The sequence below is a fragment of the Crotalus tigris genome, unplaced genomic scaffold, assembly GCF_016545835.1.
Source record: "Crotalus tigris isolate CLP2741 ecotype Arizona unplaced genomic scaffold, ASM1654583v1 scf7180000017632.1879674, whole genome shotgun sequence".
NCBI lineage: Eukaryota > Metazoa > Chordata > Lepidosauria > Squamata > Viperidae > Crotalus > Crotalus tigris.
Window position 1 is genome coordinate 1 of NW_024096526.1, and position 118,243 is coordinate 118,243.

Sequence of the window (118,243 nt, forward strand, 5' to 3'; positions counted from 1 at the left end):
CCGTTGATCCCTCTGCTCGAAGGTGTTGCGCCATGCGATGACGGACATCTTGGGGTGGAAGTGCTCCTTCAGTAGCTTCTTCAGATCTGCGTAGCTGACAGACTCTACTGGAACAGGTGCTGCAAGGTTTTCTGCGATGTCGAAGGCGTCTTGGCCGCAAGCGCAAAGCAGGGTGGCAGCCTTCAAGCTATCTTCCCTCACTTGGTTTGCCTTGAAGTAGTTCTCCATTCTGGATACGTAGGACTCCCACCGCTCTGGATGTGAGACGTCGAATTCCGAAAGCCTTCCGCTTTTCGCCATCTTCGGATCTTCAGGAGACGGGTCTATCAGCCAGCCTACCCCCGAATGCGCACCGGATTGGCGGGCAGCTGCCGAGTCGACGCCGTTCCTCTTCCGCCGCTCAGGACTCCTTGGGTAAGCTTACACTTTTTCCTTTCCAGGTAGTGCAAGGCATCCCACCTTCGTCGCCCGTGTTGCGTCCTTGGCGGGAAAACAGACACGAGAAGCAGCTGGAGTTCTCAGTTTCTTTTATTCAGCGTTCAGCTTACAGGAAGATGGCTTCAGCCTCGCCCAAACGCCTCGCAGCCTCTTATATAGGCAACTCCCGTGTAAATGGGTTACTTTTCCCGCGCCAGCACCCGCGCATGCGCACGGCGCTGGCGACAGCCTGTCTGGTCCCGGGCAGCTTTGCACCTGCCCGGGACTGCCTGCAAACGCCCGAGCCGTTTGCAAGGCTCGGGACATAACAGTTATAACATGTTCTTTGTCCTTAAGATGAAATAATCATTTATATAAGTATAAATATAAATGTACGAATGTATATTGCATATTTGCGCGGCACGGTGACTCAGTGGTTAAGACAGTGGGTTTGTTGGCTGGAAAGCCGGCAGCCTATGTCCAAGACCCGATGGGACAAGCTCCTGTCATGCTCTGTCGGAGCCTGAATCTGCAGAGGAAAATGAGCTGGAACGGGACACTATGGAGGTTGAGGGAGAAGTGTCTGTGGCTTCAGAGGAATGTGGAGAAGAGCAGGCCGAGGCAGGCTGAGGCCCTTCAGGAGTGGGACAGGAGGAACAGGAGAGATAGAGTTCAGGCGATGATCCTAGAGCAGTGTTTCTCAACCTTGACAATTTTAAGGCATGTGGACTTCAACTCCCAGAATTCCACAGCCAGCATTGCTGGCTGTGGAATTCTGGGAGTTGAAGTCCACATGCCTTAATATTGTCAAGGTTGAGAAACACTGTCCTAGAGCATGGAGAGTGGAGAGAAGGAGGGAACAACACAGGCAGGCTCAACTACTCGGGAGGAGAGCGTCGCGCCCCTGTCCAGAAGGCATACCTGGAGACTGAGATTTAAGAAGACGTTGTGGGGAGAGGCATTTGTCGAGAACAAATGCTGATTCCTTGGAGTTTTGTGTGTGTTGTTGCTGATCTCTTGTTCTGTGACTTCTGCTTGGAAACCTGGAAACTCTGACCATTGGACTGGCTGACAACGTAGCTTGGATGTTTAAAGAACTCGGACTGTATTTTGGCTTCCCTTCTGAAACTGCTCAGGCAAGCCTGTATTCACACAGACTCCTTAGGTTTTATGATGCATGTGTCTTTCTTTCTTATCTCCGTGGCCTTGAGTAACATCCTCTCCTAATCAGACTGTATGTGAAACTACTTGCAGCCAGAGATGTGTGTGTATTCTTTTGTTTGGAGGCTTATCAGAAACGTGGGAGCATTTGGGGAAAATTTGGAGCAATTAAAGGGCGGTTTGAATTGCCAGCTGACTGCATTGCCTCTGTGCTGTGCCCTGGGTCATCACAGCTCCTGTCCTTGCCCTAGCTCCTGCCAACCTAGCAATTTGAAAGCATGGAAATGTGAGTAGATAAATAGGTACCACTTCGGAAGTGGGAAGGTAACAGCGCTCTGAGGCGGGATGCTGACCACATGACTGTGGAAATTATCAGCAGTGATCTGTGTAAACTACAGTACAGATCTCCTGAATATCTGTATTTATGGTCAAGACCCACAGTCCTTTTATTTTAAAAAAGTGAATGCCCTTCAGAACAGACATCCTAGAGCGGCTTGCTTTATGTCTGCACTCCACACACTCAACTTTGAACTGAGCTTTTTTTTTTTTTTTGGAAGGGGTGTTGTTCACAGGTTCTGCTGAATCAAAAATAAACCCCAGAGGCTATGCCCACATGATAGAGTAAGCTAGGATGTGGCTGGCTGGTTTCTGAGTTCATGTGTTATGCCAACACCAATTATGTGGTCCATGGTCTGTCGCTACACAACAGCTTTTTTGAGCGTTACACAGAAGGTTCTTATGGGCTCCTGCAGCTTTGCAGGCAACCTGCTTGTTACAGAAACAAGCATGCTGTGTCACTATCTTAATGAGAAAACTGTCGGCAGGGCACCTCAGGATTAGTCTGCAATAAGCAAACAGTTTAAATGTTAAATGCCCACCCAGCACACATCAATGTATATAATAAACCTGTCAAGCTATCCATATATTAAATGGTTAGATATACATCTAAGAGGATTATGGTAAACATCCCAAAATCTGGGAGCTTGGATTGATAATTAATTGGGTTTGGTCTGGGAACTGCATTGGGGTGCATTTTCTATTTGAGTATATATTTCACAATACAAGTAGTCCTCAACTTACAGCCACAATCGTGCCCCAAAATTCTGTTGCTAAGCGAAAGATTTGTTAAGTGAGTTTGGTCTCATTTTATAACCTTTCTTGCCACAATTGTTAAGCCAATCACTGCAGTTGTTAAGTTAGTGACACGATCTGTTAAGCAAGTCTGGCTTTCCCCTTGAATTTGTTTGTCAGGAGATTGCAAAAGGGACACTGGGACACTGCAACGGTCATAAATACGAGTCAACTGTCAAGCGTCTGAATTCTGATCACGTGACCATGGGGATGCTGCAACACTCTGAGTGAAAAACAGTCCAGAGTCACTTTTTTCAGTGCTGTTGTAACTTTGAGCGGTCACTAAATGAACTGTTGTAAGTCAAGGATTACCTGTATAAAGAGTAACATATTACAAAATATTTGTATGTTGTTGTAGAAGAATTTGTGTGTAGATTAGTTAATATGAACTGCTAGCTAGAATTTTTTTTAAAGTACTTTTCTTGGGTATTTTGATGACTGGGAGGGTATTTTTTAATCTTCCTTATATATTATACAGCAGTGATGGCGAACCTTTTAGAGACTGAGTGCCCAAACTGCAACCCAAAACCCACTTATGCATTGTTGGGTGCTGGGTGGGTGTGGCCCATTGGGTTGGTGTGGCCCATTGGGTGGGCGTGGCTGTGGTGGTAACACAGCAGACTGGGTGGGACTAAAAAGTTCAATCAATCAATTCCAACTTTGCAAGATCTTTTTTTTCCCGCGAGAAGTTGAAATTGACTGATTGATTGAACATTTTTTTTTGCACATGGCGGTCACGGCCTAAAGTGAAAAGGTTTTATAAAACCCAGCTGAAGGCCTAGGACTGGGGCAACGGCGCGCGTGCCCACAGAGAGGGCTCTGAGTGCCGCCTCTGGCACCTGTGCCATAGGTTCGCCGCCACTGTTATACAGTGATCAGACTTATAGACATACTCACTCTAGATTTAAAGGAGATAAGATCAGCAAGCCCCGTGATGCATCCTTTACTCAATTGGTAAGTGGCACACCAGATAACACAATTAGAACTGCCTCTATTTTACCTTTCCAATGTAGTACCACTGGAGAAGGGCCTAATGCTGGGAAAGATTGAGGGCAATAGAATAAAGGGACGACAGAGAATGAGGTCTGGATGGAGTCACTGAAGCAGTAGGTGTGAACTTAAATGGACTCCAGAAGATGATAGAAGACAGGAAGACCTGGAGGAACATTGTCCATGGGGTCGCAATGGGTCGGACACGACTTCGCAATGAACAACAACAACAACCACTTTAGGCATTGAGTAAATCAAAAGGGGCAGATATATTCAGCTGTCTCCTAGTTCCTGGAACAATGAGATAGCTCTGGTTGAATTTGGAGGTAAGAGGAAAGTCTGTTTCTAAAACAAGCTGCATTTTGGGCCAAACTTAGACAAGTGATTTTGGCATATTATAATTGTCAGAAAATCTCAGCAGGGTAATAAAAATAAAATATTAATTCTTATTTTTTTATGCCATTTCAAAAGAGCTTTTCCATTCCAATGAGTTAATCCTTTAAGTATTATTGTGCACGTGCACACACACACGCACACACACATAGACTCATTATTAATATTAATCTAGAGAGGCAGACTGTTTCAAAATGCACAGAAAGGATATTTATTTTTTTTTTCCATTGAAGGAACAAAATTGAAATCTCACTATGCATGGAAAACTGCTGCAGTTTCAAATATGACAGTTTTTTTTTTAAAAAAATGTTGGATTTTTTTTGTTTTTTCTTTACAAGAGGGAACATTTAATTTTGAGTTTAAAGTGTTTCAAGGTATTATTCCTTCGTGTTAAGTTTCTACTCAGGAATGGCTGCAAAGATCATTGGCAGTTCCCTCCCATCCATCCAGGACATAGCACATAGCGTTGCCTGAGCAGGGTCCACAAGATTGTCTGGGACACTACACATTCTCTTCACAACCTGTTTTTTCCTTGTTACCTTCTGGAAGGAGGCTCCAAGGTATCTGAAGCAGAATATCCGGGTTCAGTCACAGCTTTTTTCCATACAGTGTTAACCTTATGAACTCTAAAACTTCCTCCTTCCATTATGTATTCAAGATGGACTGTGATTAATATTTATATGTTACTTATATGTAAGGGTGTAGGTCTATACATATGTTGTATATAGTATGTTTTTAAATGTGTGTTATGTATGTGTACCCTTGAGAGCAAGCAACTAAATTTCATATTTAATGTGTGCCATTGTCCCCACAGGAAAAAAATGACAATAAAGGTTATTATCATGTTGCTGAATTATAATTTTCAAAAGGAGCTGCCAACATCCTTCACTATGTACAGTAGTTCAACAATATTTCAAGAAGGACACCTCCAGGATTTATAATGAATATTTCATGTCTAAATCAAGACTTATGTTAAACCAGATAAATGCAGAAAAATATAATTATTATTCAGGCAACTCTTTAAAGTCTACAAAAGATGCTGTCCATGCTGGATGAAGACTTTACTGCCATCTGAAGGGCTAAACTAGATTTACACACAGATCTACATAACACAATGTTTAAAATAATGTACAAAAGTTTCTGAAGAAGCAATTTACACTGAAGAAATGGCACCGGATTTCACAGCTGACATATGTACTGCTTTCCTACAATAAATACTTTTTTATAGTTCCTCCTGTTGCTGAGTTGAACTACCACACCCGATGGGCTCACATGATATACTGACCTACTAACTAGCCAACACAGCCATATTATTACTATGTTCTATGAATTCAGACTTTATTAGCTGGTGATTCTGTATGTCATATGGACACATTAAATTAAGAGAGTAGTTCAAGGATAAATTAACCACTGAGTAAATGTGTTGTGAGAACAGGTGCAAAGAAATAGGAAGTCACCAGTTTCTCTGAAAGTCCCTTTGTCAGAGAAAAAAATGATGTACGCACACAGAGGAGGAACATAGCCTAAAAATGAGGGAGAATTGGTGAAACATTTTGGTAGGCATCTTATTAAGACTGGACAATAAACATGTGTTGATTCTGTAGAAACCTATATTGGTACTTATACAGATATATATAAATTCTGGCAAAGAAAAACACATCCTGCTTAAGATGCTCAAACTGCCTTAAACAACTGGCACATTTTATAATCCCCCCTACCATCTTAAAAATATTCCTTTGTTCACCTACCCTTTATTCTATCAATGTGACTGCAGAAAACTATTAGGGATTGTATAGAGCACGGCTGTCAAACTCGCACGTCACGTGACGTGTCGCGACGTATCACAACTCTTTTTGCATTGCTGGCAATGGGGTGGGCGCTGCTTTGGTATGATGTAACCGGCCCGTGGACTGGCAGTTTGACACCCCTGGTATATAGGTTACTAAAATAGAGTCTTTAGTTTTTCATTATGTAAACTTTCTACTCATTAAGGACAGATCTGTAGTTTATTAGTCATCCCATCAACAGAACTAGAAACCAACAATTTCTAGAAAGAAGCATCTGATATCATTTTCTAGTCGTTTTCCACTTACCTTCAAAGCAACTTCCGTGCATATTTTTCTGCACCCTTTCCAAAGCATATATTCTTCCCAATGTTGCTTTGGCTGCTCTCATCTATTTGCAATACCTTCTAAATCGATGGTAAGCTAAATGCAGCAGATAATTGGCTGCCACTCCATTGTCAAAAACTGCCAGTCTCCTTTCACTAAGCTGAAGCACCATTTTTCTTGACAATCAATGCACAATCTTGAACTCTTTGACATGACTTTTCACCACTTCTGGAGGAATTCAGCAGAATGCAAAGGCAATTTTAGCCATTCTTTCAAAAAGTTATTGAAAATATAGACTGGAATCCGCTCGTATGAAATGCAAAACTGAGCAGCCCATTTAAGCACTTTTTCAGAGGGCTGTAATAAGGAAAGTAAAGGCGAAGCAAAACACAAAATCAGACCCGGATATTCACAGAGAGGGAAAGAAGCTTAATTGATATAGGTGAGTGGGAACTGGAGTGGAGAATTTATCCAATCGGCTTCTAGAATAGTTTATAATCCAGCAACTGCATGTTTAACAAATTGTCTATTTTAGTATGGACCAGTTTTGCTTAAACTGCTTTAAACTGTCACCTGGCCACAGTATAGAAACAATTTAAATGGTAAGTATGGCTATCCTTTTGATCATGTTACCAAAAGATCCAGTTTGGAGTAGTTAGAAACCAAGAGGCCCCAAGTTCTAGTTCCTTCTTGGGAACAAAGCTAGTTGTATGAACTTGGGCCAGTCATATCCTCTCAGCTCTTGAAGCAAGCAAAGGCAAATCACTTCTGGAAAAATCTTTCCAAGAAAACTACAGGAATTTGTCCAGGCAGTTGCCAGGAGTCAAAATTTGACTTGATCACACTGGAGAAGGAATGGAAGACATAAAAAGGCCTTTCCTGCTGAAAAATAGCAGATGAAGAGCCAAGCCCCACCTCTAGTGCAGTTTCAAATTTCCCAACTCTTTTAAAGGCACGGTTGTGTAATAGCAATCACACCTGTACTCTTAACCCTCTGAAGCAAGCAATAGTTTTTAGGAGAAGTCAGAGGAAACAAGACTATCTGTTATGTCTGGTCAGAACGTATCTTTCCCATACTTCCAAAATTCTTTTAAATGAAGTAGAAAGCTAACTGCAGCCTTATGCAAGGTTTTGAATCAGTGTTATTCACCTGTGGTGCCAAGGGGAAAATGAGATTGTGTGGGGATTGCCTCAGGCAGGGTTTTTCAACAGGATATGTGAATTTAGGAGTTCCATGAGGAGGGGAGGGATGGGGGGGGAAGGGAAGAGTTCATTTAAATCAGGAGTCTTCAAGCGGGCCCTTTTATGACTTGTGAACTTCAACTCCTAGAATTCCTCAGTCAGTGCCTGGCTGAGGAATTCTGGGAGTTGAAGCCCACAAGTCATAAAAGGGCCAAGTTTGAAGACCCCTGATTTAAATGCAGCCAATTTTCTGTCTCCAGAGCTGTGTCTATCAACTTTGGAAACTTTTAAGATGTCTGGGCCCTGGTTGAGAAATTCTGGGAATCGAAGTTCAGGCAGTTGTCAAGGTTATGAAACACAGCTCTACAGCAAGACTGCTTTTTGATCAGACATTTTGGGATATTTTTAACAGGTTTTGCAGCTTGAAAAAAATTGAACTTGATGACTGCCAGTGCAGTCTTCTTTATGTGTTGACTGTAGATAACCAGAAGCCACCGAGGAGAAATGTCATTACAGAATAAAGAAGTAAAAACAAACAAAAAAAGCATTTAAAGAAATAGATTACTAAGATCTAGGTATTATTAATGATTCAGAATGAATGTGACAAACTGAAGAAGCAAGATGAATAATCTCAGTGAATATTTAATAATCCAAAATTACTGACTTGGTTCACCTAGAAGGCTAAAATATCTAACTGCTGTCAATGGGCTATTTCAGTCTCTATTTATCCCAAATAGTTTAGTGACTAATCTGTGCATTAGTTCCAGTAAGTTCTGGATTTGAGGTAACCAATCATTTTCCTCCATGCTAAATGTATAGGTAGTCCTCAACTTACAACAGTTCATTTAATGACCAAAGTCACAACTGTACTAAAAAAAGGGACTTATGACCATTTTTCACATTTACAATCATTGCAGCATCTTCATGGTCACGTGATCACCTTCTGACAAGCAAAGTCAATGGGGAAGGCAGATTCACTTAACAACCGTGTTACTAACAACTGAAGTAATTCCCTTAACAACTGTGAAAAGAAAGGTTGTAAAATGAGGCAAAATTCACTTAACAAATGCCTTGCTTAGCAACAGAAATTTGGGGCTCAGTTGTGATCATTGAGGACTACCTGTGTATAGTTGTTCTATAGTTTAGTGATGCAGTGTAAAATATTTAACCTTTTAGCATTCTAGAGTTCTATTTTACTGCTACATTTATTTATTCCTAATTTAATTGTGCTCCTATTTGAAGTCTGTAAACCCTAGTCTAAAATTACATACTATTCTGGTCAGCAACCAAAATTTATTTGTCATTTTATTAATGCCGTTTATCTACCTCTTCAAGAAACTGTTCCGTATGCAATTATTTTACCTTTACAAAAGCAAACTAACAAAGTGCTTTATGCCAGTTACATGTTTATATAATAAAATCCAAGTAAAAGGATTAAAACACTCTACTAAACAGAACAGCAAGAAGAGATTAATTCATTAAGTAGCAGTAAATGCAGCAATTCTTCCATGGCATGGAGGTTGCTTTCCCAAGAAGGGCTCACAACAATGAATACAACTCTGGGGGGGGGGGGAGTTGCTGGGGAACTGCTTGTTTAACTTCAAGAGGCTCAAAGCAGTTTCTTTGCCAATTGTAATAAAGGACCTGCGAGAGAAAGTATCTTTTGATCTGTTTTGATCCAAGGCAATTTGAAAAATGTAACTGCTTCTCTGGGAGAAAATATTTTTTAAAGGAGAAGCTGTATATCATCCTTTTTAATCCAAGGGTGTTGATCGCAATGAATTCTTGATCTGCGGAAAAGAATAAGCTCATATAGATTGTTATAGCATTCTGTGAAAGAGTAAAATACCTTTTTGTTGATACTGTTATTGCTCCCCATCCACCAATAGTGGCTCAATGCTGGTCACATTTATTGCAAACAATATGAAAGCTACAGATCAGATGCTATAGTGATACAGGATACTGTGATGCATGGCGAACTGTTGTTTGTAAACTTGTGTTTCTAAGATACCTTTTCCACAATCTAAAACCAATGTTTTTAACATTAGATTTGTATGACCTGCTCATTATAACAAATCATGTGGTACACTTTCTTGTAATATAGCAAAATTGAAAGAGTGGTGTAAGAACATTGATGGGATGACAACTATTGCACAACATGTAACCTATACATGTGAATATGAAACCCAGTAAGTTATCCAACATTATTTGTTTTCCTTGTCCATTCAGAGCCAAACCGTCTTTTTGGAAATAATTTGAGGCAATGGAAAATATGTTATATCTTCCTGCATACCCCTAAAACACTCAAACGTCTATCCAAGTTAAGAGATGTTTGAAGCAAGCTAAATGAACTTGTCTGACTTGAAATCACGAAATGGGTAAACCAGCACAACTTCTCACTGTCATAAATAATACATTATTTTCAAAATACGATTTTTTTTGTTTTTATTGCTGTTAATTCAAGGAAAAATGCTGCATAAAATCCATCTGTTCTAAAAATATAAGTGACCTTTCCAGTACATAACATTTCAAATATCAAAGTATATGGTAAACATACAAATAAAGAGGAAGGCAACATACTTCCTATTTACAGTACAGTATCTTAAATCACAAAATAAGTTCCATAAAGTAAACTGGAAGATAATTGAGAATGCAAGTTCACTGGTGCTTTACACCTTTATTGATCTCAGAAGCAGTCATTTTACTTAAATATGGTCCAACATACCCAGCGCAAATAATTTTTAACCAAAATAATTTCCTATACTAATTTCTTTTAAATTAAAGCTCTCTTCTACTCCTTTATTCTTTACTTTCAAAATATACTGGTGCTATAAATATAAATGCTATCTATGAATAAACGCAATAAATCAAGTTTCTTCAAGTTTAGCAATTAGAATGAATCAAAATACTCTGCTGCATATCTAATTTTTTAAAAAAGTAAAATCTACATTTTAATGAACTGTGGTATATGGAGATACACATATATGGTGGTAGTTCAGTGTTGATTTAAACGGTCAAAATTTTTCTTCCAGATAAACTCAGTGCAATTTAGTACAGGTTGGCTTTGAGAAATCAAATACAGCAGCAATAAAGTTAGCAATATGACACTAACATGATCAATTTTCACACTCATTGGATTTTTTCACATTATAGTGTGATCACATAGTGGTAAATTGTCATAAGAAAGTGACATTGCTATTTGGTAGACTTTTCCTAGCATACAAATATTAAACAGATTTTTAGAATACACACATGTTTTTGTCTAAAATGCTATACCATTTACATTCTAAACACAACACTGTAGTAACTTCAGGAGAGTAATGTTAAAAACATTAAACATCCCATTTGTGTGTCTTTTATACTGACAAGGTTGAAAGGTTAGTAAAGATACTTGCTGCCAATATCCATTAGAAATGCAGACATAAGCTAAGGCATTCGTTTTAATTTTTTTACTCTGAATCTGACAAGTTTTAAAAACTGCAAACCGAAGTGAAAATTGTTTAATATCTATGTCAGAAATTTTGTATCATTTGAAATGCTCCCCATCCAATTTTAGCATTCAGGCACATTAAGAACTGTATATATATTGTGAATGGTCATCTCTCAAGGAGAACAAGCAGTACCCCCATCAATTCACAAATGTAGGATTTACTAGAATTAATGAGCTGATTATCTACCCAGTCCCATGGAGACAGGTACACTCAGCAAGATAGGAAAGACGTTTAGCAGCATTAAGAAAAGAGAAGGGAAGGGAAACATGGGAACATAACCCAGTTTCTCCTTTTAACCATATGGCTGTTCACCAGTGTAGTTGGAGATTAAATGACCTTTTAAAAAAATATTCAGTAAACATTGCATCTGTCAAGTCTTCAGTGCAAAAGTCAATTAATTCAAATGAATGATTGGCTGAGATAGCAACATGCTTTATGCAAGTCAGACCAGGAGTAAAATTGCTTTCTTCTTTTCTATTAGAACAGATGTTCACAAGCAATGAAAAAAAAATGCAGCAAAACATAAACACACACAAATAATCTCTCAAATCCAAAGAATTTCCCAGATTTCTCAAACTTCATTTTGGTATGTAGGCAATGTTTACTTGGTTTCAGTCAGCAGAATCCAACGTATCATTAGAAGGGGGTGGGGGAGGTGCATATCTCAATCTGTAAGTGCCTAGAATAGGAAAAAGAACTTAACTAAGTCACTGCTTACACTTCATAAGGTTATAAGAAAAAACTACAAAAACCCAAGGTGAATACTGTCTTCCAAAAATGCTATACTATTATCCCAAAGAAGTTCCACATGTATATAATCTTATGTAGGAATCAGTTTATTTATAAAGGAAAATCTTTAAAAGTTTCTCCTAAACAAATAAACACACAATGGCTACAATCGGACATAATACCAAAATCATGGTTTAGCTTTGAGAATAAATTTAGCCTATAGTGTTCTCTGGCTCCCATGCTTCTCTTCCCCATCCTCCCATGTAGCTTTAGAGAGGGCTGAAACTTCCTGTTCTGTTTTAGATGGGTCAATTTAACATGCTACCGAGCATCTGGGTTATGGTTCAGATTAATTATGTATCATGAAAGTCAGACAGTTTCATTAGCTATTATTTGAAAGCTATGCATTCCCACAACTAAACGTGAAAATTCTATCTGTGCATCTGCATCTACGTTCAGGTGATTCACCAAACAAAACTCCTGAACTACTTGCAGCAAAGATTATGGTGGACATAACGTGGTCAGAGAGGAAAAACTATCTTGACTCAGCATTACATCCAAACGAACCTATAATAACTTCAAAATCCTTGGATGGACTTAACTGTGCAATGGGGACTATTGTAGCAAATATATCTTCCAAATATCAGCTTACAAAATTGGTCTTTAGTAGTCAAGTATCAACAGAAACAAAATAATAATAATAAATATGAAAATGGCTATACTTTACAATTACAAATATAAAGAATTAAGGTATAAAATTAATAACATCCCTTGCTTTTAATGGTTTAATTCACCCTCTGCATTTAAGGTAATTTTTTTTTTCTGAAAATATCTCTGGTCAGTCACATTTGCAGGGAAAACAAAATCTACCTATGCGTTAATATAAAAATATGCTCTTTTTAAAAAATAAGCTTACAACGTATAACAAATGTGACTTACTTTTAAAAGCTAGGACATTTTTGCCTGACTGCTCTGGATGTACCTATGAAATTTTGGCATCATAATTGTTAGCAATTAGACAAATACATTTAGGTTTTAGTCTGCTTTCCATTGTGGTTATCAGTGAATAGCTTAACTCAAATGGTGCTTAGCTATCCATGAATTCCAATACGTTATTGTTGAAGCAATGTAACTCTGAACCAATTTCAAATAGTTTCTTGGACCAAAAACATAAAAGTACGTAGTGATTTTATATTCCTCCCATCAGACTTTCTGTGCCTAGGGATTACACTGCTTATTTTCAGTGCTAAGGGACATGTGGCAGAGAAACAATTTGCCCTCCCTGACAAATCTTCACTTTTTTCAGGGATACAGTTATCTTAATGTCTTATGCCTATTCTAAGGCTTAAAACATCAAAACAACCCATAAAACAGCCGAAAGTGATCCTCAGCTGTCAAGTCTTTTCTGCTGAAATTTCAGCAATGTGGTTGGAGGCTGCGGGCTGCCTACCTCTGTAACAGTCAATCGTTCATGCATACACAGACATACAAACCATAGATAGCAGAATGAAAATGGCATGGTCAATAACCAAAACTATGTAGACTCAGAAGCAACTGTGTTGGGTGTTATGATTACCTTGTTGACTGGCCTCCATAGATGACTGCTTACAATCCTGTGCATAGTGCCCAGTAACACCACAATTATAACAGGACACATTCCCATTCTTCTTGGGACCTGATCCATTAGAATTGGCAACTACATTTGAAGCTTGATACACAGGATAATATCCCCGATATCCTGCCATTTGCTGCATGCCATAGTTGATTTGGCTCCCCATTACTGGATCATGCATTGAATATGGGCCCCGAGAGAAAAAATAAGGAATTTGTGTTCCATTGGTCTGATGTCCTTGGTTGAGGTAGCTCCCATTGCAAAATGGCAGATGGAAGAAAGGTGAAACTCTGTAGACTTGTCCTTGAAGTGGATTAGGATAAAAATAACTGTTAATCTGAAGATTTCCATTGGAGCCACAGCTACACCTACGACCACAAGAGCCACAAGGCCCAGACCCCAACTGCTGTGGGGACAACAGTGTTCCATTTGCATTAGTATTCCCAACAGCATTAATATAGGATGTACTGTCGCTCTGTGCAGTGCTGTGTGTTAAAGCCGGGCTTGGACTAGGTGCAGGACCTGGAGTGTGGGTCGGTATTGCAGGAGGAATAGTGGGCTGCACTTGACTAACACAAAGACCTGTTGTTGGAGATGGTGGTGTTGATGCCACAGTGTTCAGCACTGTTGTACTTTGATTAGGCAAAACGTTGGTAGCATGAAGAGTTACCGGTACAGTAAAAGGAGCTGGTGGAAGTGCTGTGGAGAGCCCAGTTGCAGGAACCACTACTTTTAGATTTGGAGGTTGAGGGATCACTCCTGTGCTTCCATCAACATGAGGCACCATTTGATTTAAGCCCATCACATGCGACACGGATTTTGAGACTGGATCTGCTGTCAGAACGGGAGATCCTGTAAAATTACTTGGGGCGTGGACTGGAATAAAGGCAGTGTTTGGTGATCCAATATTTAAGCTTCCAGTTTGTTGCTGGGCTCCATTAACTGCACAATTTTCAGAAGATGCCTGTGGTGAAGATATTTTCATTCTGTGTATCGCTAACTGCAACGCAGGGCTACCAGACTGGACTGTAGATGGGAAAAATGTGGCTGGCAAAGGGGAAGACAGAAGTTCAATGTGTTTCTCAGATTCAACAGAAGATCCCATTCCAACAGGAGCGGAATTAGCAACTACCATTCCCAAAGTTTTCCCATCAGCAGATATAGGTGGTGGCACTACTGTTTCAGGCTTCTGTGCACTATTGAGCACAACACAGTGCAGGGCAGGCATAAATGAAATGTGTTGAAACTGTGAACTCAAAGGCTCCTCCACAGTATTTTTATTGTTTGATGTCACTGAAATTTGTGTCGGTGCCTTATTGAGATCCGTAGCACCATATTCAGTAAACCTCAGCACATTTTGGTTCCCAGAATCTTCAGAATTGCTGTCCGTGTCTGTGAAAAGGGCATCAAACAGGATATTCAGATTTCTAGAAAAACAATGTTCCCTAGGCAAAAACATTACTTTTACAATTACTTTTAAAATTACAAAAAAAAATATAGTAATTAAAACAAAAACATTAGAAGTCAATTATAATAATAGAAAATACAGAGTTGCAAAAACCTGCATCAATATAATAGAACAGGGGTCTTCAAACTTGGCCCTTTTATGACTTGTGGATTTCAACACCCAGAATTCTTCAGCCAGCATTGATGGCTGTGGAATTCTGGGAGCTGAAGTCCACAAGTCATAAAAGGGCCAAGTTTGAAGACCCCTGTAATAGAAGGTGTCATTTACAACTGACCAATAAACCTGGTATTTCAAATCACTATTACTTTCTAAAGGAAAACAGTATGTTATAGAAAGCAATTGTATGAGAACAACTATATGAAAATTTGTACTTGAAATAACACCTTTAACAGATACATGGAAAAGATACATTTTCAATGCTAAGAAAAGTTTACTAACTGCATTTTAAATAGGCTATTTTATTTGATTTTGCTTTGGGGAATGAGAATAGTTTAACATTAGGTAGTTTATAACAATCAGGTGCAAAATGTTCAGGTTTAGATACTTTTGAATTCAAAATGCTCGCATTCTGAGTTCAAATTAATTCTCTGAATCAACAGGTTTGAGTTATAATGGGCTGTTTCAATTTGCTTAAAAACACTTCAAGCTTGGAACTGCTTTATCAGATTTGTCTTTAAATTTAAAATGGAGCACTTCAATTCTGAAACATTTTCGATATCCCTAGCTTTTAGCTTAATATGATGTAGAATCCCACCAATTTAGTTGCTAAAACAATTAATTACAAAAATATGGCTTAATTCATGCACAAATCCAGCTTTTGTGTAATAAGCATGGCTTTGCAAATTTGAAAATCACGAATAGACATATTTCATCTGTAACAACTGTTAAAAATAATTAGGCTGTATCACACCAAAAGCTTGTCTATTCTCATTATAGCAAAGCTCATGCTTCTCTGTAGACTATTAGCAGGATTTGATTACATCATCCTCATTTCCACTCACATCCCCATAGCTGGTGCTGAAAGCCATTCTGATGCTGTTACTGTAAGGAACAGTTATCTTGATTAATAGCTTTATCCACCTTTAATTTATTAACTTCCCAATAGGAAAGCTGCAAATTAGTTATGTATGGTTTTAAAAAAAGCATATTTTGGAATAGTCATTTAAAAATAATTACATATTTTTGGAAAAATAAAGCAGATCTTTTACTAAGCTAAAAGCCCACTTTTCACAAAGACTATAATTATATCATAAATTTACGTTTACCTTCCCCCCCCCTTTTCTTTTTTCAAAACATTAAGGGAAGAAATAGATTGATTTAAGAAGCAGATGTAAATAATGCAGCTATACAGAACAGCAACTGCATGCTCTGTAAACAAAAAGTTTTGAAGACACCCGGAACATGGTTCCACAGATAAAAGTCAAAATTAAATTTGGGCATTTTATAAGATGTTACAATGTATAGGAACTTCTCTAAATATGTCTTGTTGTTTTATCAAAACTATTATTACTTCTACAGTGACAAGGGAGAAGGAAGGATGATTCATGTGTAATTGTCAACCTATGTATAGAATACCGTTTCTTGCATTCTCGTCTATAACTTACTGTATATAACAGTATGCTGTAAACTTCCATCAATGAAATTATGATGACTGTTACTTGGGGACACAAAACCAAATTAAAGAAGCAGCATACTAAAGTGATTTTATATGTTCTTATTTTAAATACAAAAATACAACCTCTGTCTTTTTCTTCTTCACTTTCAAAACTTTCCCTTCCATCATGCCGTGGACTAGAAGGAGAACTGTAACTCTCTGAAGAGGTTTCTCCACATGTGTCATTTCCAATTGTAATGTCTAAATTTGAATCTAGAAAAGATGTCATAACAGCAAGATTACTGCTAAACACCACTAAGTAGTATGCAAATTAACTTGGGGTTTTCTGCATTTTTACTTGCTACCCAAGCACCAACTCTCTGTATATTGCAGCCAATAAACAAAAAGTATAATCTAATATCAAAGGGTAAAAACCACGGGACTGCACAAAATTATTGTCACAATATATATAATACATGGGCAAGATTCTAAAACCTACTTTTTACTAAAGAAACCTAGATGTGCCGAATAGATTTTTTTTAGCTTTCTCACTCCAGACAACCAAAATTCAACATACAAAAATGCTTTTGCAATTCCCATAATTGAAAAGCAGTCTTAAGTAACGTAGATGCCTTTTATTCGGAGGAAAAAAAAATCAAGGCTGATATTATGCAATCTTAATGCAGGTCTTGAAAATAAATTCTGAACTCCACAATATATTCTGTTCCTGCTAAGAGTTCAGATTCCTGCTTTTTAACTTATGATTTGTATGTTTCCATGGAGATCGCACATTCTAAACTCCAGTCCAGGAGTAGACACTTTTTGCTCCCACTTAAAAGGAATGTCTGCACGTGACTTTTTTTAAAAAAAGGATAACAACTTCATATACAATTCCTTTCCAATTATGATGCAAAGCTTTTGTTCAAGCACATAAAATAGTTACAGCAGGGAAGAATGACAAGTTGCATGACTGTGCAAATGACTGTGAGAAAAGCATATACTACAGGTAAGCAAACTGTTTCATGGACTATATGCAATCTTACCTCTATTGGCTAGTCAAAATATTTCAAAAGACAATTCTGCAAAATGCTACATTACTTCTTGAAAATCCATCAAATGTATACTGTGGGAAGCATGGTCTGATAGTTTTTTTCCCCCCAGATGCATTTCTGTTCTAACAGACAAGGAAACAACCATTCCTCAATCATAGGCAGACCTATGGCGGCCATATTTAAGATATTTTGGTTCAAAGAAAGCATATGAGAATAAATCTTTCTTTAAGTTTTGAGATTAATGAGCAAGAAAGAAATCCTGTAGTAAAAAAAAACCCAGTCAACTTTCTTTTTTCACAAGAAGAGAAACAGTCTGAGAGAATTATATTACCGAGAACCAAAAATAAGTATATTTTTGGTTCTCGGTATTCCTGTAAAAGCTTGATACAGTTTACTATTTCAGATGCTTATCTTTATAAAGTTAGAATAATAATTTGAATCGCTATTTATTCTTTTGAAAACAGGTGTTTGGACTAAAAACTGGAGGATAAGCTGAATAGTAAATTCAGCTTCTTGATGGTAATGATAATGTTAGATGTTATCAAAGCCCTATTCCAGAACAAAGGCTCAGCACAGAGCAATAGATATCTCAGTTTGTTTACTTTTTCTTAATCATATTCACTAAAGTACAGGTTACGACCATACAAAATTAGCACTTTAGTTACCACCATCTTGATACTGATGGCATTTGTTGAGCAACCTCTGTTCCTATTGTGGCATGGGTACACAACCAATTGAAATCACTGATAAAAAAAACCCCAAGGTTGCTGTCTTAGCTAAAATAGAAGAAAAGGAACAGTCCTCCAATGAAAAAGCTAGAGTTCAAGAATTCAATACAAAAATGTCCTCCTCCAACTTCTCCAAGTCACCGCTCTCATAGCAATCAGAAAGAAAATGGGCATTTGGCTTTCTTTTCGAAGCAAGCCCATCCACAGAGATACGATGGGTGACTTTGGCTAGTCATACTCTCTAGCCCAGCCCTCTTCATAAGATTATTGTTGTGGGGGAAATAAGAGGAGGAAGAAGCATTATAGTAGGTATGTTTTCCGCCTTGAATTATTTATAAAATTAATACAGGCAGGATAGAAATAAACAAAAAATAAAAAAATAATAAAAGAAATAACATTCCTGCTGGAATAAAGGATTGTGGGCAGCAGTTCCCTGATATGCCAAGTAGACTGCAGGGACATGCAGAATCCACATGGGGAACTGCACAAAGGTGACTCATACTATAAGAGTATCCACATGAACTGAACTAAACTGTGACTTTATGTCTTGCTATCTCCCCTTACTATTCCACAAGCAATAGTATAATGCTACATATTTGCTAAGTCTATTGCCCACTGTATAAATCAAAGAAGAACATTAAAATACTCTCTAATGTATTTGAAGAATGTTTTGTACCTTTTGCTGTTCCCGGATGCAGGTGATGAGTATCTGCAACTCTTACATAGTTAGCTCTCATGGTTAATCTGGAATCAGTCCTCTTTAGTTTATCTCTGTGCAGGGATAAAAACATTAATCAAAAGAATAAGTATAAAATTCTCTTCACAGAACCATGAATTCTAAACATCTACTGTCATCAACTTGTGAACATCTAAAATGGCATGATATCCAGGTTGTGGTTAGAACATGTCTCCCATACTGTTTTAACAATGGCAAATCTGCCCAGAAGCTTCAAAAATCATAAATATGTACCCCATCCATCCTAGCCCTATCTCTTCCTGTTGATGCTAGACAGTTGGAACTATGAAGAACTAAGGAAGTTTTAAGATATCGCAGATCCCCAAAATCAGTCGACCGAGTTTCCAAATATGTGAAGAGAAAAGAGAAGACTAAGCACTACGTTCTAAATTTAACTTTCCTCCAACTTGGCTATTTCCATTCTAGTGATAATTAACCATGTCTCTTATAGCTATAAGACAATGCAGTTTCCAGCCACAGAAAAGCTCCTTATGCAAGCCCAGAATAATACATAAATGCAGCTACTTGGCAATAACAGTTTGCTTTGTAAGTTGCTGCTAAATCAAACTTAATAGCTCTGCTAATCTTTTCTGTGCTGCCAAAGCGAGCATGTAAATCAAATTTAATGACTTAGTATGTTATGTAAACCTGCTTGTCATGCATCAGTGGTAATAATAAGTATCTGAAAAGAGTTCAGTGATGGTTAATTCTACAATAACCAATCTTTTAAAGCCCCAAACAAACTCAATGAAATTCTTCAGGAAATCCTCATCAAACTGCAAAACCATCACATCCAAGTTGTCCATAATTATGAAAAATAATTTAAGATCATTTAATTATTTCTGTAATAGGACAATTTGTCCACAAGCAATATTAAAAATTAAAAAAAATATTAACTCCTCAAACTTCTATTAACCAATTAACATGTAGCAAACTCCCCCTTGTGTTTATTCAGAAATGTACTATATCCTATTACTTATAATTTTAATTTTAAGTGACATTTGTCAATTTTGTACATGCTATTCTTAATATTATATATGCATTCTCCTAATATTGCTAGCAATCAAGATTATCAACCACACTTATCTGAATTATAAACATTCATTTTTTTTTATAACAGATAACAATATAATTGATTCCAGGGAGAATAGGCATATTTGGGGAAAATGTTTAAATAATACTCAATTTCTTTTAAAAATCAAATTAACACCTACTTTTCTGGTTGTTGTTTTCCTTTCTTTTTGCTTAATACAGGCAAATTCCTTTTCTCTCCCGCCTGTTAGATGATATAAAAAACAGATCAGAAGTTTTCCATCTGGGTACAATCTCACTTAAAAATGTAATATTGGTTGCATTTCTTGCCTTAATGTGTAATAGTTGCCAATTGGCAATTACTTTAGATGCAGCTATAAGTCTTCAAAGAACTTAATGCTGTCATTTTGGTATACATGCACAGCAAACCTCTCTCTTTTGTATTATATAAATGAAAAAAGATTTCATCCTCTCGTACCAATACTAGAGCATTTAGATACAACCTGAAACAACAAACTCTTTTAAGGCACATAATATCATCTCGCCTTTGTGCACAATCTTTGAACGTCACACTTCTATTTTTGAGTAACAAAAGTTGGATGTTATTTTTCAGGTTGAGTCTGTAACATGTCAGTATGTGTCAGTATGTATGAGATAAGAAGTTCATCCATAGAGGGTTATGTGTGTAAGAAGAACGGAAGAGTGATTTTGTTCTATTTGTTTGATAAGTTTAGTCTGCTTGCAATTTTGAAATTGTCAATTCAATCATACCATCAGAAAGATAAGCCCATCTGAGAGTAAATAGTTATAAAAACTTCAACAGTAATCAATACTTTCATGAAAACAACAATTCCCATTATATGCTTCTAGGTGAATTATCATCAGGCCATATGCTTAATACTGCCCAAGTGTACTAAGACATTTATTTATATTAATTGGACATATATGTTCAGAGCAAGATGATAGTTTACAATTCAACCTCTTTGTATATTCATGAATTTTATATATAGTAAACCTGTTGGTTAAATTGCAGATCTATGCAAGACAAAGCTACAAAAAGGTTTTATTCATTTTTTATTTTTATTTATTCATTATTTATTCAAATAATTATTAATGAAATGGCCCTATTCCAGGGGTATCAAACTGCCAGTCCATGGGCCAGACGCATCATCCGGAAGCCGCACCCACCATTGCCGGCAATGGCAAAACCGTCCCGATACATTGCACGACACCACGAGTTTGACATGTCTGCCCTATTCTAACTAGCCTACTTCCCTTGCAAACATCTCCTACTCAACTTACATATAAAAAAATTAGTGTGGGAAATTATCTGCATTATTTTCCCATCTTAAAGAGATGACAAATTTCTACTGCAAAAAGCTAATATTTAAAATGAAACCAATCAATTCAATAAGTTTCAGAAACCATTACACCACTTTTTATGCAGTTTTGCTGTCATTTTCTTGCATAGCTTTTCTAGGATGAAAAAAAAAAAAATACCTGATCAAGTATTGTGCAATGCTCTGGATGCTGCTGTAGAGCCCAGCCTTTTCTTCTCCAGTCGGCTACACCATTATATTCAGAATGTGTCATGTCAAAACCATCCAATGAAGAACATCTGGAATTAATAGTGCTGTTATAAAATAAATAAGAAACTATAATTAAACACATTGCTAACTTTTCAACCATCCACACCAGCGGTTCCTTACTGGGGATAAATTGGGCAGATCCTGGGCTAAAGCAGCAGACTACTGCTGCCAAGACATTTGCGTTTTGTTCTGTTTTTCAAATTTTTTATGGGGTATTATTTGAAACTAAGGGGTAATTGGGTCAAACAGTTTAAGAATTGCTGATCTAAAGTATTTTTTCCTCTAGAAAAGTGATTGTTGTTTACCTTTAACTATAGAGCTTTGGGTGATTAACTGTATATACACAAATTTGGACTTGTGCATATTATTATTTCAGAATGATCCTGTACTGAGCTTTATTATAGTAGGCATACCCTTATCTCACTTTCGTGAATAGTTGCTTCACTAACTAATACAGATGCCCTGAAATATCAGACAGGAAATACTTGTAGGACAGGAAAGAGAAATATGTTATGTATGCAGATACCCATTTGAAGAAACACAACTATAGCCATTGTCCTGTCTAATCGTGATGCAGTCTATAAAGAGTTCAATTTTTTTTTGTAAAAGTGAGGTTTCAAAACTACTTTCAAGAGACAAATTAGGCCTCAATGTACTCTGTCTTGATTCTAATGTATCTTTTTAACTTTACATCCTTTGAAATTTTATTAGCTGACTTGATTATCAGAGTAGAATGGTACAGTATAAATTATACAATTCATATAAAGTCACCAGGAGTTTTGCTTACAACATGAGAAGTTCGGTTTCTTATGCACTAGGTATTATAGTGCATGTGTTGGGTGATAAAAAGGTCCTATGCCTCCTTTGGTTGAGGTCACATATGGCTGTCATAGCCAGTTGTCTGATCTGTTGGCTTTATTGCCTCACATAGTTCCAGAGCATTATTATTTTATTTATCAGAATAACATAGTACTTATGTAGCGGAGCTGGCTGAAAGGCTTGGCAGGAACCTGCTCGGGGAGAGGGAAGCTCGGACAGCTGCTGACAGTTTTGGGCGCGGCGGATGTGGATCAAGTGGAAGGACAGAAAAAGGAGGAAAGAAAGAGGGTGGAGGTGGTTGCTGTTGCTGTTGTCGGGGAGAGATCAGGTGAAGCCGAAGAGGGTTTTGAGGTTTTAGTGGATCCCTTTCTTTGAAGGAGAGGGAAGGAGAGAGTGAGAAAGTGGAATTTTATTGCTTTATTGCTGAGGAGAGAGAAAGCTGCTGGGGTTGCTAAATTCAGATTTTAACAATAAAGGAAAGGGGGGAGGGGTTTTGACACCAACAAGACCTGAGATTGCGAGTGACAACTGAAGAGAAGGAGAGGCTGGTCGCTACTGCTTTGCAGACTAGCAGCCATCCGAACTTTGATCACTGTTATAGACATAGTGGGGAGTTGCCCTCGCGGGACGAGCTGTTACTGCAGAACGCTGACTACCTTTGTTCGCGTTTTCCATTGCTGCCTGGAGCCGGGGGTCTTCCCACCCCCGTTTCCAAAAAAGTCGCTGTAAAATCACTGACTATTGCTGCTACGACTGCCTGGGGCTGTTAAACACTGCCATGCATTAACTATTGGGGCCAGAGGCTGGTCACCTTTGTTCCTGAAAGCCCTCCCTTGACGACGAAAATCTGCCATCTCTTCACTTTGCGTGAGCTCCCGCTAGAAGAGACACTTTATTAACATCTTGAGAGCGCAGCTGCAGAGCGCGATGGAGGGGAGTGGGGTTGGGAGGGCCTGGGTTTTGGCAGCCTCTGAGGGGGTAACGCTACACTTACAATAAAAGATTCCCTGAGTACAATTCATGACAATTACAACAAAATTTATTCTCAGTCTAAATTTATGTTCTGCAATTACAGAATACTCGGTACTTGGGAGTTCTCAGTTGACATCTCAGCTGAGAATATATATATATATATATTTAAATAGAATAAAACTTTCAAAAATACAAATGTCCATTCAAAAAAAAAATTAGCTGTATCTGTAACATTCCAGGCAATTTTTGAGTTTAATCATGAAAGCCAAAAAGGTTCCTGGAATAGAGCATAAGCATAGAGTCGTATAAGCATGTACATTTCTACAGAACAAAATTAATCTTTGATATGAAATGATGGATTTGATTTAATTTCCTCAGTTTTAAAGAGTACTACTAGAATATTTCTTAGCTTGAATATTACATTGAAATAAGCTAAGTACAGGTAGTCCTCAACTGACAACAGCTCATTTAGTGATCATTCAAAGTTACAATGACCCTGAAAAAAGTGATTTGATCATTTTTTATATTTACGACCATTGCAGCATCCCCATGGTCACATGATCAAAATTCAGACACTTGGCAACTGACTCAGATTTATGACAGTTGCAGCATTCCGGGGTCATGGGATCCCCCTTTGCAAACTTCTGATAAGCAAAGTCAGTGGGGAAGCCAGATTCACTTAACAACTGTTTTGTTAACTTAACACCTGCAGTGATTTACTTAACAACGGTGGCAAGAAAGATTGTTAGATGGGGCAAAACTCACTAAACAAATGTCTCACTTAGCAACATAAATTTTGGACTCAATTGGGATTGTAAGTCAAGGACTACTTATATGTTCTAGTCTGGGCTCAACTGGGTAGCCATTATTTGGCAACTCTCAAGTCTGAGATGGTATAGACTCTCCTGCTTGAGTAGGGGGCTAGACTGGAAGACCTCCAATATCCCTTCCAGCTGTATTCTATTCTATTCTATTCTGTTCTGTTCTGCTCTGCTCTGCTCTATATTACGAATTAAATTTCAAAACAAGATTCTCCAATTATGCCTAATTGTTTCATTTCAGGACTTGCAAGAAAATGTCAATATATTTATTTATATTCCCACCTCTATTTTTATAAATAATTCAAGGTGGCAAACATACATGATAGCTTATTATTTTCCCCACAACAACAAACCTGTAAGGTGGGTTGGACTGAGGGAGAATGACTAGCCTAAAGTCACTCTGCATCAGATCATTTATATAATAATGGCTCCTATTTTAAGAACTCTCAAACTTATTCAGGTTTAGCAAGTTATGAAAATAATTTTAAATTCCTTTTATGAATCAAATACCAAACACTAGTTTAAATGAAAAGAAAACATTGAATACCTACTTAGCAATAGGACATTTCCCATTATGTTTCTTATGAATCACTGGGTGCTGTATCATATCTAGATAGAAAATAAAGTATTATGCTATTAGTTAAATATTACATTATACTGGCTTTATTATACAATATGATACAAATTTCTTCATACAAAATATTTCAGAATTATGTTTTTAGTATCTTATCATGACTATAATACCGAAAAGAAGTACTATAAAGTAATGGATTTAGTAACTTAGTAATCAACCCAATTGCTAACTAATATCTTTTACAATTACCTATATTTATTCTGGTAAATGTAACTTTCTTGTTCATAACATTGCAATATGGTTAAAAGTCTAGACCTATTCAAGTCAGATAGTACAATATAACCAACATTCTGTTCAAAAACTGAACTATGTAATAATGTTTTAGTTTTTACTTTCTAAACATTTTTAGACTTGAGTGCCTTCTACTTAAAGCATACATACATACATATTTATCACATTATTCCCCTTTGGTGTAAGCAACTCTATGAAAAGAACAGAAAAAAAGTTGTAGCGAGTAATAGAAATTGGAAGCAGGTAATAAAAGGTGTGGGGGGGAAAGAAAATATGAAACTATCTTATACTACTATTATTTATTACACCTCTCCAAAGCAAAGATACATTACTGAGAAATCTCAAACTACAACTCAGAAAGAAATTTTCATTTATTTAATCTTGGAACAAATGCTTACCTTCTTCCTGGCTTGAGGCTTCTGAGCTATCCTCCTTGAAATGTTCTGGCATCTTAGTTGTCTTCAGGGAAGACTGGTAGTTATCTGAAGAGTAACAGTCATTAAACAATAAAATATAATTATTTTAAAAGCTTAAATAGAACAATAAACTGGACTTGCAAAAGAACTGCTGAACATCTGAAGCTAGAGCAAGAGCAAGTGAATTCTAAAAGCTGCCATTAGCAGAAATCAGTGCTTTCTATAAGCAATATTCAATGCAATGCTCACAGGAAGACAGCATTTACAATACTTCTAAACAGCATCTATAGGCAGGCCAAATGAAATATACGTACTAGAAGGTTACAATGAAAATATTGTATATTTTAATGTATTTATAATTTATAAGCAATTGTGAAATTTTTCCTAAATAAAATAAAAATCTTTGTCAAACATCTGTCAACGTCACAGGCAGGTCCATCTAGTTTTCTTGTCTACAGAAGTGGTTTGGCATTACCTTCTTCTGAATCTTTTTCAACTTTCTGGTCAAGCTTACAGAACTGCTATTTCTTCCTGGTATTCCACTCAAGTAGGTATAGGGCTGATCCTGCTTATCATTTTGAAATTAGATACCAGTTACATGCTACCACAGAATGTAGCTTTCTTAATAAATTAGAATCTATTAAGGAGCTGAGGTAATTTTAGATATAGGTAATCCTTGACTTATGACCACAATTGGGACTGGAAAGTTTGGCATTAACAGGTCATTAAGTGAGGCATTGCACAACTGCACCTTCTATGATTATTTTTTTTTTTGCTGCTGTCGTTAAAACAAATCATCACATTCCCTATTCAGTTTGCTTGTTGAAGGTCAGCTGTAAAGGTCACAAATAGTGATCACATGACTGCAGGACACTGCAATGGTTGTAAGTGTAAGCTGATTGCTAAGTGCCTGGATTGCAACCATGTTACCATAGGGACACTGCAATGATCATAAGTGCAAGGACGAATCATATGTCACTTTCCTTTTGTTTGAAGTGCTATTGTAACTTCAAATAGTCACTAAATGAATAGTCATAAGTCAAAGACTATCTGTAAGCATTATGTTGGTGTTCATTTCATATATTCTCATTTATTAATTCACTTGGTTTTCATTCAAGCTGATATACGCCACAGTTCGGATACCTCCATATTTTGGAGCTTGTCAACAGTGCATCCAATTTAGAAAAAATAATTCACATGGTCAGAAAATTACCTAAGCTATATCCGCATTTTATCTATATGCATTTTTCTTCGATTATAATACAAAATAAAAGTTAAGGTTTCAGTTCAACTTTTTATCTCCACTCATGGTGATCCAAGTGATGCTGTCACTGCCCTCTTGGGGTGGGAAAGGCTTTTAATGTTGTAAGCCAACCAGAATCTCCTCGAGGTAAGAAGGACGGTAAATGAATGAATGAATATAAATAAATAAGATTGTATCTTATGGCTGTGCAAAAGGGAGATAGTTTGTTCAATCATTCTCTTTCACTCCTCTTTACTGCAGATCTCTGTATCATTTCAGGTAACACAATCTTCTCTGCTATAACCCAACATTTGTCTTTGTTTCCTTTGCATATATACCGTAAATGCCGGCGTATAAGGCGACTTCCGCGAGCGCTGAAATCGGCGCCAAAGACGGGGGTCGTCTTATACGCCGAGTCGTCTTATACGCCGGAAATACTGGTAGTTTCCAGCGTATAAGACGATGTTCTAGGAATGCGGCCTGGCTATAAAGACGGGGGTCGTCTTATACGCCGGGTCGCCTTGTACGCCGGCATTTACGGTATGTATAATCTAAATGCTGCACTCAACAGAAATGTGAAGTTTGTAGGATGCTCTGAGGTACAGAGGATTGCTGAAGGTGAAAAAGATTGGTTGCATGAGCTAAGTTACAATAACAACTATCCCGAAAGTAATATACCAAGAACACCTAATAAAAACTATCTGATCAACAACTTGAGATAACATTCAAATCCTATAATTTTAACTGACATAAGGATTAAATATGCTTCAAAATAGGATGCTTGTATACAAATTCATACCAGAATAAAAATAAATCAGAGTGTCTTACTATGAGAATGTACATCTTCCGAAGACAGAGTTTGAAAGAAGTTGTTTACTCTCTGATTCTGGAGGAAAGCTGGAGAAGTATTTGCAAAAAGTTGCCTAAAACATATTAGAAAAATCAAATATACCAAGGAATACATTTAAGACTAAAATTTAACATAGAAAAATGCCACTGTGCCTCAAACCTAAACAGATACATAGAAATACTGGAAGGAAATAAAGGAAAGGAGATTTTATTCTGGGCAACGTCAGGGATGTTTAAAAGTTTGTGAATCTTTTTGAATTTTTAATATGACCTAAAACATTATCTGTTCTCCACATAGGTCCTAGAACTCAAAAAAAAATTCAATAAACAAATCATTTATTTATTGTTCATTTATTTATTGAGAAAAATGATCCAAAGCTACATATTTGTGTATGGTAAAAGTATGTGAACCTTTACTTTCAGTAAATGGTATCCCCCCTTTTCCCTTGGTCACAACATCTCCATAAGATTAATGTCTGGACTTAACTTTGGTATTCCAAAACATTAACTTTCTTCTGCTTTAACCATTCTTTGGTTGTACAAATTGTGCGTTTTGGGCTACATTCTTGCTGCATGATCAACTTTTTCTTGAGCTTCAATTCACAGGCAAATACTCCGACATCATCCCATAAAATTTGCTGGTATAATCAGAATTCATGGTTCCATCAATGATGGCAAGCCGTCCTGATCCAGCAAAGCTGGATTTAAATTTAGGATACTACTACCGCGTTTCATAGATGGGCTAAGGTTCTTGTGCCGGTATGCAGTGTTTGTCGTTTATCAAACATTGCACTTTTCATGCAAGCCAACAGGTGTCATTCTCCACAGAACACTCTTTTCTGCATGGTTTTTCATCCACCGTGAATGGGCAGCAATGTTCTTTTTAGAGAATACTGGCTTTATTCTTGTAACCCTGTCATGCAAACCATTGTTGTCCAGTGTTCTCCTGATGGTATTCTCATAAATACCGACATTTGTCAGTGCAAGAGAGGTCCTTAGTTCCTTAAACCCTGTCCTGGGGTTTTCTGAAACTTCCAGAGGATTGCAACCCTTACTCTTGGTTTGAACTTGGTTACTCCTGGAGAGAGTAACAATGTTGTTTTGCCTCCATTTAGACACAATCTGCATGGCAGTAAATAACTGGAATCCAAATCCTTTGGAAAAAATTCTGTAGTCTTTTCCAGTCTAATAAGCATTAACTGTTTCTCAAAGGTCCTCACAGATCTGTTTTGTTGAAGCCATGACAAACTAATAGGCCTGTATCATGAAGATCAATCTTTGATAATGAATACCCAGAATTCTGTTCGTAAATAAGGCAGGACTTTCTAGTCACCCCTGATTAACATTCCATTGATTGAAACTCCTGGCTCTAATTTTCCATTCAAATGAACTGATAGTCCCAGAGGTTCACATTCTTTTGCCACCAACAAATATGTCCTTTGGATCATTTTCATCAATAAACAAATGTACAAGTATAATGCTTTTGACTCATGTGTTTAACTGGTTCTCTTTAGTGTGGAAAACCTATCATGCTTTAGATCATATTTTTGCAGAAATACTGAAAATCAAAAGTGTTCACAAACTTTTAAGTACATCTGTATAAGAAAATGTCACAGAAACCATGTGAACAAAATCTAATATAGTATGATCCAAAACACATTGCAGCTATCTAGTTTTTAAATGATGAGCCATTTAAATCTATACCTTTTTCCTAATACCATGCCTACGTATGTTTAATCCAAATGTTGCAACTGCCTCACACAACTGGGAATTTTGTAGATTTTGTGTAGACACTTTTATGCTTAGGGCCTATACCGGTAAGTTACAGAGTAGGGAGGAGGATTATAGCTTAACGGTACAAAATATGGTCAACATTAAACATTTGTATGTTCAACACACTTAGCAATATTCAGCTAGATCAGGAGTAGATACCTTGATACCCACTGAATGTTATAGTTACAACAACCCCTGGTTATTAAACACATTGGTTGGACCTGACAGAATAGAGAAAAATGTTGTTTGCTTTACCCTGAGGTAACTAAATCTGATTCTATATAAAACGCTGATTTCTCAGATCTCTAACTGAATGACATAATAATAAAGGAAGTGATACATTCAAGATAAATTGTGTCTTCCAATAAAAATAACTATATTCATTGCTCCAAAGTTTTACCTTATCATAGGCTCAAAGTCTGAATGCCTCCTTTCTTCTTGTTTCTGTAACCCCTGATTTAATGCCGCTAAAATAGTCTTGTCAAATGATTCAGAAGAAAGATCCTTTGGAAGCTAATGAAAGGCACAGTATTAATTATTGTAGAAAAAGTAACATTTATCATAGGTAAATGGATAAATGATTATAACATTTAACTGACCCTATTAGAACTCCCTTCTTCATTCCAGAAATGCACAGATCAACAATGATTTGAATGATTTTTATTTATTTAGTAGACCTAGTAACACCGCATGACAAAAGTGAAAAGGCCATCACAACATGCATAGTATCCAGTAGAGTAGTCAACTGAACTTTATTCTCTACAATAGGTATGGAATTTTTATTTAGTGAAAGATGAAACCCACCCAGGCAGCAATCTTTAGAAACAGGAGATGCAAGTATAAGTTATGATGAGAGTAAGAACAGAAGGGCAAAGATGGAGTTTTGCAAGACAAAGCATATTGACATTTGATCTCCAGATATCCAAATATCAAGGTGAATTATGTTAAGAAGTCAGCATCCAAACTCTTTAAAATACGTTATAAAGTAGAATATGTGCGTGTATGTATGTGTGTAGATGTCTGTTTGTGTGTGTGTGGAGAAAGAGACCATGTGCTAGGGCATACGTCAAATTTATGATTATGTGCCTTTGGGGCAAAAGCATTGCTTTATCCATCATTCAATGCACTCTTGACTCTCATAAAACAAGCCCATTCCTGTTCACAACTTTCCTTACTGGAAATGTTTACAAGTGCCACAGAGCCTGTAAACAACACCTGCAAGGTACCTTTGACTCACTTTCAAAATGACATCTTCCTTTCTACTAAGAAGGACAAGAGTCTTGGGGAGAAGGATGTCATTGTGAGGATAAGAGAGATACTTTTATAGGAGGAATCCAATTTTTGGATGATAAACCTGCATCTTGTACCAGGGAAACTTCTTTAGAAAGACAGAGAGCTTTGCTGATAGGTAATTCAGTCATTAGAAAAATAGATAAATGAATTTGTGACCAGTATATAAATCACTTGATAACTTACTAGACTGATGCAAATATAAGTGAATGTCATGACTGTCTAGATAAGTTGCTAGGCCGTAAATAGAAGACTTACTCCATTTTGGTACTACTGCCATTAAAAAAATATAATCTGTCACTTCTGGAAGCCAAATCTAGGTTGCTAGGTAGCAGACTGAATTCCAAGACTGCCAAACAGCATTCTCAAAAATGCTATTTATTTCACATGCAGGGCCAGCTAGACAGGCAAAGTTTGTGAACCTGTGTGGGTGAATTGCTCGAGCCAGCTATAGGAATGTAGTTTTGTTAAGCATGGAGGAACATTCTAGGACAAGCTAAACCAAATGCCAAAAGCATTTGAACATTATATAGATGTTTCTATGCCAGTGCTGTAAGTCTCTGAGCCAAGATGAAGAAATTATCATATATGATTGTAAACAAAAACATAGATATAATGGGTAAACAGAAACTAGGTGGAACAGAGTAGAATCCAGTCATTCCTGAATCCAACCTAAGAGAAAATACAAGGAAAGACACAAATAGCGGTATTTCTCTTTATATTATGAATCTATAAAATATTGGAAAGCTGAATACTTTTACAGAATCACCATAGTGGCAACATCTAGTCTAATTAATATGAAGAAATCAAAAAGCCTGTCCCAATGAAAAACCAAAAAGGAGCAAAACATACATTCTGTTTTGTCAGAAGATATGTTAAGATGACAAGAGGGTATACACACAGAGAGAGAATCTGAGCAACATGCAAGAAATATCAAGGGAATCACTTTGAAAAATATATTTGATGTGGAGTCCTTGATGCCTTCTGAGCTTGATTGTTCACTTGCAAACATTTCACTATCCAATTATGTAACATCATCAGTGCTCGTGAATGTGGTGCTTGTTCATTTTTATATAGAAGCTTGTCCTGATGGTATCAGAAGAGGTGTGATTTACTTCTTAGTAGATGCTTGATTACAGTATATATAGCAGTGGTGGCAAACCTATGGCACATGTGCCAGAAGCGGCACTCAGAGCCCTCTCTATGAGCACGTGCGCCATGCCCTGGAGATGGCAACCGTCCCTCTTCAACCAGCCGCCCGCTAACTTGCCAAGGTCCCACGTGGCCAGATGCATCCCACCCCCTGGATCTCGCCCAACCCTGCCCGGCCCCCACAGGCGTCCCTCCCCACAAGCAACACTGAGGTGACCACGCCCACCTTGGCCACACCCACCCAGTCTGCCATGACCAACACAACCATGCCCACCTGGGACCCGGCAATAAATAAGTGGGTTTTGGGTTGCAGTTTGGGCACTTGGGCTCTAAAAGGTTCGCCATCACTGATATATAGGGTATTCAAAATATATAAACAGAAAACCAATAAAAGAAGTGACTGTGCCATTAGAAGACAGAATAAAAGGAATGCTCAAAGACAGTATGGAACCTGCAGGAAAATTGAATTAATTATTTCTATCCATCTTTACTACAGAAAATATTGGATAGATACCTAAGCTTATATTGACTTTTAGGAGCGAGAAGACTGGAAAAACAAAAGTAAACTAAGGTAACATAATTACCTGAATTCTAAGTCATCTTGAGAAAATACAAATAGCAAACTCTCAGATCCTGATAGATTCCATCCAATTCTTAAATAACTCCAAAGTGCTAACTACTAGTAAAAATAAATTATTTGGCCTGCAAACTGGGCTCGAGCAACAAAAGGACTGGAATGTAGCCATTGTGATACCAATTTTTCAAAGGAACTCAAAGAAGATCTGGGAAAATTATAGGGCCAGTAATCTTAATATCTGTTCCAGAGAGATTAATACATATGGTACCCTAATTAAAACACACACAAATACAAACATATAGAACAAGAATTAAGGTAAATCAACATGAATTCTGATCAAGTAAATCCTGTCTCACTAGTTTTATACTGCAGATTTCAGAGCGCTAAGAGGCATGTGGATAGAACTGTTAATAAGATATACCTCATTTAAAAAAACATCTTGGCCAAAGTTGTTCTTCAGAGATGCACAGTTAAATTAGCAGTCATGGAACAAGAGAACTCAAATATATTGTAGATTGCTAACTTTTTTTTTTTTTTTAAAAAAAAAAAGAAAAGTAAAGAGAAGTTAAATGGTAATTTTTCTTAATGGAGGGAAGTAAGAAATAGATATATTTAGGAATCTGTGCTGGGCCAGTGCTTTTTAACTTGTTCGTAACTCATCTTGACGTATAGATAAACAATGAGCTGGCAAGCATGGATGACAGTAAACAAATTAGGATGTTAAAAACTGAACGGAAGATTAAGCCCTTAATTAATCCATGGAGTTAATTCCCACAGTACATGTGGATGACCTCTAAGTTGAATGAGTGATCAATAAAATCATGGAACACAGGTTTATCAGAGGCTGTTAATTTTGAAAACTTAGTTAGGGTAGATGTCTTCAATCACCAATTGCAAGAGAATAATGGCAGGAAATGGGCATTTTTGGTCCAGAATAATATGGTCAGCATTGTGAGTAACAAAATGCTGAACTACAATGGTACTTGGCTCTATTTATGTTCTCATATTCATCAAAAGTAAATTGAATGAGCAGAAATGTACCCTCTCCTTTGTGTTTTCAATTGGTCTCAATAGTGCAATTTGACTCATAACTTTTTGCCAACTACCCCACCATTCTCTGATGGGTTATTTAAAAAAAAATCAGCAAATTCAGCACAAGCAGGAAACCTCACAAAATTATAGAGTGATATTCATAACTTGTGAAAAGTGGAATAAAATATTTGATTTGACCCTTGCACAAGTTGAAGAAGGTATTTTCTGAAACTAGAACAATATTTGTATCACTAGAAACAATTTATTGCTTCCTAAGCAGTTATAACGTGGTTAACATTTCATAAGAAATAATATCTGTATATATTCATCTAGAAATTGAATATATGAGTATTTTTGACAGATTAGCAGATCAACTCTGCATATCAAAATCAATCTACCACTGTAATTTGAAGTAGAACATCATGCCATCTAGCTTTATTGCACAAGCCTTTGAATATTTACCTTTAAGAGAAATTCTTGTAGTTCCTGATGTGTTTTTGTTACAGAGGATACAGAATGATCAGACCAGATTACCTGAATGAAAAATAAAAAAAATCCTTAAAAGTTCTGTTTCTATAAAATTAAGCTACAGGTAGTTCTCAATTTATCACCACAATTGAGCCCAAAATTTCCACTTCAAAATAAGACAGTGATTAAGTGAGTTTGCCATTTTATTATATTTTCTGCCACAGTTGTTAAGTGAATCACTGTAGTTGTTGTTAGTAACACTGTTAAGTAAATCTGGCTTCCCCATTGACTTTTGCTTGTCAAAAGGTCACAAAAGGTGATCACATAGCCTCAGATACTGCAACAGTCATAAATACAAGCCAGTTGCCAAGCTGCCAAATTTTGATCATGTGATCATGAGGATGAGGCAACAGTCGTAAATATGAAAAACGGTCATAAATCACATTTTTCAGTGCAGTTGTAATTTCAAAAGGTCATTAAACAAATGGTTGTAAGTTGAGGACCACCTGTATTTCATGCTCAAAACACTAAGTAACTAAGACAGACTTTAGAAACAAAAAAACTAGAAAAATTAAGAAACCGGTTCCTACTGGTTCCAATCAATAGCCTGTTTAGTCCAGCAGTCTTAACACAAAGTGACCATTCTGGTGTATTCAGGAAGTTCACAACCATGGATAGCCTTTCTCTGCTGTTGATCTCAAGTAGCTATGCTAATTTCAGAGGTTACTGTTAATCTTGGACCAGACTTCCGGGGGTAGTTAGCAACATTTAAGACTCCCATGAGTTTATTTAATTTCTCTTTGGGATTATCTAAACCAGGGGTAGGCAACCTTGGCTCTTTTATGACTTGTGGACTTCAACTCTCAGAATTCTGGGAGTTGAAGTCCACGAGTCATAAAAGAGCCAAGGTTGCCTACCCCTGATCTAAACTAGTGATCATCACTACATGTAATGACAAAAAAATTCCACAGCTTATCCATTCAATCATGTCCTATTCTTGAACACTGCCTGAACAAGTCCAAGCAGGTTTTTTGGCAAGGTTTTTCAGAAGTGGTTTTGCCATTGTTGCCCTCTTAGGGCTCAGAGAAAGTGACTAGATCACCCATCTGGCTTTGAGCATCAGGTGGGAACTCATGGTTTCCTGATTTTTAGCTTGATGCTTGAATCATTACAACAAAATGACCTTCCATTCATTATTTACTGGTCCTAAATCTCTCCATGTTTAATCTTAATTGTTAAACTTAATTTTTAATATTACGAGAACAAACCAACTTTTGGACCCTTATGAATCTAAAACACAGATAAATGTCTTTGTTTCACTCACAAATTTTATCTATTATTCATATTTAATGTCTTTATTCTGGGACAGATAAATTTGTTTTATTTCTCTTCCCAGCTATGTGGAAAGAAAAGTGAGGAGCATGCAAGTCGAGCATTTTAACAGGCTCCTTTTTAATCATGGCACTAAACTATGATTTACCATTATGACTAATGCATGCATTGGTCAATTTATTTAGATCTCATTTTGTAATTTTTAATTACAGAGATGTGACCATCAGATACCATAGATAACTTACTTTGAAAGTATACTCCAAATGTTTATCAGATCTTTTCCTAGGTACTCCTTTAAGTATTATTTTCTGAATGTGTACAGCTGAAAATAAAGAAAACAAGACACAATTCAGTAATTCACAGTGCTGTATAAGATTTAATATATCTTTGACACTTATTACTATTACTATTGTGTAACTATTACTAGAAATTTAGATTTTTAATAGAATTTCGAGAGATCAATGGAATGTCAATTTGCTTCTACACTTTCAGTTTTATAATGCCTTAATTATAATTATAATCCATAATTATCCTTAATTATGGATTATAAGCAAGAGGGTCACTGCACTGAGGGTCTTCCCCACAGTATTATCCATTCCGTGACTACTTTGAACAGTCTAAGAGTCTGAAACAAATCTAAGTATGTAGAATGAAAGTCTTCTCATGTAAGACTGGATATAACATAGGACTCAGTTACTAAATATATGCTGTCCCTGAAATAGTTAACATAGATTCAACAATGCAAACAAATACAAAATACATAAACTATACATTTGCTTCTGGCGTCCAAAAGAGTTAATGGAATGCTTTAATAAACAATAATTATTATTAAACGTTCTCACTCATTTCACCAGGTACAAAGATTGGAAGAAACTAAAAGTTTACCAGATATTAGTTGTATACTTATCACAGCTAGTTTGTAATATGATAAACAATTTTCCTAGAAGTCAAGCTTTTCAAATAAATATATCGAAATACCTTCTTGCTGTGATCTGTGAGTAGCTACCATAAGTTTATCATGAACTGCTGCCCTTTGTTCAAGTGAACTGCTTTCGCTTGTTGGCATGCAGTTATGGGAAAAGTTCTAAATTGAAGGAAAGAAAAATCATAGTGTTACCTATAAATGTCATCACTTTTAACAATACAAAAATCAAAATGCATCAACTCAAAAGTATACTGTAATCTTAAAGTTCCAGGTATTTTTCACTCCCTACTTGCATTCCACAAAATTAAGATGAAATACTGTAAGTTGAAATGTTGTCAAAACATCTTCACCCAGAAACTTTAAACACAGTTTACCATGTACATCATTTGTGTAGCAAATTCAATACTTATTCTTTTCCATTATACTGGCAGTGTATTAAAAAGCATTTACAGAAAAAATGAAAGCTGTCCTATGCTAATCTTCAGTACTATATAAAATATACAGACAGCACAGCTCATATCTTTTAGGCATCCTGTACAATTGCTTCTCATGAAGAAACTGTAAGCCACAGTTTCTGGCAGGTTTACAGCTCTGGGAGAAGAGAGAATAATTGGCTTGCTGAAACCATGATTGGTGCCTTCAAAAAATACACTGGATTTGTATTTCTTTTTCTAATCACTTATCGACTGCTTTTCAGCTATTAGGCATCTTTGGATCAACAGGTTTAACAGCGCTGGGTGAGATTCCTTCAATTCTTAGTAAAAGAAGTTGTAAACACAAGTTTAAGGACCTAAAAAATCTTTTGGAATAAACAGCAAGAATGATTAGAATTTTGATTATGGAAAGTTATAGATCAAGGATACAGATGGATTTGAGATAAGAATTTTGAATTAATCAAAAGATTAATCTCAATTCCTCTGGGAAAATGATATTGTTTTAAATTCTCTTGGGAAAGAAAACATGATAGGGTGATCTTGAAGGTTGGACTCTAGAGGGATCCAGAAGAAACTGAAGATTATAAGTAAAGGATAAAACCTCTGTAATTTTATTACTATAGAACAAAGCAGAATATTTAACACTGGACATATTGAAGGATGTTTTTGAACAATGAACTTAGAAATTAATTTTAAGGGCATATGCCTCTGTAGATACTGTTTAAAAGATATTATAAAACAGGAGCAAGTTATATCTGACCAGACTGAGACTCTCTTTAAGTGGATTTAAAAATAAGTCTACAAAAATGATATGGAAAAAAGATGGTAGACTGCACATACAAAAGAAGCTGGCCAATGTCTTAATAATTAAAAACAATATACAAATAACAAACCAATAGAGTAACCTAGGCAATTTTCCTATGTTGATTTACAAAGAGTTTTGTTAAAGCTTTTAAAAAGTTTGTGAGAAGGGTCAAAGAAAAAAATGATGAAGCTTTAAGGATTTATTTTTAGATAAAATAATCTCTTCTTTCCATATCTTAAAAGAAAGTCATAAGTTATTAAAAGTGTTTAAACTTGTGATGAAGAGGGAAGTCATTTCTTCATATATTTTCCTTACATTTTTTTCTTTTCTGCACTTTTTCTTTTATGGGTTGTATTAGTTTTTATTTTTTTAATTATTTTTAATAAAATTACTATATAAAAAACACAGAAGAATCAACAAATTACATCCCCTCCCCCATTTATGTTTTCATAACTACCATCTTTGGCAGCCCAGAGATCTGTTATCAGGTCTGGCAGGATTTGTAAAAGATTACTGTTCGATCCATTGGGATAGATCAGTGGTGGCGAACCTATGGCACACGTGCCAGAGGCTGCACTCAGAGCCCTCTCTGTGGGCATGCATGCCATACTCCGGAGATGGCAACCGTCCCTCTTCAACCAACTGCCCGCTAACTCGCTGAGGTCCCATCTCGCTGGTTTCCCTCTTCCCCGTCCCATCCCTCCTGGCCTCGCATGCTCTCCTTTTCCTGGGCATCGCCCACTGCATCGCCTCCTCAGCTGTCGGCCATCCGTCCAGCTCAAAAGCGGCTTCTCTGAACTGCTGGTGGCGGGCTGCGGAGCCCCAGAGTGTGCCGGTCGAGTGTGGCTGCTGATGGACAGTCAGCCACCATGCGCTCGCTGGACTGTGTGTGCAGGGGCCGATGGTGTCAGGCAGCAGCCGCCCTGGCCCGTCTCGCCTTGCCCTGCGACAATGGCACCCCCGCCCTGCCTCGCCTCACCCTGCAGGACGAGCCTCCTGCCCACCGCCCCACCTGCCAGAGACCCCCTGGATCTCCCAACCCTGTCCGGCCCCCACAGGCATCCCTCCCCATGAGCAACATCAAGGTGACCATGCCCACCTTGCCACACCCACCCAGTCTGCCATGACCACCACAGCCACGCCCACCCAGTGGACTATGCCCACCTGGCACCCGGTCATAAATAAGTGGGTTTTGGGTTGCAGTTTGGGCACTCAGTCTCTAAAAGGTTCGCCATCACTGGGATAGATAGACCATCCAAAAGGAAAATGGCACTGAAAATTAGCAGCCAGCAACCCGAAGGTGAATGGGCATGCTCACAACAACTCCAAATGACCAAGTGAAATTGGCCCCATATCTAAGTTTACTGTGATATGAAGTGCTGAAGGTGACATTATTAACTTTATGTCCCCTAAATACAGGTGGTGAGAGATCTCAGGTTTAAGTTAGTAGGTCATGAGGAAAGAGCTCACCAAACCAGCTTCTTCCCACCAATGGATTATGTTATTAAATACTCTAATCCTGTTTGTGCATTACCTTACAAACAGATAAAATCAAAACCACAGGAGTCCTAAAAAGGATAAGAAACAGCCTTTAGTTGATGATACTACTCAACTGGCTTCCCAAAACAAGTTTCCTCTGGATATGAGGCATCACAATTCTTTAGAGAGTGCTGCTATTAACCCATTCTAGATATAGAAGATAGAAGCTGTGTTATCAGAGTAAAAGTGTGTGTGTGTGTGTGTGTGTGTGTGTGTGTGTGTGTGTCTATTTATTATAGCAGGCAGAAGCAGCAACAAAGATACTTTCTGAAAGAGCTCATACGACCACCAATTAAACAAGAGAAGGGCTGCAGTGTGGGGTGTGAATGTGGAAGGGATGCCCTTACCCGTGACCCCCGGCAAGTGCACCCCTCCACGTCGTCTTCATCCCGGCAGAGGGCTCTCCGCAGCCGTTCCAAGTGCTCTCTGAATGTGACTCTCTGATGGAAAGAGAAGGCAGGGTGCAAAGAAGCCATGGTGAAAAGGAGCAAGAGCTCCTCTTGAGCCACCAGCCCCAGGCCCGCCGCCTCCGGTCCAGCTAAGGCGGCCTCCTCCTCCTCCTCCTCCTCCCCTCCTTTTCTTCCCGGGCGCAGGGGCCCAAGCGACCGGCAGCTCTGCAAAATGGCATCCACATGGGGCAGCAGGCGATGCAAGCGGCTGGCAGCCTCGCGGTTCTCGGATCCCAGGAGCGCCAAATAGACGATGAGCTTGGACCGCACCGCGGGGTCGCGGAAGTCGCTGCCGCCCAACGCGAGCAGAGGTGTCGAAGGAGGGGGGGAACCAGCGGCCGCAGCCCCGGGAGGAGAAGACGGGGGCGGCGGCGGTGCCGTGAGCAGCTGCGGTGGCTCCCGGCTGCCCCCGGCTGCAGCAGAATTGCTTCCCGCCGGGACAGCGTCGGCGGCGGTTCCAGAAGCGGTGCCCCCGCCGTTAGCTTTGGCCTCCGAATCCCGCAGGCAATGGTAGTCCTTTCGGGCCAGCTCCTCCAGGCAGGAGCCCAGGAAGCGCAACTCCAGCGGGTTGAGCAAGTCGAGCAGTCCGACGGCGAATTCCAGACGCTGAGCCGAGCCCAGGGCCAGGCCGAACCACTCGTAGACAGCTTCGCGGGCCCCTCCGGCCGAGCAGCCGCAAAGGTAGCGGAGACCCGCCGAGGATCCTGCGGCGCCCGGGACCACCATCGCCCCGGATCCAGCTTCGCTGCGAGGCGGGTGATTGGTTAGGCCTCCGCCCCCGCAGCTGCCGTGGGGCCTCAGTGGGATTCCGGCGGTCGCTCCTGCGTCGTCTCCCTCCGCCCTTTTACGGCTCATCGTTTGCCGTTGCTGTGGCTGCTTCACCGGCAGTTTCATCTTCAGCATCCTCGAGACGGAGGAGGACGGGAAAGGGCGTGAATTGGGCGGGCTCAGTGCCGCCACCGTGGTGGTCAAGAGCCGCCGCCGTTCATCTCCTTCCCCTCCCACCGCCCTTTAGAGAGGAAGCCCCGATTCCAGCTGAGGAAGGGCGGCGAGAGGGGAGAACTTTGCAACGGCGCTGGCTGGAAAGGAGGCAATGGCGACAATGGCGGCCGCCGTTCTTCTGTCAGCTGCTGAAGCAGCGCGTGAAGACCTCGCGGGCGGGGTTAGTGAAGCGAAAGGGAGAATGGCCGGATTGCGCAAGTCACCCTCGTCGCTTTATAATAATTCTCCCTTTGACCCCCAGCGAAGAAAAGAGTGAAAGGAGGGGGGGCGGGAAAGTTCAACGGAGGAGGGGAGGGGGGAATCGGTGAAATAGGCAAGAGAGGAAGAAATCGAAGTGGAACATTCCGCGACAGCCAATCGGGGGCAAGTTCGCCAATTGCGTCACTACGTGTAGTTCTGAGGGCCTTCGGGCGGTCTCATGGCCTTGGCGGTGGAGCGTCCCGCTGGGGTCCAGCAAAGTGCTGGACTGTCTAGTCATCTCCTTTTCGTAATCGGCTGTGGGTAATGTGTGCAGCCTATATTTGTATCCATCATATGATTAGGGGTTTAAACTGAAATAGGTTTCACATTTCATCGGTGTATTGATGGAGGCTACGATGCTATTCCTATTTACTGGGAGGTTAACCCAGTTAATCAGAGATTTATTAAATTTATATCATATTTTTACTCCAAAGCCTCAAGATAATTGTGTAAAGCCATCACTTCTCCCATTTTTCCCCACAACAATGTCCCTAGGAAGTTAGTCTGAGAACACTCCTGAATATGGATCCTATGCTTTTATGAATACATTAGTATCGGTAATTTTAACCTATGGATGGGTAAGCTTAATACTACAATATAACAAAGTTTCATTTCCCATCATCTTAAAAATGATTTATACAATTGTGGATTTACAAGAAATATACATGTCATAAATTATTCTTCATTGCTAATGCATATTTTTATTTCTATGTCACCCATCTCACTGATATAGCGACACTAGGCAAATCTTTAAAGCAGTTAGCACATGCTCTATAATGCAGCGATAGCAAAATATGGCTGGATTTACAGCCCATTTACCAAAATGTGGTTTATTTGTACCGCAGCATGTTGTGTAAATTTTCTCAGTGTACAGTTGTGGCTTAATATCTTTTTTTAATCTGAGAAGTTGGATTAATTCAGTCAGTCATGTTTCAATTAATCATGGGTTAGTTGATTATACAAACCACTAGTCAGTTTAAGCATGTAATAGCCATGTTTACATGGAATAGCTAGGATTCTGCAGTTATTCCCCAAAACACTAGGATATCACAAAAACAGGACCCAAATTTAGTAAGCATCCACCATGCCACAATACCTAATTTAGACAATATACTAAAATCATTTCTAATTTGAGTATTTAGGTTAGAGAAGCATTTTCCTACCTGCTGTCATACAGATCAAAGGGATAACAATTCCCTAAATTGTTTAGCCAGTATTATTCCTAGAAAGTTACTTCATCAGAGAACAAGAAGGTTGTTCCTTTTTATTTGTTAATTGTGCTTCCCACATGTAAAATCTCTTCAGCAAGTCTTGCTGTGGTTTCATAATGTCTAAACTAATAACAGTTAAATTCAGAATATGCTAAACATAAGCAAATAATATGGCCCAATTATTGCCTAAAACTAGTCATTAATGGCATGTGCACACATGTTTATAGTTAAATTAACCATGATTTAATTATGCAGGCCAGGTTCACCATCACACTGAATTACAAATTAGTCAAACAGGTGCTGTATGCATCCAGCTGAAATGCTTTGCCCATTACCCATCCCACCCTATAGAAAATCATTGATGAGAGGGATGGAATAATTACAAAATACCTTTTTGTTCTTAGCTCAAGAAATTATATTCGTTTAAAACAGTATTTGTCAAATTTATCAACTTTTAACTACTGTAGACTTCCAATCCGTAATTCCCCAGCCAGCATGATGGCTAGGGAATTCTGGGAGTATACATTTTAAAGTTGCTGAAGTTAAGCATTGATCTAAAGGACTCAAAATACTGTGATATTAGCTTTCCTGGGCATCATCCTATTTTCATCCAATCTGTGATATGTATTTAGCCAAGAACTCACTGGCTGCTACATCACTGCTGTGTAGCCCTTAGACCAGACATGTCAAACACAAGCCCTTAGACCAGACATGTCAAACACAAGGCCCGGGGGCCGGATGCAGCCCACGAAGTGGTTTCATGTGGCCCACGAAGCCATCCCAGGCAAGCCGGGAGCCAATGTACAATTTTGTGGTGACCATCTATGCTGAAACGTATTCAGTCTTAGCTCCCCAAGGCCATCTGGAAACAACGAGGAACCAGCCCCTGCCGCATCGCCCTCGCCCTCTGGGTGCATGCTGGGGAGGTGCAACCCTTTGTGAGGAATGAAGAAATGTACCATCGCTTGGAAGTAGCCAGCAAATGGCCCTCACCTACTTCACATATCTGGCTTGATGGGCTCTGGGGCTCTCCTCAGCGCCGAGAGGCTGAGCGGAGTGGCGCAAATCCAAAAACAAGTGTAACGCCACCCAGCCCCCAGCCTGCCTAGTTTCAGCAGGCAGCGGGGCGCTCAACTCATAGTGCTAAGAGCTGAGCTGGGTGGTGCGAATCTGATGAGAAGTGCAATGCTGCCCAGCCCCCAGCCTGCCCAGTTTCAGCAGGGAGCAAGATGCAAAGTTGGCGAGCTTTGCACCTCCCGACTCAGCCTCTTGGTGCTGTGAGGAAAGCGCCCTGCTGCCTGCTGAGACCAGGTAGGCTGAGGGCTGGGCGGCCTCACACTTGTTTTCGGATTTGCGCCACCCGGCTCAGCCTCTCGGCACTGTGAGGGGTGCGTCCCACTGCCTGCCAAGACCAGGCAAGCTGGGGGCTGGGCGGCATCGTGCTTCTTTTCAGATTCATGCCGCTTGGCTCAGCCTCTCGGCGCTGTGAGAGCACCTCACTGCCTGCCGAAACCGGGCAGGCTGGGGGCTGGGCGGCATTGCACAGGTGATATTGACTCTCATGCTGCTTATGGCATCCCCTCTCTCAGAGCCCACCAAGCCAGATATGTGAAGTAGGTGAGGGCCATGTGCTGGCCACTTCCAGGTGATGGTTCATTTCTTCATTCCTCACGAAGAGTGACAACTCCCCAGCTGCGTTTCTTGCCTGTTTTTCTCCCTCCCTCATCTCAAATATTTTCCCACCACTCTGTACTTAGGAAGGAAGGAAAGAAGAAAAGAAGGAGGGGGGGGGTCTGAGGGAAGTCCTGCCTTAGTCCTGCCCTGCTGCCCTTTCACCATCCCCTTGCCCCCTCCTCCTGGCCTATCTTGGGGTCTCCCATCCTTTTGCTAAGGAAGCTTTGGATACAAAGCTGGATCTCCTCCCATGGAGAGGGAATGGGCCTCCCTCTGACTTTGCCCTCGTACCCATCATGAGCAACCTGGCTAAGGAGAGCAAACACAGCAGCAGCAGCCTTGAGGAGGAGCTAAGTGCAGCTGTGCGCCCCCTTGGGGAAGTGGGGCTGGGCTTGGTGCTGCAGGTGCTCGAGGGCCAGGTTGGGCATTTGACCTCTGCTGCCCAGGGCTCCGGGCAGCCTGCACCACCATCCAGTCCCCCCACATGGCCTGAGAGAAACAGTGAGGCTCCTCCAGTGGACCATGCCTTGGCATTTGCCCTGGTCCCACCCTCTTCTGCCAGAGACTCTCATATCTGTCCCACTCCTGCCCAGGCCCCCACAGGCACCCTTGACGCGAACAATGTAGAGCTGGCCACGCCCACCCAGTAGGCCACACCCACTCCATCCACACCTATCCGGTAGGCCACACTCACCTGCCCCCCCCCGAGGGCAACTGCAATGCTGATGCAGCCCTCAATGAAATTGAGCTTGACACCCTTGCCTTAGACTGTACTGTTATCATTTAGTATAGATCAGAAAATCAAATTGTTACAGAAGGCCTAGAGTGAAAAATGTGATCTAGCCCTAAATCTCCCCAAGAATCAACTAATTAAAGCAGAAATGGCAGCAACAGCCTCAGGGGCATGTGTCTCCAAGCCCCTTTTCTGAAACTTCCAAAATTTTTTTGATTAGGAATGTTGAAAATTGGCAGCTTTTTGTTTGAAGAGAAACATACAAAAATGTCACATAAGCCCCAGACAGACAATACTGCATACTGTCTATTAATTCTTCCTGTAAAGAAGAAACAAAAATGAAAATCCTGGCCACATCCATTGGCTTGATACTGATCTACCTATTTTGCATTATTATCTAATGCCCTCTGGTCCACAGAAAAATGTCTTTCAGTGCTTTGTCAAAAAATAAAAAATACAAAATCATAACAGACAGAAGCAGCAATAAAATATATGCAGACATCAATGAGAAACAAATCAAGTTGTGAATTAAAATTCACCTACACAATGCTGCTTGACTTTCATTTTGGAAAAAAAAATGTGAGTAAACCAATTGGAAGAACATTCCAGAATTAGACGTCAAAAAAATTAGGCTGCAGAACTGCAAATGAATGGATTCAGTAAAACTGCAGTAAATCTGCAGGGATATTAGATTTTAACCAGCAGAAGTCTGGGAATAGTTAAATGTGACATAAAGAAACCAAACTTTTCAATGGGAAAGGTCATTAGGAAATGGGAGGAGAACTTAACAGAGAAGGAGAAATGAAAGTTAACTTGCTCTATTGCCTATGAAATGAAAGTAAACCCTAGAGCTATTTCTAAAGCTGTGAGTGCTTGCTCTGCAGCTTGGCTTTCTACTACAAAAGAAAGAGGTGAAAAAGTATTTCAATCCGCTTGAGTATATTCATTTGGAAATCAATTCTGACTGTGCAGATTGCTAAGACTTAGATCATGGTTGCCCTTTTTATAGTATAACTCAGAAATAAGCTTTACTTGTGCTTATAGACTATGGAGTAAAATAAGTTATTGTTGTGATTACACCAAGCAGTTGTAAACAGAAATGTTGTAAGCTAATAGCTAAGTACCCTGTTTCCCAAAAAATAAGACACAGCTGGAAAATAAGCCCTAGCATGATTTTTCAGGATGCTCGTAAAATAAGCCCCATCCCAAAAATAAGCCCCAGTTAAGTTTGTCAGCCAGGCAGATACATTTAGTACCGCATTTCCCTGAATATAAGCCCTAAGCAGAAAATAAGCCCTAATGCATGTTTTGGAGCAAAAATTAATATAAAACCAAGTCTTATTTTGGGAGAAACATGATAGTTAAAAATATAAAAAGACGAAAGAATTTAAATATTCATTCTGCTCAGCTAAGTCATTTATGACAGGATGGTTGGAAAGCTGAAATTGGTCTGTGGTTTTGGAGGGATGCTGGCATATATTGATAGCCAAAAGTGGAAGTCTGATCAGACTTACAAACTAATTATACTTTCAAAATACCTGTATGCTCTCTCGCTCTCTCTCTCTCTGTGTGTATGTGCGTGTCTTTGAGTCATTGTTGATTCCTGGCTACTGCTTGGGCAAGTCCCTGCAATTTTCTTGTCAAGAATTGAGAAATGGTTTGCCATTGCATGCTCCTAATGATGAAATAGCCTTCTTAGCTTAAGGCATGATGTTTTCCCAGATTCAATTCAACTAGTTTAGCTAAACTGAGTGAAAAGAGGGCAGTGAGAAGCCTTTATAGCAGTGTCCCTGGGATACTAGGTCTGAGAGTAAATGACTATCCCGGTCACCCAGGTGGCTTCATGTCTAAGGTGGGACTAGAATTAATAACATTTGCTTGAAAGCAAGTCTCAACCTTCTGGAACTGATATCTGCATTTTTGTTTTGCTCTTGTAGGACTCAGGAAGATGCAGGATGAGTTCACGTGTGAATAAGCCATATGAGGCAGTTTGCTTGTCATTGGTCTAGTGCAGTGTTTCCCAAACTTGACAATTTTAAGGCATGAGGACTTCAACTCCCAGAATTCCACAGCCAGCAACGCTGGCTGTGGAATTCTGGGAGTTGAAGTCCACATGCCTTAAAATTGTCAAGTTTGGGAAACACTGGTCTAGTGCCTAGTCTATTATGTGAAAGAGACTGAAATTGGTGAAGTAGGTCAAGTTGAAGAAGAAACCTTAAGTTCTAATTCTGCTTTAGGCACAAAGTCAGCCAGCTGACCTTGGGCCAGTCTCTCTCTGTCACCCTAGGAAGCTGGCAGTGGCAAACCATTTCTCAAGTCTTGCCAAGAAAAGTGCAGGGATTAGTCCAGGCAATAGCCAGGAATCAACACTTTTATCAAAAAACTATGTTCTGGATGTTTTGCCCTGTTTTATAAATAAGGGTTTACAGTTTTAACTACCTGTTGCTCTGATCTGAGTGGTTTGTAAATTCAGCATTAGGTTATTTCATGTCTGGCTTTAAAGTATATAGTGAAATCTGTTCTGTTGTCTACCCAAAAACACAGCAAGGCCCTTAGTTATATTGGCTACCAGGAAGCTTCCCATGACTGGCTTTGTTGATCTTAGAATTCCTTAGATATGGTAACCAGATGTTATTCTATTGGGTTCAAATTGTTTAGAGAGAATTGAAACCACAGTACTTTCTTTCAATAAGGACAAAACCAGTCATATGCGCCTCCTTCTGGTCAATGTGGCTGAAAATATCACGTATTACACACACACACACACACACACACACACACACACATTCCCCCCCCCAAGAGTGCAGTGGATATAATCTAGAAGCTGTACATGGGTGGATGACATAATGCAACATCTGTGTTTCTCTACTCTTGAGACTTTAACCGTAGGGGCACTGTATATAGCATTCATAGAACAAATTCCTTATGTAGACCATTAGGGGATGCTCCATACTGCAGTCAGACTGGTCTATGACTTGGCTTTTACTGATTCTTTCTAAGTGCAGAAGAGGGAGGAAATTGTTTAAATTTAGGAGATAATTCAATCAGCTTGTATTTATATAACCAGAACAGACAATACATGGGTTTTTTTCACCAGAAAAAAAACCCAGGAAGAAACAAATCTGTTATTATGAGCAGTAGAATAACGTACTGTCTCTTATTGGGGATGGAAATACAATCCATTGTTTAGTTATTCTAAATTAGAAAAAGTGTATGTTTTGCTCACTTGCCTAGTCTATTCCTCCTTTCTTATATTCTGCTTTGCCATTAACTTCATCAGAAATTGCTGGTGAAATAACATTATTTCAGAACTGTCATTACAAATTATAAAACTTGAAAGGTGGAATGAACTTTGTTACTAGGTTTATGTTGCCTTTCATCCCAGTTTCTGATATAAAACTCCTTTTTTAAAGAACAAGTTATTAAAAATGAAAACTTAAGTTCGCTTATTTGTGTTAGTTGTGCAAGTACATAACATTGGGTGTTTATGTATTTTAGGAATCACTACCATTTTTACAACTCAAAGTTGAGCCGTTCCCCATGATGTTATAGGTAGATTATAAACAATGTGTAGATATTGTTAAAAATATTCATTTAAGCCATTTTAAATGTAGGAAAAGCATGCAGAATCACAGCTTCTGAAAGTTTTTCCAAACTTTTTCACAGCAGCTGCTGGTAATTAGTATTTATATTTTCCTCTGGGTAATGAAGCAACATGTTGAATTTGTATTTCTATCTTCTGTTACCTCTCATGTTATCTCTGTGTGCATGTGTGCATGCATGCATTGGGTGAATACAAAGGATCAACTTTGTGGTTCTGAGGACTGTTCCTGGAAATTGCCTATGTGCACACACCATACATCCTTGCACTCACATGGTGCAAAGGTGGGCAAGGTGACTGGATGGCCTGATCTCTCCTTCCAGTGATCCTACTATAATTGTTGCTTTCATAGCTGGAAACACCCATCTTGAGTAGGACAGAAACAAATCAGAACATAGCAACGTATTGATAATTTATTTACATTTACTTATTATAGATGCCTGAAATAAACATGACCATTCCTTTAGGGCGTACGTACTCCCCTTTATTAGTCTAGAGTGATATTTTTGTTTCAGTGTGGTGTAATAGGTTAATGGTGACTTGGTTAATGACCATGATGGAAATGAGGTAAGTCTGTTCTGGACACATGTCTTGTTTAATGACTGCATCACTTAGCAATGGGTTTTCCAGTCCTAATTGTGGTTGGTAAGTGAGGACTCTTTGTAATCTTCTTACTCATTCTGTACATCCTATACATGTACGATGCCAGTTGAAGAAGGTGAGAGAAAAGCATTCTCTTGTTTAGGAGCTCCTAGTTCTTCTCAGCGTTTTGGCATCCATGGGAGGGAAACAGAGGTTTGAAGTGGATAGTACTCCATTAATATGAGAATGCTTAGATCTTCTGTCACCCCAGACTTTAAAAGATAATTACAACACTCCTACCTGCTAATTCTTGTCGTCTTAATTTAGTTGATTAAATCTCCTTTCAGCTACATTGCTCTGATTGTACAACTAGTGAAGTGAGCTCTAGGTGGAGCTGAGTTACATTAAGGGTTTTTGTCAGGCATGTTTCAGTATTTGACACAGATGTGTGGCTCATCTGTATGTTCCCTAAAATATTTTAACAATCTTTTTTCCCACTCGTTATGGTTCATATGCTCTCCTGAGTCATGAATGGGTGTTAGGATACATCTTTGCTTTCATTTAGCTGTGGAAACAGTTGGCCCGCAATAGCTTATTAGGAATTTGATTGTCAATGTACTGCAGTAAATAACCATAGAACTTTATTTTGCAGCCTACTCTCCATTTAACAATAACAAAAATGGAGTATGACATTTAACTTCTGCCACAAAAGCAATACTATAGCTGGCCCATAACACATTCTTGCATTATAAAGATGAGAAATAAAGTCCAAGTGGCCTTTCAAAGACCTACTTCTTTAGTAGTTATTGCACTAGGCATTTGTGTCTGGCACACAATAGAGATATAACAGATACTGCTGTGGAATAAACCAGCCTGGAAATTTAAGGTACTCCAATGTAGCTTCCCTAATGTGAGCTCAGGTCTATATAAATTTTCAAAAGTTAAGTGTGCAATGGGAGAGGCGGGGTGAGGAGAAAGGTGTGAGGTCTGGTGGGGTGGGAAGAGGCCTAACTTCTGTGCAGACATGGGGGAGGAAGCAGATCCAAGGTTTGCAGAGTCCCTGAGGAGTGGGAAGCGGAGCATGGGGTGCCTTGAGGATGGATGGGAAGGCTATAGGAAGTATGGGCCAGGTGGCTCTGACCCTGCATTAGGCCTACCATGGTCTCTCCCACCCGAGGCACCCTGTGCTTCGCTTAATGACCGCATTGAGGAGAGCAGAGGTGGGTGTTATTAAGCAAGGTGATCATGTGGTCACCTCACTTAACATAAGCCATCACTTTGTCATAGGTTTCATTCGGTTTACCCTTGTCAGTGGGCTCCAAAACACAAGAGAACCAACACTACAACACAGGTCCCTAGGCAACACACACACAAGCATCCACAGGCTAGTACTCACTGTTCACCACTACTCAACTTTTACCCACTACCATACTTCCTACTACTGCTCTTCCAACTTCTTGGGAGTCCTATTATGGGAGAAGTTTTAGTTGCTTCAGGCTGCTTTATTTCTACACAAGCATACACACACCTCCTTCTCTGCCAAGAACCCCTCCCCCCCCAAGCACTGTCAGTTGTTTATCAGCACTGCTTTTTATAGCCAAGGTTTCTGGGTTGCTTGGGAGAGGGCTTAAAGAGGCAGGACAACAGCTGCCCAGGTGTTTAGCCATTTTCTAGGCAGCTTGGCCTCTCACAATCATAATGGTCGGGCTCCATTATAGTCATGAGCCAAGGACAACCTGTATTTCTCAGGTCTTTTTCCCTAGGACTGCTTTACTGTCAAATCAACATTTACACAAATGCGCTCAAAATGTTTTAAGAACTCAGAAAGAAATGCAAGGAACCAATGCAAAAGATATAGCTAGAAATAATTGAAATACTTATCTATTTAAATTTTAATATTTATTTAGTGCATCAAAATGCACTTCATCTTTGTACCATTCATAACGAATCTGATCTCCTATTTAGTGCAACATTCTGTAATATCTTTTTCTTTCTGAGTGCCACTGAACAGCTTTATCCTGACTTTTAATACTCAAGTTCAAATGAATGTTTTAGGTCAAGTTATAAAGCTAATTTCTTCTAGGATACATGTCTTGAAAATTACATATTCCTAATTTTCCACATAATCACTTCAATATTATAATGCCAGTATGATCTCAAGTCTTCCTACTGTTTATCTTGTGAATGTGATTCATAAAAAGCTCCCTTGGCAACAATAAATAGATTTTGCCACTGTCCATTATTCTCCATTGAACAGTCTGCACAATACATCTGTTTGTAAAAGATGAGTCCACAAAAGTGTGTATGTTTGACAAAGGTGTGAATAAAGCACACATTGTATCAGGGGAGACTCTTGAGAGTTCTTTGGACTGCAAAATCAAATCAGTCCATCTTAAAGGAAATCAACTCCAACTGGTTTTTGGAAGAACAGATACTGAAGTTGGAATCCAAAAACTTTGGCCACCAAATTAGAAGAGGACGTATTGGAAAAGACCCTGATGTCGAGAAAGAGGGAAAGCAAAAGGAGCAGGAGACGGCAGAGGATGAGATAGATAGTGTCATTGACACAATGAACATGAATTTGGGCAAACTCTAGGAGACAGTGGAGATTAGGGGGGCTGGTGTGCTATAGTCCATGGATCACGAAGAGTCGGACACGACATAGCAACTGAACAACATCAGGGAAATAGGAAATTTTCTTTTAAAATTGCATTGAGGAAATTAACTAAACATTCCCTAGAGATTTCACTAAAAATAGACATTGGAAAAACATATGTTAAAACCCACATATGTAACTAATACCGGATACAAAAATTGCATTATGTTACAGAAAATAGCAGACAACAAATGGAAAGAGATTAAGACTGAAAAGAAAATCCACTTAAAAAAACCACTCTGATGGATCAGAATAGTGTCTCAAAGATTAACATAGAACACACACAGATCCCAAAAGCAAGTAATGGGAAGACACTGAAGAACAGCTGATTTTTTTGGAATAGTTATTTCTAAGCTAGGTAGCCCATCTGACCTAATATAACAGCACATTCCAATTTTTCCATTACTATAAAGATGATTTACAGGTAGACCTTGACTTACAATCATTTGTTTACTGACTGTTTAAAGTTACAATGGCAGTGAAAAAAGTGACTTAATGACCATTTTTCATACAACCATTGAAGCATCCCATGGTCACATGGTCAAAATTTAGATGCTTGGCAAGTGACATGTATTTATGACAGTTGCGGTGTCCTGGGGGTCATGTGATCACCTTTTGCAACCTTATGACAAACAAAGTCAGTGGGGAAGCCAGATTCATTTAACAACTGTTACTAATAATCACTGTGTTCACTGTGTTAACAGCCAGGCCAAGGAAGATTGCAAAATGATGCAAAACTCACTTAACTGTTTTGCTTAGCAAAGGAAATTTTGGGCTCAATTGTCATAAAGTCAAGAACTACCTGTAAACATTTCGCTTATGTATTACAAAAACACTAACACTGTTTATATGTGTTCACTTATATGTGTTCAATTTCAGCGCTTCAGGACAGAATCCATACTAGATGTCAACGCTGCTCATATCGGATGTTTTTGCATTGACAACAGATGGAAATGTAGCCATCTTTTACCTTTTGCTTTTAGAGTTAGATGATGCTAGGAGGGGGGATGTGAACAAGAGTCCAGCTAGACATAACAACACTAAACATAGTATGAGAAACAAGGTTACTGTAACCAGAGCTGATAAGAAATTGGTGGACAGGAGAACTGGAGAGGAAGCCTGCACTTCAAGCTAATTGGGGAATGTGATTTATGACTGTTAATTGGAGGAGGGAATTGTGCTTTGATACTATGTGTCAGGGAAGGAGAATTCAGTTTTTGGCTTCAATTATGCAGTGCCGATATTATGCTACTCAAAATAAAGATTCTTTAAGGTGAACAATGCCTCGAAGTTCTTTTGAAGAGTTTCATCTGTCGGAACCATGATATTAAGCCAAAAACCATGACACTAGATTCCAATGGGACAGTGTATGCATCTTGGGGGATATATATATATATATATATATATATATATATATATATATATATATATATATATATATATATATATATATAAAAACATTAGAACAATTTATCATTTTATTCTGTATCGTGGAATAGATTCTTTGATCTGTCCTCAAATCAACACACGTGCTTGTAGTACACAGTAAATGATAGCATCCTCAAATCCTTTTTCTTTCTTCTAGGATCAAAAAGAAATTATGTACAAAACACATGCATCACTGTGTGTGAATTTGTACCCTTTATTCAAGACTTCTTTTCATTCCATATTCCTGATAAAAGAAGTCTTAATTTCCACTCAAAATGAGAGAAGTAGCAGGATGACCTTGTGCCACATGTGTGTTAAGTCTATTGTTACTCTTACATCCCTTCTGTAAGTGTTAATGCAGTCAAAGTGGTCCTTGACCTACAGCTATTTGTATAATGACCATTCAAAGTTACGCTAGTGTTGAAAAAAAGTGATTTACAACTGGTCCTCACACAACTGTCGTAGAGTCCCAGTGGTCGCTCAAAATTTGAGTGCTTGGCCACCAGCATGTATTTATAACAGTTGCATCATCCCAGGGTCACATGATCACCATCGCATGACCTCCCAGCCAGCTTCTGACGAGCAAAATCAACAGAGGAAGTCAGATTCGCTTAACGGCCATGGTGATTCCCATAACAACTGCAGCAAAAGGTTCATAAAGTTGAGCATGGCTCACTTAACAACCATCCCACGTAGCAACAGGCATTCTGGTCCCAACTGTGGTAGTACGTCAAGGACTACTTGTAGATGAGAAAACTGAAAAGTTGCAAATAAAGCCGGGGGATCGGGGAGAATGGCAAAGTGGAACTTTTGACTCTTTGGTACTCCATCCATCAAACTTGCTGGAATAATTATTAGCCATAAACAAGTTTTGGAAATATTGAGATAATAGGGAATATTAAAGGGGCAGCTGGCAAACTATTAGTGGATTGGTTGTTTTTTTTTTACAAAATTAGAATTTTAGCAAATAAAACTATTATAAACGTTCCCTAAAAAATTTACTGTCTCATTTCATAAAGTTATTACTGCAGTTTTACACATTTTAAAATATATACTGCATACAGCATGTCATTAATGTCAAGAAGTGCCCCACGAGGCTTTGGAGCCTTAGTATCAATGCAGAACAATATAATTTTGGTGTCAATACAATCCAAAGGACTGTATTCCATGCCTCGGATATGGATTAAGGTCATTTGATGATATTAAATGAACTAGTCACCTTTTTTTTCCTGTGTATACTGTACTGGAAGTTGCTCTGCCAGTCCATGGCTGGAAACAATGTTAATGCTGGATTGTTGTAAGTTACTTATCTGCCTGTCTTGAGAAAAAGTGCTCATTAGCAGTCAGTCTTCTTTCACACCATTAATGAGAATATGGGGGGAAGGAGTTGTGAGTACACACAAAGTGTTAAGTTTCATTGTTTTAATTTGGAATCATGGGCTTCATAGCAATTAAAACAGTGATGGGGCTCACCATCTCACCATTTACTACTCATTCAGTGGCAAACTTTTGAAAAAATGGGACACAACCCACAGGAGTGTACGGTGACATGAAGCTCTAGCTCTTACTGAGGCCAAGAGCAATTGCAATTTCCTTTTAAAAAAATGTAAGTTCATGGACAAACCTTTAAGGGATGAATATGAAACATTTTAAATGAAAAAAGAGGGGTAGAAAACTTATCTGAAACATGAGGACAAGCAAAACTAACTTATGTTTTACTGAACATTCGTCTGTTTTTTTCTACAGTAAAGGTAAGGCAACTGTGTTAATGTTACCACTGTATATAAACACGAGCTACCATTCTAGAAATACAAATCCTCTGGATGAGTCTTAAGTAGCATGTGTCAATTCCACAGGAACATAATCCTTGGCAACTGGAAGAACAGCAGTGACACAACACATCTCATCCCTGAATCTCCAAACATTACCCTTTTCTTGGCAAACCAAAATATTCCACATAGCATTAATAGTATCCAACAGTCTCCTCTACCATTTTTATAGTGGAGCAAAACAAAAAACACCCTTGTAAACCAACAGTCACAGCAGTCTGAAATCTCAGCAACCAACAGAAGGCTTCTTTTGCTTAATTAGTGCTATCTGCATCTGTTTTTCAGATCATGTTCAGTGGATGGTAGTGTTCTTTTGACTGGATACCGATAACCAACATTAGTCTTGTGTCGATGCACCATCTCCTTTAAGAATATCCTGGCTTCCCTTCCTCTTGTACAGGCTGTGAGGCCTCACGAGGAAAGTTCTTCTTCTGGTTTTCACAATTCTCTTCTTGACCAATAGGCCCAAAAGTCCTCTTATACCCTTCTACAATGCTTTGAGGTTCTCCGGATTCCATGCCGTGAGATGTACTGATTTCAGCACATTTTTCTTTATACTGGTGAGCATTGCCTGCAAATGTCTCACAGCGGTTTAGGTTTTCCTCTTGCACTGGGTTCCCCAGGCTGTCATCACTTGATCCAGGAGACATTGATCCTTCCTGGGAGTTCTGACTAACGTAGACAAAAATAATTTCCCCCTTAAAATTCATGACTTGTCCACTTGAAATGAACGTAGAGTTCCCATTTCCCGTCACATTTCCTAAAAGAGGTCAAAGCAGAGGGAAATACATACACACACAATTAATATGACAGTAAGAGAAGTGCAGCCAGTCAATATCCCAAGGAAGGATCTGGTTTGTGCAAAAAAAAAAAAAAAATGGTATCTGAAGGAAACATCGACTGGAGGTAAAATATTGTCTTTATAAGCCTTGTTTGCATTTCTGAAAAATTTCTCATTCAAATTACCCTAGCACAGTGGTTCTCAACCTTTTTAATGCCATGATCCCCAACCAGTCGTAGGTCGAGGACTATTCAACCGGTCGTAAGTCGAGGACTACTTAACTGGTGCAGCACCATTTGCAGAATGGGACTTTTGGCGGGCTCAGCAGGGCAGAGACAGCCTGGACAATTCCTATTGGCTTTTGAAAGCCAATAGAATTAGACTCTATTCAAGAGAGTCTATTCTATTGGCTTTCAAAAGCCAATAGAATAAAAAGGAAGTAGCACAGCTAAGGGAAAGGGGGAAAAAATGGCGGACTGCGTTGTTTGGCGACCCCCGTGAAATGATCGTTCGACCCCAAATGGGGTCCCAACCCACAGGTTGAGAACCACTGCCCTAGCAAATTAATGGGGATACCCTTTGAAAGTAGCCAAAATGAGACATTTTAAACATATACCCCAGTGGTGGCGAACTTATGGCACGGGTGCCAGAGGCAGCACTCAGAGCCCTCTCTGGGGGTATGTGCACCATTGCCCCAGTCCTAGGCCTTCAACTCGGTTTTATAAAACCTTTTCGCTTTAGGCCTCCGCCGCCGTATGCAAAAAAAAAAAGAAGTTCAATCAGTCAATTTCAACTTCTTGCAGGGAAAAAAAAAGATCTTGCAAAGTTGGAATTGATTGATTGAACTTTTTAGTCCCACCTAGTCTTCTGTTACCATTGCAGTCATGCCCACCCAATGGGCCATGCCCACCCAATGGGCCACACTCACCCGGCACTCGACAATGCATAAGTGGGTTTTGGGTTGCAGTTTGGGCACTCAGTCTCTAAAAGGTTCGCCATCACTGATATACCCAGACAGCAAGTACTACAAATAAATACAGCACTACCTCTGCTTAACACTACCAGAATACCATATCAGAATTAAGATATTGGCAGCATATTGCATGTTTGCACATTCTTCCAATTAGCATTATTTTGGCATCAAGTGTGCATAAATTAATAATAATATGCTTAATTTAATTTTAGTTTAACCTGTGGTGTGAACCCCGCAAGTAAATTATAGTTTATGGTTTGGTTTGTTGTATAAATTTAGGTGATTGTGATTTAGCTAATTATCCATGGCTTAATATAATGCCCTGATCATCTAACCACTATTAAGACAATTAGTTTTACATTTCTGCATCAGACACTAATGATCCTATGTCAGAAAAAAAACTATTATGAAGAATTCATTCCCTGCTTCTTAAAGTGTACATTTCCATTGGCGTAGAAAAAAGAAGGTGACGCCCATATTTAAAAAATACAGAAAATATTTCACAACATTTTCTGAGGCAATGTGATAAACAGGACCACTCCTGTGATTTTTCTCACCAAAGTTTTGATTAATTAGAGTGGTGCAAAAAAGATAAATTATGGACTCCTGATCCAAAATAACCAAGATCTGAAGTAGAGGAGCAAGGATGAGAAGAGTTATATTGCTAAGGAATTAATTACCAGAAGAGGAAAACTCTGAAAATGCAACATCATTTCCAGGCTTTATCCAATATTACGTGAATGTCTTGTTCACTGCATGAGAGTCTTGCCCATTTGCTCCTGAGAGTCCTCCAAATATTTGAATTAAATCTGGGGAGTATGCAGAGGTCAAAGAGGGAAGAATATTCTGTTCTACTGATGGATGCCACAATGCAATGCTTGGAAACCGCTGGGATTTACTCTACAAGTGGCCCTTGTTTAATAAGCACTTGTTCAGTGACTGTTTAAACTTAACGTTGGTGCTGAACAATGCTACTTATGACTAGTCTTTGTATTTACATCAGTTGCAGTTTCCCCACGGTCACATAGTTGTGATCCAGGTGCTTGGTGCCTGGCTTGCAATTACAGGAAAAGTTAATGGGGAAGCCATCAGAAAGTCACAAATGGCAACCATGTAATTCTTTACTTAACAACCCCCGTGATTTCACTTAACAACAGCAAGTGGAAGGGCCAGAATTTCCATTGCTAAAATGTAAAGTCATGTGGCATCCTGCTTTATCACTGCATCACTTCGCAATGGAAATTACCCTCATACTGGTCAAAGACCTGGAAGTATATATCTTTACAATTAGCACTTGTTTAGTCTCATCCTTTGTTTCTGGGTGTAATTTCAAGATGTTGGTTATCCCCTACATGACATACAGACTGGTATGAGCAACCCGCTTTCTTTTAACATCTGCCTGCCAATCTGATCCTACAGGGACAACACTCTCCAGGTTCCTTCAATTAAACACCATCATCTATCAAGATCCTGGAAGTGTGCCTTTCTCTGCAGCACCACCTGCTGTCCGGAATGAATTCTTCCCAAGTTTAATGAATTTGTGGTTATTATTGTGAATATTCCATATTTTGTTTAACAGGATAGCTGTCAAGGTGCAAAAAATAATTATTCATCAAATTATCCTGAAAATATTTTTCAAGTGCTTACATACAACAAGCTTCTCTACATTCACATTAAACTACAGTGTCTACTATTAAAGCTAATTGCTTGTTAACTGTAAATGATGAGGACTATAGCCAAACATATTTGGAAAGTTTACAATATAGTATAAAGGGTGCCATAAAAACATATGACTAATATTTTCATCTCCTTTAGTTGTACCTCTCTATTTGGAATTGGAGGTTCACTGTGAATGTTTTTTTTTCCTTTTAAACCATCACCACAACATTGGCTAGCCAACTAGCTTGACCAAGGTAAAGAGTGCCAAAAAGTATACTTTGTTTGCTGGGTGGAGAAAAACCACTGGCACCAGAATATAATCACATTGGGTCTAACTCATTTCCAAAATCCCAGAGAAAAATAAATGTTCCTGCCTTGTTTAAATGATCTTTAAAATTAACTGCAAGATTAACATGCAGAGCCAACCTTACTATGAAAAAAATACGAAGTAATTGCTTTAAACATGGTTTTCCACTTTTCTGCCTCTAGCTTACATTTTTATACTGTATTCTCAAACATGAGTAAAGAACAAATACTGTTTCTATGTTCAGATTTGTATAGATCACGGGTGTCAAACTCGGCGCGTCACGTGACATGTCGTGACATAGTGTGACTTTTTCACATTGGTGGAGCTGAGGTGGGCATGGCCTCTGCATGATGCAACTGGCCCACGGACCAGCAGTTTGACACCCCTCGTATAGATCTACTGTAAGGTCTACAATGCCTTCATTTGACTTGCCTTTCTTTCTCATCTTCCGCACTGTGGACAATCACCTAAATATGAGCCAGCAGTGTGCTGCAGCTGCCAAAAAAGCCAACACAGTGCTAGGCTGCATTAACAGAGGGATAGAATCAAGATCACATGAAGTATTAATACCACTTTACAATGCCTTGGTAAGGCCACACTTGGAATACTGCATCCAGTTTTGGTCACCACGATGTAAAAAAGATGTTGAGACTCTAGAAAGAGTACAGAGAAGAGCAACAAAGATGATTAGGGGACTGGAGGCTAAAACATATAAGGAACGGTTGCTGGAATTGGGTATGTCTAGTTTAACAAAGAGAAGGACGAGGGGGGACATGATAGCAGTGTTTCAATATCTCAGGGGTTGCCACAATGAAGAGGGAGTCAAGCTATTCTCCAAGGGGCCTGAAGGCAGGAAAAGAACCAACGGATGGAAACTGATCAAGGAGAGAAGCAACTTAGAACTAATGAGAAACTTCCTGACAGTTAGAACAATTAACCAATGGAACAACCTGCCTCCAGAAGCGGTGAATGCTCCAACACTGGAAGTTTTTAAGAAGAGACTGGACAGCCATTTGTCTGAAATGGTATAGGGTTTCCTGCCTGAGCAGAGGGTTGGACTCAGTGATCTCCAAGGTCCCTTCCAAGTTTATTATTATTATTAATTATATATACTGCTACATCTATCCATGTAGTCTTGACATTGTTTGCTATTGATTTAATTTCCCAACATAATCTACAGAGCTGTGATCTCCTAGTCTCCCATCCAAGTACCAACAAAATCTGTCTTTACTTAGCTCAGTGGTTCTCAACCTGTGGGTCGGAACCCCATTTGGGGTCGAATGACCATTTTGTGGGGGTCGCCAAACAAGGCAGTCCGCCATTTTTTTCCCCTTTTCCTTAGCTGTGCTACTCCCTTTTATTCTATTGGCTTTTGAAAGCCAATAGAATAGACTCTCTTGAATAGAGTCTAATTCTATTGGCTTTCAAAAGCCAATAGGAATTGTCCAGGCTGTCTCTGCCCTGCTGAGCCCGCCAAAAGTCCCATTCTGCAAACGGTGCTGCACCAGTTGAGTAGTCCTCGACTTACGACCGGTTGAGTAGTCCTCGACTTATGACCGGTTAGGGGTCGCGGCATTAAAAAGGTTGAGAATTACTGACTTAGCTTTTGAAAGACAAGGTGAGTGCTGCAATCTGCTCTGTAGATGTTTAATAATATCTACCCCTCACTACCAGTACGTATGTTCCATATGGAGGGCTTACCAGATGCTGCTGGGGGATCTGAAACATTGTAGCTTGACTCAGATGTTCTTTTCGCATTCTGGTCCTTTGTGTCCTTTCCATCAGATGATTCACTTTTGTCTCCAATATTGTTTGCTGACCCATTTTGGTCTACAGAAGAAGATTCCAAGCCACAGGTGCCTAGCAGAGAAGATCCATTTTCTTTTAAGGAATCTGTGGCATTGTCCCGTTTGTCAGGAGGTTGTCTGCAAGATGACCTGGCAAAGCTATGCTTTTCTTCAGAGACTAGTAGGGAAGTACTTGTATCGTTATTATCAACACCTCCCATCTTGGCACCAGTGAAATGATTACAAGGACTCTGCAGGCTTTTGGGTGAGGAAGCATGAATAGGGTCCATTGCACCCGAAGGATCCAAGCAACAGCAGTTTACTAATTCCTCCAGATTTTCTGTTCCTGTGAAGAAGTAATTCAGGCTCTCATTCTCTCCCACCTCTAGCGGTTCAGAGAAGGGTGATTCAGCTTTGCTATCAGATTGGCTCACCAAAGGTAAGTAACATTGCCCAAGGGATACTTTGTCCGTGTATTCATCCTCCGCAGGAGTCTGTCTAAAATGGCCGTCTTTAGAAATGGTAGTTAGAAACAATGTGGGGAAATTTTCTCTTAATCCGTAAAGTATTTTATTAGGACCATCTTTTTCACTCAGCAGGTGCTCACAAGGGGAATGTATCTCATCTGGAAAGCAATATTTGTCAAGATCCAGCAAATACGTCTCTCCCAAAAGCTGAAGGCCAGCAGGATGTGCTACATTTGTGTTTACAAATGTATCACAAGAAGAATCCTGCAAGAAAAGAAAACACTTCAGGAAAAAAAAAATGTCTCTTTCTGGTCAGGCAATCGCATTCCAAAGCAAAGCAAATACTTTTTCAAAAAGTCCTAGTATTTCAGTAGGTTTTTGGGGATGCAGAAGCAGTTTTAAATTGAAACGGTGCTGGGGTCTGCGACATACCATTTTCACTTGGTTTTTTAATTGATTATTAAAGAATTAAAATAAAGTTAGAAGGTAGGAAACGTGAAAATCCCAAAGGACCCCTTTATGGCCAGAAACCAGATAACGCTCCTATCTCGTCTGCTTCAAAACTCGTTGAATTTGGTAATCAATGTGTTTTGAAGCAGAAATCTTGTTCTGGCACTCTTCTTCTGCCAGCAGTCAACACGCAAGGAAGAACTTGCTGGTGTTGGCTGCCTATGACTCACTATTTCTTCCAGCTGAAATAGTGGGTTACTTGGTAAGTCACATGGTTTTCTCGGTACCCATCAGTTTTAGTATTTGTTGCATCTTCTGGAACAAATTACTGACGAACCTCGAGGTACCACTGTACTTCATCCAAAACTAAATTAACTCCTTATTTTTAATTGTTCTGAATTTGTTGCCCAGTTAATTGTGCTTGATAATTCTGTGTCCCAGTATTTTGAAATTGATGAGGTAGGACTTATTTTTAGAAATCTCCTTAACCATCCTTCTCTAGATTTAAAAATCTGAATGACTAATTTTCAGTGATACGCATTTACCTTACAAAATTATTACAGCACAGTTGCAGAGCACGTGAAGAGTTGATGAGCTGTCGTGATGTACAGAGATTCAGAGATTATCAATGTTAGCTAGATACTGAATTATTAAATTTTTCAGTAATTCTTAGGATTTTTAAGAGTTAAGGCATTCTGCCATCTATTATCTGTTTTCTATAGCTACAGGGGTCTACTTAAGTGCTCTGCAAATGTATACAAACCAGTATATTAACACTAAATAAAGCAATAACTAGAATCAAAAATACTATGTCGTTAATGAAAAGGAAAATAATTGTTATGCAGCTTGGATGGTATAGAGCTTTAAAAATGCCCAACTTTCTGCACAGGAAAAGTCCTGAGAAATGCTAAGTAAAAATACTGCTTCTGATAGTAATAGTGATAATCTGTTAAGTAAACCCTGCAAATTGCAGACAAATTGCAACATTTAAAAAAAAATTCCTATGATTTAAAGCCAAGGGAGTCTTTGTGGTTCTTTGTTTGTTATACTTTCATCTTTTCCTTTTGACCTTATGTCCACCAAGCAGTTTTACAAATTACAACTTTATTTCACCACTTAAAGAGTTCTCCAACGAAGAAGGATATCAGAAGAGAGCAACCAGGAAAAAAACATGAAACAGTATGAAAATCCATAAAGCCTTAGAATTCACCTTTTTCCTTTTTATTTGGTGGCATATTTCCTGAGCCCAGTATTGTAAATCTGCTGGAAGGAAACATAGAAACAGTATTCAGTTAGATTCTGGCATTTTAGCAGAATATTAGTGAATCACAAATGCAATCATACATATTATGGCTAGCTGTAGAAAAAAATCTTTACAAAAACACTTACAAACATTCAATACTTAAAATAGGATTGAACTATTTATTCATAGTATCAGATTGAGAAATGTTATAATACACATAACATTAAATTTCATCAAGTGAAGCACACTTAAAGCATTCATTTCAATAGACTTGTATACTTGCTGTAATTGTGTTCACTGACTTAAGAGTAAGTGAAAAAGATGGCACGCATATGCACCAAATAACAAAGCTTGCATAATATTTCATTCTTAAATATCGCGGTGTCAATTTGTTTTTAAATCTACTTTACTTAAAAAAAGTTTGTTTTTTTTTAAAGGGTTTGTGGTGAAATGTGAGTTGCAAAATGATTCCCAGTGCCCCCCCCCCTTTACGCTAGAAATGGAAGATGTGTCTATCCCGACAATCTGTCCATGACTAAAACAGAACATTCCATATCACTTGGATTTTTGTTCCATGTCATGTGCCATCAATTTATGACTGACTTGCTAATGACCTAGCTGTATGTGAGTGATTGGTTGGCTAGTCTGTTGCAAGGAATATCACATGAATTACCAAAAGAACAATTGTATATATATATAGTACTAGGAAGAGTTGAAAAAAAAAACTCCAATAGAAATGCTGTCATCAGCTCAGCTGAGGAAATGGGTTTCATGAGTTTACTGGGAAACATATTCTACGGATTTAGTAAAAAAAAAAATTAAAATACATTACTGGATCAACAAACTGCTTGATATTTATGTGGAAGAATGCATTTGTTTATGCAGGTTGCTGAAGGAATGTCATATGTAGATTTAATTATTAAACTAAAAAAGTTAATATGTTCACTGTCTAAAAAAAATTATCTTTTTCTTGACCTAAAATTCTAGATGATACATACAAAGTTATCAAATCCAGAAACTACTATGCCTTGATTTGCTCTAGGAAATTTGCTACTAGTGTCCTCCCATTCATTTAGAGCAGTGTTTCCCAAACTTGACAATTTTAAGGCATGAGGACTTCAACTCCCAGAATTCCACAGCCAGCAATGCTGGCTGTGGAATTCTGGGAGTTGAAGTCCACATGCCTTAAAATTGTCAAGTTTGGGAAACACTGATTTTTAGAGGATTCTTCCCAGAGAGCAGAAGTCACTTAACCTTGACTGACATTCAATTTTGAAGTTGAATTATTTGAGCTTGACCCATAGCCTTAAGTCAGTACCCAGTTCAGATATAAAGTCATTTTGTCCAACTATACTTAGGTGCATCAAACCAGCCTCAAAATCTTATTTTCAGCTTCAGAAAAATCTATTGATCGTGAGACAAATAGCCCTGTTTCAGCAATTTCTTATAAGGACTCCTATTATTTCAGTGGAAGGAGCAAATTGCAATGACTTGCAATTAAATCTTCCTTTGAAACAGATGTGCATGTTCGTCTGTCAGCTACCCTTCTAGAGTCTGACACACAAGATGATATAAATGTGAAGGTCAAAGAACTGAGCAATACTTTCATAATTGTACACTTCCATTAACTCCATTAGTTCTATGGAACATAGAACTAGAACAACACCTATGTGGGGTATAACACTTTTCATTTAATTTTGGCTCAGGAAATAGCTTGAGAGAGTTACTTCTCAAGTTGTAAGAGGGACAGAGTCCTTAGCTGTAGATCAGGGTGACACAATTGGCAGCCTTATGTGTCCTCCCTCCAATTTTTCATGCAACACAGAAATTATTAAACACATAGGTGGTAATCATAATCAAGCTCTATTTACTTTAAATTCTAACTTAAATATGTCAAACTTGGATTTTGTCCTGGCTGCAGCAACGTCTTTGCTCTGGCCTCACTTTTCCAGTTGCAGCTGCCAAGAATCCACCCAAAAGCCAAGTGTGACCTTCAGCCCAGAAAACGTTGCAAGCTCCCGCATACCCTTAGATCACATGGGGACATTTGTGAAAACTGCAACAGGCTTCTGAAAGTTAGAACTTAAACAATATATAAAAAGAGAAATGTAAAAAAATAATCTGGCTTTTATAATATCCGAATTAAGAGATTTAAATAAAAATATCAGATAAATATAGATTTATAATAATATAAGAAGTCGTTAGGTATTACGTACCTGTCAATAGTTTTCCCTTACTTCGATAATATACAGTAAAGATAATTATACCAGCCAAGGCGATGAGGAGGAATGGAACAATCAACACATAAAATAATTTCTTGTTTTCTGGAAAATGAAAAACTGACAATGAATTATAAAAGCTTAGACTCAGGAAATACCATTTTGGATCTGCTTTTTTGTAAAAAAAATGCTTTTTAATCAAATAGTACAGGGAAACATTGTAGTAGTGGACTGTTAAATTTCACTTGTCTTTCATTACTGAAAATAGAAACATCATAGGACAAACTAGGAGTTAGTTATGGTTTATAGAACGTGCAATTTTCAATCTATGCTTGCACTATTTGTGTCCTGCAAGATAACACATGCACCCTACCCACATCTAAGATTAATTTTTAGCCCTGAATTTTCATGCTGGGAAAAACAGACACAACATTAAGATATTTTGAAGGTATTGTGCATGGCCCATCTCATTTTGGAGTAAGTCAATGCTATGATCTTGTCCCAAACAGCTGAGCTATTGTCACTGAAATAGTTCAAGTTGTTGATGATTATTTGTCAAGAATCCAACATATCTTAGAGCATGAGGGGCAGCAAGACAAGGATAGCCTCTACCCATTTGCACATATAGTATAATGGTTTTCAACCTCCTAGTGGGTTCTGTGAAGTAGTGTAGAAGATACTGAGCCTTTCCTGGTAGTCCGTGTTTAATGATGGCAGTTAGGACTAGAATTTCCATCGCTAAGCAACACAGCCAGAAAGCACAACGTTATGTGACCGCACCGCTTAGTGGCAACAATTCCAGCACTTCCTACTGTTGTTGTTAACCGAATTCCATACCTTCGTCATCTTTTATAATCTGCCAGCTTTCTCTTTGATTATAGCTTGGTGGAAGCTAGGAGTTGTGAGCCAGTCACCAAGAGCCTGGATCTCAATCATGTGACTGCAGGTAGCGGTAACAGCCCCAATTATGAGGACTGGTTGTAAATACCACTCATTTAGCATGTTGTAAACTTTAAACAGTCACCAAACAAGTAATTGTTAAATGAAGACTACCTGTAACTGGATCTTTAAAACTTACAAATGGTAAACACAAGAACAGAATGCCTAGTAACATACAAATGTATTTTTTTTTTAAAAAAAAGTTTTCTTTATATCACGGCAGGACACAGATTTTCTGAATACTGCTAAATGGCATTTAAGATATGAATTCGGAGAACCAGTGTGTTAGCTAATAAAGATGTGGCTTATGTCTGTCCAATTTAACTTGGTTAGGTTTTTCCCTTTTTAGCCTCTTGTATTCTGGTTAAACTAGAACTGGGCAACCCATAAACCCAGCCCCATTTTATTAACTCAGAGAGCACCCTTCGATTATGTTGCCAAAAACTGACAGAAAAAAAAAATCCATTTCTGATAACAGGATTTTTTTAGTTTGCATCTTTAAATCTTTACAAACAAATATCTATGGACAAATATCCACTATCTTACAACAATAATCTGTGGTGGTTCCAATTACCTTCCTGTGATCAGCCTTTGTCAAGCATGAAAGATCAGGTCCACACATGAAAGTCCAATTAAACAGATTTAAAGCTAAACAGCCTACACATAGGAATCTTCTCAAGTAATGGTTAACACTTGCTTGGAGTTAGATAAGAGACCACAGAATTCAAAGGGGGGTGGACTTAGTCTGCTTGTGTCTATGTAGAGATTCTAGGCTTTTAACCCCACACCCAGGATCTGCCACTCCTTTTTCTACATCTTTATCCGTTCCTCTCCATCTAGTTTATCCATTTTATTCCTCTACTTCAACTTCTCTCAACTTTGCCAAATGAAGTCATTATTTTTCTATATAGTTTGTGGACATCCCATACTCAGGCTATCTGAGTTACGTTTGCTTACTTTTCCAAGCTGGGTATTTCCAGCATGTGTGCAGGTAATCCTGTAGCTACCAAAGATTGCTGGTCAACTCTGAAGCGCACTATAGGCAATCCTATATACTCAGAAAGTCTTCCTGGCTGGAAAATTCTATCATGCTTGTTATGTCCCGAGCCTTGCAAACGGCTCGGGCGTTTGCAGGCAGTCCCGGGCAGGTGCAAAGCTGCCCGGGACCAGACAGGCTGTCGCCAGCGCCGTGCGCATGCGCGGGTGCTGGCGCGGGAAAAGTAACCCATTTACCCGGGAGTTGCCTATATAAGAGGCTGTGAGGCGTTTGGGCTGAGCTGAAGCCATCTTCCTGTAAGCTGAACGCTGAATAAAAGAACCTGAGAACTCCAGCTGCTTCTCGTGTCTGTTTTCCCGCCAAGGACGCAACACTGGCGACGAGGATGGGATGCCTTGCACTACCTGGAAAGGAAAAAGTGTAAGCTTACCCAAGGAGTCCTGAGCGGCGGAAGAGGAACGGTGTTGACTCAGCAGCTGCCCGCCAATCCAGTGCGCATTCGGGGGTAGGCTGGCTGATAGACCCGTCTCCTGAAGATCCGAAGATGGCGAAAATCGGAAGGCTTTCGGAATTCGACGTCTCACATCCAGAGCGGTGGGAGTCCTACGTATCCAGAATGGAGAACTACTTCAAGGCAAACCAAGTGAGGGAAGATAGCTTGAAGGCTGCCACCCTGCTTTGCGTTTGCGGCCAAGACGCCTTCGAAATCGCAGAAAACCTTGCAGCACCTGTCCCAGTAGAGTCTGTAAGCTACGCAGACCTGAAGAAGCTGCTGAAGGAGCATTTCCATCCCAAGGTGTCCGTTATCTCATGGCGCCACACCTTCGAACAAAGGGATCAACGGTCCGGTGAGTCAGCCAAGGAATACATCGCCGCGTTACGGAAGGCCGCCAAGCCCTGCGAGTTCAAGGACCTCGAGGAACGACTGAGGGACCGATTCGTGTGCGGGTTGAGGCATCGAGAGCTACAACAGAGACTTTTCGCTAAGGAAGAATTATCCTTCCAAGACGCTTTAAGGGAAGCCACCGCGGAAGAAGCAGCAGGCGGCGCCGTCAAGAACATGCGGCCGATCAGAAGCAGTGCAGAGGGTGCGTCCGTGCACCAAGAAGACGTCCGACGAAACTCCGAGGAGGATCCGGACGAAGAAGTCGACCGTCTACACCCCGCGAAGGGAGAAAATCAGAAGGAAAGCTCTTCAGCTCCGCTCAAGTGCATCGGCTGTGGAGGTCGCCACAGGAGAACCGACTGCAAGTTCCGCTCCGCTACCTGCCGGGCATGCGGCAAACTAGGGCACATTGCAGCTGTGTGTCTGGGCCGACGAAAGGCACAACCTCAAGAAGAACGCCTGAAGGGTACCAGAGTCCCCAGCCAGAATAGGGTAGGTTTTTGCGCTTCGCGTAGAAACATTTGTAGGACAGGCACACACAAGCCCATGAAGAAAAAGCTGTCACTCAACGTGAAGCTACAAGGGGTTCCATTATCTATGGAACTAGACACAGGGTCCGCCCTTTCCATCATTTCATTGCATACATTTAGGAAGATTTGTTCCAGTAGTGGGACTAAGGCCAAGTTAAGGCCTTCTGATATTGTATTAACTGATTTTCAGAACTCAAGAGTGTGTGTTAAGGGGGAGGCCACCCTTAACGTGCAATACAAGAGTTTTGAAGGTCCACTAGACTTGTTAGTAGTAGGGGGTGAAAGAACGAGTCTCATAGGACTCGATTGGTTTGAGGCCCTGGGGATACACGTCACAGGACTCAACAGCTTACAAACACTCGACCTACAGGAAGTCTGCAAGGAATTTTCAGATGTTTTCAGCCCCCAGCTGGGCACATTCAAAGGACCACCTGTGTCCTTAAAGCTAGACCCCACTGTCACTCCCATTAGGATTAAAGCAAGAAGGGTCCCTTTTGCTTTAAAAAGTAAGATTGACACTGAATTAGACAAACTAATCCAACAAGGAATCCTAGAACCTGTTGATTCCAGCCCATGGGAGACCCCCATTGTCACGCCTCTAAAGGCAAATGGGGACATTCGCATTTGTGCTGATTACAAATGCACACTCAATAAGGCATTGCAGCAACATGCCTATCCTGTTCCTGTGGTCAGTCACATCCTGGCCTCTCTCAAGGGGGGGGCGTGTTTTTGCAAAGCTTGACCTAGCTCAAGCATATCAACAGCTGCCTGTTGATGATGATGCTGCCATAGCTCAGACTATTGTGACCCACAGGGGAGCCTTAAGGTAAAAAGGCTGCAGTTTGGAGTGAATGTCGCTCCTGGGATTTTCCAAAGCGTAATGGAAAACACACTACGAGGTATACCAGGGGTCTGCCCCTACTTTGACGATGTCTTGATTGCAGGAGACTCCACACACATTCTAGCTGAAAGGCTTAGGGCTGTCCTGTTAAGATTCAGGAAATCAGGCCTTAAGCTCAGAAAAGACAAATGCAAGATTGGGGTGCCTTCTACTGAATTTCTGGGATTCAAAATTGATGCTGCTGGGATTCATCCTGCTGAATCCAAACTAACTGCTATTTTAGAAGCACCCAGGCCAAAGTCTAAGGCCGAACTTCAGGCCTTCTTAGGCCTCCTGAATTTCTACAATTCTTTTCTTCCACATAAAGCTAGTGTAGCTGAGCCTCTTCACAGGCTACTAGACAAACAAGCTGTGTGGCTGTGGTCACAAGCACATGAGGCTTGCTTTAAAGAAGTCAAGGCCTTGCTCACTTCTAACAGTGTTCTTGCACATTTCAACGAGTCTCTCCCTGTGTGCATCGCTTGTGATGCATCCCCTACGGGGTTGGAGCTGTCCTGAGTCACCTCAGGTCTGATGGAACTCAGGTTCCTATTGCATACTACTCCAGAACATTGTCTTCTGCCGAGCGCAACTACGCTCAGATAGACAGGGAGGCTCTGGCTGTTGTTGCTGGAATTAAAAAATTCCACGATTTTCTATATGGCAGGCATTTCACGGTCTTCACTGACCATAAGCCTCTGCTGGGACTGTTTACCACACGTAAGCAGACTCCCCACATCATTTCCCCTAGAATGCTTAGGTGGTCTATTTTCTTGTCTGCATATGATTTTTCATTACTCCACAAGCCTGGGAAAGAAATGGGCCATGCTGATGGCCTCAGTAGGTTGCCTCTGCCAGTAGTAGAAGCTGACCCCGCGCCAGCTGTCAACATTTCTATCAATCCAAGCCTTGCCCGAGCTTCCTCTTAGTGCCAGGGATGTTACCGCTGAAACAGGTACAGATCACACACTTTCACGTGTCCGCTCCTGGGTCCTGTCCGGGTGGCCTGAGCACTGCCCTAGTCCTGAGTTTCAGAGTTTCTGGTCCAAAAGGAACGAATTGTCCCTTTCTCAGGGTTGTTTGCTTTGGGGAAACAGAGTTGTCATTCCCACCTCAATGAGGACTAGGGTCTTAGAATCCCTCCACGAGGGTCATCCTGGCATTGTTCGTATGAAGGCTCTTGCACGCAGCCACTTGTGGTGGCCTGCTTTAGATAAAGATATGAGGCTAAGGTACACGCATGCCACATGTGCCAACGATCTCGCCCAGAGATGCCCCAAGCTCCTGTGCATAAATGGGAGGAAACACAGTCCCCATGGTCTAGGGTGCACATTGACTACGCTGGGCCCTTTCAGGGCCAGTTCTTCTTGGTCCTTGTTGACAGCCATTCAAAATGGCTTGAGGTTGTGCCTGTCTCGTCCACCACCACTGCAAAGACTATTCAGGTACTGAGGGGGATTTTTGCTGCACACGGGCTGCCAGATGTCATTGTGTCTGACAACGGCCCTCAATTCACCTCCTCCGAATTCCAAGCTTTCTTACAGGCAAACCTGATTCGTCATGCCCCATCTGCGCCTTTTCACCCATCCACCAACGGTATGGCTGAACGCATGGTGCGCATCGCAAAGGACGCCTTGAAGAGACTCACCTACGGGGACTGGCATCACAGGTTGGCTGACTTTCTCCTTTCTTATCGCACCACACCGTCCACTTCTACAGGGAGAAGTCCAGCTGAACTTCGTTGGGGGCGCCAACTTACTACGAGACTTGACCGGTTGCATCCGGACAGACTGCCTTCATCTACCTCACATCCTAGGGCACCTAGACAACTACTTGTGGGTGCCCCGGTTTGGGCTCGCAATTACGGGCCTGGTCATACATGGGTCCCCGCTTCTGTGTCCAGGATCACAGGTCCTCTCTCCTACGAGGTTGCCCTGGACAACGGTCGTGTCCTGCGTCGGCACATCGACCAACTCCGCTCTAGGCGGGACTTTTCTGCTGAAACTCCTGGGTCTTTTCCAGGGGGGGAGGGGGACCCTTTGGAGCAAAGGGAAGGGCAAGAGCTACTGCCCATCGCCACTGAGGGAGCCACAAACGGCTCGTCCCAAGATTCTGCAATTGCTCCGAAAAGGAAGTCTTGGAGCTTACCCACACAACAGGCACTCACGCCTACTCCAGCCAGGGAGTTACCCCGGGGGCATACTCACTTTCCACACACAGCACACAGCACTCCAGCAACGGAGGATACCCGGGGGCATCCCAACAAATCATTCCCCGCAAGAGAGCTGGCACACAATGCCCAAGGTTGGCCTGACCTTACCCCAAATCCTACAGGGGGTCAAACATACACAGAGCTAGTCGAGGAACCAAGTCCCGACTACAACACCCCTAGCACAAATCAGGGGACACCTGAGTTTTGGGAGAGTACAGAAACCCACACGAGCCCAAACACAGAATGGGGTTCAGGGAATAGACAGCCTCCTGACAGGTCTTGGACTGACCTAGGGGGTTCTACAGAGACGCCCAGCAGTGGCTATCACTTCAAGGGGCCTGAGGGTCTACAGCTAGGTAGGACAACCAGGTCACAAAGCAACAGAAGCCCTGGCCTGACGAGCCCGGTGGGCAAGCAAGCAGGCCAGGCATCGGGGCACAGTCCTTGGAAGACACCAGGGCACAGTAGAGAGAACAGGCTCACGCCTCCCTCCAGTCAGGGAACTTATGCCAGTAACCCAGAGCTAAGAAGGTCACAGAGAGCAAAGAAATCTCCTAAGTACCTAGAAGATTACATAACATTGTTGGCAAGACAAAAGCCAGTAAACAGTGGGAACACTGGGGAGCAAATTGTCGTGTAAAATAAATGTTGTATGTTGATAGTAGTTTTAGCCCGGGGGAAAGGGGTGTTATGTCCCGAGCCTTGCAAACGGCTCGGGCGTTTGCAGGCAGTCCCGGGCAGGTGCAAAGCTGCCCGGGACCAGACAGGCTGTCGCCAGCGCCGTGCGCATGCGCGGGTGCTGGCGCGGGAAAAGTAACCCATTTACCCGGGAGTTGCCTATATAAGAGGCTGTGAGGCGTTTGGGCTGAGCTGAAGCCATCTTCCTGTAAGCTGAACGCTGAATAAAAGAACCTGAGAACTCCAGCTGCTTCTCGTGTCTGTTTTCCCGCCAAGGACGCAACAGTACCAATTTACAAAAAGGGGGGAAATGGATTCAGGAAATCAGCTTGGCATCAATCAGCTTGGAGAACTCGTGACAGACAAACCTTATATCCTTCTTTGATAAAGTGACTAAACTAGTGGATCAAGGAAATGCTGTAGTTATAGTATAGTTGGATTTCATTAAGGCATTTGACAAAGTAGGCTACAGCCTACTTCCTGATAAGATAGAAAAAATTGGAATAGAGAATATCACCACCAGATGGATTTGCGATAGGCTGACTAGCTTCATACAGTGTCTTAATGGAACTACATCTATATGGAGGAAAGCATGCAATGGGCTACTTAAAAGTTCTGTCTTGAGCCCAGTACTCTTCAACATCTCCATAAATGATCTACTGGTGCATGGCTCAATAGTAATAACTATGAGAGACATCTTGGTGTCTTAGTCACTACCACTTAAGTATTATATGAGCCAGCAATATACTGCAGCTACCAAAAAGGCCAATGCAATTCTGGATTGCATCAACAGAGAGAATAACATCAAGATCACAAGAATTTATACTACTTGGAATATTGTATATAATTTTGACATATACTGTATATAAAAAAGACCGTGAATGTCATGGCTGCCATTCTGGTAAGCTATGCCTTGCATGCTGACAGCCTGACGTTAATAGGGGGAGAGAGTTCCAAGGTCGTGCCAAAGGAATGCGGAATCAGCAAGCCCACGAAATGAGGGACTGTTACCCAAACAATTTGTTAATACCTAATTGGACTATCAGTGATAATCAGGAGATGGCCAGGGAAAAGTTAACTGTAACTTTTGCGTGCGAAAATATCAGATCCAGCTTTGAATCTGCTGTAATCACTTAGGCTCTCGTAAAGTATAGTCTTGGCTAAACATGGGCAGGAGTCTTTCTTTTCTTACTGACCAAGTTGGGATGGCTGATATTGAAACCCTAGAAGGTGTGCAGAGAAGAGCAACAAATATGATAAAGGATCTGGAAGCTAAATCGTATGGTGAACAATTGAGAGAGCTAGGTATGTCTAGCCTATCAAAGAGAAGGATTAAGGGAGACATGATAACTGTGTTCTAGTACTTGAGGGGCTGTCACAGAGAAGAGGGGATTGACTTATTCGCCAAAGCATAAGAAGGCATGACAAGAAGTAATGGGTGGAAGCTTGTTAAAGAGGGATCCAACCAGGAAGTAAGAAGAAATTTTCTTCCAGTGAAAACAATTAATCAATGGAATAATTTGTCTCCTGGAGTTGTCAGTCCTCCATCACTGGAGGGTTTCAAAAACAGACTGAGCAACCATTTGACCAGGATGATATAAGGTCTCCTGCCTTAAGCAAATTGAACTAGAAGACCTCTGAAGTTCTTACCAGCCCTATGATTCAATGCTCTATGACAGAGTTTAATGTAATCTACAAAATCACAGAGAGTTCTACCTCCAAATGCCAATCTATCTTCTGTCACCACTGAAAATAGCGTTTTGTAATTTAAATGATAGGAAAAGAGATTGCAAGAGGAGTTTGCATTCACTTCTGGGCTTAGTGGAGACATCTGGCTACCCTTTGTTGAAAACAAGATGCTGAACTAACTAGGGATTTGGATCTAGTCCAGAAGGATTTTCTTAGATCTACCAACCATGCCAGTAATATAAGAGATGCAAATATAAGTGTGTTGTAAGCCAGGTAACAGAAGGGAAACAAAATGTGCCTCAAAATGACAGAGAAGCAGCTGCAATTAATATCAGACAATTGGTTTAGCCCAACTGCTGCCCTATTGCTCTTTTCCAGGAAATTCCATCACGCTCCCCAAGGAAGAGAGTTGATATCTCTCCTTGTAAAGCCTTCACACTGAATCTACTGCAGGAGATAAATAGGAAAAGCATCTCCATCCCTCAAGAGCCTCCTTTTGACAGCAACATTAATAATCATTGACAGGCAACAGCCAATTTGCTTTTCAGCAGCCAAATCTCCAATCTGGGCTGTAGTCCTGCTTCAACCTTCAGCCAAACCAATCACAGTCACAGTTTTGTCCAATAAACCGAAAAATGAGATTGTGGAAGAGTCAGGCAACTGATCATGCAGGCTGAGGATTCTGGAAATGATAAGGAGGACTCAAGCTCAGATAGGTTGTTTCAAATATTTGCATTCTGGGGTGATAAAATTACAATAGAACCCTGATTTTTTTTTAATGTGGAATCTGCAGGATTAACTCACTAGTGATTAAAATGAAGTATTTGCATATAGAACCCTGCAATCCCATCATATTAACCTAAGGCCAAAAACCAAAGTAAAAATCAGTATTTCTGAATCAGCACTGGACAGGGAATTCTGGGAGTTGAAGTCCAAACATCTTAAAGTTGCCAAGGTTGAGAAACATTGGTCTAGATCAGTGGTTCTCAACTTTTTATACAGCGACCCTGGTCATAAGCAGGCGGCGCGCATGTGCAGCAGCGCCCCCTGCGTGGCATGCATGCGTGGTGGCACCCGTGCAACACGCATGCGCGGCAGCGCCCCCATGTGCGGCACACATGCGCAGCGCCGCCCCCATGTGCCACCCCTGCACGGCGCACATGCGCAGGGCCACCCCCTCCACCGCCCCCTGTGCGGCACGCATGCGCGGCAGCGGCCCCTGTGCCGGCTGGCAAAAAAAATGGCGGATCGCGTTGTTTGGCGACCCCCGTGAAATGGTCGTTCGACCCCAAACGGGGTCGCAACCCACAGGTTGAGAACCGCTGGTCTAGATCAGTGGTTCTTAACCTGGGCAATATTGCCCCCCAGGGGGTGATTTCATTTTTCAGGGGGGTGATGGAACGAAAAGGGGCGATGTGGGGGCGAAGGAACAAAAAGGGGGCGATATGGGGGTGATGGAGCAAGAAGTTTTGGGGACACTTTTGAGACTTTTTCGTACAGTGAGTTGCTGCATATCTGTCGTACAAAAACATCAGATCACTCGCTATTAGTGGATTGAATTGTGTTTCCAAATGTTCCTCCAGCTATCTTCAGTACAGAACGCCATACATATGTGAATATGCATCGCTTATCTTCATGCGCATTGCGCAGCAGCCTCTACCCATACAGTGGCGCGCCATTGGCCAGAATATGGGAGATATGGGAAAAAGACTGGAAATAAATTATTTGCATCGATATGTCCTGATGACAATTTTAAAGAAAACAAAAAAAGTGTTTGCATAAATTGAAGAATTATTTCCTATGTTGTGATTGAGAGGTTATGCTGGGGGAGGGGAGCAATGACAACTTCCTCATTGGCTCAAGGGGGCGATTTGTTCAAAAAGGTTAAGAACCACTGGTCTAGATTATACACATGTTGCAAGGAGCATCCAAGTTAAAACTGGAACTGTTAAGAAAAAATAGAAAGTGTATTGTAAAATTTTAGAAGTAAGCCAAAAAAATTAATTGCCAGTTCCAGGTTTAGTAGGTTTAGTAGGATATTCTTGGCTTCTTTATCCTTCTAGTAACACAATGCTTCTCTTGCCTGGTCAGGTTTGCACAAAAGGGAGAGCTGCTACCTTTTTCTGCCCTCCCAGAAATGCCCCTGGGGCCTCAACCAATTATTCAATAACCTTTGTCCTGTATTCTCTCCCAAGAATTCATATAATGATGTGCCTTGACTCTCCAAAACAGTAAAGTGAACTCGGTATTTTCAGCAACTGGAATTCCCCAAAAGCCAAAATGAATCTTGAAAAGACACCAATCCTGATTTTAAGAAAACCTTTCACTCACTCTAAAAATCAATATTAGGCCAAAAACACCTGTCTGCATTCTCTACTGAATTCTGAAGTTGGAACTGCCTACTTAGGCCAATGAGCCCAACTTCCTGCTCAAGGCAAGAATCCAGGTTAACACCTCCCCAAGAGATAATTGTGTAGTCTCTGTTTGAACACATCCTCTGAAGGAGACTCTGAGTAATTGGTTTCACTGTCAAACTATTCTCACAGTGGGGAAGGTTTTTTCCAACATTCAGTGACTCTAAGACAACCCTACAATTTTAGAGGTAAATTAGTTGGGGGAAAGCCAATCCTCTTCGGTATAAATATAGTAATTTTAAAAGGCAGCCACTGGCTCTCAATTTCAACTGCCCAACCCAACTGTTGTTACTTGTTTCTAACATGTACAGTAGCTTAATCCTAAATTATGGTATTATGTGAAAGGAAGAAATATTTATCTCTTTCTGTAGTTTTATAATACTCTGTCTTAAGCTATATTGTCTTTCTGTTCTAAACAAATCTCCCCTTCAAATGCTTTGATCTTTTCAAAGGTTCTTGAAGGAATGAATTGGTTTGTAATTTGAGGGGTGGGGATGGGAAAAGAGGGGAGGATCTATTAAAATTTTGGAATGTTCTGCAGCTGTAGTTAATTTGGAGCATTCTGCATCTATTATTAATAACTACCCTGATAGATCAGTTGGGATTCTTTGCTGTCTGGTGACAGTCTACCACTTGAATTACATGATCTGGTCCAGATGAATAATTATTTCATTCTTAATTGCTATGGATGTTTTGATTATCTTCTGCAATGCATATTTCATGATTTTTTTGAAACCCAAGCAAAACTATGTATCTTGCAATCTGGAAAGGCATTCCAAGTTAATTGGTTTCTAATCAGTGAGCAATAATAACGAGCAACTGTGCTTTCACTTCTTAGTAATTGTTGGTAATAAATACAGTGCCATTCCCAAAGGCAAGTACACCTGTTTGCTGCATCTTCAAAGATGAGTTGCTGGCAGAAAGGGAACAGGGGATTGTTCCCAAATGTTCATGGCGGAAACTGTCCCCTGCAAAGTTTCTGGAGAAATATTTTTCCTTGTTCTAAAATTTTATAAAAAGTTCTAAAAAGTTTGGGTAACTTTTTTTATTGTTTTGCCTGAGGAGAAATTCACAGACTGAATGTAAGGACCCACCCCACTTTGCATCTTAAGAAGACAGAACTCTTGGAATAATTCTTCCAACAGGAATCCTTTATTAAGAAGAAGTGGTTGCAGGCATGCTAGACAGGACTTGGGGTCCAAGCTCTCCCATTCAAGGTTTTAAGGGGTTCCCCAGCAGTCCCACCCAATCACCCCCCCTTCCAGTGATAGTTTCAGACATCACAATTCCACCCCCTTGCTCCTTTCTTTCGTCTGTATGGAGACTTCAGATAACTACATGAAAGGTAAATAGCTCTCTTTGTTATGGTAAGGTTCTTTGATGCTATTTACATTCAAAGTCTCTCTTGAGGTTGCAATAAACACATTCAGCTTCTTAGAAGTCTACTGAAGGAAGTGAGGGCCATAAAGCCCCTTTGTTCTCCCCCTTCTCTCCCTCTTATGGCAGAATCCAGAGAAGGCAGAATTGGGAGTTTCTATATTTGATAATTAAAGATGAAATATAATTGGATTCTGACACTGAACTCAAGATTTGTTCCAAGGCAAAACTGGGATGGAATCTGGAGTGAAAATAATATCAAAGGGGTATAAATGTTACCCTGTAAATGACTATGCATGGCCCAGTTTCACACAGCCAATTTAATCCTTATCTTTCAAAACCCTTGGGCATCATGGATTCATGCACTACAATATGAGGAACTTTTTATCTGTTAAGAAGCATCCCATTTTTAACATTATTTTCCAGAGCTAATACCTATGGAGAAGGGGCATCCCACAAGTGACTGAAGTTAATTTGGAAGCAAAGTTCCAAATTTTCAGGAATTCTTGGGTGGGCAATTATTTTTGATGTGCTAGGCATATCTAAAGATTTAGTGTACCCATGAGTGGGAAAAATGGGGACAGTTTCCTATTAACTGCACATATGGCCAACCCATTTCATAAGCAGGCCACCAGTGGCAGCTATTTTGAAGGCAACCAGAAATCATTAAAAAAAAAGTGTCACTAATTTCCCCTTTTCTGTTCCCGTATAGACCTAAAATTCATTTAATCGATTGGTTTTAAATAGCTTATTAACAGTCCTAAAGTCAACAACATCAGCAAAAAGCAATACACTTTAAGAAAATAATTGCAAATAACAGGAGCAGCTTCTAAATTTAAGCAAGAACATTTCCAGGGAACTAGCAGGCCTGATGTGACACAATCATCCAGCAACAGTGTGATGAAAATTATAGCATAAAATATCATGGATCATAGACTATAATGTGCTCACCAACACATTCCTGGGCACTCATCAAGTTCCCAGCCCGCTGGTTGCAACCATTCTCAGAACCCCCCTCTTCCTACAGTCCCAACCCTCATTTTAGGGAGAAACCACCAATCACTGAATCTTAACTTGCTCTGCAATGAACTGCTAGGGCAGCAGCATTTTCCAGCTTCATTAATGAAGCAGAATTGAGATCACAAAACAAATGTACTATGACATACTTTGTGTTGCCTAATGGGATTGGAGGACAATGTGCTAAGCTGGCTGACTGGATGTCCTCTTAGTTAAAATGGGATTGGGTAGTCTGTGATTTAGCCCTTGCCTTGGCTCTCATATTAAGCCATTACATTGTTGATTTGCTTGGGAACAGCAGATTTGGTGAACACAGGAATTATGTTATCTTAAAGCAGATTTAGGATGTAGCTGTTATATGACCTCAGCCTTAGAAGTGTATGCAGAGTGAAAATGACAGAGACAAAGAGACAGACACTGAGTTTGCATAGAACTTTGTCCTCTTGTTTAGCTATTTTTGCTTTTGTTTGTTCTGTGAGCTCACACAATTCAGATATACTTTAAAAAGATAATTAAAGCAATCATAGTTTAGCATATTGTATGCATCCAGCCAGAAAGAAGCATTTTAAGATAGAATAGGATAGGTAGGATAGGATGGGGAGGAGTATTCTTTATTGGCCAAATGTGATTGGACACACAAGGAATTTGTCTCCAGTGCATAAGCTCTCAGTGTACACATAAACAATAAACTGATACCAATAGAAGAAGGTAATAGGAAAGATGAGAAGGATAATAATAGTACAGTCAGTAATACAGTATTATAGTATATAGTAATACATTATCATGGGTAATAGTAATGCAGTAAAACAGGGGAGTAAAATAATTTCACATCACATTTGGTAGTTTCTTTTCAAATGGCCATATAGTCATTACATATAAGTTTATAAACATAACTACCTGTATTCTGGTTAGGCAGATTATACAATCTTCATATGTAGCTTCTTAGGACATACATAATTCTCATAGGTTTTTCTTGTAAAGCATTCTGATCGCTTCCCCCTTTAAGATTCTCCAGGCCCTCACAGAGACTCAAGATTTATCCAAATGCCACCAAGTTTGTTTCCCATTTCTCTACTTTCAGAAACCACAACTCCTGGCTGCCTAGCTTTACAAATTTCTGGACAGCTGATTCTCAGCAATTGCTTAATATCTCCACTGCTGCTGCTTCTTTTTATCTTGGAATGCCTGCTGCAATTCATTGGAGGAGCCCATTTTTTCTCTCCCTTCATTTCCGTGTGTGTACTTGAGAATGCTTTCATTGTCAGCTGAGATTCTTGCTGCTAATTGATGCTTATTATTCCTTTTGAGCCTATAATTGCTTTTCCTTTCTGAAATTTAAATGGCTTTGGTTTTCTCCCTTCATCAGTCTAACTCAGTGGTTCTCAACCTGTGGGTTGCGACCCTTTTGGAGGTCGCACGAGCCTTTCACAGGGGTCGCCTAAGACCATCGGAAAAGACATATTTCCGATGGTCTTAGGCAGGGCTTGTCAACCGCCTTCTCTCCCTCCCCCACTCCACTCCACCTCACTTGCTTGTGGAAAATATGTTGCTTGATGGCAGTCTGCACAAACTCTATCAAATGTGCCCTGCAGGTGGCACATGAAGAGCGCAGGCACAGAGCAAGGCCCAGCCCTCCCCAGAGACTCATTGTGCAGCAACCGGATTGACTTCTTCTCGTGCACGCAGGTCAGCGAAGGGGAGGCCGCTGCAGCACCCAACTCCTGCAGCCGTCAGCTGGTGACCCCCAACTTGCCAGCTGGGAGGTCTGGTGATGGCCACCGATCTTAGCCACCCCACCCGTCCTCGACTCCTCTGCCCGTTCATGTCGAGCCCGCCGGAGCTTGACAGGGAGAGAGGGAGGGAAGGAGGAAGGGACTCCTCCTCCTCTCCTAAGCTTCAAAGCATGATTGGCTTCCCAAGGGTGCCACAATCCTCACGAAAGCGGGGGAGGGGGGAGAAGCAAAAGGGGCCAGAAAGCTCGCAGCTGTCTTGAAGGAGCACCTGTCAGCATTGGTGACGAGAAAATCCCCACAAACCCAGGGAAGGGAGGGAGAAAAGGAGCCCCCTTTGGGAGGAAACCGCCACCTTCTTCTCCTTGGCTTTGCGCTCTTCTGTTCCTCGGCAGCCAGGCTGCCAACCCTCTGCTGGCTGGAACTTCCTTTCCTTCCCTCCCTCTTGGTCTCTTCCTCCTTCCTGCCCTCTCCCATTGTCCCTTCCTTCTTTCCTTTCCTTCGCCTCCCTCTTTGTCCCTCCTTCCCTCCCTTTCTCCCCTTGTCCCTTCTATGCTTCCTTCCTTCCCTCTTGTCCAGGATTGGGGCGAACCTCTACAGCTGATCCACGCTTTTGCAGAGCAGCCAAGAAGCAGGTCAGCTGTAGCAGGTCTCCTTGGCTCCTGCCCAGCAAACTTGCTCAAGCTTTGCTAGAAAACATGCCGCTTGCTAATTTAGCAGAAGCAGAAATCAGCTGTAGCCCAGCGCTGATCCTGGGGCTTCTGCTAACTTAGCAAGCGGCATGTTTTCTGGCAAAGCTGAGCAAATGAGCTGGATGGAGCTCTCCTCTGCCTCTGGCAGCCTGTCCCCTTCCCCTTATCCCTTCCTGGGCATGGAGGGGGGGAGGAAGGAAAGGACAAAGAGGGAGGGAAATAAGGGACAATGAGAGAGGGAAGGAAGGAAGGGACAATGGAAGAGAGGGAAGGCAGGAAGGGACAAAGAAGGAAGGAAGGAAGGAAGGAAGGAAGGAAGGAAGGAAGGAAGGAAGGAAGGAAGGAAGGGAAGGACGGAGGGAGGGACTAAGAGGGAGGGGAAGGAAAGGAAGGAAAGAAGGAAGGGACAATGGGAAAGAGGAAGGGAAGGAGGAAGAGACTAAGGGAGGTGAAGGAAAGGAAGGAAAGAAGGAAGGAAGCTACAATGGGAGAGAGGGAGGGAAGGAGGAAGAGACTAAGAAGGAGGTGAAGGAAAGGAAGGAAAGAAGGAAGGGACAATGGGAAAGAGGGAGGGAAGGAGGGAGAGACTAAGGGAGGTGAAGGAAAGGAAAGAAGGAAGGGACAATGGGAGAGAGGGAGGGAAGGAGGAAGAGACTAAGAAGGAGGTGAAGAAAGGAAGGAAAGAAGGAAGGGACAATGGGAAAGAGGGAGGGAAGGTGGAAGAGACTAAGGGAGGTGAAGGAAAGGAAGAAAAGAAGGAAGGAAGGGACAATGGAAGAGGGAGGGAAGGAGGAAGAGACTAAGGGAGGTGAAGGAAAGGAAGGAAGGAAGGAAGGAAGGGACAATGGGAAAGAGGGAGGGAAGGAGGAAGAGACTAAGAAGGAGGTGAAGGAAAGGAAGGAAAGAAGGAAGGGACAATGGGAAAGAAGTAGGGAAGGTGGAAGAGACTAAGGGAGGTGAAGGAAAGGAAGAAAAGAAGGAAGGGACAGTGGGAGAGGGAGGGAAGGAGGAAGAGACTAAGAGGGAGGTGAAGGAAAGGAAGAAAAGAAGGAAGGAAGGGACAAGGGGAGAGAAGGGAGGGAAGGAAGGTGGGCACCCACCCCAGTCCCATCCCAGAGACCCACAGATTCCCCCCCACAGGCACTCTGCAACCTGAGTGATCAGCTGGCCACACCCCCTGGCCATTGATCACGTGACCCTGGGACACTGTGAAAGTCATAAGTATGAATCAGTTGTCAAGCATCCGAATGTAAATCACATGACTCTGGGGATGCTGCAACAATCATAAGTGTGAAAAGTTATCATAATTCGCTTTTTCAGTGCTGTTGTAACTTCAAACAGTCACTAAGTGAATTGTTGTAAGTCAAGGACTACCTATACTTTCCCATTTTTTCCTCTTTTTTTTGGTCAAGTTTTTGATACCCCCTGGCCAGCTGGATGGGGGGTTGGGTGTCACCACAACATGAGGAACTGTATTAAAGGGTCATGGCATTAGGAAGGTTGAGAACCACTGGTCTAGCTCCATTCCTAATCTTGCAGGGACATTCTGAATTTTAAAACACAAAATTTTCACTACATCCTATGTGGTTGCCATAAGGGTCTGCCCAGTTAAATCAGTGAAAGGGATTGAGATTTGAACCAAAGACCTGTGTTTGGAGCAAGCTTTGGGAGCTTCCAACAAGCCATGGGGGTATCAAAAAATCCAAAGTCATAGACATGCCCAAGGAATGACGTGTTACCCCTTTCTTTATATGCAACAGGTATAAAAAAGGGGGGGTAGGACTTCACATGGTCATACCTGCCTTCTTCATTTTTTTTTTTTTTTACATCCCTGGATGCCTTTTCCATCAGGTGCATACATGTGGAGCTACAGTAGGTCCTTTCCAGACCCAGACCAGGAGCATGCAATAAATGTGTTGGAGGTTATAGTATTCTGTGTACGCCTTTCTGAGTGGAAATATGACTTAAACAATAATTAGTAGAGGAGGGAGATGTACAGGAAATACATTATAAGGAGGAAGAGACAATCATCCTTCTTACTAGTTACAACATAGAAGGAGGACAGTGGTGGGATTCAGCCGGTTCACATTGGTTCAGCAGAACCAGTAGCTAAATTTTGTTGATTATGGAGAACCGGCTTAATGCACACTGCTTCCAGAAGTCTATTCTAGGCCTAGGAGGCCTGGAGGAGGCCTCCCAGGCTTAGAACAGCCAGCCAGAAGTGTGTGGATGCCACTTCCAGAAGTCCATTCTAGGCCTTGACACCTGGGCCTGCATCTACACAGATAACCAGTTGTTCACGTATTTGAATCCCACCACCACTGAAGGAGGACAATCAAGGTGGAAAAGAGTCTCATTGGATTTGCATCTCCAACAATAAGCCATATGGTTGACAGGCTAATTCCAGATTGGGCAGTATCCTGTATAAATATTTTGAACCTGTCTTTCATTTGATCTATTAGGAGTATATTAAAGTAGTGAGTGTGGCCAAAGAGAGATCTGGTCTTCATATCTTCCTTATGCAAGTGCAAGATCTTGATGCCTCCTTATGATCTCATAGGATGAATTACAGAATAACTAAGGTGACCAACCGTCCTCCTTTAGGGAGGACAGTCCTCCTTTTGTAAGTTCTGTCCTCTCTCGAAAAGTGTTCTCCTACATGTCCTCCTTTTCAATATTTGAAGATTAAAATCTGTAAATCTCCATATTCGATCGATGCCGATCCGATCCGTTGCGTGTGTGATGTATTTGTATTTGACATGACAATTCGTCAAGGCTCGGTACAGTGCAGCGAGAAGCGATTATGAGACGCATGTGCTCCGCACAGAATTGTTTTGAGTGCACCGCACGCAAGTGGCTTTGCTTACTTCTTACCGAAACACGACACACGCATGCATTAGACTCACTTTTTTTTCTTCAATTTATTTGTGTCCTCCTTCTCATTGTAAAAAAGTTGGTATAACAGAGTTGGAAGGGACCTTGGAGGTCCAACCTCCTACTCAAGCAGGAATCCCTACACAATTTTTGACAAATGGTTGTCCAATCTCTTCTTAAAAACCTCCAGTGTTGGAGCACCCACAACTACTGCAGATACCTTCTAGGGCTCTGCAGCACTTTGGATTCAAAGGCAAAAAGAGATTATTTTGGGCTCTATGAAAATTGAATATAGCATTTCTTTAAGATAACTGCAATCTTTTCCCAATTCTGTGGCTGCCACACAATGTTGAGGAAAGATGCTGCTGCTTTAAGAAGTTGCAGATAACTATTATGTTCCTATTTCCACATATTCCAAACATTTCTTCCTTTAAAACTGAAGTATTTCACAGACCTAATATACAGTCCCACATCTTCTCTCCCTATCTTTTAAACTCTTTAGATGCTGAATGACATCTTCGCTTGCAGTTATTCAGATTGTGGGAAATTGGCCTCTTTTAATGGTGGCACCCATTTTCTTTAGGAGGTTTTTAAACCACTTTTCAAAACACAATATTTTCTCAGAGTGAAAGATAGTTGTCAGACCACTTTGACAAAGAATAGCTTGAAGATCTTTTCCCCCAATTTTTCTACATCTTTTATTTGTAGCAATCTCTATTTATCTGTACGATGGATCTGTAATGTATAACCCCAACCTTCCTGGAGCTACCATGCCTTCATACATGATTTAATAATATTATATGATACAATACTATTTAATATAATAATTGAAAAGGCATTATATTTATTTATAACAAACAATTTACCTAAATCTGTCTATCAGAATGTTATTAACTTGGATTTTGCCTATCATTTTAGCCCAGCTGGAAAGGTTTTCAATTAGAAAAAGAATATTGAAATTTAATCTAATACGAGCCTTTTTTTAAAAAAAAAAAAAAAGGATAAACATATTATGAGAAAGAAAGTCAACTTTTTTTGGAACAGAGCAACAAAAACTTTAGGCTGAGGAGCATGTGAGCTATCCTGGTCTGTTGCCAGCTTCATAAGGATTCAACAGATGTTTGGGGGGGGATGTAAATTCCTCACGTCTGAGAAATTTCTGAGAAATTGCTAAGCAGCCTGCTAATTCAAGCAAGGGGCAGTAAAAGGACAACGTCTTCAGTCAATTTTGGTTTGTTGCACAGTCAGCCATATGTTTAGCTTGGAACTGGCATTTTTATTCACCTATCAAATCCTTCCCAAAGACCTGGAATACAGAGATGTTGTTGTTTGATAGTGTTAAAGATAACATTGCAGGTGGTCAATTTTTGTACATTTGCAACACCTTCCAGTAGCCCTATAGCTGTTGGTCCTGGTTGCTCAGCTACCAGAGCACACAAGCCCCACAGGCACATCAAGATAGTATCACACTGAGGGCTTATTATTATTAATCTATTTATTTATTTAAATTTACAGGTAGTTTTGACTTACAACCGTTCATTTAATGACTGTTCAAAGTTACAATATTGAAAAAAATGTGACTTATGGTCATTTTTCATACTTACAACTGTTGCAGCATCTCCATGGTTACATGACCGAAATTTAGACATTTGGCTTGTATTTATGGTGGTTGCAGGGTTAAGTGATCACCTTTTGTGACCGTCTGACAAGCAAAGTTAATGGGGAAGCCAGATTCACTTAACAACCATGTTACTAACTTAAGAACTGCAGTAATCTACTTAACAAATATGGCAAGAAAGTCATAAAATGGGCCAAAACTCACTTAACAACTGTCTTGCTTAGCAACTGAAATTTTAGGTTCAATTATGATTATAAGTCAAGAAGTATTTGTATTCATCACCCAATTCCAGGAGATTCTAACAAGTTAAAATATAAATTGATCTAAATACACATCCCAAAGGATAGGATTTCAATTACAAAGTTGCACCCATCATTCTGGCTTCCCTCTCACTCACATGAACACTTCTGGACTTGTTTTTAGATATCAAGAACCTGAGACACACAGACCTCTCCTTTTATAAAGCCAAGAGGAATCTTATTGGCCCTTTTAGAATAGAATAGAGCTGGAAGGGACCTTGGAGGTCTTCTAGTCCAGCCCCCTGTTCAAGCAGGAGACCTTATACCATTTCAGACAAGTGACTGTCTAGTCCAGGGGTAGGCAACCTCGGCTCTTTTATGACTCGTAGACTTCAACTCCCAGAATTCCTGAGTCAGCATAGTCCACGAGTCATAAAAGAGCCAAGGTTGTCCACCCCTGGTCTAGTCTGTTCTTAAAAACCTCCAGTGATGGAGCGCCCATGACTTCTGGAGGCAAGCTGTTCCACTGGTTAATTGTCCTCACTGTTAGGAAGTTTCTCCTTAATTCCAGGTTGCTTATCTCTTTCGTAGGTTTCCAACCATTGTTACTTGTCCTGCCCTCTGGTGCTTTGGAGAATAATTTGACGCCCTCTTCTTTGTGTACCACCTGACTTCTGCAGAGTTGTTTGCTGTGGTAGCACCCTCTATATTCTGTATGTAAAGATACAGTAGTATAATTCTGTGATAGTGATTTTTCTGTTTCTAGGAGATTTCTAAGAGAATGAAGTCAGTGCTAATTTTCTGCCAATGCATTCTTCTGCTTCCATGACAATTACCTTTCCCCCCCCCCATGGTGTTGCATGGTTTCTCCACTATTACCATCACCCCAGGTATCTTTTTCAGTTTTAATGACCTTACATGAATTTTATCTAAATATCAGGCAGGGGAACATCTCCAACAACAGCACTTTCTAATTAACCTAATTATTAACATGGCAAACCCATACTGAAGAAGATCAGCTGTGTTTGCTTAATTAAAAAAGAAGAAAGAAAAAAACATATTAAATAATTAAGGTTGTTTATACTATTCCATACAGGCCACTCTGCCACTCAGATTAAAACTCAGTTGACTTGAAAGCATGAATTGTTCTTTCAAAATAAACAGAGGATGACACTCCTGCCATGTTTGTAAGGTCCACAGAAACTATTTTCCTCATCAGCCTTGCCAATTTTCTCTCTTTGAACAGGAAGAAATACTCCAAAGCTGATCTATTGAACCTTCTTTCTCTAGCCCACCAGCTAAAATTAGTTTATGCCCCATTTATTCCTGACTTGTCTGCTGCACCTTTTTCTACTTTGATCTGCTTTCATTATATCTCAACCCTCTTGCTTATGTCACAGCATTGTGCAAAAAAAAAAAAAATTAAACGTCTTTGGGCCATGCAGTGTCTCTCTTCACAAGCTTCTCAGCCATTCCTGAATCAAGACCATGAACTTGTCTGGCACTCCTCTGGGTTACTGACCTTTGATCTTCCGAATATACCTCCTTAAAGACCCCCAAATCGCCTTGTCACAGCTTACACTTGGCCACACTGGGAAATGAATGCTAGATGAGATTGCTGTTTTGTCTGTTCCAGCACTGCTGTTCTTCTTATCGACATTAGTGAAATTGACTAATTCATTTTTATTTAAAAAAAAAACAAAACAAGAGATTCACAATATTTGCTTGCTCCCAAGAACATTTTGTGAACAAATTTCCTTATTCAAGTGTAGAACTATGCATTTATCCTTGTTGAAATCTATACTCCTGGATTTTGCCCAATAGTCCAGCTTGTCAAGATTCCCATGGATTTTGGTACTACCCTAAGGTTATTTGTGTCATCTGCAAAACTGCAAATTGGGTAAGCATATGTTTCTATATCATGAAGACATTTATAAATATGTTAACTTAATAAAGGCGTTAGAATGGAGCCCAAAGTATACTGCTGAACATTTCAATACAGCTTGATGCAAAGGGACTGATGTATATTTGTTGAATATGATTGTTTAACCAGTTGTCTATTAATTTAATGGTGCCATAACACCATGCATAATTTGTTCTTCTGTCATCTTCACTACCATATTCAATAGCTGGGTTTGCAGAAGATGCTAACCTCTAAATTCCTAGCCAACTGAGTTTAATTCATTTAAGGTAAATTTAGGTGGGGAAAACAAGAGCTAGGTTTGATTTAATTTAAAACATGGTCATAAGAGCTACTTTATCTAGCAATGGAATGACTGTGTTAAAGATGTATGTTGTTACATTATTCATTTAACTCATGTGCAGGATGTATCATGAAAAATGCTACACTCAAAGAAACAGAAAACATAATTAAAATTGCTAGAAGAAACATCAGCAACATTCCAATGCTAGAAGGGAGGAGGTCCTAAGGAAACTCTTGCTGAAGGTGAAAAAATAGAAGATAAAAGCTGGACTACTGCTCAGTCATTACAAAAGAAATAACAGCAATCATGTCAATGGACAACACTAGACCCATATAAATAGGTGAAGAAGTTGGACTAGGAACAAACTATGGTCAAACTTCCTATGGTCAAAATTCGCAAGGTTTAGCCATGAGAGAAAGAGACAACTGCTATTTGGGAGAAAGATTGTGAGAGATCTAGACAAACTATTAAAGGTCAGAACCACACACTTTAACAAATTATAGTTTTTTCAGTTGTACCAAATAGTTGTAAAAGCCAGATCATCAGAAAAATAGATGCTTTGGAATGGTGGTACCGGTGAAAATTGTTGCTGGTTTGCATGGCTGCCTTTAAGGATTTTAAAAGGGGGATCAACAAACTGATTCAGCCTTTTCTGCTTTAAAACCACTGTGTGGATGTTTAACTGACTCAGAAAGAGCAGCAGAGGATTTGGGAATTGCAGGGAAGGCTTCAGGATCTTCCAGAAAAAAAGTTTGTCTGGGGATGTAATAACGTCTTCTGTCTTGGCAGGGGGTTGGAGTAGAACAGGGGTCCCCAACCCCCAGGCTGCGGCCTACTACTGGGCTGTGGCCCATTCAGAACCGGGACCCGCAAGCGGCAGGCGAGAGTGCATGCGCTGGCAGACCCACTTATGTGAGTGGCGAGTGTTCGCATTCGCAGCCCTATCATGTGAGTGGCAGGCGCACTCATACAAATGAAGCTGTGCGCCGGCATGCAGGCCTGCAAAACACAAACCATCCTCTCTTCCCCCTCCCACCTCCGTGCTGGGGCACCAACCCAGAAAGGTTGGGGACCGCTAGAGTAGAACACTTCCAAGGTCCCTTCCAGTCCTATGTTTCTATGATCCTATCTTGGAGTACAAGAAAATCATTCAATACTAAGAAAAATAAACACAAGCTCTTCATCTGAAGTACTAAATAATGATCCTAAAGTTTACAAAATTTGGGCACAGGATAAGAAAGGAGAGTAATTGGATAAGACCCCCATGCCTGGGGAAACTGAAGAAAAGTGGGGAGAAAGGCTGAGAGAAGACCCAGTGGTTAGATATTATTACAGATGACACTAGCATAGAGTTACTGACAGATAATTGCCACCAAGTATGTCCATCTGGTCATGAAGAGCCAGAAGGGACTAAATGACTAAACAATAATAAAAATAAAATACAGTTAATGATTTTCCCCTTCTGCCACATTAAAATTTGAAATGATGGTTTGGTATAAAGGTGCTAATCTAGAAACTCAAAAACTATAAATCCTCATTCTATTAGGGGATGGCACTGTCATTAGAATGCAGTACAGGTAGTCTTTGATTTACGACCGTAATTGAGCCCAAAATTGATGTTGCTAAGTGAGATGTTTGTTAAGTGAATTTTGCCCCATTTTACGACCTTTCTTGCCACAGTTGTTAAGTGAATCACTGCAGTTGTTAAGTTAGGAACACGTTGTTAAGTGAATCTGGCTTCCCCATTGATTTTGCTTGTCAGAAGATCGCAAAAGTTGATCACACGACTCTGGGCCACAACAACCGTCATAAATATAAACTAGTTGCCAAGCATCCAAAGTTTGAACACATGACCAGGGGGATGCTGCAATGGTTGTAAGTGTGAAAAATGGTCATAAGTCACTTTTTTCAGTGCTTTTGTAACTTCAAACAGTCATTAAATGTACTGTTATAAGTTGAAGACTACCTGTATTGCAGGCTAACTCTGCCCACAGCCAGGAATTTGATCCTAACCAGTTCAAGGTTGATTGAGCCTTCTATAGAATCATAAAATGACAGAGTTGGAAGGGACCTTGGAGGTCTTCTAGTCCAACCACCTACTCAGGCAGGAGACGCTTACAGAATCATAGAACAACAGAGTTGGAAGGGACCTTAGAGGTCTTCTAGTCCAACCCCCTGCTCAAGCAGGAGACTCTTACAAAATCAGTAACAGGAGGAGCCAGATCGTTGGGGGCAATATGCTGACTCTATAACCGCCCAAAGAGTACACTATGGAATGGTATATGGAGTGAAAACAGGCAACAGAATTTCATTTTTAATGTGTGCCAGTTGCCCACAGTAAAAAAAATGATAATAAAGATTATCTATCTATCATACGTTTAAGTGCTAATGCTAAGTGCTATTTTAGGCCTGAAAGTCATCTGGATGACTTTGGCCAGTCACTCTCTCAGTCGAACCCACCTCATAGGACTGTTGTGGGGAAAGGAGGAAGAGTATTATTTGCCACTTTTGAATTATTTATGAGAAATAATAAAAGGGAGATTCAAAAAATCTTTAAAAATTACAATGATGGCAAGTCAGAATCAGTGTTGGCATAGGCATGATCTATGTTTGTGCGGGTGTCTACGTACTGTACCTAGGCTGGCTGAATGAAGGAGAGAAAAGAAACAACCTATTTCCTAAAGAGAAGGCAGAGGAAAGTGGAAATTGGAGATCCACCCTCACTCTGAGGCGAAGAGAGGGATATCCACAGAGTATGATAAAAAAGAATTCAAGATGTTGGCCACAACAATGTGATCAAAGCTCTATCTATGTTTCACATGCATCACATATTTTTTAAAAAATGGACAGAATCACACTCTTGGGGCCTTGACTTTTTTTTAACCATGCCTTGTGGACAGCTCTGGGGGAAGAATAAGGGAAAGAAAAAGATCGTGTTTCAAATGCTTTTCAGGGGAGTGAAAAAGGGGGAGTCACTGCCAATGGTGAAGGCACCAAACTCCCATTGGGCAAAAACACTCTTGATTCATCCACAGCTTTGAAGAAATGTAGTTTTGTTCTCAGTCTTCCCAGCTCAAGGGCTTATCCCTGCAAAAAGGGGCAAATGCTGATTAAAGACTACTAAAACAGGATAGGAAAAATTCATAGTGAACAGTTGATGCATATCGTAAGATTCATCTAGAAACAGCCAGTTCATCCAATTTTTATTTATTTATTTATTGGAAGCTCCTGGAGGCACAGATGGGGAACTTTTGGTTTCTTTCAGAATCCAAAGCTTGAAGGAAGTATGAAGTAATTGAAATGAAGAAAATAAACCTAAAAGACAAAAGTGGAAATTTACCTTCTTCTTCCCCATCTTTTGGGCATGACCAGGGTCAGACGCAATTCATCTCTTTGCCTAGTCTTCATCTCTTTATCTAATCCTATCAGACCTAAATTAACCCTCCCTAATTCCAAACAAAGCCTCCTGCAATCCCAACTAAAGTAAAAAATAGAACTCTCCTCACCAGCTCTTGGTAAAGGATAATCCTTACAAAGAAATTGCAACTTAGAGAACCCCAACTTCCCATCCTCAATCCACCCCCAATTATATTAACATTCCATCTCCTTAACAATGGATTCCCCAGTCCTGCTGCATCTCAGCAAAATCCCATTTTGCCTAGCAATAGATTGAGATCCCGTTAGACAATGACAAGGACCTGCCTAACCTCCCAAAATGATCAGCCAAGCAGATCCCTATGATTTCCTGCCTTTAGCCTTCAATTTCTATAAAAATCTTTGCTTTTCCAAGGAAATAATCATTGTCCTTCACTTCAGTTTTGTGCTTCAAACTGAAACCATGACACAAGATTGAATATTTAGTTTTGCCATACAGATACCCCTTATTTAGTGAATTCCTCATATAGCAACCATTTACAGATACGTGATGAAAAAGTAATTTTACAACCAGTTAGTCCCCACATGTACAACCTTTGCAGGTCTGTAAAGCAAAGGAAAACTGAAGTAAGATCATAGGAACAGTTGTGCTTTGCTTAACAACCAGTTCAAATTGTGGTCACTAAACAAGGACTGCCTGTAGTTTCAACCCTACTGTAAGAGAACTGAAAATAAAGCACCGTCATTACTGACAGTGGGAATTATGAGGACCAGAGCTGCTTTTTAATGAGGCAGAATCCTCTCACAAGAAAGTGCCTTCAGATGAGTCAACACCAATGAGGAATTAGCAATCAAAGAGTGAATGAGCTAAGATCAAAATCCAAATTTGAAATAAGGCCTAACCAAAAGTGGAAATAATGTCAGACCAAAGGTGGAAGAAGGTAGAAAAGTTCGAAACCAAGCCAAACATCAGGCCCAAAGGACAAAAGACAAAGGAATATGCCAGAGAAACCCAGAGAGCACCAAGGACCCCTCATTCCAACCCTGAGCTACAAATATTCTCCTTTATTAGAAACCCATCTGCAAGTCTTCATTTTCAGAAGATTCGCTGACTAATCTGAATAGGAAGGGTCAGTCCAGAATCTGAGGGATTGCTAGCAGATATTGCAGTGTGTAATTTTAAAATATTTCTAGTTCATATTTCAGCAGCCTTTGACACTGCTATTACATATGACCAACATTCAGCAAGGAACAGGTACTACAGTGAATGTCAGGCACAAGAAATCAGGAAGCAAGTTGGTTCAAATGAATACGGGTTTATTGCATACTAACACTCTCTACAAGAATCTGAACTACTAACAGTCAAAGCAAATTGGCAGTAGATAAGAGTCAATGGAATTCAAGGTAGGCTGGACTTAGATCTCTTGTGAGCATGAGAGGATTCAAGACTGATGATATACTTGATCCCTCCCCTGGGTTCAGCTTGGCCATCTTCTACAATGAAGTGAAATAAGCTAGCTCTATAAGGTTTTTTGCTCTGAATCTTGGACTGGTGACCTGTGGTTGCCAATACATCGTTATAATTCAATTATTGTATGTTTGCTTCTTGATAGCTATTGCCTCACTCATTCTGCTGGTTGACAAATATCATGGAATAATACTTAACATATGATAACAGTTGGGTTATCCCACTTCACCTACAAAGAATTGGGTTCATAGAGCACACCTAACCAAGTCAGTTAAAGACTTAAGATTGAGTTGGTACAACATGCAAACTTTGGTCATTTTTCTTTGCATAGTTGTGAGTGATATTCAACATGTTCTATGGAAGCAGAGTCTATATATTATCAGGTGAACATGGGTTGATAGGTTAAACATGTTTCATGCACCAAACTGTCATGTAACAGTGTACAGCAGGGATATTTTTAACAGCATGTTATTGGCACTGTCACAAATGGCCGACATAGTGGTTGTAACTAATCATAAAATAATCATTTACAGTAAGACTGATCCACCATCTCTTCTTGCTTGTTTCTCCAAATTCTCCCTATAGGTTCTGTTTATTTTTCTCTGTTGTTCTTTCTGGGCAGGCGGTATGTTTTCCAAACTGAGCTTGGGAGAGTGGCTATTACCTTATTATTTTCTCAGAATTTATTTTTATTTACTTATTCAATTTCTATAGCTGCCTCTTTCAATCAATGACTTGAGCAGTTTACATTTCCAAAACCATAACAACAATTTAAAACATTTAAAACAAGAATGCTAGAGCTTTTACTGGATGCAGAGGCATTGCTGAAAATGCACATTATGTTATATTCGAGTGCTTTGCTTTCCAGCATACCAGTTACCCATTTATTTCTTAAAAAATTTAGAAATTATATAAAACCTAAAAGGCATGAAATCAAATGGAACCAGGAGGTGGATTTGGGGTTGAGTACCACACTGGTGACCCAAGATAGATAAATCTTTATATTTCCATATATCAGATGATAAGTACCAATGTCTGCTAACTATCGATTATCAAATAAAATCTACATTTCACACTAGTAAGAATAATCCCTATATATTGATAAAATTTAGAAATATATTTTATAGCTATACAAAAGTAATTTGGGGGACAATAATAAACATTTGGAAAGATTTGCCTGTTATCAATTTATAAAAAATATCATAGATACTAAATGTCAGGCACCTTAGCTAAGCTCACATTTGGCTAAAGCCTCCAAGAAGCACAATAGAGAGCAACTTGGATTTTAAAGTTATAACTTCTGAATTGAAGCCCTTGATAGCCTCTTCAAGTTTAGGTTAATCCTTTTGGATTCATACTCAGTGCTTTCACTTCTTATCTTTTCCATAGAGTAATGGTAAACTCATTTTACATTGCCCTCAGTCAGTTCTAACTGACAGCTGCCTGTTTACATGTGGTGTATTTCTGTCCTACAAAAGTCTAGTTTCTAGAGTTCTTAACATAACTGTTATTAAAAACAAAACTGACAGGTATACTTCAGATGTTTTAGACTACATTCCCTATCATTCCAGCCATCATGGATGATGGAACGTAGTTCAACAACTGGTATATATCAAGGTTTGGAAACTTTCAATAAACATACAGACAGACTTCTCTAAATGTTTAAATTTGATTAAATGATCAGCCAAGTAACAAATGCAAACCAGGTTAAATAAATGTTAAGTATTGTTTTTTTCTAATGTTATTACTTTTTTTAACCAAATTTAACCAAAAACCATTCAGGTTTTGACCAAATTTAACCCAGCAAAATTAAAAACATCAGGTATTTTTCAAATTTTTCAGGGATGGGAAGATGTAGGCACTGGACTCTAAACATGTGGAAAGTTCCTTCCTCTCCTTATTGCAGTGGTTCCCAACCTTTTCTATACCCCGCGCCCCTAGAACGCTTTTGATATATTCTCGTACCCCTTACAAAAGTTCGAAATAATGGCAACGAATTATACATGTATACTATAATTTTGAAAACCCAAGTTTTCGCACCCCCTGGAATATTGTCTTGCATCCCCAGGGGCTACGAGCACCCCTTGTTGGGAACCCCTGCCTTATTGTATATCTATAATCAAGTCCCTCTTAACATCTGGGATATTGGACAAAGATTTTAGATCAGTGAACTTAAATTTCTAAGCAAGCTTCAACCCCCTAGTATTTCTCCCACAGCAGTGAACCACCAATTTTTGTAATATCCATTTCAAGAGCCAGATATTTGCACCATTACAGGTAATCCTAAACTTATGAAAGTAATTGAGCCTGGCAATTATGGTCATAAGGCATGAAAGTAGTAAAGTGGGTGGGTCATCATGTATTGACCTGTTTTGTTTGTTTTTGTGGTGGTCATTAAATGAACACGGTAGTCAGTAAGCAAATCTATTATGGCTGGAAATTGTTAAGTAACTGCTAGTTTTCGGCAAAAACATCGTAAATCACAGTCATGTGGTGCAAACAGTTGTGAATGTGGGCCAAAATGCAGTCACATAACCATGGAAGGTGGCCATTGGAACTTCAGAACCAGGTTGTAAGTAACTTTTGCGGCAGCTGTCATAACTTCCATCAGTTGCTAAGCAACCGGTCATAAGTCAAAGACTACCTGTACTCTGATTTGCTGAACACTGCCTTAAAAATCTTTCTAGAACTGGTGGTCTTCCACAACATATGAGAATTGGCTATTCGGTGCCAGTAATCAAATAGCATTTGTTAGAACAATGACATAAAGCTCACTCTAGAAACATAAGCTGTGGTGGTGCAGTGGTTAGAATGCAGTACTGCAAGCTAACTGCAGAGCCAGGAGTTCGATCCTAACTTGTTCAAGATTGCTTCAGCCTTCCATCCTTCTGAGATTGGTAAAATGAAGACCCAGATTGTGGGGGCAATATGCTGGCTTTGTAAGCCACTTAGAGAGGGCTGTGAAACACTGTGAAGCAATATATAAATCTAAATGCTATTGCTATTGCTCTAATGAAAACTAAAACCATATGGATCTTCCTAAAAGGAAAGCAACTTTAGTTTCATCATACAGCAAGTCTGACTGAAAGCCATTTTGGGGGGAATAAGATGAACTTTATATGTAAATGTATAAGGGTTTAAGAGGATTTTTTTCTTCAGAAAAAAAACCCTAGCTTACAAGCAGAAAAGGTCTCCCTTTTTTATTAAAACAGATTATTCTTAGACAAGACTCAAAGCTTGTTTGTGTGCCCTCTCTTTCCAATTTCAAACCCGGTTGCTTTTCAAACGCATAACATGCATCAGAGAACATGGGCAGAGGAAGCACACAAAAGCATTTTTGTATAAAATGAACAAGGAGAAAAGTGTTTACAGCCTCTGGATCCTTTGTACTGGCAGCTGCCATTCTTGAAGATTTGGGACTAGAGAAAAGAAATGGAACCCAGTTGCCCACAGATCAGTGTAATTGTTGAAAATCGCCTTTTTTCCTCTGCTCACATTGTAATCAGATTTCCCAAATGACAGGGGCATTTTGCTAGAGACAGAAGACAAATTTGCTTCAAATATCACCAAAACGCCTCTCTTTGATGGGACTGTGGCTTAAGGAAGCTGTTCTTCCAGGTGCTATAAACTCATAAATCAATTTATCTCTCACATTTCAAGATGTCAAGAGAGACCCCCTTCCACTAACCTCACAAACAGAATGGTTTGCAAAACCAAATTACTAAGGGTGAACATATGAAAATGACAATTAAAATTACAGAAAACCAAGATGGCATTTAAACATGAAAATAACCATTACAATTACAGAAAACCAAGGCACCAATTCTCTGCAAATGGCAGAATTTTGGCACTACAAATAGAGGAGACTCAGGGGGTTTCAAAAGACAAAAAAAGGTTCAGGAGCCATTTGCAGCTGGAAAGCCAAAGATTCCACACTTTACTCCCTTTAAATACTTTCTTTGACTATGCACAAAACATGCTTAACCAAGTCAAATATAGAGCTAGTGGCTGAATTTGCACAAAATAAAAAGCTTGGTTAGTATTCATCATTGTTACATTTTTGTAGCCTTAGCATGTTTCAGTACCCAGCAGGGAACAGCACTGAATGCAGGGAACAGTATGTTGATTTTAATGGCAGTCACTGAATTAGACACCCTTACTTGCAGAGAAATAACATGAAACATTTAAAGTAAAATTGAACTCCTTGCAAACTGGCCTAAATGTGCTAAGACTGACTGCTAACATTTTTATGTTAACAAGGGATGCTGTCTCTGAGCATGATTAAGCCAGGTAAAATTGCTTATAATTTATCACTAAAAAGTGTTTTGTGAAACCCTCAATAATCCAAAGCCATGGTAGTCATTGAAAGTCACTATATGTTGTGCACCACTTAGAGTCAATATCTGTTGTGCATCACCTAGAGATGGGCGACTATATAAATTGACACCACTTAGAGAGTGCTTGCACTTAAAGCGGTATATAAGTCTCATAAATAAATAAATAAATAAATAAATAAAATATCTATGAACCCATCTGATGTTGATTATGTTGCATATAGAAGATTGTGGAATGTAAGAGTAAATAATGAAATTCTCGATGCTTTCTGAGCTTGGCTATTTGCCTGCAGATGTTTCATTATCCAAGTAGGTAACATCATCAGTGTGAGAGAGGATAGGATTTGCTGCCAGTTTATATATAGTAGCAGGGCATGGGTAGGGCAGCCAACTCTACCCTCCCTCACAATGATGATGTTAGCTGGTTGGGTAATGAAGTGTCTGCAAGCAAACAACCAAGCTCAGAAAGCACCAAGAATGCTACAGTTCAACCATGAACTACAAATATTTTCTTCTATTGCAATAAATAGATAAAGTGTGGGAATTGATGAATGACATAAAAGAAGGAAAAATGGGTATGTTGCCTAGGAAACAAGAAAAAGAGGGAAAATATAATAAATCTGAATGAAGATGGTTTGATTATGTGAAGTCAAGTTGATGAATACATGCAGAGAAATGAATGGGTAGGTTTCCTTATGAATGAAAGGGCTAAAATATATGGCAGAAAGCATGAATTAGTGTTATTTATGTTGTAGTGAGTGTATGAATCCATTTATTGATGAAAGTTGTATGTTGTACACCAGTGAATGCTGTAATGGAAATACTACAGAATAGTTTTGGAGAAATTATATAGTATAACTTCCTTAATTAATGTAATCCAATGGGAAAAATTATTCAGTCAGGTGACACGAATGGATGGAGTTGGATCTAGATGAAAGAGTACTGAAAAAAGGGATTGGGCCATTTGGAGACCCAACTATGTGTTTGAAAAATATATCTTTGTGGTTTAAACATGAGTCTATTCATACACATACACTTGGCAGGAAATGAATATAAATCTAAAACCATGATTGATTTCATTGTTAATGATGAAAGATTCAGAGACTGAAGCTTGAGCTTCATAGGTTACTGTGACATAAAAACACAATTAGAAATATGTAATCATTATCAATGCAAGATGACCCTTGCTTCAAATAATGGAAACACAACTGAAAAACTAATAGAAACATTACATTATCCACCTACATAACTGAACATCATTATATTATCCACTTACATTAGTAGAACATCATTAATAAGACAAGAGTTTTCTTCAAGTCAGATGAATTTCCCTAGGGAGGAATTTCAATAGAAAACAGATCTTGTCCTGTATTACCACCCACGACATTGGTAAAAGAAAGAGTCCCCATGAAGCTGGGTCTATAAAAAGAACTTAGCATTGCAGTAAGATTTTAAAAGAAGAAATCGTCCTAAGGTTAAGCTGGGTTCGGGCGCCTGAAGATTTTTAAATGTCACTAGACCAGGGGTCCCCAACCCCTGGTCCATGGACCAGTACCAGGCCATGGCATGCCAGCAACCAGTCTGCACAAACAATCAAAGCCCCATCCACGGGATGCAGGCAGCACATAAAACCACTCACCTTCCAATCCATGGAAAAACCTCTCTCCATAGAACCGGTCCCTGGTGCCTAAAAGGTTGGGGAGCCCTGTACTAGACAACCATGACCTCTTGGATCATTGTTTCAGAGATATTTCCTTACTAGATTCCTCAGTGTTTCAACAATGGTAGAGATTCTAATGTGTGCAAAAGTTCTTAAAAATTTAGGGATACATTCATATTGAACTGTACAGCACAATCAAACATCGCCACAGGAAAACTTTCATGATATTTTGTACTGTGTTATAAAATGTTTTATGATAATGTTTATGCCCTAAAAGGTTTTACAAAATTTGACAAATTTCAATTCCACAAGAGACATGGGTCCTGGATTTCGGATACTATCTGTAATTTAGCCCAGGGCTTTTCAACCAGCGGTATGGGTACCACCTGTGGTACATTGGCACCTGACAGATGGTACACGACCATCCTAGAAAAGTGGTAGCAGGGGAGGGGAATGAGTTGAACCGGTGGCAACACTGCACAAGCCTGAGCGAGAGATGGCTGGAGCTGCAGGGCTGTCAGGGCTCAGCGGAAGCGCCAGGATCAGTGCTTCTTCAGGGCTGTCAGGGCTCAGTGGAAGTGCCAGGATCAGCGCCAGGCTCCAGGTGGAGCTTGGCGCTGATCCTGGTGCTTCTGCTGAGCCCAGAAGAAGCACCAATCAGCTGGAATGTTGCAGCATCTCCAGGGTCTTGTGATTTACATTCAGATGCTTGGCAACTGATTCATATTTATGATGGTCACAGTATCCTAGGGTCATGTGAAGTGACCAAAACCTGCTACAACCACCCAGCAGATGGGGGGAATAAAAACCAAACACCCCCCCCCACCCTACCCCGCTGCCAATCCTCAACAGAAATGCTCACAACAATGAAAACCTCGGACAGGAGGAAGAGCACCGCCAGGTGGGCAAGCAGGTGTCTTGCTTGGCTGTGGCTTGCGGGGCACTTTTTTCAGTGCCATTGTAACTTCAAACAGTCACTAAGCGAACTGTTGTAAGTCGAGAACTAGCTGTACTTCATCACTTTTTTCCTTTTGGGGGGGGGGTCATCAAGTTTTTGACACCTTGCTAGGTGACTGGTGGTACTTGGATATTGCCATATCCTAAAAATGGTACAATGGGTAAAAAGGTTTAAAAGCCCTGATTTAGCCCATTTGAGGTATCTTGGTTCAAAATGTTTTGCCCTATAATGCACCATTTCGCCCAGCTAAAAATAAAGAGGGTTTTAGTAGCATAGAGCTACCAGCAGTTAAAACTATATGCAAGCATATAGGCATGCCATAATTTGAATCCTTGTTATGATTATATGTGTCTGTTGAAACGGCTATGAAGGTGCAGTTTCTTTTTATTTCGACATTAGTCGAAAATCAATTGAGAGCCAATGAAATTGATGTGTATTTGACACTCTATCCCTTGACCCTCCTCTTCAGTTGATACCTTTGCTAGCCAAATTTTAAATATATCTTAGCTACTTGTAATTTTCAATGCATTTTTCAAAAGTGGCAGGGTAGCAAGCACATTACAATTATCTGACTGCAAAAATAAGAAAACAAATGTAAAATAAGGAGGGAGGGATTGCAGAATTCCTCAAAACAAGATGAATAGTGTGTAATTTCCCTCTTGTATACAGTTATGCAGCTGTGTGTCAGAATGTGTGTTTTGCCCATGCAACAATTTTCAATTTGCCTTAACAAGGTGCAGCGAATCTATCTCGGGAAATCACAAAGACCAGCACAAGAGTTTGCTCCCCTGAGGTAAAAATAAGCAAGAAAAGTCCTTTGTGATCCATTCATAATTATCATTAACCTTTGTCTAACAGAGATGAAAGCAATAGTCAAAGGAGTTGTAGATTATTTCTCATTATCTCATCTTTATTATGTGAATAGGCTTGACTTCAAAATCTCACATTCATCCAGATTTCATTTATTTTTATGATTGCATATTTATAACAGTTGAGACAGCTTCTGGCTTTCCTTCTCCTTCAGCAAAAAAAAAAGGTGGAGGTGAGGAGAGGAAAATCAATTGATGTTTGGGAAATTAGCTGATTCTCCAGCAGAAACTAGAGGTAGGGGGGAGATAGAAAGGGGGGGAAAGCCCATCAAACAGAATCATGTACCAGAAGAAAGACAATTTGAGCTGCTGTTTCAACCTTCCTTGTCCCCCACCTGAACCTAAAATCATTCTCCAGTTGGAGAGTTCCATATCAAAACCAAGTCACCAGCAGGGAGCTGTGACAGTCTGTAATATTTTCTTCATTATATCACATTTCATTGAACCCCACGTGAGACAAGGGGATGGTGCCACATTTAATTGAGCTCTGAAACTATTCTACAGCCAACCTGTCAGAAAAAAGAGATTCGTAACATTTGCCAAGGTAACCCTGAGGTTGTTTCCCATAACGCTTGTTTAGTAGAGCTTACAGAGAGCATGACCTTACTCTGCCCTTTCTTTTTCAACTAAACTCTGGATGCACATAAACACCCTCTTGTGAGCACACTCCTGGGAATGCAATCCTCAAGTTATTTCTTCTGAGCACTATCCTATGCATCTTCGTTCAAAATAAGCTCCTCTAAGCGGAAGGTAGCTGACTCTCAGATAAATTTATGTACAATTACAGCCTTATATATAACTTCCACTGATATCAATACAAGTAGTCCTCAACTTACTACTGCTATGGAGCCAGGAATTTTCACTGTAAATCATGATGGTCGTAAATCAAGTCACCCAGATGACCCGACCTATTTTGATGACATTTTTTCACTAGTCATTAAGCAAGTGCTGCCGCTCTTAAGCCAATCTATGTAATCCAAAGGATGTTTTTCCCAGAAATTGGTCAAAACAGCCAGAAACAAAATTATGGTCACCTGACTGCAGAACACACAACCAGCCATAAAGGTGAGTTGTTGCCAAGTGCCTGAAATTCAGTCATATGACCATTCAGGGATGTGCAGCCATTGGAACACAGGAACCGGGTAATAAATAGCTGGGGGGGGGATCTTTCATAACTTTGAAAAGTCGCTCATTGATGTGTCATTAAGTGAGGACAACCTGTGGAGCATTATGAGAGGTAGACCCTCAGTGAACTTGGCTGGTGTCAAAAGCTCTGGCATGATTAGAACTTGAATGGAAGATCACTGGCAAATTTCAGGGCTGTAGACTATAGCAGAAAGTCTAGAAAATAGTTCAGAAAAATTTCTATCCATTTTCCATCTCAAAATAGCAAAGGACTGAGCTAGACATGGCAGTTGTTTGGAAGAGGTTTCAGGGACTGTATCTGGGGGATTTCAACAAAACTAAGGCTCTGCTTGCCAGGCCTGAGGTAATAGTTTCATATCAAGTAAAAAGAGAACCTGAGGTAGAGTCTCTCTCTCTCTCTCTCTCTCTCTCTCTCTCTCTCTCTCTCTCTCTCTCTCTCTCTCTCTCTATCTATCTATCTATCTCTCTTTCTCTCTCTCTCTCTCTCTCTGTGTGTGTGTGTGTGTGTGTTTGTTTGTGTGTGTGTGTGTTATAATGAACTTTCTCTCCAGCACCTCAATAGGCTTGATCAATGGGCCTTTACAGCAGCTTAGAGGAAAGAGAAAGAAGAGGAGGAGGAGGAGGAAGAGAAAGAAAACCCACTCTTATGTCATGGTCCCTGAGTTTCCAAGTTTATGGAAATCATCTATCATTTTTCTGCTAGTTGGGGCCAATCTGCATAAAAAACTCCACATCACCCAAGGCGCCAGCGATATTTTACAAACTCCAAGCACTGCATTTTTTAATAGAAAACATCAATCCCCGAGAGATAGCCTCTCTAGGAAGAATCTTCATTTAATCATCTGCTGTAAGAGAAAAGGGGCTAATCTCAGGCACAAATGGGAGCCTTGTGGACAACCACCTACATTTTAAAATATGTGAAAGTCTCACTGTGGGCAACAGGAGATGAGGGAATAAAAGACTAATCTCCCTCAGAACATCTGATTTGGCACCCTGCCTTAATCACTAGAGAATTATCATCCATCTCCAAAGAGAAACTATGTGCTGTCAGACCTATTAATGAGGCCCCAAACACTATATAAAAATATTTGTAAAACTAATGAAGAATTTACTTTCTTTTACCAGTCTGGTAGATCTTAATATTATAAAGTAAAATATTTCATTGGTGAATAAATGATCCCTGGTATAAATTTTTCACAGGTTGTGCCTTTACAGTAAATGGGTGAGATATTTAACCACTCAGTGAATTGTCTCAACTAGGAAAGGGTAAAATTAAGATGGGAATGATGTAACTATCCAGAAGGAAAATTGCCTGTCCTTTTAGGGCAGGATTAGTTAATTGTACAGTTAGGAGCCAGTTAGCATGTCTAACAATAAATTCTTACCCAAAATTTATAGCTCCTTTTACCTCATTTCCCTAGAAGATCCTGCAGTCTGGCTCCTTCACTTATAACTTTGCAACTGGGCAACCAACATGTAGTTAAAATCCAATTCTTTTGATTATTTTAGTTCAATGTATAATGCAAGCTCAAAAATGGGGTAATTCTGTGATTGGTCTTTGTGTAGAACAAGAAATTCATGGTTTGCCTCTCTGCTCTACAAATTTGGAGTGTCTGCAGTTTTGTTCTTTTCTTTTTTTAAAAAAAAATTCTTTTAATCATTTGTTTCTAATGTTTTCCTACCCACACAGTTGACAAAGATCAGATCCAGCCCAACAGCACCCACCTACCAAAACTAACTAAAAGTTGGAAGACTCAGAAGTGTTTTGATCTTTTTGCAGTTACATCTCTTAGAGAAGAATTTGAAAGCAAAGCAAGTTTGCAGTAATTCATCCATGAATTTTTGTAACAGCCAAACGAGTCCTGTTAAAATATTTTTTTTTGTGCTCAAAGAGATGAAAAGTTTATACCTGAAATGTAGGTGTGTCTTTTCCATAAGAAGATAATTTCTGGTTGTAGAAAAGCATTTTCACAGGCTTATCTTTAATTGTAGTTGTTGAATACAATTATTTGTACTTCTTTAAACTTGCAATGATCAATGCAGGATTTGATCCTAGAAGAAACTAATGTTTCAGCATTAATACACATAGGGAATGAAGTAATATATTATCAGAGCAGAGCTCAGTGAAAGTGAAATAATCTATTCACTTTCTCTAAACATATGCCGAGTACAAAAAAAAAATGGGCATTTGGCAAGAACAAAGCAGTAAGTTACAAGATGAATTTTGAATAAATAAGAAAATGCTACTCAAATATTGAGAGCCAGTTTGGGTTAGCGGTTAAGGCGCCAAGCCAGAAATGACCAAACCAGATCTAAGTTCTACTCCTGCCTTAAACATTTATCTGGCTGGGTCGCTTTACATCAATCACTCTTTCTTTAGCCTTACAAAGAATCAAAACAATTATGAAAATCTTGCTAAGAAAACTGTAAGGACTTGTCTAGACAGTTGCCTGGGGTCAAGCAGAAGCTTAAAAGCACACCAATAATTAAAGCTCAAAAAATTCTGTATATGTAGTATAATATAAACTAAATACAGTAGGGCTGAGATAAAGTACAAGTAGTCCTCAATTTACAGCCACAAATGAGCCCAAAATTTATGTTCCTAAATAAGACATTTGTTACATGAGTTTTGACTCATTTTACGATCTTTCTCCCAGCTGTTGTTAAGTGAAACATTTCAGTTGTTAGGTTAGTAACATGGTTGTTAAGTGAACCTGGCTTCCCCACTGACTTTGTCAGAAGGCCACAAAAGCTGGTCACATGACCCCAGACACTGCAACCATCGTAAATATGAACCAGCTGCTGAGAATTTGAATTTTGATCACATGACCTGACCATAAGAATGCTCCAACAGTCATAAGGGAAAAATGGTCATAAGTCTCTTCTTTTTTTATTAAAAAGTTTTATAAAAATTATACACCCCAAAGCCCACCCACCCTAAACTTCCCCTCTCCCTCCCCCACTTCCCAGAGCTGAGTACAGGGTTACAAATATAATAATCATACTCTAACTAACATTAACCAACTATATAAATAACCAAGTCCACAATATGCTTTAACTCCCCTTTAACATAAACAAATTGAAAATAAACATAATAATAATAAAAACATAAACAAGTTAATATAATAAAAAGTTCCACTATAATAAACTATTAATAATAATAATACTCTAAGATTCACTCATAAGCTAAATATAACCTTTTAATCCCATATCTATTTTAAATACAATCTATCCATCTTCTCCAAACCGAAATGTATCTTTCCTGTAAGTGATCCATCAAATAAACAGAAATCTTAGCCATTTCTGCTAAATTTAACACTTTAAGCATCCATGCTTCTATAGTAAGCAAACAATCCTTCTTCCAATATTGCCCCACTAATAACCTTGCAACTATTATCAAATTCAACATCAAGTTAATTTCTTTGGCATCACAATCTATAATAACACCCAATAAAAATAATTATGGAATCAGTTGAATATTCCACCAAAACTTAATCCAAAAAAAAACCCTTCCCTTATTTATTCTAAATATACTCTATCAACCAAATTAACTATCAAATCTAAAACAAACATATTATTACACCAATTATTATCTTAGTACTTCCATTTACTCAATTAGATTGTCAAATCAGTCCAAATTTCTAAAACCTTTTTGACCCAATAATTAAAATTTTACATCACATTCTTAAATCTAACTCTGGCCTTTCTTCTATACCAAGCTGGCTTTCCAAATATCACATTAATGTCATCAAATCTCGGTATTTGAGTCAACAAGTCAATCTGATCAAAATTCTCTTCCCCCTCTTCCAGTATCATATAAACAATATAGTCCATTTTATTCCATATTATAGTTTCAGCTTGTTTATCCAGGTTATCATAACTTTTAATCGGTCGCGTCTGGCTGTCAATTAATTTTGGCAATGGGAGAACTTCACTTATAATCCTTTTTTGATCTTCAAAGTACTCCATTTGTACATAAACTTGTGAAATATCCTCCTCTGTAATATTTAAAGTCTCAATCTGGGGTTTTGGATCCAAATTTTTTCTAAAGTTCAATTGCTCAGTAAGTTCTTGCATCTCAAATTGAGTACCCTGTTGCATATAAGCTTCTTCTTGGCCTGTAAGTTGATCTTTTAAAATTTGGGACTCAGCTTGTGATTCTAGGTCTTTAGTTTTTCTCCATGATTTCATCTCCTCTGCCAGTTCCCCTATTTTTTCCAGTATCAGCTTATAATCCAGTCCAGAATTCAGTTGATCAGTAACTTCTTCTTCCATCTCAGATTGTGTATACTGTTGCATATAGACTTCTTCTTGGCCTATAAATTGATCTTTTAAAGTTTGAGGCTCAGCTTGTGGTTCTGCAAAATAATCTTTAATTTTACTCCATAACTTCTCCTCTACCATTTCCAATATTTTTTCCAATATCAGCTCATAGTCAATCTGTCGATCTACTTCCATAGTAAAAAAAGTCTTTTAATCTTTTTGTGAAAACTATATTTATTAAGAATCCTCCTCCACACTTGACCCACAGCTATTTCCAAACCTTTGTCTTTTCTTCTTATTAATTATTGGAGTAATTTTCGCCACCAGATGTCCTCAATAACTATAAAAAGCTCTTCTTTACACTTCAAAAGCCTTTATCTCATTAGAATTGAAAACAAAAGAGGCAGAGAAAAAGCAAATATCTTCAGTATAAATAAGTTTCACTTTCCCCTTAATACGTTAAAACTTTGTTGCCAAATATATCTTTCTTGAAACTGTCCTTTCAAACAAAGAAACAGCATTCCAACGTCATTTTTTTCCTTTTAAGTCAAACCTTTCAAACAAAGAAACTACATTTTTTTTCCCTTTTAAGTTAAATTAGAATATGAAGAAGATTATTTCTCCACGAGTTAAAGTTTCCAGCACTTGTAATTTTAACTTCTCCTGGTCAGCTCTGTCTGCTTTTAAATTACTCACAAGTCACTTTAAAATGCAGATGTGGATGCGGCATCTTGCTTTGCTCCTGAAATTCAGAGCAAAGGCGTCCTGGAGTGCGGAGAAAGCCTCGGGCTCTGAGGGAGCTCTCGCCCTCCGACCTCCAAATACTTAAGGAGGTCCAGGGGAGCTCTACCTCTACCTGAGGAAAACTCTCCCCCCCCTTCTCCTGAGAGGAAGGTTTTCAAGCCGCGGGACAGCTGATTTTCGCTGTCTCCGCGCGCTTTTACACACTCACAGGGCTGGCAGCCAAAAGAAGGCTGCCATCAACGCGGCATCTTCACCGGAAGTCCATAAGTCTCTTCTTTTAGTGCTATTATAACGTTGAACAGTCACTAAACAGATGGTTGTAAGTCAACAACTACCTGTAACATGCATGAGATATATTATAAGGCAATTATTTATATGGCATTACCTCTTTTCTTTTGGAAAGAACAACAATATATTTGATCTACTCATCTGAATTTTTTTTAAAAAAACTTTGCAGGGCTATCAAACACCTTTATATGGGAAAGGGTTACATTTATTTTAGACCAGGCCTGGGGAAAATTGCCTGCAATCTCTGACCAGTGATGAAGATGTGCCTACAAGGACAGAAAAACTCTTGGGACCAGATGGTTGGGCATACATTACAGGAATTGGGTAGTGTTGAGCTTCAGCGCAGTCTAGAAAGCAGATTTCCTGACATTTCACAGGAAACTGAGGCTGGCATCTTCAGAGACTAAACCTTGAAGCTCAACACTGGCCAACAGATACAAGCCATGAAAGTCTAAACCAGTGTACAGTAGTCCTTGATTTATGACCAGTCGCTTTGTGATTACTCGAAGTTACCACCTAGCTAAAAAAGGGGATTTATGACTTACAATGTTCCAATGGTTGCCACCCCCACAGTCATGTGACTGCACTTTGGGCACCTGGCAATACGGCTGCACTTATAGTTGTTGGCAGCCTCCCACAGCCACATATTTTACTTCCAATTTTTGGCAAAACCATGCATACTGAACAATAGGTTTTCATAATAACAATGGTGTTTGTTTTACAACAGTCGTGCTTGCTTAAGGACCACTGCAAAACTTTGTAAAATCAGGTCAGTCATATGACCGACTCGTTTTATGACTATTAGTATTCACAACCATAATGGGCAAGCTCCATTAAGGTCATAACTCAACGTTTACCACTAGATATTCTCACAAAATAACTGCTAAAGGTGACTAATTGAACATATTCCTGCCATTTTCATTAAATGCATAAATACTTCCACTTACCTTGCTACCTAAATTTTTGACGTAGTAAGCACATTTCAAAAGGACTGGGCTTCAACCATTTTAACTTTAATTTTCTAAGCATATCTGTGGACCCCAAGTGAGCTCAGAAACAAAATCGTAGCTCAGGAGTGAGTAACTTCCAAATATAGTTGCCAACTTAGCATTTGACCTGCTAGAGGACTGCAGGAGTCCATTTAGGACTGAGGTCAAGTCATCCAAAACAAGAAGGCTGGAATTTTTTGTCTGAGCTGTGCCTTCCAGTGGGCCAACATACCCACTCTGAACCTAATTTTTGAATGTTGGGGTGTTTCGTTAATGGTGCTGGGAGCCAGGAATATGGGTTGGAAGCTACATGGTACCTGTGGAGTGCAGAGAGGCGTATTATTTAAAAAATAAATAAATAAAATAATTCTTCCCTCCCTCCCCCTCCCAGGTAAGTTCAGAAGCATAGTAAATACAAAGAATGGAATGCATTTTGGACCATAGGCACTAAATCTATAATTCTGGGACAGTTAGAAGAGAAAAAGAAGACAAGCAGCATCAAGGTGGACAGATGGAATTACATTGGTGATGGGTCTCAAAGGTGCTTTTTTCTTTAAAGGGCAATTGAGGAGGAAGAAGAAAATGATTAACTTCTCATCCAAGAAGCTTTATAGGTTCTGATGGGGGAATGGAAGGATAGGTACTGAGCTGTGGTGGCACACTGGTTAGAATTCATTTTGTTGTTGTTAATTGCGAAGTCGTGTCCGACCCATCACGACCCCATGGACAACGTTCCTCCAGGTCTTCCTGTCCTCTACCATCTTCTGGAGTCCATTTAAGTTCACACCTACTGCTTCAGTGACTCCATCCAGCCATCTCATTCTCTGTCGTCCCCTTCTTCTATTCATATTGCAGGCTAATTCTGCTGATTGCTGACTGTCAGCAGTTCGACAGTTCGAGTCTCACCAGCTCAAGGTTGACTCAGCCTTCCATCCTTCTGAAGTCAGTAAAATGAGGACCCAGATTGTTAGGGGCAATGTACTGGCTCTGTAAACTGCTTAGAGAGGACTGTAAAGCACTATGAAGCAGTATATAAGTCTAAGTGCTAGTGGTAGTGCTACTGACAGTTGAGACTAGATGGTTGGGAAGTGGAAGGATAGATTTTGATAGGATGGTGGGGAAGGATGGAAGGATTGCATTTCTTTGCAGTCATTTGGTCATTAGCACTCTTTGAAAACTGTTGAGGCCAGTTGGGGGTTTATGATAATGGGTGCATTGTTGATGGAGCCAAGGGACCACATTGGAGACAGATCCTCCTAGAGCAGGGGTAGGCAACCTTGGCTCTTTTATGACTCGTGGACTTCAACTCCCAGAATTCCTGAGCCAACTCAGGAATTCTGGGAATTGAAGTCCACAAGTCATAAAAGAGCCAAGGTTGCCTACCTCTGTCCTAGAGAATATCAATCTATGCTGTCACCAGATAGAAGGCACACCATCGGTCAGTTACATAGTAGTCCTCTCTTGGTCCTTCTCCACTTCCACATGCCTTCACATCATCTTTCATCTCATCCTCTGCTCTGCCCACGAGAGAGGCAGAATTTACTCACCCTGAACTGTTGCTAAGTTAGTAATTTCCCCCTTATTCCAACACTGTCCAAGAAAAGCTATTAGATTATCAACCATTTAATTGTTGTCCACACATTCATACATGTGCTTGTTTTCAATTCCCTTTTTAGAAAACAAACTCTCCAGTTAAGGAAAAGGTGGAGCTGTTTTAACGCTCCTTCCAAGACTATGCCAACACTTTTCCACAGTCTGACAGGGCATGGTTTGATTTCTCTGCATCCCTAAAATCCTCACAAGCAGGAGATGAAGACTGAAACTTCTCCCACCCATCATAACACACAGGGTGAGTAACTAGTTTATTTTTGTTGGTTCTAAAACTCTTCCCAATTATCCGCTCCTAGCATTTGAGGAGAGGGGAAAAATACTCTCCCTGTTGACTTTCTACATGCCAGCTATGATTTTTTACACCTTGATCATCTTCCCACTCCATCACATTTATCTTACGTGAGCTAAAAAAAAGTCCAAACTTCCCAGCCTTTTCTCATAAAGAAATAGAAGCATGAAGCATAGAATGACCATATGCCATCACATTTCAGCAATGTGATGTTAGGAAGGGCTGGAATGTCTGCAGGTATGAGGTCAAAAACACGCAAGATAGCAGTCACAACCATCAAAGCCCCACTCTACTCTTATACCCGAGTGGTTGTAGCTCTCACAACTTTTTAAAGTCTTCAGTCATGGACACTCCTGAGGAAGGGGGTCAAAAACGGGGCGTGAACAACAGCAATGGTAGGGGTACAGGTAGGCCTCAACTACCCTGACCTCAACTGGGAGACAAACTCTGCACCAAGTGGAAGAACTTACAACAGTTCATTTAGTGACTGTTCAAAGTTACAACTGTATTGAAAAAAATGAGTTATGACCATTTTCTCACATTTATAACCATTGCAGCATCCCCCATTGTCACATGATGAAAATTCAGAGTCTTGGCAATTGACTTATATTTATGACAGTTGCAGTGTCCTGAGGTCATGGGATCCCCTTTTGCGACCATCAGACAAACAAAGTCAACGGGGAAACCAGATTTACTTCACAACTGGGTTACTAATTTAACAAAGGCAGTGATTCACTTAACAACTGTGGCAAGAAAGGTCGTAAAATGTGTCAAAATTCACTTAACCAATGTCTCACTTAGCAACAGAAATGTTGGGCTCAACTATGGTCGTAAATCGAGGACTGCCTGTATTTGATGCTACCGAAGCAAGGAGGTGGGTGGTGGGTGCAGCACTGGGGTCCAGAACTGAGCGAAGGAGCCAGTGGCAGCAGAGGAAAGGGTTGGAGCTGAGCAGGAGAAGCAGGAGGGGTTCATCTGAGCTCTCGCCTCAGGATGGGCTTGCAAAGTTTCAAGGACGATCCAACTCAAGCCCACACAAGTGACCTTCAGGGCATCCCACAAATGTGTGGATTTTTATCGCCACATGTTCAATAAGCAACCTTTGGACATCGGATGGTAATACATCATTTTCTGTTGCATTTCAAAGGGTGAGACTCTGCTTCCAAATCCTTGGGAAACAAAAGTTGCAATTAATTCATGCCCTGAATCCAGAATTTGCCAAGTGGGTGGGGAGGAAAAGAGAAGAAGGATCATCTGCTGGTCAACAGATGGGAATTTAATGAAATTGCTGAAGGAAAGCTACCAAGTACCAGCTAAGTGTATGAAATGTGAAGGTGATCAAAGGTAGTGCATCCAAATTGGATTAAAGATAAACATACCGCTTATTTCCCTAATAAGACAGAGCAAGATGAAAGACTTGCCACAGGGCACCACTAGAGGTTCAAAAATCACTCCCCAGAAAACTGCCAGTAGCTGATAATTAAGAGAGTTCCTGAGAGGATTGTTTTGTTTTATTTTTTCAGTGCATTTTGGATGGGTGGGGGAGAGAAGAATTTCATCACAAATTCAGACAGAAGATGAAATCCAGAGAGAATTCTTTCTCTAGCTTTCTAAGAAAAACGAGCAGATTTTTCTGAAGGTTACAGTGCTTATACAGATCACACAGCTTGGAAAAGTACCACACGCTCACACACACATAGCCACATACTGTATTCACCCTAAGGAAGATAATTTATTCCTGAACAGAAATGAGAACATAACAAAGAGATCAGTGAAATGTCACATGTGATTCTCAATGTTTACATTTATACTGCAGAAATGCAGGCAGTCCTCTCTTAAGGTAACTGGAACTGGCAACTCTGTTGCTTAGTCATAAAGCACAATGTTACATGACTGCACTGACTTATGATGGCATTTGCAACAGTTCCTGTTGCTTTCATTAGGCAGTAAAAGCCAACACTGGTTTGTCAAAAACAGATCATGCCAGATAAATCTTATTGCATTCTTTGACCAAGTGACAAAATTAGTGGACCAGAGGAATGCTGTGGATATAATTTACTTGGACTTCAGTAAGGCATTTGACAAAGTAGACCACAACCTACTACTTGATAAAATAGAAAAATGCGGGTTAGACAGCATCACCACCAGATGGATCCGTAGCTGGCTGACCGGCCGTACTCGGCGTGTGGTCCTCAATGGAAACGCATCTACATGGAGGGAAGTGTGTAGTGGGGTGCCTCAGGGCTCTGTTCTGGGCCCAGTGCTCTTCAACATCTTCATCAACAATCTGGACAAGGGGATAGATGGGGAACTCATCAAATTTGCAGACGACACCAACCTGGCAGGAATAGCCAATACTCCAGAAGACAGGCTTAGGATACAGGAGGATCTGAACAGACTTGAACACTGGATGCTATCTAACAAAATGAAATTCAATGGTGAAAAAAGTAAGGTTCTACATTTAGGCAAGAAAAACCAAATGTACAGATATAGTGTAGGGGGTACCTTGCTCAACAGTAATAACTGTGAGAGGGATCTTGGAGTCCTAGTGGACAATCATTTAAATATGAGCCAGCAGTGTGCTGCAGCTGCCAAAAAAGCCAACACAGTGCTAGGCTGTATTAACAGAGGAATAGAGTCAAGATCACGTGAAGTATTAATACCATTTTACAATGCCTTGGTAAGACCACACTTGGAATACTGCATCCAGTTTTGGTCACCATGTTGAGACTCTAGAAAGAGTACAGAGAAGGGCAACAAAGATGATTAGGGAAATGGAGGCTAAAACATATAAGGAATGGTTGCTGGAATTGGGTATGTCTAGTTTAACGAAGAGAAGGACGAGGGGGGACATGATAGCAATGTTCCAATATCTCAGGGGCTGCCACAAAGAAGAGGGAGTCAAGCTATTTTCCAAAGCGTCTGAAGGCAGGATAAGAAGCAATGGGTGGAAACTAACCAAAGAGAGAAACAACCTAGAACTAAGGAGAAACTTCCTGGCAGTTAGAACAATTAACCAGTGGAACAACCTGCCTCCAGAAGTGGTGAATGCTCCAACAATGGAAGTTTTTAAGAAGAGACTGGACAGCCATTTGTCTGAAATGATGTAGGGTTCCTGCCTGAGCAGGGGGTTGGACTCGATGACCTCCAAGGTCCCTTATCATTATTATTATTATCCTCCTGCCAACTTCTCCATTGACTTTGCTTGTCAGAAGCTGGCAGTGAAGGCAGTCGCAAATGGCAGTCACATGGCTAAGGTGTGTTGCGACCATTGTAATTGTGAGCTAGACTCCAAGCACCTGATTCATGATCTTGTGACTGCAGGGACACTGCAATGGCCACAACTATAAGGAAGTCCCCTTGTTCAGCAACTTCATAACTTTGAACTGACATTGAACAAGTGGCTGCTGAATGAGACTAGCTGTATTTTTTTGTAGTTAAGTACAAGATACAACTCTATATGTACACCACATGAGATGAATTATAGCTAGTTGGTGGCTTGTTTATGAGCTGTTCCCAGCTCCTTTCCTTGAGGGAAGTTGAAGACAGTGGTTCAAACTTCTTTTGACAGAAAAAAAATGGTAATGGGGTTATTGTCCAGCAGGGATGATGTCCTATTGAAGCGAGAGCCATTTAGGCTGTCTGGCTGAAGATAAGTCTTGCTTAAAGCGATCCAGTGGTAGAAATAAACTTCTTACCTTTTCCATTTATCCTGCTGAGGAATTGAGAATATAGTTCAGCTATAATTCAATTGTGGTAGTGCATAAGTGGATCATTGAACAAATCAACCCAGAGTTCTCACTTGAGGCACAAATCACCAGAGTCAAATTATCATACTTTGATCACATTATGCAAAGACCAAGCTCTCTGGAAAATGCCCTAATGTTAGGAAAGATGGAAAGAAAAAAAAGATGACCAGCAGCATCACTGATACATTGATAACTGATTAGACCCACCATTTGAAGATCATGTTAAGAGACAGATCATTCTAGAGAAAATCTATGTGGTCAGTAGGAGGTAACGCCAACTTTTGGGTATGGGATCATCAAAGGAAACCGACTGGCAAGCCAGAAGAAAGACTATCCATGTGAATATTCAGCTAATGAATTTCATTTCGCCCAAGAGATGATCATGGTTAATTATGTAAAATCAGAAATGTCTATTGAGATCAATTTGCTATAATTACTAAGTGGAATCTTCAAACTTAGAGGCAGCATGTCTCTGAACAGAGTTGCTCTAGACCTTCTCAATTTATTTTTAGCCCTAACCCAGGATGTAGGCGTGAGATGAATAACCATATGTTCCCCCTTTCCATTCCACTGTACAGAAATCAATTGGATTAGCTCCTGAACGTTTCTTGAACCCTACTGTTCAAAGAATGCCATGCTTTACATACCGTGCTAACCCAGAAACAAGTTAAACGTAAAAAAAAAAGCTTACCATATGTGATCTCAGCTAGTATAATTTATAGAGCATGATTTATGTCTGGTTGCATTTTGCAAAGCTAGCCATTTTGCAATCTTTAGTTAAAATATACTAGACTGTTTCTGAATGTTAGTTTAGGGAACAGAGGAAGACTGCAAAATGTTCATCTCTCTTCTAGTAGTTTGCCAGCACCTCTTAAAAATGCTGCCTAAAACAGCTCGTTCATTTTGCCTAATAGTAAGGCCAGCCTTAACTTGCTAATGCATCTCCTAGATCTGCAGCAAACTGTGGTAATGCAAAAATGATGATAACATCATCATAAGCACAACTGAGCCCAAAACATCTGTTGTTCAGCAAGACATTTCTTACGTGAGTTTTGTCCCATTTTACGACTTTCCTTGCCACAGTTGTGAAGTGAATCACTGCACCTGTTAAATTAGTAACACAATTGTTAAGTGAATCGGGTTTACCCGTTGACTTTGCTTGTTAGAAGGTTGCAAAAGGTGATCGCACTACATCAGTCATAAATATGAGTCAGTTGTCAAGCATCTGAATTTTGATCACATGACCATGGGGTGCTGTAATGGTTGTAAGTGTGAAAAATGGCCATAAGCAACTTTTTTGAGTGATGATGTAACTTCAAATAGTCACTAAACAAACTGTTGTTAAGTTGAGGACACCCTCTATTGCCTTTACATACTTACCTTCCAACATCTGACACAAGTATATAGGAGATGATATTTGCTTGCTGACATAGTTATACATGCTCCCCCCCCCATCTTCCCTGCTGGGTTTCGCCTCAGGGTATCCTTTTCAGAAAAAAATAATACTGGAAGGACCTGCCCCAGCTGTCCCTCTCAGGAAAGCACAACTCTTGATGCCATGTGGTTAATCAAAAGAACTTTGCAATAAAGTCAAGCAGAATCTAATATTCCTGCGCAAAGCACCAAGCTATTCTTTCCACTTTGAAACCCAACCCTCCCCGACCAGTCAACCAGCAGCTACCGTAATACAGTGCCGCAAGGTTGTTTTGAGAAAGATGAGGTAGATAATGGGTCATCCTTAGGGCGCAGCAACCTTGAAGTCAGGCTGGAATCGGCTGGGAAGGAGTTCGTTCCATCTCAGAGGACGATCCCCCTCCTTAACTCCCATGAAGTTATTGCAAAAGTGAAAGCATGCAAAAAATGCTCTCCCATAGCCTCTTCCTTCCCCTCCCCCAGAATGGCAGGGTACCAAAAAGGTGACCTGACAAATACACAACTCCTTACCTTAGCAAAGTTCTGATGGACCCTCCACAGTACAAAAAGTACTTCTCATCCAGTTCTGATGGCTGCTTCCTCCATGGTCATGTGACTGCATTTCAGGCACTCAATGACAGGCCTACATTTATGGCCTTTTGTAGCATCCCACAGTCACATGAACACAATTTATGAACATAACAAACAATGGTTTGTTTGACCACAACATTCGCTTAACAGCCACTGCAAGAAAAGGTCATAAAATCAAGTCGATCACATGATAACCTGTTTTACAACCATTACAACTTACAACATAAAATGGGGAGGCTCCATTGCAAGCATTAGTCGAGGTCTACCTGCACTGATTTGTGTTTATTGTTGATATGAGCCAATGAAATGCCTCTTACAGAAACAGGTTCTAATGGTGCTCAGGATCCTACCTGAGGCAAGTTTAAAAGTGAGATGTGAGGCGCTATAAAGATTGTTCAGAGTCCCTGCCAAAATTCATCACCTCAAACCCCAAGCACAGTGCGGTCACGTTCACACAATGCACACAACCAAGTCAGCTGCATGAAAGATGCTAAGTGAAAATAGCATGCGTTTCATTTTTGGACAGGTGTCAGTGGCTTAACTTAGTTAATAGTCCTATGTTCTAGGATAATTTCAAAAGCCAAGTTAAATGTGTTCTTATGAATGTTGCCAGTGAGAGGTGCTCCCTATCTAACATACAGGTGATCCTTGACTTACAACAGTTCATTTAGTAACCATTTAAATTTACAATGGCAATGAAACAAGTGCTTTTCACACGACTGTTGCAGCATCCCCGGGGTCACACGATAAAAATTAAGACACTTGGCAACTGGCTCATATTTATGACGGTTGCACTGTCCTGGGGTCATGTGATCTCCTTTTGCAAACGTCTGACAAGCCAAGTCAATGGGGAAGCCAGATTCACTGTGACAAGAAAGGTCATAAAATGGGGCAAAACTCACTTAACAACTGTCTCATTTAGCAACTGGAATTTTGGGCTCAATTCTAGTTGTATGTTGAGGACTATCTGTACTTCACGCAACTGCCAGTGTTAATTTTAACCTGCAAGAATTGGAAAACATTTCCACCACTGAGATTAGTGTATGTCAAGGTTACAAAAAAACAATAAGCAACTCTGAGATGGTGTTTGTCACTGCACTTATCAGATGGCCTGCAAAAAAGAAAAAAGAAAAGAAAGAAAGAATATGTTTTCCAAAAGTACAGAGCTGTAGGGTTATATCAGATATCCTGGAATGAATGTAAGTGTCATCAGGACTGAGAGGTTCTATGTATCAAAGCAGAGAAAGACGTAGGGACCCCAGCAATTTGTCATCAGAAACTTCAGCAAAGAAGAGGGGAGCCAGCCTTGAGGGGGGAAAGCAACAATATCCTTCCATCATCACACAACTGCCACCACTCAGACATACTGCTTATTGCCTCTGATCATGCTTCTGTCTGCCTTGCAGGAGGAAAGCCTGAATTTCCCTGCCCATTGCAGCAGAATGTGGGCAGCATCAATACGTTCTCTGTATAGTAATGTATGAATGCTATGCAAAAGTTAGACAACTAATGTGGAATGCACCATGGCAGTAATGCAAGCTGAAACAGAGACCTGGAATCTGTTACTGATTCATTACTTCACCAAGATACAAGTGATCCTCAACTTACAACCATTTGTTTAGTAATCGTTCAAAGGGACAACAACACTGGAAGGAGGGACTTACAACCTCTTCTCACATTTATGAGCATTGCAGAATCCCCATGGACACCTGATCAAAATTTGGGCACTTGGCAACTGTCCTATATTTACGACAGTTGAAGCATCCCGGGCACATGTGTTTGTCATTTGTGACCTTCTCAGCTGGCTTCTCTCAAGCAAAGTCAATGGGGGAAGCTGGATTCACTCAACAACTTCTGTGATTCACTTAACAACTGCAGTGACTCACTTAACAGCTATGCCAAAAATGCCTGATTGTTTTTACTGAAGCCATGTTTCAAATTGAATTTTTCAATTAATGGGACCAGTGATGGTGGGGAGGATATAGGTGATACCCCTAGAACAGACATGTCAAACTCAACGTATCGGGACGGTTTTGCCATTGCCAGCAATGGGGTGGGTGTGGCTTCCGGATGACGTGTTTGGCTCGTGGGCTGGCAGTTTGACACCTCTGCCCTAAAATAATATGCAAGGGCTCCAGGCACACCATTGCAACCACATCTTGACTTTTTTGACCATACCTTACAGAGACTCCCGTTTGAGGTTGTACAGAACTTGAGGAGATCTTGCAAAGACAAAGCTTCTAGGTCCCATTAGATGGCACTGTTAATAAATGGGACCCAGAGCAGACCTACCTTGTCATTTCTTAAAGTCCAGCTAGATATGACTGGAGATAGTCAGTCCCACAAATATCCCATCTCTATGCCCTCTTGGACTTTACAGGTAACCGTGAAGTCTACTGGTCACTTATGCAGCATCATTAATGTGGACAGATTGAGGCACACCCAATATTATGTTACTATGTTCTGAATCAGCTGTAGCTTCCATGTACCATCTGAAAGTGACTAGTGACACTACTGATAGTTCTCAATTTATGACCGGTTGCTTAGCAACTATTTTAAGTTACGATGGATCCCCCCCCTCCAAAAAGCTACTTAAGAGTCGGTCCTGAAGTTATGGCCACTGCAGTGCCCCTCTATTTATTTACCCTGAAGATTGACTATAGGGATGCTGCAGTGCCCCCCACCTATTCCCCCCCATCTGGTGCCCACAGGGTTTGAGACTACTTCCCACCCCATCGGGCCCCACCAATCCCCCTACTTACCTTTTGAAAATCTTTGGAGCTACGGAGCTTGGGTTAGGGAAACACAGTTGGTTGCATAGTTGTACGATATGATTCTAGAAGTGGCCATCATTTTCCAAGTGGCTGCATTGAGTTATGGGCAGGTTCCATTACTGTCGTAGGTCAAGGACCACTGTATTTCATATGTTCAGTGCTCCAGGCTCAGGAACATATTATCCAGGATAGGCAAAGTTCTCCTAAATGTTGACTGCAATACCCCTGTGTGTGTGTGGGTGTTTTAAATCAAAGTCCCAATTTTCATGAGATTACCAATTTTGACAGTGTTCTCAAACAAAACCTCATGACACCTGGCAATCTCATGAGATCACCAGCATTTTCAAAAATACTTTGATGTCCATGCCACATTTCTGCTGTGTTGTCTGTCCAATCAGGCACTGCTACCAATTCCCTCACTGCTAAGAATTAACACCATTTCCCCAGCATGCCTCACTCTTCTTGCTTTCTATGTATTTTCTTTCTATCCTAAATATAATTCTCTTATAATGGGCCATTTAACAAGGGTCCATTTGCCACAAACAACTTGAGACATTAATCTTATTAGCCAGCACTCATCTACATGCAAAAACAAATAGATACATTCAATCTTTTGTTTTCTGTGGGCAAAAAATTTTAAGAAAATAAAATGTAAGGTACATGGGGAGGGGAAGACAGGGAGAGAGAAAGGAGAGACAATTGCAAGGAAAATTCCTTAGAGATTTGT

At 40.0% G+C, this 118,243-nt stretch overlaps 2 protein-coding genes across 4 annotated transcripts; both read right to left on the reverse strand.

The window, feature by feature from the left end:
* Positions 1-9,813: 9,813 nt before the first annotated feature.
* Positions 9,814-40,459, reverse strand: ZCCHC2 (zinc finger CCHC-type containing 2). Of its 3 annotated transcripts, none has more exons than XM_039334590.1 (14): positions 39,076-40,459; positions 36,004-36,109; positions 35,271-35,347; positions 33,688-33,759; positions 29,575-29,687; positions 27,381-27,475; positions 25,292-25,375; positions 24,580-24,637; positions 21,328-21,445; positions 20,010-20,071; positions 18,736-18,830; positions 16,424-16,552; positions 13,182-14,609; positions 9,814-11,555 (listed from the first exon to the last, which is right to left on the reverse strand). In XM_039334590.1, exons 1-14 carry the CDS (start codon positions 40,078-40,080, stop codon positions 11,488-11,490), a joined length of 3,510 nt encoding a protein of 1,169 aa, XP_039190524.1. In that variant the 5' UTR covers positions 40,081-40,459; the 3' UTR covers positions 9,814-11,487. The 3 variants fall into 3 exon arrangements, with proteins under 3 accessions (XP_039190524.1, XP_039190523.1, XP_039190525.1); XM_039334589.1 differs by having other exon boundaries at positions 21,328-21,460; XM_039334591.1 differs by lacking the exon at positions 16,424-16,552 and having other exon boundaries at positions 21,328-21,460.
* A 12,774-nt stretch (positions 40,460-53,233) lies between these two features.
* LOC120304238 (tumor necrosis factor receptor superfamily member 11A-like) lies at positions 53,234-105,263 on the reverse strand. The gene is made up of 6 exons (XM_039334585.1): positions 105,188-105,263; positions 66,386-66,421; positions 64,017-64,124; positions 61,768-61,820; positions 59,555-60,371; positions 53,234-54,893 (listed from the first exon to the last, which is right to left on the reverse strand). Exons 1-6 carry the CDS (start codon positions 105,261-105,263, stop codon positions 54,499-54,501), a joined length of 1,485 nt encoding a protein of 494 aa, XP_039190519.1. The 3' UTR covers positions 53,234-54,498.
* Positions 105,264-118,243: the final 12,980 nt, after the last annotated feature.

Coding starts and splice junctions, on each gene's coding strand:
- ZCCHC2 (XM_039334589.1), bottom strand. CDS start 40,080: ATGCTGAAGATGAAACTGCCGGTGAAGCAGCCACAGCAACGGCAAACG. Junction 27,476..29,574: donor GACTTTGAGCCTATGATAAG/GTAAAACTTTGG, acceptor AATATGTTTTAG/GCAACTTTTTGCAAATACTT. Junction 20,072..21,327: donor ATTGCACAATACTTGATCAG/GTATTTTTTTTT, acceptor ATCATCTAACAG/GCGGGAGAGAAAAGGAATTT.
- LOC120304238 (XM_039334585.1), bottom strand. CDS start 105,263: ATGGAAGTAGATCGACAGATTGACTATGAGCTGATATTGGAAAAAATA. Junction 66,422..105,187: donor GGTAGAGGAGAAGTTATGGA/GTAAAATTAAAG, acceptor AGCTGCTGAGTC/AACACCGTTCCTCTTCCGCC. Junction 60,372..61,767: donor ACCAAATAAAAAGGAAAAAG/GTGAATTCTAAG, acceptor CTTTTCTTGCAG/GATTCTTCTTGTGATACATT.